The sequence below is a fragment of the Pseudophryne corroboree genome, chromosome 3 (assembly GCF_028390025.1).
Source record: "Pseudophryne corroboree isolate aPseCor3 chromosome 3, aPseCor3.hap2, whole genome shotgun sequence".
NCBI lineage: Eukaryota > Metazoa > Chordata > Amphibia > Anura > Myobatrachidae > Pseudophryne > Pseudophryne corroboree.
The window spans coordinates 44,888,240-45,032,418 of NC_086446.1; the positions used below are offsets into that span (position 1 = coordinate 44,888,240).

Consider the following 144,179-nt stretch of genomic DNA (forward strand, 5'->3'; position numbering starts at 1 on the left):
CTCCCCATGCTTCGGGTAGATTACCGTTCCAATCGTAGTCCACGTGGATCGTTAAGTATGAAAAAGTTCAAAAATAATACTTTTTCCCAAAAAAATCTCACGTCAACCTTTTGACCTATCGACCTAGCACATGTCGATCTAGAAATCCTGTCGACCTAGACAGTGTCGTTCTTCAGACCGGATCCCTTAGTCGGCACAGCTATCAGTGAGTAAGAAAGGTATCTCTAGTGGATTTAGTTTCTTCGGTACCATGAATTAGAATCCAGAATCATATTAGGATTCCTAAACTCAAGGATTGAATATATCATATTCTTAGCCATACTATTTTTTAAGTGACTATCACAGTAACGTTGACACCTTGAGACATACGTTTAAATGATTTTATTCATACTAAGCTGATCACATTAAAGGTCAATTTATGGCATAATAGAAAGGTTTCACAGAAGAAAAAATTACCGTATATACTCGATTATAAGCCGACTTTTTCAGCACGTTTTTTTGCGCTGAAAAAGCCACCTCGGCTTATAATCGACTCGAGTCAGCGTTAGGAGGGACAAGGAGAGCGCAGCTCTCCTGTGTCCCTCCTGCATCTCCGGCGGTGTGTGTGTTAAAGGAAGTGCACGAACCGGCACTTCCTTTAACACACGCCGCTGCCGCCGGAGATGCAGAAGGGACACAGGAGAGCCGCGCGCTGCGCTCTCCGTGTCCCTCCTTCAGAAGACAGCGCGGGAGTGACGGAGGGTAAGTATCTAGCACTGTGGGGCACATCTGGCACTGTCGGGCACATCTGGCAATGTGGGACACATCTGGCACTGTGGGGCATATCTGGCACATCTAGCACTGTGGGGCATATCTGGCACTGTGGGGCATATCTGGCACTGTGGGGCATATCAGGCACATCTGGCACTGTGGGGCATATCTGGCACTGTGGGGCATATCAGGCACATCTGGCACTGTGGGGCATATCTAGCACTGTGGGGCATATCAGGCACATCTGGCACTGTGGGGCATATCAGGTACATCTGGCACTGTGGGGCATATCAGGCACTGTGGGGCATATCTGGCAGTTTGAGGGCATATCTGGCACTGAGGGCTGTGTACGGCTAGAGCTGCATTTCCCACCCTAGGCTTATACTCGAGTCAATAAGTTTTCCCAGGTTTTTGGGGTAAAATTAGGTGCCTCGGCATATATTCAGGTCGACTTATACTCAAGTATATACGGTATGTTCGTGTCCCACATAACTAAAAAGTTCCCAGCATCCGGCCCTGCTGTAGTCAAAATACGACAGTATGATACTGTAGGTGGGGAAGCATCAGCATAACAGGAGAAACCTAGTATCATAACACAAAAAATAGGATTTTAATTACCTACCGGTAAATCCTTTTCTCGTAGCCCGTAGGGGGTCCACTAGGAACCTTAGACACTTTAAGAATTTGATAGTGTGCACTGGCTCCTCCCTCTATGCCCCTCTTACCAAACTCAGCCTAGGAAACTGTGCCCGAGGAGAGGGACATACTTTGAGAGAAGGATAGATAAGTAAGGTGGTGAGATTCCGAACCAACACACACATAACAAGAGTTAAGCCATGCTAACCAAACTTGAAACAGGAACAGCAACAGCTGAACCAAACATTACTTAACCAAGTAACAGCGCAGGAAGAACAAAGCACTGGGCGGGCACCCAGTATCCCCTACGGACTACGAGTAAAGGATTTACCGGTAGGTAATTAAAATCCTATTTTCTCTTACATCCTAGGGGATACTAGGAATCCATTTAGTACCATGGGAAAGTACCAAAGCTCCCAAACCGGGTGGAAGAGTGCTTAGGTTCCTGTAGAACTGATCGACCAAACTGAAGGTCTTCAGAGGCCAAAGTATCGAACTTGTAAAACTTTGCAAATGTGTTATAACCTGACCAAGTAGCTGCTCGGCGGAGCTGTAAAGCCGAGACACCCCGGGCAGCCGCCCAAGAAGAACCCACCGACCTAGTACAGTGGGCCTGTACAGATTTTGGAACCAGCAAGCCTGCAGTGGAATAAGCATGCTGGATAGTGAGCCTGATCCAGTGTGCAATTGACTGCTTTGAAGCAGGACAACCAATTTTATTGGGATCATAGAGAATGAACAGCGAGTCCGATTCCCTGTGACAAGCTGTTCTCTTAGCAGAAGTGTCTGTAACAACCGGAACCACAATAGGTTGGTTGATATGAAACGCAGACACCACCTTAGGAAGAAATTGTTGATGAGTCCTGAGTTCAGCTCTGTCCTCATGGGAAATCAGGTAGGGGCTCTTGTGAGACAACGCCCCTAGTTCTGACACACGTCTTGCTGAAGCCAAGGCCAGGAGGTTGGATGTGCAGAACACCTTTCAAGAACATCTGGACCTCAGGGAGAGAAGCCAATTGTTTCTAAAGAAAAATAAGATTTTAAACCTACCGATAAATCTTTTTCTCCTAGTCTGTAGAGGATGCTGGGGACTCCGTAAGGACCATGGGGTATAGACGGGCTCCACAGGAGACATGGGCTCTCTAAAGACTTTAGATGAGTGTGCACTGGCTCCTCCCTCTATGCCCCTCCTCCAGACCTCAGTTAGAGAACTGTGCCCAGAGGAGACGGACAGTACGAGGAAAGGATATTGGTAATCTAAGGGCAAGATACATACCAGCGCACACCATCCACACAGTACAACTGGGAACATACGAACCAGTCAACAGTATGAAACAAAACAGCATCAGTCAGAGACTGATCAAAACTGTAACATAACCCTTATGTAAGCAATAACTACATACAAGTCTTGCAGAATTTAATCCGCACTGGGACGGGCGCCCAGCATCCTCTACGGACTAAGAGAAAAAGATTTACCGGTAGGCTTAAAATCTTATTTTCTCTTACGTCCTAGAGGATGCTGGGGACTCCATAAGGACCATGGGGATTATACCAAAGCTCCAGACCGGGCGGGAGAGTGCGGATGACTCTGCAGCACCGATTGAGCAAACAGGAGGTCCTCCTTAGCCAAGGTATCAAACTTGTAGAATTTAACAAAAGTGTTTGAACCCGACCAAGTAGCTGCTCGGCAAAGTTGTAATGCCGAGACCCCTCGTGCAGCCGCCCAAGAAGAGCCCACCTTCCTAGTGGAATGGGCCTTTACCGAATTTGGTACTGGCAATCCAGCCGTAGAATGAGCCTGCTGAATCGTGTTACAGATCCAGGGTGCAATAGTTTGCTTAGAAGCAGGGGCGCCAACCTTGTTGGCTGCATACAGGACAAACAGTGCCTCTGTTTTCCTAACCCGAGCCGTCCTGGCTACATAAACTTTTAAAGCCCTGACTACATCAAGAGACTTGGAATTCTCCAAGTCCCCCGTAGCCACAGGCACCACAATAGGTTGGTTCACATGAAACGATGAAACCACCTTAGGCAGAAATTGAAGACGAGACCTCAACTCTGCTCTATCCACATGGAAAATCAGATAGGGGCTTTTGTGAGACAAAGCCGCCAATTCGGACACCCGCCTCGCAGATGCCAAGGCCAACAACATCACCACTTTCCAAGTGAGAAATTTTAACTCAACTGTTTGAAGAGGTTCAAACCAGTAAGGAACTGTAACACCACGTTAAGGTCCCATGGTGCCACTGGGGGCACAAAAGGAGGCTGGATATGCAGCACTCCCTTTACAAAAGTCTGGACTTCTGGGAGAGAAGCCAATTCTTTCTGAAAGAAGATTGATAGGGCCGAAATCTGAACCTTAATGGAGCCTAACTTTAGGCCCATATCCACTCCTGTCTGTAGAAAGTGGAGAAAACGGCCCAGATGGAAATCTTCCGTAGGAGCACTCTAGGCTTCACACCAAGATACATACTTCCTCCAGATACGGTAATAATGTTTCGCCGTCACCTCCTTCCTAGCCTTTATCAGAGTAGGGATGACTTCCTCCGGAATACCTTTCCCAGCTAGGATTTGGTGTTCAACCGCCATGCCATCAAACGTAACCGCGGTAAGTCTTGAAACACGCAGGGCTCCTGCTGCAACAGGTCTTCCCTGAGAGGAAGAGGCCACGGATCTTCTGTGAGCATTTCCTGAAGATCTGAATACCAGGCCCTTCGAGGCCAATCTGGAACAATGAGTATTGTCTGCACTCTTTTTCGTCTTATGATCATCCATATTTTTGAGATGAGCGGAAGAGGAGGGAACACATAGACCGACTGAAACACCCATGGTGTCACCAGGGCGTCCACCGCTACTATCTGAGGGTCCCTTGACCTGGCACAATACCTTTGAAGCTTTATGTTGAGGCGTGACGCCATCATGTCTATTTGAGGAAGTCCCCAATGACTTGTTATCTCTGCAAAAACTTCTTGATGAAGTCCCCACTCTCCTGGATGGAGATCGTGTCTGCTGAGGAAGTCTGCTTCCCAGTTGTCCACTCCCGGAATGAAGACTGCTGACAGAGGGCTTACATGATTTTCCGCCCAGCGAAGAATCCTGGTGGCTTCTGCCATTGCTACTCTGCTCCTTGTCCCGCCTTGGCGGTTTACATGAGCCACGGCTGTGACGTTGTCTGATTGAATCAGAACCGGTGGGTTGCGAAGAAGATTCTCCGCTTGTCGTAGGCCGTTGTATATGGCCCTCAATTCCAGTACGTTGATGTGTAGACAAGCCTCCTGGCTTGACCATAGACCCTGAAAATGTCTTCCTTGTGTGACTGTTCCCCATCCTCGGAGGCTCGCGTCCGTGGTCACCAGAACACAGTCTTGAATGCCGAACCTGCGACCTTCGAGAAGGTGAGCACTCTGCAGCCACCACAGGAGAGACACCCTGGCCCTGGGGGACAGGCTTATTTTCCAATGTATTTGTAGATGGGACCCCGACCACTTGTCCAGAAGGTCCCACTGAAACGTCCTCGCATGGAACCTGCCAAAGGGGATGGCTTCGTAGGTCGCCACCATTTTTCCCAGTACTCGAGTGCATTGATGGACTGACACTCTTTTTTGTTTTAGCAGGTCTCTGACCATGTTCTGGAGTTCCTTGGCTTTTTCCATTGGGAGAAAAACCCTCTTCTGTTCCGTGTCCAGAATCATGCCTAAGAAAGATAGCCGAATCGTCGGAATCAACTGTGACTTTGGTAGATTTAGAATCCAGCCATGCTGCTGCAGCACTCTCAGGGAGAGCAACACGCTTTTTAGCAATTGATCAATCGATCACGCTTTAATCATGAGATCGTCCAAGTACAGGATAATTGTGACTCCCTGCCTGCGCAGGAGCACCATCATTTCCACCATCACCTTCGTGAAAATCCTCGGGCCGTGGAAAGCCCAAACGGCAACGTCTGAAACTGGAAATGACAGTCCTGTACAGCGAATCTCAGGTATGCCTGATGAGGGGGATATATGGGGACATGAAGGTATGCATCCTTTATGTCTAGTGACACCATAAAATCCCCCCTTTCCAGGCTTGAGATCACTGCCCGAAGCGATTCCATCTTGAATTTGAACTTTGTCAAGTACAGGTTTAGAGATTTTAGATTCAGAATGGGTCTGACTGAGCCATCCGGTTTCGGGACCAAAAACAGGGTTGAATAGTTGGACTAGGGGAACCTTGATAATCACTTGCTGTTGACACAGTTTTTGAATTGCAGCTAAAACTATTTCCCTCTCTGGGGAAGAAGCTGGTAGAGCCGATTTGAAAAATCGTCGAGGAGGCACCTTTTCGAATTCCAGTTTGTAGCCTTGGGATACAATTTTCATCGCCCAAGGATCCACGTCTGACTGAACCCAGACCTGGTTGAAGAGTCGAAGACGTGCCCCCACCAGCGCGGACTCCCTCAGTGGAGCCCCAGCGTCATGCGGTGGATTTAGTAGAGGACTTCTGCTCCTGGGAACTAGCCGTAGCCGGCATTCTTTTCCCTCTACCTTTACCTCTGGTGAGGAAAGATGAGCCCCGACCTCTTCTGGACTTATGCGACCGAAAGGACTGCATCTGATATTGCGGTGTTTTCTTTTGCTGTGGGGGAACATAAGGTAAAAAAGTAGATTTACCCGCGGTAGCTGTGGAAACCAGGTCTGCGAGACCCTCCCCAAAAAAAACCTCACCCTTGTAAGGCAAAACTTCCATATGTCTCTTTGAGTTGGCATCTCATATATAAGGCTGCGTCTTTAATGTGACCCAAGGTCAATAAAATGCTATCCCTATCTAGGGTATCAATGTCAGATGACAAGTTATCTGCCCATGCTGCTACTGCACTACACACCCAAGCCGACGCTATTGCCGGTCTGAGCAAGGACCCCCGTATGTGCATAAATTGATTTTAAGCTAGTTTCCTGCCTGCGATCAGCAGGATCCTTGAGGGCTGCCGTGTCTGGAGACGGTAGCGCCACCTTTTTGGACAAGCGCGTCAAAGCCATGTACACCCTGGGCGAAGATTACCACCTTAACCTGTCCTGTGCAGGGAAAGGATACGCAATAAAAATTCTCTTGGGAATCTGCAGTTTCTTGTCTGGAGTTTCCCAAGCCTTTTCAAATAACGCGTTCCGCTCATGTGATGGGGAAAGGTTACCTCAGGTTTCTTTTCCTTAAACATGTATACCCTCGTGTCAGGGACAGAAGGGTCATCTGTGATATGCAAAACATCTTTTATTGCAATAATCATATAATTAATACTTTTGGCCACCCTTGGGTGTAACCTCGCATCATCGTAGTCGACACTGGAGTCAGAATCCGTGTCGGTATCAGTGTCTGCTACTTGGGACGGGACGTTTCTGAGACCCTGAAGGGCCCTGTGATACAGCCAAAGCCATGGATTGACTCCCTGTTTTTTCCCTGGACTCTGCTTTGTCCAAGCTCTTATGTAATAAAGACACATTTGCATTTAAAATATTCTACATGTCCAACCAATCAGGTGTCGGAGTCGCCGATACCACAGTCATTTGCTCCACCATTTGCTTAGATGAGCCTTCTGCTTCAGACATGCCGACACACATGTACCGACACCCCCACACACTCAGGGACATATATATATATATATATATAGAGACAGTCCCCCAATAAGGCCCTTTGGAGAGACAGAGAGAGAGAGTATGCCAGCACACACCCAGCGCCACCGGACACTGGAATAAAATTCCAGTCAGTACAGCTTTCATATAAATATACTCACTGCGTCAAATAAATGTGCCCCCCCCCCTCTTTTTTGCCCTCTGTACATGCGTTCAGCAGGGGAGAGTCTGGGGAGCTAGCTTCTCTGCAGCGTGCTGTGGAGAAAATGGCGCTGGTTAGTGCTGAGGAATCAAGCTCCGCCTCCTCAACGGCGGGCTTTGGCCCTGCTCAAATCTTTATACTGGCGGGGGTTTTTGTAATATACTGCCTCCGCAGTATATATCTATGCCAGTGTCCCTAGAGGTTTCATAATTGCTGCCCCGGGCGCCCCCCCTGCACCCTGCACCCACACAGTGCCGCTAATGTGTGTGTAATGTGGGAGCAATGGCGTGCAGCATTACCGCTTCGCGTTACCTCAGTGAAGATCTGAAGTCTTCTGCCGTCTTTGAAGTCTTCTTTCTTCTCATACTCACCCGGCTTCTATCTTCCGGCTCTGTGAGGACGACGGCGGCGCGGCTTCGGGGCGAAAGGTGAGACATGCGTTCCGACCCTCTGGAGCTAATGGTGTCCAGTAGCCTAAGAAGCAGAGCCTATCATTTAAGCTTCTCTCCCCTCAGTCCCACGATGCATGGAACCTGTTGCCAGCAGTGCTCCCTGAAAATAAAAAACCTAACAAAAAGTATTTTCAGAGAAACTCAGTAGAGCTCCCCTGCATCCAGTCTCCTCTGGGCACAGGATCTAACTGAGGTCTGGAGGAGGGGCATAGAGGGAGGAGCCAGTGCACACCCATCTAAAGTCTTTAGCGTGCCTATGTCTCCTGCAGAGCCCGTCTATACCCCATGGTCCTTACAGAGTTCCCAGCATCCTCTAGGATGTAAGAGAAATAGACAAGGCCGAAATCTGGACTTTTATGGAGCCTAGACGTAGGCCCGCATCCACTCCCGACTGCAGAGAAAGCAGGAAACGTCCCAGATGACATTACACTGCAGAATATTGTCTGCTCTCACACTAAGAGACATATTTTCTCCAGATACAATGGTAATGTTTAGACGATACCCTCTTTCGAGCCTGGATCATAGTCGGAATGACCTTGTCAGGAATGCCTCTCCTCGTTAGAATCAGACGTTCAACTTCCATACCGTTAAACGTAGCGGCGGTAAGTCTTGATAGATGAACGGGCCCTGTTGTAGAAGATCCTCGCGAAGAGGTAGAGACCACGGATCTTCGAAGAGCATCTCCAAAAGATCCACATACCAGGCCCTTTCTGGCCAGTCTGGAGCAAAGAGGACTGCTTGAACCTTTTCCCTTTTAATTCTTTTTAGAATTCTTGGGCTCAGAGGACGTGGAGGAAACACGTACACCAGCTGGTAGACCCACGGAGTTGTCAGAGCATCTACCGCCGCTGCTTGTGGGTCTCTTGACCTGGAGCAATACCGCTCGAGCTTCTTGTTGAGACGAGAGGTCATCATTTCGATTTGTGGATATCCCCGACATGTGAACCACTGGAACACCTCCGGGTGAAGGCCCCATGCACCCGGGTGCAGATCGTGTCTGCTGAGGAAGTCTGCTTCCCAGTTGTCTACTTGCGGGATGAAGACCGTCGACAACGCCACTGCGTATTTTTTCACCCAGAGAATTCTTGACACCTCTGACATTGCGGCTCTGCTTTTCGGTCCACCCTGTCGGTTTATGTATGTCACTGCTGTCACATTGTCCGACTGGACCTGAATAGCATGATTCTGAAGAAATGCAGCTTGCTGAAGGGCATTGTATATTAGGGTGAAGTGAGAAATCTAATTTTCACTTTTTTTAGAAATCAAAAAAATGTTTGGGCGTGAGAAAGTTGTTCCTCCATGTACCTAACATCGCCTCAAAATTGGATGTCATCTTGAGGTGCCACAGGGTGTTAAAAGTTTTGAAAAAAGGTATAACATTTCTATTTTTTCTCATTTCCGTGAATTCCATTATTTCAATAAGCTTGGGTATTAAAAATGTTAAGACTGATACTACAGTGCTCTTAAATAAAAATTACCTCCCAAACTGATTCACTTGAGGTGCCACAGGACCATAAAACATAGTTTTGAGCTTTAAAATTGGCTATTCGGTTTTAACACTGATGTTTTTGCAGCTTGTCAAGAATATCTTTTCAGGTAGTACTGCTACAAACTCATCTTTAGTTCCTTCAGAGCTTACATCTGTTACCAATGCTCAAATTTGCAAGAGCCTCCCAACTTTGGCGCGCAAATGTGACAGATGGGGGATATCTGATCGGGGTGCAGCAGCTGTGTCATCTGCACTGCTCCAGGATTGGGGTATAATCTCAATCTCTCTTGTAAACCGCAGTAAGATCAGACGGGAAAGGCAGAAAATCCGGTCTCACTTGAAATGTATCGATACTGATGATCAGACTCCCATGATACAGTCGATTTACTTTGATGGCAGGAAGGACAAGTCTAAGAAAATGATTACCAAAGATGGTGTGAGACATCCAGTAACAGTTATCAAAGTACATGTGGTTTTAGTTTGTGAACCAAATTCAAAATACCTGGGTCACGTAATGCCATCCTCAGGAAACTCTCTTAATATCGCCAAACCTATTACCAATTACTTGTCCGAAAAAGACTACAAAACAAAGAGTTTAGTCTCAATAGGATGTGACGCAAAAATTTGTGAACACTGGCTACGAAAATGGCATTATACTAATGCTGGAAACTCACTACAGGAAGCCTCTTCACTGGTTTGTGTGTCTTCATTTAAATGAGCTTCCTCTAAGACACTTGTTAATCCACTTAGATGGAGTGACACATGGGCCGAATTCTTTTGCTGGTCCCATTGGAAAAGCTTTAAAAGATTGCGCTTTACCTGTTGTTAAGTATGAACCAATTGAAGGAAATCCAATGCCCAATATCGATTTAAAACAGCTGAGTGGTGGCCAGAAATACCTCTATAAAATTGTCGAGGCTGTTACTTCTGGCAAGTGTACACAAGACTTGTCTAATCTTCAACTAGGCCCTATGTCCCATTCAAGGTGGCTGACAACTGCATGTTGGATACTTCGCTTGTTTATTAGCACTGATGACCCAACAGAGAATCTGGTAATTCTAACCAATTATATAGTAAAAGTATCCGCACCAGTTTGGTTTGAAATCAAAACGCTGCCAGAAGTTTGGAATGGACCCCGAAATCTGTGGAAATTGATTTTCTTCAGAAGATACCTTCCTGAAAGTTTGAAAAAACTTGTTGATCCTGTGATGCAGAGAAATGCGTATTTCGGGCAAACCGAAAATATGTTGCTAGCTATGCTAACTTATAACAGAGTGAATATTAGAAAACTGGCTTTTCACCAAATCTTACAGATTAGAAACGAGAACAAAGTTATGAAGCAAATCAGAAAATTCAAGGTACCTGAGCTGAACTTTCATGCTTCGGAATATTTCGAAATGATAGGTCACAAGTGCTACACCAATGATGATTATGAACCACCCTTAACATGATCGATCAGCCGTGAAAATATCGAGAGATGTATCACCAACAAAGAGTTAGTGACATTCCCCAGATTTTTGTGTCACACGCAAGCGGTAGAACGATGTGTTCGTTTAGTAACAGAGGCTGCTGCAGCAGTCTGTGAACCCGAAAGAGATGGATACATTAGAACCAGGTTGAAATCTAGAGACATCATACCTCAATTTAACAAAAAATCTGATTTTAACTTAGCGTGATTTTTAACTTTTAATGTTATCTAATTTAGAGTAGTATTTTGTTGTCTTGTTGTTGAGTTTTTTTGTTCTTGAATTTAGAAACAAGAGTACAATAAAATTTGAGATTGATTCCTATAAATAAAAATATTTGCTTTTTATTTTTTTCCGTCTTCCTTATACTTATTCAATTTTCAACATTTTTTGCTATTTTGTGGCACTAAAAAAGATTTTAGAAATAAGTGTCCATATTTTTTTTCTTACAATTTGTACTTTTACTAACACTTTTAGCACCCAAGCTATATGAAGTTTGAGATGGCTTAGGTATGACAACTCCATAATGAAGATACTCTTGCACCTGTGGTTAGTAGAATCCAATTCTGAATCCTGAACCTGCGGCCCAGACAAGGTGAGATGTTTGTAGCCACTACAAGAGGGAGATCCTGGCTTTTGGGGACAGACGAATCCTCTGGTGCATGTGAAGATGCGATCCGGACCATTTGTCCAACAGATCCAGCTGGAAGTGCCTTGCATGAAACTTTCCGTACTGAATTGCTTCGTAGGAAGCCAATATTTTCCCCCTGAAGGCGGGGACTGTGTCCAGTATCATTCTCAGGAACTGAAGCCTCTGTGTTGGTTCCAGGTGAGATTTTCAAAATTCTGAATCCACCCATTATCCAGAAGTAGTCTGGTCTAGAGGGCAATGCTCTCCAATAGTTGTTCCCTGGACAGTGCCTTTATCAGAAGATCGTCCAGGTACGGAATTATGTTCACTCCCTGTTTGCGGAGTAATAACATCATCTCTGCCATCACTTTGGTGAATACCCTCGGTGCCGTGGAGAGACCAAATGGCAGGGCCTGAAACGGATAGTGACAGTCCTGCAGTGCAAAACGTAGATAAGCCAGGTGAAGTGGCCAGATTGGAATATGAAGGTAGGCATCCTTGATATCCAGAGACACTAGGAATTCCCCCTACTCCAGACCTGAGATCACCGGTCTCAGAGAATCCATCTTGAATCTGAACACTCGTAAGAACGGTTTCCATGATTTTAGGTTCAGAATCGGTCTTACCGAACCGTCGGGCTTCGGTACTACAAACAAGCTGGAATAGTAACCCTTGTTTCGTAGATGATGTGGAACTGGAACAATAACTTGGATCTGTAACAGTTTTTGAATGGCATCCTGTAAGGTTATTCTTGCCTCTCTGAAACTGGTAAGCCTGATTTGAAGGGGTGAGGTGGGAGGTCCTGGAACTCGTCTGTAGCCCTGGGATATAAGGTCTATGACCCAGGGATCCTGGCACGATCTTGTCCATATGTGACTGAATCATTTTAGCCAGGCTCCCACCTGACAGTCTTCCAGGCATTGCGGTCCACCATCATGGGGAAGGTTTTGAGGAAGCAGAGCCTGAACTCTGTTCCGGTGAACCTGTAGTAGCAGGTTTCTGTGGTTTACCTCTAGCCCCTCTGGCTGAGGCAGAGGAACCGTTGGCCTTGCCCTAAATTTTGCTGTCCAAAAGGACTGTAGGTTGGGAACTGAAGAGGTCTTCCTAGCTGGGGGAGCTGCAGAAGGAAGGTATGTGGACTTACCTGCCGTAGCTTTGGAGATCCATTTGTAGAGTTCATCTCCAAATAAGGCCTCGTCTGTGAAAGATAGGCCTTCCACGCCTTTCCTGAAGTCCGCATCCGCAGTCCACTGGAATAGTCATAAACCCCTGCATGCTGACACTGCCATAGCTGTAGTACGTGTATTAAGAAAGCCTATCTCTTTTAAGGCTTCCACCATAAGGTTTGCAGAGTCCTGTATATGTTGCAGGAGCAAAATAATCTCCTCTTGATGCAAGGTATCTAACCCCTCAATAATGTTACTTGACCATTTTGCAATGGCTCGCGTAATCCACCCACATGCTATGGTGGGTCTCTGGGCCAGCCCTGCAGCTGTATACAAAGATGAGAGTAGTCTCAATTTTGCGATCATCCGCGTCTTTTAGGGAGGCTGCACCTGGTACAGGCAGTACAATTTTCCGTGATAGCCTGGATAACGATGCATCCACTATAACGATGCATCCTCTATTGGTAGATTTTTCAATTTTTTACTATCAGGAGGAAAAGGAAAAGATGATAACAACCGTTTAGGGATTTTAAATTTCTTATCTGGATTAACCCACGGTTCTTCAAACAGGGTATTAAGTTCCTTAGACACAGGAAAAGTGTCTGAGGACTTCTTCTTTATATTAAAATGAGATTCCTCAATCTTCCCTGTCACCTAATCAGGGATAGTCAGAACTTCTCTGATAGCTTCTATGAGAGCCTCTATTCCATGACAGAGTACCCTCCCTCACCTCTGAGTCCATCTCACCCACCTCCATGTCAGACCCCTCATCATCAGAGTCAGACTGCAGGACATGGGCCAAAGTACGTTTTTGCGGACAAATGGCAGGGGACTGAGACACTGACTAGAGTACGGAGTCTCTTTTCCGAAACTCAGTCATAGATTGTCTTAAGTATTGCACCTATTTCTCGTTCGGAGATAGCTTAGTAGAAATTGAAGAGATCACCCCCCTAATGGAGTCCAGCCACGCTGGTTCAGCCCCACTAGCCTGGGAAGGGACACTACACTAAGTACACACTAGTGACCCCCCCTGGGGAAGAACACTGTCTGACTCATTGTCTGACATACTGTATAGTGACAGCTTATACACAGAGGAAAAGGATAAATGCACAATTAACCCACAAACAGCCCTTTCAGGGATACACAGAGGTTTGGAACCAGCACACAGCGCCCCTATCGCTAATGCCAAGTTTAGCCAGTTCGCAGACTATGTACCTAGATTAGGGATTTAGTACACTAATAAATCGCTCCCCCCTGCTATGACCCCCTGGTACCGCTGAAGTAATCTGGAGTCTCTCCGGAGGAGCTGCGCGTCCCTGTCAATCAGTGTCTGTGTCACCTGCAGTAGGGAAAATGGCGCCTGTCAGCTGCTGGATCCACTCATATTGAAGCCTCTTCAATGACACGCGGTCTTCCCGCTCTTATTTATACTGGCTGAGGTAATTTTGTGCCTAAAATGGAGTCAGTCCCCCTTTTAAGTCTGTATTGCCAGTCTGGGTACTGTGTACACATCTAGTGTACTGACACTGAGTTCGCCCCCTCAGAAGCTGTGCGTCTGCACTGTGTACCGAGTCTGGAGACCCAGCTGCCCCATGCAGAAGTCGTGCGTCTCTGTACCCTAATACCACCATAATGGCCGGCGATCCGCTAACCAGGACGCCGGCTTTGTACTCACCACTCTTCATTCTTCTAGCTCTGTTAGGGGTGGCGGCGTGCTGCGGGAGTGTACACTCGCCGTGGTGGGGCTTGCGAATAGTTCCCTCAGGAGCTAGTGTCCTGTCAGCGGGGAACTGGATCATTAACCCTGAGAGAGGTTGGGCCTCCCCACCCCCACCCCCCACGAAGCAGGCAGGCTGGTGCCATCAAGTCCTGCCTGAAAATAACAGACTTAGAAAATAAATGCAGAAAACTTCAGGAGCTTCCAGAAGCGTGACCGGCTCCTCTGGGCACATTTTCTAAACCGAGTCTAGTAGGAGGGGCATAGATGGAGGAGCCAGCCCACACTATCATGTTCTTAAAAGTGCCCAATGCTCCCAGTGGACCTGTCTATACCACATGGTACTAAATGGATACCAAGTATCCCCTAGGACGTAAGAGAAACATAACATAATTTCACACAAAACATCTTATCCAGGCATTTTTAGGTTTTTGACGTTAACCCCACCAGCTTCACCTCAATCTATCACTTTCCTCTCTCTGTTGCACCTTGGCAACACATTCTACTGCACAATCAACATCTTCAGCTTCAGAAGTTTCTAAGGATGATCACAGGTAACATACAACAAAAGAGAAAAGAAAGATGCACTTGGAAACAGGCTAACACTAGAACTCTCAATTCTAAACCATAGGAGCTCTTATAATGTAAAAAGAAGAGGACGTGCTGACTACGGAGTCATTTGTTAGTGGAGTATTCTAAACTATGATTCCTAAGCTACAGCAATCCGAGGTTTATAAATGTTTCTAGTTTCACATTCACTAGGGGAGGGTTCATCCATTTTTACAAAAGTTAACATTACTTATCACCTATACATACCCCACCAACTAGACTGGTTATATACTACCAATAAATTCACCAAACATCTTTGATGACCCTTTGCCAAAAACTGCAAGATACATTGACCATCTTTTATGGCAACTTTTCCAATAAATATATGGATGACAAAGGAAATAAAGCCAGGAATACATTCTTATCAACTGAAACTCTAACGTTATTTTATTTTGTTTTAAATTTAATTACACAAGAACACCAGTAAAAATAGCATGATCTATAACAAGGGCATCCCAACTTTTTCTTTGGTGGGGTATCTTTAAAAAATGGCTTTAAACAGAGGTTCAGAACTGGCCTTGAAAAGGGGGAAAGACTTTTTCTGCAAAAAAACAAACAAACAAAAAAAAAACACTGACATGGCTAAAATCTGAACTTTCAGACCCCCACTTTTACCCTGTAACAAGAACCTCCTGTAAAGTTGTGCTAACTTAAAGGTTAAAATGGGAACTTACAGTACATTTGGGTGATGCAGGACACCTAGCATTCATTGTGGTCTTTTTCACATTATCTAAAATGATTTTGTATTTCAGTAACCAATTGGTAAATCTATTCTAGAGCAACAAGTATGCCATGCTCTTTACCTTTTCCAGGACCTTCTGGAGCATGATAAATGAGGGGATAAATCCAAAAGACCATCAGTATGTCAACAAACTTTGACTCCAGATCTCGTCTTGGCACAGTAATGTATTTCTTTGAAGTTCATTCTGGACTATCATATCAATATCTGTTTGAACTTATTTGTCCACTATCTGTTGGAAAACATCTGGATGAAGTGACCATTCCCCCAAATTTTTAGGTTGTCTGCAGAAATCGTCAGCATCCCAGTGCTCACACTGGGAAAATGCAAAGCTGTGAGAGTCGACACATTCTTCTCCACCCAAAGGAAGGTCCTTTATGTCTCCATGGTCTGGGTAATCTTGGTATCCCCTCTGATGGTTCAAAAATGCTACTGCAATAGCACGGTCTAAATCAGTGGTGGCCAACCAGTGGCTCTTGAGCCCCATGAGGCTTTCTTTATTCAAATGTGGCTCCCCAACACTCAAAATCACATGACCACAATATATCTGGAAACTGCTGCACTCCAGCCAGACACACAGCAGCACTACGGTCACTGAGAATTGAGGGAGCCGGATAATATAGGCAAACTGAGGACACATAAGAGGCTGCTTCAATGTCACGAGTTGTAGGGGCTGGTGTGATACAAGGGGGAGCTGGCTGGAGTTACACGAGGGAGCTGGCAGGGGTGACATAAAAGAGTGGTGGCAAGAGTGACACACGTAGTAACTGGCTGGAGTGACACAGTAGGGTGCTGGAAGTAGTGACACATGGGAGAGCTGGCTGGAGTAACACAGAAGGGTGGTACGAGGAGTGACACATGGGAGGGATGGCTGGAGTGATGCAGCAGGGTGATGGCAGGAGTGACTCACGGGGAACTGGCAGGAGTGACATATGCGGGAGCTTGCTGGAGTGATGCAGCAGGGTGCTGGCTGGAGTGACACATAGGGGAGCTGAAATATATTATGTGAATCTGGCTTTTTCAATAATTTTATGTGGAAGTGGCCTTTTCAATGTATTTTATACCGGGGCATGGTCTAGCAGGCACAAGGCCACACCCCTTTTTTGCACGTGTACCTTTGGCTTGATGACGGCTCTTTGATGTACCTAACTGGATTTTTTGTCTCTTTGGCTCTAACTGGTTGGCCACCCTTGGTCTAAATTGACTTAGACTACCTGACCCTTTATGTAGACTTCAGCTAAGAAAAGGTCTATGTAAAGAGATCTTTGGGCACTGAAGGCAGCTCAAAGTTTCAGAACACTGATGTGGAATGAAGGCTCCTCCAGCGTCCACTTGCCCTGAAACCTGTGCTGTCCCTCAACTTCATAGATTAAGGTCTATTGTTCTGACATCATAAAAGAATAACCTGTCTACAACAGTGAACTCAATGGTGAGATGAGATTACAGATGAGGATAGGGATCTGTAGCATTTCCATAAAATCTTTATCTGGAACTTCTAAGAGTGAAATTGGGTGAACGGATTTGCCTCATAGATGGAGACAATTTCGCACAATGCTTTAATGCCTTCTTTTTCAAGAGCCATTTTTGTAAGAATGGAATCTTGTTTCCCAGAAAGAAAACCCCTCCTGAATCTGGTATCAGTCACACTGCCCAGGAAAAGCTTATTTTGAGCTAAAACTATATTTGATTTTAAACAATATATTACCCAACCATGGGAAATGAATTCTTGTTCTGTTACTATGACATGATCTAACAGAATCTCTGGAGAAACTACTGTTCTCAAACCTTAGTAAAGACTCTCGAGTGCAGTTACCAAAATTACTCGTCTGGCTACTGCACGAGGAAAAGGTTTGACAAAAAAACCTCCCACCTCTCTGCCGGCAGGTATCGGGACTTTTGTATAACCTCTTGTAAAGCCAAACACTGGTAGATCTAGAATAAGATTTAAAAAAAGAAACCCATGCATAGGTCTTTTACCCAAGCATCTGAAGTTAAATCTAACCATTTAACCCTGAAGCATAACCTATGAGCTTCCACCAAGGGCTTTTCCTGATGGTCCTTCTTCTCAGTATGCCTAATGTCTGTGTGTTGATCCGGGCCTGGTTGGCTGTCCGACCAATCTGGCATGCCTCAACTACGGCACACTGGACGGGGGTGGTGTTGTATCAGATCCAACACACTCTCTTCCTATTTTCTGGGCATGAAAGGTATGTTTGAGACAAGATAAAGGCCCCCTGCCCCTGGAGGTAGTAGAGAAGGAGAAAGAACTCCCCCACCTACCTCTCTATCAGCCAAAGAGAAAACAAAAAAACATAAAATCTGCCAAACTCAAAACTAGATGGAGCGCATCCTGGAACACCAGCACTAAGAAAAACTGATGTTGGTAGGAAACGTTGTGTGTATGAGGAGGAGCTTGAGTTGGCTTCAGTTTTAAAATGTCCAGGCTCCTAACACCACGCACAATACCTATTGTGTCCAGCCTCCCACAGGGATGAAAGAGTTTGTTATCACATCATTCAGCCGGAGAAAACGACAGGCTCCTCAATTGGAGCTGGCTGTATACCTGTCGCAACTTTTGGATGGAAATAATATCACAGTTAACACAAATCAATTCCTTGGCTTTGGCCAAAATGTGGTGAAAATATATAGCAGACACCTACATCTAAGAGACTGCAATAAGATCCATACATGTGCGATGTGTTCCAGTCTTATGTCGATGACGACCATTCCACTTTGTGGATGGCAAAGACTCAAGTTTTGAATTGCCCTCCAAAACTGTTATGTAATGTTAATATACATTTGAGAATTCACTCTTTAACGGAACTGTACATATTACTATCAATGACTTTTACAATAGGTAGATGTTGCAAAACTCTTTCATGTCAGTCAGATCACCGATATGGTTTTCATCTTGTGTGACTTTTCTGATGTACAACAAGAGCTGATTTTCGCATATAACATTTCCCACACTCAGAGCATGGAAATGGTTTCTTATCTGTGTGATTTTTCAGATGTGTAACAAGACTTGACTTACGTGTAAAACATTTCCCACACTTGGAACATGAAAATGGCTTCTCATCTGTGACTTTTCTGATGTACAACAAGAGCGGATTTTCGCATATAACATTTCCCACACTCAGAGCATTAAATTGGCTTCTCACCTGTGTGACATTTCTGATGCTCAACAATTTTGCATTTCTTTGTAAAACATTTCCCGCATGTAGGGCATGAAAATGGCTTCTCACCTGTATGAATTCTCAGATGTGCAAGAAGAGTGGATTTATGTGCAAGACATTTCCCACACTCAGAACATGGAAACAGCTTCTCACCTGTGTGACTTTTCTGATGTACAACAAGGGCAGATTTCTGTGTGAAACATTTCCCACACTCAGAGCATAGAAATGGCTTCTCACCTGTGTGAAGTCTGTGATGCATAATAAGAGATGATTTCTTTGTAAAACATTTCCCACATTCTGAGCATGGAAATGGCTTCTCACCTGTGTGACTTCTCTGATGTTCAACAAAATTTGCTCTATATTTGAAATATTTCCCACACTCAGAGCATGGAAATGGCTTCTCACCTGTGTGAAGTCTGTGATGCATAATAAGAGATGATTTCTTTGTAAAACATTTCCCACATTCTGAGCATGGAAATGGCTTCTCACTTGCGTGACTTCTCTGATGTTCAACAAAATTTGCTCTATATTTGAAACATTTCCCACACTCAGAGCATGAAAATTGTTTCTTACTTGTGTGATTCTTCTGTCTAACAAAAACTGACTGATTATTACAGGATTTAACAAATTCAGAAGAGGGAATGACTGTAGCATCTGTAGGAGCTGCACTATGTGTAGAAACATCTGAATTAATGTTACCCTCCTCATGGTTAGAGGGATCAGATGATATATCTGCGCTATGAGGCACTGGATGTATAATTGGGGTAATAAGGTTTTCTCCTGCAGAATCTCGTGTGATGTTCTTCTCTTCTAATTTAAAATCTGGAAACAAAGTTAGATGTCCCTCCGAGGTATTCCTGCCCCTCTGTCCATCTGCTGGAGAGATATGGAAATATATACATTATGGTAAGAACTTACAGTTGATTACGGTATTTCTCCTAAGTCCACAGGATCCATAGGATAACATTGGGATAAGAAGAAGCGACAGCGGATTTGCAACATAACGATGAAAGTATTTCGGCCTCCCAGCATGCAACGGGCCCATCCATATAAGCCCGCCTCCTGGCTCAGGCAAATCAGTTGTTTTTCAAAGCTCAAGGCAGGAGGATCATAGAGAGCCCTAATCAGGCGAGAAGAACACACACACATGGACACCTTTCCGTACAAAAAGGAAGAGGTGAGTAAAAGGATCCTCAAATCAGGTGCTTCAGGGTGGGATCCCTGTGGAACCTGTGGACTTAGGAGAAATATCGTTATCAACAGTAAGTTCTTACCATAACGCATATTTCTCCGGCAGGGTCCTCAGAATAACATTGGGATGTGCCAAAGCAATTCAGTGGTAGGGACGCTCCTGATTGGACAGGAGAATCCTTCGCCCGAATTCAGCGTCCTAAGAGGCAACGGTATCAACGGCATAATGTCTAATGAATGTGTTAATGGAAGACCATGTGCCTGCCTTACATATCTGTTCTGCTGAAGCACCACGTTGGATGCCCATGATGGACCTACCTTAATGAGTACAGTGAGCAGAGACATTAGCCGACACATGGAGATCAGCTTGATCAGTATGCTTCTGAAATAGTCTTCCGAAGCCACCTCGCCAGTGTCTGCTTATCAGCAGGCTATCATCTCTTGTGAAATCCGTAGAGAACAAAGAAAGAATCTGTCTTTCTGATAGCACTGATACAATCTATGTAGATCCTTAAGGCACGGAGTACATCCAACGATGCAGAAAGGCCCGGCCCCTGGAAAGCCGGGACTACAATTTCTTTGTTAAGGTGGAATTTAGACACCACCTTAGTAAGATGCCCAGATTTAGTTCTGAGAACTGCTCTATATGGATAAAAAAAAATAAGCAGAAATGGAGGACCACATAACAATGCCCCTAAATCTAAAACTCTTCTAGCTGAAGCCAGGGCCAGTAGAAAGAGAACTTTAGCTGTCAACCATTTAAGATCCACTTTTTTAAGTGGTTCAAATCGGGCAACTTGAAGGGCCTTTAGGACTACACTTAAGTCCCAAGGCACTGTAGGAGGACAAAAGGAGGTTGAATGTGCAGCATTACCTGGGATAAAGTGTGCACATCCTGTAGGTTGGCAATTTTCTTTTGGAATACAGTCAATGCTGATACTTGCACTCTCAAGGAAGCCACCCTTAAACCTTTATCCATTTCTGCCTGAAGGAATGCTATGACCCTGGAAACTCTGAAAGACCTAGGGTCAAATCTCCGTTCACTGCACCACTGAATATAGGCTTACAATATTCTGTGATAAATGCGAGCTGAGGAAGGTTCCCTTGCTCTGAGCATTGTTTGAATTACCTGTTGTGAGAATCCGCTTGACTTCAGGATAGAGGTCTCAAGAGCCACATTGTCATAGACAGTCGCTCCAGGTGTCTGTGATAACAAGAACCCTGCATCAGTAGATCTGGACGTTGAGGAAGCAAAAGTGGGGCATCCATCGACATTCTCTGCAGATCTGTGTACCAATGCCTTCTGGGCCAAGCCGGAACTACTAGTATCACGGCACCCTTTCCTTGCTTTATCTTTCTCACCACCCTGGGTATTAGGGTGATTGGAGGAAACACATAAGCCAGATGAAAGTCCCATCTCACTGACAGGGTATCCACAAAGATCGCTCTGGGATCCTTTGTTCTTGACCCGTATGTGAGAACTTTGTTGTTCTGACGGGACGCCACGAGATCCATCTCCGGCAACCTCCACCTGTCGACCAGGGTCTGGAAGACCTCCGGGTGTAGCGCCCATTCGCTTGCCTGAATGGCGTGTCGACTGAGAAAATACGCTTCACAATTTAGGACTCCCGGGACAAACAATACGGACAAGACTGGATGATGAAGTTCTGCCTACTTTAATGTGCGACTTACCTCCTTCATTGTTTTTGGCTGCGAGTTCCTCGATGATGCCGTTGAATTGTCCGAGCGGATCTGAACTGGTTTCCCCTGAAGGATGTCCTTTGCCTGAATCAGCACCATGTATATGGCCCGAAGTTCCAATATATTTATTGGAAGGAAACTTTTTTCCTTGTCCACTGCCCCTGGAAACAAGACCTTCTTGACACTGCTCCCCAGCCCTGTAGGCTGTCATCCATTGTCAGAATTTCCCAATCTGAGATCCAAAAGGGTCTCCCTTTGTCCAGATGGGATGTCTGCAGTCACTAGGCTACCAGGCTAACAACCTCCTTACTTCCAGAGTAAGGACCATAGTCTGCGTTTTTATTGTCTGATGAAAACCATTCCATTTGGTAAGGATTAGATGTTGCACAGGCCTCGAATGGAACTGAGCATACTCTACCACAGAGGCGGCCAAAACGTTGAACGCAATCTACCGGTAGCTTGCGGAGCTCTCACCGGTAGATCGCGATCCAAGTGTGACTTGCCGCCTCTCTGAGTCTGGAGCGTTCCCATTGATGCATTGTGTGGGTGACATCATGACATCAGCCATGCACCCACACAATGCACAACTGGGAACGCGATGTGAGGATCCTGTGCGCCTGCTAGATCTGGTTTGATCCAGTCAGCTCAGCGCCAGCAGCAGCAGGACAGCAGTGGTGGGGATCCAGCCAGCCAGCGGGGATCCAGCCAGAGGGAACGCACTCAAGCCAGCCAGCGTTAGATAAAGTAATGTTAGTGTGGGCATATGGCACTGTGGGGCATATCTGGCACTGTGGGCACATGGCACTGTAGGGGCATGTGTGTATCTGGCACTGTGGGGGGCATGTGTATCTGGCACTGTGGGGGAATATCTGGCACTGTGGGCACATGGCACTGTAGGGGCATGTGTGTATCTGGCACTGTGGGGGCATATATGTATCTGGCACTGTGGGGGCATATCTGGCACTGTGGGGGAATATCTGGCACTGTGGGCACATGGCACTCTAGGGGCATGTGTATCTGGCACTGTGGGGGCATATCTGGCACTGTGGGGGCATATGTGTATCTGGCACTGTGGGGGCATATGTGTTTGAGGTTTTTACCTGTGGTGGCCAATGTGTTATTTAGTGTTATACCATGCCCCCTTTTGTTATGTCACGCCCTTTTTTGGGCACGCGCAAGTATCCCGCCTAGGTAGATAAAAGCTTTTCTGATTTCAAAGTAGATCACCGACTCCAAAAGTCTGGCCACCCCTGCTCTAACATGTCGAATGTTGAAACCTTCAATCCCATCACACGCATTGCTGCTTGAATGGATACCCTTCGACTATGAAGCACAGAGGTTCTCAAACTCGGTCCTCTGGGGCCCACACAGTGCATGTTTTGCAGGTAACCCAGCAGGTGCACAGGTGTATTAATTACTCACTGACACATTTTAAAAGGTCCACAGCTGGAGCCAATTATTTCACTTGCTATTCTGTGAGGAGACCTGCAAAACATGCACTGTGTGGGCCCCCGAGGACCGAGTTTGAGAACCTCTGATGTAGCAGCTCTTGAATAATTGACTGAACTTTGGATATTTTGTTCAGAGGCTCAAATCCAATACAGCTCCCAAGTGAGTCCACCACTTTGACGGAACCAGAGACGATTTCGCCCAATTTATGAGCCACCCGTGCTTCTGAAGACATGTTATTGTCTGTTGCAGATGACGCAGAAGCAAGTCCTGAGACTGTGCCAGGAGAAAAATATCGTTGAGGTATGGAAAAATTCTTATCCCCTGCTGGCAGAGATAAGCTGCCATTACCACCATAGTTTTGGAAAATACTATGGGGGCTGTGGCCAATCCGGAATGCAGGACCTGGAACTGAAAATGCTGTTGGAGGATAGTGAACCTGAGATAGCGCTGATGGGACTGGGCTATAGGAACATGTAGGTAAGTATAATGGATATCCAGGGATTCCAAAAAATACCCTGGCTCCATGGCCAAATTGATGGAACGTAAAGTCTCCATATGAAAACGAGGCACCCAAATGTACTTGTTCAGCACTTTGAGATTGAGTATGTGCCGGGACAACCCATTTATCTTCTGGACTAGAAACAGGTTGGAGTAAAAACCCTGTCCTTGTTGTGCAGAAGGAACTGGAATGATTACTCCTGACTGAAGCAATTTCTGAACTGCCTCTTGCAAAGCCCTGGCCTTCATCTCTACCAGAGACAGGCTGGTACAAAAAATACCTTTGAGGGAGCTTCCTGAAAGCAAATGCATAACCAAGAGATATCACTTCTTGCACCCAGGCGTCTCTTGTAGACTGATGCCAGATCTGTGCAAATTGAAGAAATTGACCTCCCACCCTGGGATCCAGCAGGTGGAGGCCCGCCCCATCAGGCTGATGGCTTATCTTCTGATTTAGAAACCAGTCCTCTGGGGGGGCATGGCCTGATGATTGAGGGAGGACATGCTTCCTACGAGCTCCCATAATTCCCCTCTAATATACCCCTTTTTTCTAACCTCAATTACCTTTTAACAGCCCCTGTCTTCCCCCTGGCCTCCTCCGGATCCAGGCAGAGTGGTGCAGAGGAGCTGGGGAGCGACTCCTTCACTCCTGCAGGTTGCAGCCCTCCTGTCCTCTCAAAGCCGGGACTTTGATATCCGGGAACGGCGACTGTAGCCATCCAGGGATGCCGCGGCTGACGGATTGCTCCCGCTCGCCATAGAATAGGGACCGAGTGAACCCACGGCACCCGCTGAGCATCCCTGCCAGTGAGGCCATCGACGGATTATCTGAAGAGAGCCCGGCGGGGACCTGCGGCTTGCTGGAGACACTGCGGCAGTGGTGTCCCCCCCAGCAGATGGCCATCCTGGGATCTTGCTTCCTCCTGCATGGCTGCCCCCGGAGCCTGAGGACTAGTGCCCTGCTCTCTCCATATAGCTTCCAGCTGGTGAGTGGCCCCCTGCCTCCACAGTTCTACAGCTGCTTTCATACATACGCTCCATAGCACTGTTACAAAGACCTGAGCAGCCTTTTGGACTGCAGCCTGGGCAGAGGGCCCAGTAGCTATTCCTGGCTCAGTTCCCTCAGATACCCTATGTCTCCTGCGCCCCGTGGAGGTTGGAGACAGCCCAGGCACCCTGGAGAGTTGGGCTATACCACCATACTTACCTCCTACTCTCTGCAACTCTTATAGCCAGCCAACGGCATTTATCTTTCCCTATATTATATTTCATCTTGCATATGTCGGCTGGGAATCGTGATAACTGTAACCACATGAAGCTGCCAATCCCCCTACTACTCTCACAGGCCAGTGAGTTATATCTTTAACTCCAATACCCCCACACAAAGGGTAAGTTTATCAGATATCTGCCTCATCCACTGCTGGGGTACCCCCGCACAAAGGGTCAGTTCTCATCGTCTGCGTTATCGCAATTTCATGTATCCCGCACTTCCTTAAAATATTTTCAAATCCATATTCCTACTAAGATAAAAAAAATTGTATGGCCTAAATCTCTCCCCCATTATTCGATCTATTTTGTCTCAACTACAGAAATGGATGCACTTACCTCTCTCACTACTAGGCAGAATTGCGCTTGTTAAGAGTGTAATATCTCATAATCTCTCATATTGCATACAGATGCTCCTGATTGCCATGTCCAAAGCTGATACTACCATATGTTCTAGAGCGTTCATAAAATTCATATGGCAATCCCAAAAAAACTAAAATTTCTCGTTTACGCTTGGTCTAACCGAAAACCCTCGGTGGAATGGCCCTACCAGATATTCAAGCTTTTTCCTGTGCTGGGTTCTTCCAATATGCCACAGACTGGCTACTAAACCACACTCACTTCACAAATTCCACTCTTGATGATACTTTATTCTCACCCTACGCCCCTACTGCCTTGTTACATCTCCATAGAAAATGTATTCCTCCTCATATACTAAATCATCCCTTTTTTAAAGATACATATTTGGCTTGGATAACGATTAATAGAAGAGTGGGTAGAGACTATACCAGCTCACCCTACATAACAGATGATTTTATGACTGGGCTTGTATAGGAATTAAAGCTATCTGCGACGGCTTCGACTCTGGAGGCCAAATACTCTCTTTCCAACAGTTACAAGAGAAGTTTCACCTTTCAACCTCACAACTTTACATGTACTTACAGTTAAGACATTATACTTCCTCTAAACCACCCTACTCGTTAGCTACAAACTCTATTGCTGCAAACAAAGTCTGTGCAAACATAGCCCAAGGGGGATCAACTTGCACCTGTGTCTGCCTTGTATATTTCAAGAGACCTTGGTCAAAGCTAAAACAGTTTGTACACAAACCATCTTGAACCATATCCTGAAAGGTTAACCCAACTTTGCAAGACAAACATGATACGAGTGTTGGTGCTGCTGTGAGTGTATTTTCCTCTCCCTTGCCGCTCTTAGACATGATAAATAATCAGACACTTGCACAGTGTACTACACAATTTGTGACTGAAATCACTTTAAATTTTGTTAAAGTGACATACAATCCGACCCTACCCTGCTTTGCACCAGCATTGAGGATCGGAATAGACAGAAAAAACTGACAGAATTATAGTAAAGTCAGCAATCACACTAGCAATCAGTCATAGATTATACATTAGTATAATAAGCAATTATGAGCACATAATCAATTACAAATACATTTTAAGTATGTAGGAGAAACATATTACTGCATTACTTTATATAAGATTTAACTGTATTCAGACGCATAGCAAAAGAAAACAACAGTAATAATGATCAGACTCATATGCAATAGCACTTATCCAACTATTCGTAATCAAAAGGTAGATAGAGATGTAGTGCTGTATTACCCATGCTCAGTACAGTGGGATACAGGGAGACTCACCCCGCTTCCAGCACCGATCAATACGTTGGCGAACGCTGAGTGGATCCAGATGCTAATAGTGTACATAGCCGCTCCATAAATCTATAGTGAACACAGACACCCAAGTGAACACTGACGCACCAATCACACAGCCGCATATGCTGCAACTGGGTTCCCTTAGTACACAGCGTCTCAGGCGGAAGCGGGAAAACAGTTCATGGCAGGAGACTTGGAGGAAACTGGTCATGACTCCTCACTGCTGACATCAGCCCTAGGGATTGCGGACTTAAATTACCCCTGGAGCCTATGATTCCTAAGGCCTAGCGCTGGAGCACCCCAAATGTTAGCGACTGTTTGGTAGTATACTCCAAAAACAGTGCGGCTGTGTCCGTGTTCCCCCTCTAAGCAGAACAGATGCCTTACCTTCTACCCGTACTCCGGCCTCAGTCTGGTAACGTCTGCTGGACTTGCTAGTATATCCAACAAAGGCCTGCCGAAACAAAACTGTACTCACGGGTAAGCATTGTCGCGACTAGGTGGGGAGTTGTAGGAGCGACTCTTTCTAAGGCACGTATAAGACGCTTTTTAAAAAGAGCACTCAAAAAAAAAAATAGTAAGACTATAGAAATAAAATAAGAAAGCTTATGGCTGCTAAAAACCAGCAGCCCATTGACCATGGTCCGGCTCCTGCCACACCAAACAAAAAACTGATTTCCCTGAGCCAGGGAGCAGGGATATATGGACGGGCCCGTTGCATGCTGAGAGGCAGAAAAGCTTTGACCATTTGGTGCAAATCCACTGTCGCTTCATCATATCCCAATGTTATCCTGTGGATAACCTGTGAACCCTGCAGGAGAAAATTCTTAAATTTTTTTATTATATATAAATACAACTGTTGAATAAGTAAAACATTAGCTTAAAATGTAACACAATCACGTCACCAAGCATATTGCATGGACCCAAAAGCAGACATTGGTGAGTAACAGTTTCTGAACATACACACGGCCCAGCTGGCATCATAGGACAGGAAGCTTCAATAATCAGATGCCAACCATAATGGCCATTCAGATTCTGTCCCTCACCCCCATACACATTGGTTACTTCAGAGCTGAATAGACATGAGAAAAATTAGCAAAACATCCTAGTCCAATGAAGATCTACAGGTGGACACAGAGGGCCTCAGTCAAAGTCGCTTGGAATGTGGCCGCAATTCCAACTGCCTACCACAAATGGAAATCTCATGTGGACATCAGACAGTATTCTGAGTCAGACATGTCTTATAAACGCTCTGCCCCCAGCTCTACGCTGACTAAAGCGGCCACCACCACTGGAAATGGCACTCACACCTACACCATGCTAGGTGGAACACATCTGACTGATAATGGCATGGAATGGGAGTACACAAGGCATCTCAGTAGAAGAGACATATCCTGCATGTAGCTGTGATCCCAGCACTGCGATCCAACATCGTGACCATCGTAACCCCACAGATGGCCAGCTTGTGCAATTGGCCAATGGAAGCGGGGCTGCAAGGCCAAGTAGTCTGCGTGGTGACATGAAGTCCCTTGGCTCTCCCCTCCTAGAAAACGAGGGCGACGTACCTTCTAATAACACAGTCTTCAGTCCGCCTTCTCCACACGCCCTCAACACCTCAGCCTGTCAATCAGGGAGCGGCAGAGGGGGACTCCGAACAACAGCGCAAGGCCCATTCTAAACATGGCGGACTTTGCACAACCACAGATTACTGATAATCAGAAATTGGTATGAAGCCACGCAACAGCGCAGAACTCTGAATCAGGACCATAGCCAGCAGCTGAGAGCCACAATCAGCATCAATATGTCCTTCTGGCCAGCCGGAGTCCAGCTACTAACTCAGGTGGATGCTTCGGTGTAGATCTTAGGGAGAAGGGAATCACCTGATACTTTGCTTTGGTATTGCAGTGTCATTTCAAATATATTAAAGTACTATATATTAAGATATCAATACACAAGGAAGATAAAGAATAATGTGGTAGAGCACAGACAGGATTATGGGTAATGTCACATGAGGACTCCCATCATTGTTCATGTGATAAAATTACTATGATAGCGTCCCATGGAGACTAGTAAGATCTCTGGGCTGGTAACACACATTGACATGATGTGAGGGGGAGAGCAGGAGTATAATAGAGGATGATGGCTCCTGATGTGTGAGATACACCAGAGAGTGTGGGGAAGAGACTGGTCAGATCTCTGGGCTGGTAACACACAGTGACATGATGTGAGGGGGAGAGCAGGAGTATAATAGGGGCTGATGGCTCCTGATGTATGAGATACACAAGAGAGTGTGGGGAGGAGACTGGTCAGGTCTCTGGACTAGTAACACACAGTGACATGATGTGAGGAGGAGAACAGGAGTATAATAGGGGCTGATGGCTCCTGATGTATGAGATACACCAGAGAGTGTGGGGAGGAGACTGGTCAGATCTCTGGGCTGGTAACACACAGTGACATGATGTGAGGGGGAGAGCAGGAATATAAATAGGATTTTAATTACCTACCGGTAAATCCTTTTCTTGTAGTCCATAGAGGATGCTGGGGTCAATATTAGTACCATGGGGTATAGACGGGTCAACCAGGAGCCATTGGCACTTTAACAGTTTAACAGTGTGGGCTGGCTCCTCCCTCTATGCCCCTCCTACCAGGCTCAGTATAGAAACTGTGCCCGAGGAGACAACATACTTTGAGAGAAGGAAATACACAGATAGTGGCGAGATTCATACCAGCTCACACAACAAGGCAAATCTGGCCAACATGCCGGAACAACTCAGCAACAACTGAAACCGTACTGAAACAGTAAAGAATGCAGAACTTACCTAGGAACCAGGCAGTACTGAACTAAATAATCACTGCAGGATAAGGCGCTCAGCATCCTCTACGGACTACGAGAAAAGGATTTACCGGTAGGTATTTAAAATCCTATTTTCTCTTACGCCCTAGAGGATGCTGGGGTCCATATTAATACCATGGGGATGTACCAAAGCACCCAGAACGGGCGGGAGAGCGCGCAGGCTCCTGCAGAACTGCTTGACCAAACCTGAGGTCATCAGAGGCCAAAGTATCGAACTTGCAAAGCTTAGCAAACGTGTTCGACTCAGACCAAGAAGCCGCTCGGCAAAGCTGAGACACCGGGGCAGCCGCCCGGGAAGAACCCAATTTACGAGTAGAGTGCGCCTTAACAGATTTTGGACACGGCAATCCTGCAGTAGAATATGCATGCTGGGTGGTGAACCTGATCCAGCACGAAATTGTCTGCTTAGAAGTAGGACACCCAATTTCCTTGGGATCATACAGGACAAACAGACAGTCCGATTTTCTGTGACGAGCAGTCCTCTTCACAAAAATTTTCAAAGCCCTCACAACATCCAAGGACTTTGAAGCAACTGAGGAGTCAGTAGCCACTGGCACCACAATAGGTTGGTTGAAATTACACAACCTTAGGAAGGAACTGTTGACGAGTCCTGAGTTCCGCCCTATCTTCATGGAAGACCAGATAAGGACTTTTACAGGACAAAGCCCCCAATTCCGACAAACGTCGCGCAGAAGCTAAGGCCAACAAAGTGACAGCCTTCCACGTGAGAAACTTGACTTCAGCCTCCTGAGGAGGCTCTAACAAATCTGATTGCAGGAAATGCAACACCACATCAAGATCCCAGGGTGCCGTTGGTGCCACAAAGGGAGGCTGGATGTGCAGAACCCCTTTCAGAAAGGTCTGAACCTCAGGGGGACAGCCAATTGTTTCTGGAAGAAAATGGATAAAGCCGAAATCTGGAGCTTGAGGGATCCCAATCTCAGGCCCATATCCACACCTGCTTCCCGGAATAGGAGAAACCGTCCAAGTTGAAACTCCACCACAGGAAACTTCTTGGTGTCACAACTGAGGGTTTAGGCTGACGGGAGGAAGCCTCAGTTGTAGGAGCTGAGATAAAATTAAACCTGGGAGGTTTAATCAGACCCCTGGACATGTAAGTGCAGAATAATTACCCGAAGGTGTGACCATGACAACCAAGTTAAAATTCAAAATAAAAGTGTATTAACAGACTCCGTGATACAACAAAGCAGCATTCAAGATTAGCAGTTGATAGTGGCAAATAACAGTTCCTGGAACACGTAGCCGTAGAAGGTATTGCAGAGCACTGGTAGGTTAGAACAGATGTTAAAAGTCCTTTGATAGAAATCCTTACCAGGTGTCAAAGTCAGAAAAATGTCTCTATGCACGTTGCCATATTTGCACCGCACACTGGTCCGCGCTGCGCATGCGTACGCTCTCCCGTGAAGGCGCATACCCGCGATAGCGTGCACTCGCAGGCGCGGTATGCGTATTTACGGTAGAGTTTACGTAGTCGTAGCGTGCGACCCATTCGTTACAACTGTTCACAATTAATGTAGTTTATAGATCATGGTCCCTTTGATAGATTCTGAAAGTTTGGTTAAAATAGAATGTCCCTGAGCTGAGGAATCCCTCTTTGCATCGTACGAAGGGTCTAACAGGAATCATACAGCAGTGTTTGGTACCCATCGGAAGAGTATTTAATTAGCAATATTCCGGTGTTGGTTTGGAGCGTATTAATCGCTCGTGCGAATAGTTATGGACATAAGAAGTTATGTCCATTTATTTATTATTATTTGTTCTTACTTAGTCATGCATCTGAACAGTAGGAGACAGGCATCAGTGGGTCTCAAATGTCTCTTTGACCTCAGAGATCCCCCAAACAATAGTTTGCATGTTAAGAGGGCCTCATATCTACACATGCATAAGGTAAACACAGGAATAGTAATTGAAGATCAATTGTACTCCAAATCAGTATCTTTCCCGCAGACGGAGTACAATAGCCTTTAATTACACTGAGTTTTTGAGACTCAATAAGGAGGGCCAACACCTGTGTTTACAAATGGGGCTGGATTTGTATACAGGAGAATGAGGGCTGAGATGTCATTGTCTCAACTGAAAGTGGACATCATGAATATAGAACAGAACCCAGACAGGATTCTGTTTTGTATTCGCCAAACAATCGCTCTCCAGAAGACAGGAATGTGTTAGTCATCACCCATTATTTTGCATAACCAGGGCCACTGATATGAATCAACTTATGACCTTTTGTTATGATGCAGGGCCGAATTCCTTCGGCCAATGAACAATGGGATTGTAGGGACTATGAGATTGCATTGTGTGTGGGGCATAAATAGGCAGGCCGACCACATCCAGCTCACTCTCTCTCATCAACGGTTATCTGCTGATAGCCGGGAGCTGGATATCGAGGCGCAGGCGATCAAACCCTTTGTGCGTAAGTTTCTCTCCGTAATCATTGTCTTTCTGTGAGCCAATTTCTCTCTCTCTCTCTATCTCTCTCTCTCCTCTTTTCTCTTATATCTCTCATAGTATTATAGTATTGTACTGTATTGCATTTAGGTCAGTGTAGTATTGTCTTTTTGTATTTATTGTTTAGTTCTGTGGTTAGGAAGTCCTTGTTATATTGTAGTGTATCATTTGTACTGTTATCCCCTTTTACAAGTATATTAGATATAATACAGTTAATAGGCTTTGGAACCTAAACCAGTATCTGTGTATTTTCTATAGTGTTAAGTGTTCACTTGAGCGTCGGTGACGCTCAAGCAGCTTTGTAGTTAGTCAGGTTACACAAGGTTGCACTTACACCCTGTACTCACATTAAGGTATTCAGTGTATTTCATTGGTATAAGGTTTTAACATAAAGGTATAGTGTTGTGAGCATCTGCATCGCTGGTGACCTCCTCGTGGTCTCGAGCGTAAGCTACGCCATAGCGAATCATTACCCTAGACATAACCAATAACGTGTCCTGTGATCGCTGGGCCGCGAGCGAACGTGACGCTTGAGCGTCTCGCCTACGGCCGAGCGATCGTTACGCCAACAGCGTACCATTACGGTACTTCTTAAGTAAACAGCGTACAGTGTTCTTAGCTTCATAAAGGGTTGTTTATACGACAAAGGAATTTAGCATTGTCAATTGGGAACTCGTCCTATACTTCTCACATCTGCACTAGGTAGATCAGCAGACATTATCCCCCAGCAAAGGGTGGGAGATTGTCTCATAGTGCTGGCGGGATAAGCGTCTGCTTCGCTTAGATAAAGAGTGCTGAAGGAACCCGGTAACCGGAAGTAAGAACAAAACGCTTGTGTCTTTTTAAAACTGTTTATTTTTCTTTTGTCTTGCGTACGCACGCATATATCTGCATTTCTGTTTCATTTTCGTATATCACTATTCCTGTTTGCCAATTTTATAGTTGATAGAAAGTGCTAAAAAGAGATTTGCTGTTATTTCATAGTAGAGGTAATAGTTAAAGTATAGAACAAACACACGGTTTGTCTGAGATACAAGGCAGTCAGTGTGGATTGCGGTAGATGATCAGGGATCATTTACATTGATAAAAATATATTGTGTTACGGTGGATCTTTGCATTGCGTACACGTGTCGCTAACAAAGACTAGCGTACGCAATCCAAAGGCAGACGCAACGTAGCGTCCGGTTACGCCCACGTAGCTCAAGTTGTGATAAAGTGAAGTAACGCAAAGGCGATAAGTAACGCACAGCGGTAGATAACGCGACGCGGAAAATAACGCAAGTCTATTTTTGGAGAATCTGAAAATAAGATTTTACTTACCGATAAATCTATTTCTCGGAGTCCGTAGTGGATGCTGGGGTTCCTGAAAGGACCATGGGGAATAGCGGCTCCGCAGGAGACAGGGCACAAAAAGTAAAGCTTTTCCGATCAGGTGGTGTGCACTGGCTCCTCCCCCTATGACCCTCCTCCAGACTCCAGTTAGGTACTGTGCCCGGACGAGCGTACACAATAAGGGAGGATTTTGAATCCCGGGTAAGACTCATACCAGCCACACCAATCACACCGTACAACTTGTGATCTAAACCCAGTTAACAGTATGATAACAGCGGAGCCTCTGAAAGATGGCTTCCTTTAACAATAACCCGAATTAGTTAACAATAACTATGTACAACTTATGCAGATAATCCGCACTTGGGATGGGCGCCCAGCATCCACTACGGACTCCGAGAAATAGATTTATCGGTAAGTAAAATCTTATTTTCTCTATCGTCCTAGTGGATGCTGGGGTTCCTGAAAGGACCATGGGGATTATACCAAAGCTCCCAAACGGGCGGGAGAGTGCGGATGACTCTGCAGCACCGAATGAGAGAACTCCAGGTCCTCCTTAGCCAGAGTATCAAATTTGTAAAATTTTACAAACGTGTTCTCCCCTGACCACGTAGCTGCTCGGCAAAGTTGTAATGCCGAGACCCCTCGGGCAGCCGCCCAAGATGAGCCCACCTTCCTTGTGGAGTGGGCCTTTACAGATTTAGGCTGTGGCAAGCCTGCCACAGAATGTGCAAGTTGGATTGTGCTACAGATCCAACGAGCAATCGTCTGCTTAGACGCAGGAGCACCCATCTTGTTGGGTGCATACAATATAAACAACGAGTCAGATTTTCTGACTCCAGCTGTCCTTGCAATATATATTTTTAATGCTCTGACAACGTCCAGTAACTTGGAGTCCTCCAAGTCACTTGTAGCCGCAGGCACTACAATAGGCTGGTTCAGATGAAATGCTGACACCACCTTAGGGAGAAAATGCGGACGAGTTCGCAGTTCTGCCCTGTCCGAATGGAAAATCAGATATGGGCTTTTGTAAGATAAAGCTGCCAATTCTGACACTCTCCTGGCAGAAGCCAGGGCTAGAAGCATGGTCACTTTCCATGTGAGATATTTCAAATCCACCTTTTTTAGTGGTTCAAACCAATGAGATTTTAGGAAGTCCAAAACCACATTTAGATCCCACGGTGCCACTGGAGGCACCACAGGAGGCTGTATATGCAGCACTCCCTTAACAAAGGTCTGGACTTCAGGGACTGAAGCCAATTCTTTTTGAAAGAAAATCGACAGGGCCGAAATTTGAACCTTAATAGATCCCAATTTGAGACCCATTGACAATCCTGATTGCAGGAAATGTAGGAATCGACCCAGTTGAAATTCCTCCGTCGGAGCACTCCGATCTTCGCACCACGCAACATATTTTCGCCAAATTCGGTGATAATGTTGCACGGTTACTTCCTTCCTTGCTTTAATCAAAGTAGGAATGACTTCTTCCGGCATGCCTCTTTCCTTTAGGATCCGGCGTTCAACCGCCATGCCGTCAAACGCAGCCGCGGTAAGTCTTGAAACAGACAGGGACCCTGCTGAAGCAAGTCCCTCCTTAGAGGTAGAGGCCACGGATCTTCCGTGATCATCTCTTGAAGTTCCGGGTACCAAGTCCTCCTTGGCCAATCCGGAACCACTAGTATCGTTCTTACGCCTCTTTGCCGTATAATTCTCAATACTTTTGGTATGAGAGGCAGAGGAGGAAACACATACACCGACTGGTACACCCAAGGCGTTACCAGCGCGTCCACAGCTATTGCCTGCGGATCTCTTGACCTGGCGCAATACCTGTCCAGTTTTTTGTTGAGGCGAGACGCCATCATGTCCACCATTGGTCTTTCCCAACGGGTTACCAGCATGTGGAAGACTTCTGGATGAAGTCCCCACTCTCCCGGGTGAAGATCGTGTCTGCTGAGGAAGTCTGCTTCCCAGTTGTCCACCCCCGGGATGAACACTGCTGACAGTGCTATCACATGATTCTCTGCCCAGCGAAGAATCCTTGCAGCTTCTGCCATTGCCCTCCTGCTTCTTGTGCCGCCCTGTCTGTTCACATGGGCGACTGCCGTGATGTTGTCCGACTGGATCAATACCGGTTTTCCCTGAAGCAGAGGTTCTGCCTGGTTTAGAGCATTGTATATTGCTCTTAGTTCCAGAATGTTTATGTGAAGAGACGTTTCCAGGCTCGTCCATACTCCCTGGAAGTTTCTTCCTTGTGTGACTGCTCCCCAGCCTCTCAGGCTGGCGTCCGTGGTCACCAGGATCCAATCCTGTATGCCGAATCTGCGGCCCTCCAATAGATGAGCACTCTGCAACCACCACAGAAGAGACACCCTTGTCCTTGGAGACAGGGTTATCCGTAGGTGCATCTGAAGATGCGACCCTGACCATTTGTCCAACAGATCCCTTTGGAAAATTCTTGCGTGGAATCTGCCGAATGGAATCGCTTCGTAAGAAGCCACCATTTTTCCCAGGACTCTTGTGCATTGATGTACAGACACCTTTCCTGGTTTTAGGAGGTTCCTGACAAGCTCGGATAACTCCTTGGCTTTTTCCTCCGGGAGAAAAACCTTTTTCTGAACCGTGTCCAGAATCATCCCTAGGAACAGCAGACGAGTTGTCGGCATTAACTGGGATTTTGGAATATTCAGAATCCACCCGTGCTGTTTTAGCACTTCTTGAGACAGTGCTAATCCCATCTCTAGCTGTTCTCTGGACCTCGCCCTTATTAGGAGATCGTCCAAGTATGGGATAATTAATACGCCTTTTCTTCGAAGAAGAATCATCATCTCGGCCATTACCTTTGTAAAGATCCGAGGTGCCGTGGACAATCCGAACGGCAGCGTCTGAAACTGATAGTGACAGTTTTGTACAACGAACCTGAGGTACCCCTGGTGTGAGGGGTAAATTGGAACGTGGAGATACGCATCCTTGATATCCAAGGATACCATAAAGTTCCCCTCTTCCAGGTTCGCTATCACTGCTCTGAGTGACTCCATTTTGAACTTGAACTTCTTTATGTACAGGTTCAAGGACTTCAGATTTAGAATAGGCCTTACCGAGCCATCCGGCTTCGGTACCACAAAAAGAGTGGAATAATACCCCTTCCCTTGTTGCAGAAGAGGTACCTTGACTATCACCTGCTGAGAGTACAGCTTGTGAATGGCTTCCAACACCGTCTCCCTTTCGGAGGGGGACGTTGGTAAAGCAGACCTCAGGAAACGGCGAGGTGGATCTGTCTCTAATTCCAACCTGTATCCCTGAGATATTATCTGCAGGATCCAGGGATCTACTTGCGAGTGAGCCCACTGCGCGCTGTAATTTTTGAGACGACCGCCCACCGTCCCCGAGTCCGCTTGAGAAGCCCCAGCGTCATGCTGAGGCTTTTGTAGAAGCCGGGGAGGGCTTCTGATCCTGGGAAGGAGCTGCGTGTTGCTGTCTCTTCCCTCGACCTTTGCCTCGTGGCAAATATGAATAGCCCTTTGCTCTCTTATTTTTAAAGGAACGAAAGGGCTGCGGTTGAAAAGTCGGTGCCTTTTTCTGTTGGGGAGTGACTTGAGGTAGAAAGGTGGATTTCCCGGCTGTAGCCGTGGCCACCAAATCTGATAGACCGACTCCAAATAACTCCTCCCCCTTATACGGCAAAACTTCCATATGCCGTTTTGAATCCGCATCGCCTGTCCACTGTCGCGTCCATAAAGCTCTTCTGGCCGAAATGGACATAGCACTTACCCGTGATGCCAGTGTGCATATATCCCTCTGTGCATCACGCATATAAAGAAATGCATCCTTTATGTGTTCTAACGACAGTAGAATATTGTCCCTGTCCAGGGTATCAATATTTTCAATCAGGGATTCTGACCAAACTACCCCCGCACTGCCCATCCAGGCAGTTGCTACAGCTGGTCGTAGTATAACACCTGCATGTGTGTATATACTTTTTTGGATATTTTCCATCCTCCTATCTGATGGATCTTTAAGTGCGGCCGTCTCAGGAGAGGGTAACGCCACTTGTTTAGATAAGCGTGTTAGCGCCTTGTCCACCCTAGGAGGTGTTTCCCAGCGCTCCCTAACCTCTGGCGGGAAAGGGTATAATGCCAATAATTTCTTTGAAATTATCAGCTTTTTATCAGGGGCAACCCACGCTTCATTACACACGTCATTTAGTTCTTCTGATTCAGGAAAAACTATAGGTAGTTTTTTCATACCCCACATAATACCCTGTTTAGTGGTACCTGTAGTATCAGCTAAATGTAACGCCTCCTTCATTGCCAAAATCATATAACGTGTGGCCCTACTGGAAAATACGGTTGATTCGTCACCGTCACCACTGGAGTCATCGCCTGTGTCTGGGTCTGTGTCGACCGACTGAGGCAAAGGGCGTTTCACAGCCCCTGACGGTGTTTGAGTCGCCTGGACAGGCACTAATTGATTGTCCGGCCGTCTCATGTCGTCAAACGACTGCTTTAGCGTGTTGACACTATCCCGTAGTTCCATAAATAAAGGCATCCATTCTGGTGTCGACCCCCTAGGAGGTGACATCCCCATATTTGGCAATTGCTCCGCCTCCACACCAATATCGTCCTCATACATGTCGACACACACGTACCGACACACAGCAGACACACAGGGAATGCTCCTAATGAAGACAGGACCCACTAGCCCTTTGGGGAGACAGAGGGAGAGTTTGCCAGCACACACCAAAAGCGCTATATATATATCAGGGATAGCCTTATAATAAGTGCTCCCCTATAGCTGCTTTGTTATATAAAAATATCGCCATAAATTTGCCCCCCCTCTCTGTTTTACCCTGTTTCTGTAGTGCAGTGCAGGGGAGAGACCTGGGAGCCGTCCTGACCAGCGGAGCTGTGAGAGGAAATGGCGCCGTGTGCTGAGGAGATAGGCCCCGCCCCTTTTCCGGCGGGCTCGTCTCCCGCTATTTTGAGAAATCAGGCAGGGGTTAAATATCTCCATATAGCCTCTAGGGCTATATGTGAGGTATTTTTAGCCTTTATAGGTACTCATTTTGCCTCCCAGGGCGCCCCCCTCCCAGCGCCCTGCACCCTCAGTGACTGCCGTGTGAAGTGTGCTGAGAGGAAAATGGCGCACAGCTGCAGTGCTGTGCGCTACCTTTAGAAGACTGCAGGAGTCTTCAGCCGCCGATTCTGGACCTCTTCTGTCTTCAGCATCTGCAAGGGGGCCGGCGGCGCGGCTCCGGTGACCATCCAGGCTGTACCTGTGATCGTCCCTCTGGAGCTTGATGTCCAGTAGCCAAGAAGCCAATCCATCCTGCACGCAGGTGAGTTGACTCCTTCTCCCCTCAGTCCCTCGCTGCAGTGATCCTGTTGCCAGCAGGAATCACTGTAACATAAAAAACCTAGCTAAACTTTCTCTAAGCAGCTCTTTAGGAGAGCCACCTAGATTGCACCCTTCTCGGCCGGGCACAAAAATCTAACTGGAGTCTGGAGGAGGGTCATAGGGGGAGGAGCCAGTGCACACCACCTGATCGGAAAAGCTTTACTTTTTGTGCCCTGTCTCCTGCGGAGCCGCTATTCCCCATGGTCCTTTCAGGAACCCCAGCATCCACTAGGACGATAGAGAAATTTAGTTTAACAGATCCTGCTCCTAATTGGTAACACTGTTGGGCTAAAGACAAATTTCTGCGCAGAAATAGATATAGAAACAAAAGTGTACATGTGTTGAGTGAGTGTGTTTTGTATACAAAAGTTTATATAACTGTAAGGTGGAACCAAAAGGAAAGCCGGGTACTCGTCAAGGGACATACGTGTAAGTGACATATACGGTGGCTAGGGAGGCATCCCTGGTTAAATAATATTTGAGCATTAGAGTATAGCGGACCATAAGGTAACAAGACCAGGAGGTCATAAGGTAACAAGACCAGGAGGTCATAAGGAACAAGACCAGGAGGTCACAAAATAGACAAAGAGGTCCGCTATAAAAGTCCAGTGGCACAACGCCTGGGGTGTTGGTGCAGAACCCATATAGGCCATAAGCTCTTGCTGAAGGAATCGCGGCCGGAAACATCGATTCCATTGATCTCTCAGTACATAACAAGTAGTGCTTGTGTACTGAACGATTGGACCACACGTAATTGTGTGCAGTAGTTAGTAATCTGACCTAATACCATTAGAGTAAAGTGGTCACAAACGCTATTTGTACACTCTGACGTGATTTGTGTAATTTTTTATTTTTGGAAGGGAAGTTCGCTGGTCACTCAGGAACTATCCAACAACCGATACTTGCTGGGGAACGCGCCCCAGTAAATAAAGGTTCACAGGGGCCCTGGGTTGGGTACCGCAGCTCTGGATACAGTGATTGCAGCACAGGCCAACGTGGGCGAGAAGTAAGTGGGGTACTTGATAAACCGCCACCGCCGGCCTGCCCAGGACTTCTTGGTTTGTTTGTAAGGGTTCGCTGAAAGCCTTGATATTCAAGGAGGAATAAGCAACGCCTGCAGATTATGGGGGCCAGTTGTTCAGGTAGGGGGCGATCAACCTCGGTTCGGGTTGATTCAGAGAACCGATCAATTGGGTCGGCAAGGTACATCATGTGTGAAAAATACGGAAGTCACACAGAAATTTTATGTGATGAATGGGAGAGAATGACTGTACAAGACAGGGACAAATTCCCAAGAATAGGTAGCTTCAGTCCAGTAGTGTTACAAAATTTAAGGAGGAGGATAAGTCTCATTGAACCAACGAAGAGACAAAATAAACATTATGAATATTTACAGTTATGGCAACAGGAAAGTGAATTACAAAAAGAGTCTATTGACTTTTCTGACTCTTATCTTGAGAGGAGAGACAGTGGCATCAGGAGAGGGGTTGATTGCGGAGAGAAAGACACAAGGGTGAACAATAAAAACGCTCTTAGCAACTGTAATATAGATTATAAGAATAAGTGTAATAAATGTAACAATGATTATTGTAATACTGTTGAATGTACAACTATTAACCTGTGCAAGCTGCACCCCATGTCAAACCTCCCTCAGGAATACAAACAAGAAAGTGAGCCCAGAACGATGTCAGCACCTCTTCCAGCAACCATCACAAAAGCCATCCAGGTGGACGCGACAAAATTGGTAAAGGCAATAATCGAACCCCCTAACGGAGGGTCAGGTGAGGTCGTGTCCACAGGTACGTACAATGTTTCATATCACGCACAAACAGATGTACCCCATATTGTAAGACCAACACAAGATGATGTAACTGAGCTCGATCTGGCCAGGGTGATCTCAGTCCCCAATGGGAAGACTGACGATCAGGGAATCATTCCCGTCAAGGACAGTGCAATGCGCTGTCTCTTGTCCCGGACCGAATTGAGATCAATTATGTCTGAATTTCCTGATCCGAGGAAAAATCTAGCCAAATGTCAAAGGTTTATTAAAGAACTAGGAAACGCCACAGAACCCACCAACAAAGAGTGGCGGACAGTGCTGAGGGCATGTTTGCCCTCCAGTGTTGACCCTGAAAAATTCATTGCTGATTGTAAATTAAACACGGAGGTACCCTGTATGGAGGAACACAATCAGGAATGTATTAGGCAAATTAACCGACAGTTAGGAATATATTTCCCAACCACTGTCAAGTGGAATGAAATTTTCTCCATAAGGCAAAACGAAAAGGAAAATGTTTCTAATTATTTCAATCGAGCACTGCAAATAATGGCTAGAAACACTGGGATCGCAGACATCAAGACAAATGCACAACATAAAGGAATAGCGGTTAAGGTATTAATGAATGGTTTAAAGGATGAATTAAAAACAAGGGTACAGACCACCAACCCAAACTGGAGAGAGATCTCGGTGGCCGCACTAAGAGAGGCCGTCATTAATCATGACCAGAATATCACCAGGTACAGAGAGTCACTAAGAGATAAGTTAATGGCAGCAAATATACAGGCCCAAACCACAAGACCACCCCAACAAAAGCCACACACCCCTGCGAGAAATCCAGATATGGAAATCTGTTACAATTGTCATAAAAAGGGACACATTGCAAGAGATTGTAGATCAAGAGAAAGACAACACCATAATCATAAAATCCAAGGAATCAGGGAAGTACAGGGGAAACGATTGATGATGATGAGCATCCGAGCGTTTGAGGAGGCATCAAATCAACCAAAACCTCAGGTCATGGACACGTGGAGGAAGCCCAGGATTTGTTATCAGTGTAGGAGAGAAGGGCATTGTGCTAGCAACTGTAATAACCCACATAAAGTTAGACCCCCTAGACCAAGAAATGAGCAAAATTACAATACACACCATTATAATCAAGGATCACATAGGCAGGAAAGGTGATTATTAGGAATGGAGGCAAGCCTGAAGTAACGGTTAATGAAGTGGGAGGTCATTCACTAAAGACACAGGAATGACCAGGTGAAAAGTTGTAAATGTATTTGTGAAAAATGTTTTTCTCTCCCTCTCTCTATCCCCATCTCTGACTAGTAGTGGTAAGAATTCACACATTGCATATCCACTTGGTCCTTGCAGAAGTCTACCAAACCCCAGCATGACCTCCGCCACAATGTATTTCTGGCCAGATACAGACAGTGGAGTAATGCAGGTGCTGGTGGGAAGGGACTGCTCAGGGAGACCATTAGACACATAGATATGACAGCCTAATAAGTCTGACAATGTTTTTCTAATGCTAACAATGTTTTCTTACAATGTTTAAAAATGCTTTGTTTCTCTTTTCTTATTGATGGTTATTGTCGAGTTATGTAATGTATATATGCACATGAATTGTTCTCTATCTCTTTTGTTTTTTTATTTTCTCTCTCTTTTCACTCATGTTTCCATGGTTTAAAGATGGTATGTCACCCCTCAGTTGGACCAATGGTAATGCCAGATTTTTGCTCCTTACAGAAAGATCGTCGGTTAGGAAGGAATATTGCATCACCAGAATGATCGTTTTTTGAAGACTGAGAGACAGCACCTTTGAGAGGACAGCAGAACAAGAAGAACAACAAGACGAGAGAACTTATTATCGTAACGAGTTCTCCCCCCCCCCCTCAAACTGTTTTCTTATACCCCCTTTACAAATTTCGTCTTTTCTCCTCCTGTAAGATGGACTTGCCCCAAGAGACTGCGATATGGATTTTCCCGTTAACCATGATGTTGACCAGAGCAGTCTGTTTCGGTGAGAGTACCAGTGAGGTCGAGAAAGGATCCAGAAAGGCTCTAATGACTGAGACGGAGGTGTAAATTTCCAATAGCAACCCAATCACCAAGCAAAGGCGAGTACCGGGCACGATCTAACAACCATGTTATCTGTAAACATTTTCTTTGAAGGATTGTTAGCTCAAAAAAGAAAACTGTATCAGTAGGCTCGGTAACAATAATGCCAATCCAGTTTTAATAACCATAGGGACCGGCATCCATTGAGTGACTATCACTCCTTAGTGGGTAGCGTGTTAAATGAGACAGATTTTTGGGTATGTTCTCAAGTACCTCAAGGGCATAGCAAATCAGGGCTAGTACCATTTCCTTTAACGTTAGGGGAGGTACTTGAGCTAAGTGGTGGGAGACCGGTGGACCGGAGGTTTAACATCTCCAGCCCTCCTAGTTTGAAGCTCCACCAATACCATGTGGATAGGTCCCTCATATGTTTTAATATCTCCAATCCCCGTAAGCCGGGAAATTGGGAAGTGTCATGGAGCAACCTTACCATGACCTTTTCACACAGAGCAGATAGAATGCCTACAGATACAGAGCTCGCACGCCACATAGCCAGTAGAGGAAAATCTTTCCGGTATCGATATACCTTAGGAAATAGGATTACTAGAGTTGGAGAGGTATCACCAGGATACTGTGCACACATCGTACAAACCGATACGTGCATTAAGCAGTTGGAAGAATTAGGGTCAGGAGATTTCACCTGGAAGGTTTGTAACATGGTCATGTCCTTCTCCGTCCCCTATGTTCTCCCCGATGACGCATATTTCATATGTGGGAGAAAGGCGTACAAGTGGCTTGCCCCAAACTCTGAAGGATTGTGTTATATTGGAAAAGTATTGCCTGAAGTGATGACTGTTACACATGACAAAATGAAGGACATACACCGTGGTGCCCAAGCTCCTTATACTCACACTCATTACGAGCACCGAGTTAAAAGACAACTGTCAGAAAGGTTAGAGCATCCGGCCTCTGATCTTATCCATGAATCCACCGGGATTCAGGTTCTGGTAGCGTTAGATTTCACTCGCACCGCTCGAGGTGTGATGAATTATAGATACATTTCCGCACTCGCCAATTTGTTAGATAATATCACTGAAATGTATGATGACACGTTTAGATACACTGGAAGAGAACTTCAAGCTTATAAAACAGAACTAGTTCAGCATAGGATGGTTCTTAATTATCTTACAGCAGTAACAGGCGGATATTGTGTTACATTGGCAACACAGTACGGCATAAAGTGTTGCACGTACATCACAAATAGCACCGAGGATCCGGTAGAGGTCATAGACCAAAAGATGGATGATATTCTCCAATTGAAGTGGGAATTTCGTCGAAAACACAATCTCACCCTTGCTGCTGTAGGTAATGAGCTGACTGGTTGGGTGTCATGGTTGAACCCGCGAAATTGGTTCTCCGGTTTAGGAGACTGGGCTCAAGGAGTCATAATGGATGTTGGAAAGTTTCTCCTATGTATCTTGGGTGTCGTTATATCGATTGGATTGATATTTAGATGCGGGCAGGCTTTAATGAGGTGCAAACAAAGTACAAAAGTGATGAGCTTGAGGAGTGAGGAAACTGTAATTAACCTGGATTTGATTTATGACCCAATGATAGAAACCAGAATGTGATGAAAATGCGATTATACGGTCCGTTTCTTTCACCTGTTTTTCTGCTTTTCTCCAAGATACAAAGACCCCTTGGACGAGGAAGTTGACGAGACGGTATACAGACAAGACAACAGACAAGCACCAAAGATGAAGTTTTGATAACCTATGATATGGACACTTGATGAACTTTGCCATGGATCCCCAGTTTCCCTAGTACTTTTAAACTCACGCTAGCCCAACATTTTTTGTAAATCTGATGGCTCAGACAAAGCTATTTGCTCATGCCTAAGGAGCAATACAGCGCAAAGAAGACGACTCTCAACAGATACCGAACACAACCTCAACGACAGATGTACATTTCCCTGACATAGAATATCATTGCATTCTCCATAAGTGTTCTTTATCTTCATCTCTACAACCCTCAGGTAACGACACACATAGACGATAGGGAATACAGGCACAGATATCAGCAACCACATACCTCCCCCATTCATGTATCATCAACTAAAATGTGCTTCCCCATTTTGTTACAACCACAGCCGAAATGAGCTCGGTAGAGTTTGACAGCCCATCCACAGACCTGTACCACAGGATAAGAAGGAATTCAAATGTATACTTCGCAATACCTCGAAGCTTGATTTACCACACGTACGGCACGATGATACATGACCCTCCAAACATGGACTCATACACACATGCTTCTGCTTTCTCACTAGGTCATACCCTTTTCACACCTACTCCTCTCTTCTTCCTTACCCCACCATGGAAATCAATTAACCCCTGACTTACATTTTTCTCCTTAAACGTTTTGTGGCAGTTATTATTGACTGCCAAAGGGTGGACTGTCAAAGTCAGAAAAATGTCTCTATGCACGTTGCCATATTTGCACCGCACACTGGTCCGCGCTGCGCATGCGTACGCTCTCCCGTGAAGGCGCATACCCGCGATAGCGTGCACTCGCAGGCGCGGTATGCGTATTTACGGTAGAGTTTACGTAGTCGTAGCGTGCGACCCATTCGTTACAACTGTTCACAATTAATGTAGTTTATAGATCATGGTCCCTTTGATAGATTCTGAAAGTTTGGTTAAAATAGAATGTCCCTGAGCTGAGGAATCCCTCTTTGCATCGTACGAAGGGTCTAACAGGAATCATACAGCAGTGTTTGGTACCCATCGGAAGAGTATTTAATTAGCAATATTCCGGTGTTGGTTTGGAGCGTATTAATCGCTCGTGCGAATAGTTATGGACATAAGAAGTTATGTCCATTTATTTATTATTATTTGTTCTTACTTAGTCATGCATCTGAACAGTAGGAGACAGGCATCAGTGGGTCTCAAATGTCTCTTTGACCTCAGAGATCCCCCAAACAATAGTTTGCATGTTAAGAGGGCCTCATATCTACACATGCATAAGGTAAACACAGGAATAGTAATTGAAGATCAATTGTACTCCAAATCAGTATCTTTCCCGCAGACGGAGTACAATAGCCTTTAATTACACTGAGTTTTTGAGACTCAATAAGGAGGGCCAACACCTGTGTTTACAAATGGGGCTGGATTTGTATACAGGAGAATGAGGGCTGAGATGTCATTGTCTCAACTGAAAGTGGACATCATGAATATAGAACAGAACCCAGACAGGATTCTGTTTTGTATTCGCCAAACAATCGCTCTCCAGAAGACAGGAATGTGTTAGTCATCACCCATTATTTTGCATAACCAGGGCCACTGATATGAATCAACTTATGACCTTTTGTTATGATGCAGGGCCGAATTCCTTCGGCCAATGAACAATGGGATTGTAGGGACTATGAGATTGCATTGTGTGTGGGGCATAAATAGGCAGGCCGACCACATCCAGCTCACTCTCTCTCATCAACGGTTATCTGCTGATAGCCGGGAGCTGGATATCGAGGCGCAGGCGATCAAACCCTTTGTGCGTAAGTTTCTCTCCGTAATCATTGTCTTTCTGTGAGCCAATTTCTCTCTCTCTCTCTATCTCTCTCTCTCCTCTTTTCTCTTATATCTCTCATAGTATTATAGTATTGTACTGTATTGCATTTAGGTCAGTGTAGTATTGTCTTTTTGTATTTATTGTTTAGTTCTGTGGTTAGGAAGTCCTTGTTATATTGTAGTGTATCATTTGTACTGTTATCCCCTTTTACAAGTATATTAGATATAATACAGTTAATAGGCTTTGGAACCTAAACCAGTATCTGTGTATTTTCTATAGTGTTAAGTGTTCACTTGAGCGTCGGTGACGCTCAAGCAGCTTTGTAGTTAGTCAGGTTACACAAGGTTGCACTTACACCCTGTACTCACATTAAGGTATTCAGTGTATTTCATTGGTATAAGGTTTTAACATAAAGGTATAGTGTTGTGAGCATCTGCATCGCTGGTGACCTCCTCGTGGTCTCGAGCGTAAGCTACGCCATAGCGAATCATTACCCTAGACATAACCAATAACGTGTCCTGTGATCGCTGGGCCGCGAGCGAACGTGACGCTTGAGCGTCTCGCCTACGGCCGAGCGATCGTTACGCCAACAGCGTACCATTACGGTACTTCTTAAGTAAACAGCGTACAGTGTTCTTAGCTTCATAAAGGGTTGTTTATACGACAAAGGAATTTAGCATTGTCACAGGCCTGGTTGTAGTAGTGGAGATAGCCGAGGAACATGCCAGTAGTTGTAACAGGTTAATCTGGTAATTTGAGTAAGCTGCTGTATCAGCTGGATGGAACCAGCCAGGTGGTAAAACACGGAGTGGATGCTGAATAGAATCAGCCAGGTACTAAAGTCACGGAGTGGGTGCTGGATGGAACCAGCCAGGTGATGAACTACAGAGTGGATGATGTGAGATGCTAGTGAGCGTAGAAACAGAATAGCTGATAGATGATTACCGGTGGTAGTGGATACTGCTGGTAGATATGATCCGCTGGATCAGCACCGGTGTTTTGTAGAAGCTGGAATCTGTTTGAAAGCTGGCTGCTGGAAGCAGATAGTAGATAGCTGGAAACTGGACAGCCACAGAGGACTGTAAAGTCAGGCTGCACCGCAGGATGGAAAGCAGGTGCGGGTCTCTTTGTGGATGCTGGAGGCAGGAAATGGAACCTGGAGAAACAAGCCACAGGAAAGAGAGACTGGAACAAGGTATGACATTCAAAGCACGGACATCTATCTGGCCTAGACACAGGATACTTATACCTGCTGCTATGCAGGCATTAGCTAGGCAATTATGCAGATTCAGAGATGGTGGATTGGAGGAATTGGAGCATGTGATCAAATCCAACATGGCTGCGCCCATGCTGGAACCTGGAGGGTAAACTGGTTAGAAATGTAATGTGTAAACATAGTGATAATGGCGGCGCCAGCCGCGGAGGACATGAGACGCCAGATGGCAATTATATGCCGAGACACGTGGAGACCGCGGCAGGCATAATAAACCACTCTGAGAACCTGCAGCAATATTACAGGAACGGCGGCGGAGGCCGCAGAGGACGGGAGACGCCATGTTGGATTCAAACATGGCGTCGCTGTAGTAGTGTCTCAGAACAACAGGAGGGATGCACAGAGTGTGGACACAGATGAGATCCGGACTTGGAACGCTGGGCCAGTCTCAGAAGATACCTGAACGGCAGGTAATGGCGTCCAGATACCCGGATCGTGACACTTGGATTCACACAAAGACACATACTTTTTCCAAATTCGATGGTAATATTTAGACGTCACTCCCTTCCTAGCCTGTATCATAGTAGGAATAACTGCGCTCGGAATACCGTTCCGAGCTAAGATCTGGCACTCAACTGCCATGCTGTCAAACGTAGCCGTGGTAAGTATTGATAAGCGAACAGCCCCTGTAGTAGGAGATCCTCCCGAAGAGGCAGAGTCTTTGGATCTTCCAGCAGTAAGTCCAGCAGATCCGCGTACCAAGCCCTCCTTGGCCAGTCCGAAGCAATGAGGATTGTGCCAGAACCTTTGTTCTTTTTACAATCTGCAGAACTCTTGGAATGAGAGGAAGTGGAGGGAACACATACACTGACGGGAACACCCACGGTGTTACCAGTGCGTCCACCGCCACTGCTTGTGGGTCCCTCGACCTGGAAAAGTACCTCTGCAGCTTCTTGTTGAGGCAGGAGGCCATCATGTCTATGTGAGGAACCCCCCACCAACCTGTTACCTCCTCGAACACCTCCGGGAGGAGGCCCCACTCTCCTGGATGGAGATTGTGTCTGCTGAGGAAGTCCGCTTCCCAGTTGTCCACTCCTGGAATTAAGATTGCTGACAGCGCCACTGTGTGCCTTTCTGCCCAGAGGAGGATTCTTGTCACCTCTGACATTGCAGCCCTGCTCTTCGTTCTGCCTTGTCAGTTTTTGTAGGCCACTGTGGTCACGTTGTCTGACTGCGCATGAACAGCCCGATCCTGCAGAAGGTGTGCTGCTTGAAGAAGGCTGTTGTACATGGCTCTCAGCTCCAGGAAGTTTATTGGAAGAAAGGATTCCTGACTTGACCACCTTCCTTGGAAGGTTTTCCCTTGAGTGACTGCTCCCCAACCTCTGAGACTTGCATCCATGGTTAGAAGGATCCAGTCCTGAACCCCGAACCTCCAGAAGGTGAGGCAGTTGCAGCCACCAGAGGAGTGAAATCCTTGCTTTTGGTGACAGACGTATCCTCTGGTGCATGTGTAGGTGGGATCCCGACAACTGGTCCAGGAGATCCAGTTGAAAGGACTGAGCATGAAACCTTCCGTACTGCAGAGTCTCGTAGGAGGCAACCATCTTCCCCAGCAGGTGGATGCACTGATGAACCGATACCCGGGCAGGCTTCAAGACATCACAGACCATTGTTTGTATCACCAACGCTTTCTCCACTGGTAGGAACACCCTCTGCACGTCCGTGTCGAGGATCATCCCCAGAAAAAGACAGCCTCCTTGTCGGCTCCAGATGAGACTTTGGAAGGTTCAGGATCCAACCGTGCTCCCTGAGCAGATGCGTTGTGAGAGCAATGGACCTTAACAACTTCTCCCTGGACGATGCCTTGATCAGCAGGTCGTCCAGATATGGAATTATGTTCACCCCCTGCTTGCGGAGGAGAACCATTATCTCCACCATCACCTTGGTGAAGACCCTCGGTGCCGTGGAGAGACCGAATGGCAGTGCTTTAAATTAATAGTGATCGGCTAACAGTGCAAACCTGAGGTAAGCCTGATGCGGCAACCACATCGGAATGTGGAGGTATGCATTCTTGATGTCCAGGGACACCAGGAACATCCCCTCCGCCAGTTTGGAAATCACCGCTCTCAGAGACTCCATTTTGAATTTGAACTCCTTGAGATAAGGGTTTAACGAGCTCAGTATTGGCCTGAACGAACCGGTTACCTCCTCCATTCGTCTTCTGTACCTTAAAAAGTTTTGCTTAGTAACCCTTGTTTAACTGATGAGGTGGAACTGGAACAATGACCTCCAACAGTTCCAATTTTCGGACAGCGTCCAGTAGAAAAGCTCTGTCTGCCGGCAAAGCTGGCAAGCCTGATTGAAGATTCGGTGAGGTGAAAGAGTTTGAAACTCCAGTCTGTACCCCTGGGACACAATATCCTGTACCCAGGGATCCAGGCCAGACGACACCCAGACGTGGCTGAAATGCCGGAGTCTCGCTCCCACCTGACCTACCTCCAGGCTGTGCGGTCCACCGTTATGCTGAGGGCTTTGAGGCACCAGAAGCAGACTTCTGGTCCTGGGAACCTGCAGTTGCAGGTTTTTTGGATTTGGCACGACCACCTCTAAAGAAGGTGTGAGAGGGCTTATTCTTTCTAGTCCTAGCGGGCCGAAAGGACCGTGACGTGTTGGGAGAAAAAAGTTTCTTCATAGCCGGTGCAGCTGAGAGAAGAAAAGGACACTTACCCGCGGTAGCTGTGGCAATCCACGCATCCAGCGCCTCCACAAAAAGAGCCTGACCTGGGTAGGTTCTCCACACTTTTCCAGGATTCCGCGTCCGCAGACCATTGGCGCGGCCAGAGACCCCTGCGAGCTGAGACGGACATGGAGGAGATCCCCACAGCCATGGAACCCGGATCCTTCATGGATTCTACCAGAAACCTTGCAGAATCCTGTATGGGGATCTGGAATTTTTTATCCGGGTTTTCCCAGGATTTTTCAAATATATAATTTAATTCTTTAGAAGCAGGGAAGGTTAGCGAGGCTTTCTTAATGTCTGTGAAGTAAGCCTCCTCAACCTACACAGGAATTGTGTCTGCAATATTCAACACATCCCGCATGGCCTCAATCATCAACTGCACCTCCTTAGCAAATGATGCCATTCCCCTCAACACATCCCCATCACCGTCTGCCGTGTCAGAATCGGTATCCGTGCCATCTTGCGTAATTTGGGCAAGAGCACGTTTTTGATAGTGTACCGCAGGGGGGCCCGAGTGAACAGAACCGGACCATACTACCATAGAAGACTGCAATACCTGAGTTGCATTCTCAGTCTATGCAACCCTCTCCGAAATCTAAGAAATAAACCCCTTAATAGAGGCAAACCACTCCGGTTCCATAAACGGGATCTGCGCTACAACAGTGCAATCCTGATTACATGGAATGGGATCATACTGAGAAGATATATCCTATGCAGCATATGAGACAGTCTCTAGACATGGTTGCTTGCAAACCCCACATACACACAGGTTAAAGGGCAGACAGAGTTTCCCCCCTCCCAATAATGGCAAAGAGACAGAGTTTGGAGCCAACCCACACACAGCGCTTTCCAGGTATAGGGAGACCCTTAAACAGCACTGACTGTGCCCCTTAATAGGTGACAGTCTATACACAGCCTCCCCCCCCCCCTTCTACCATATAGATAACTGGAGTTGCTCTGGACGGACTACTCTTCACAGGCAGCTGCAGGCAGGAAAATGGCGCTGAACGCTGCTGGGTCCGCTCTGAGAAGCTCCGCCCCCTTAATAGCGCCGTCTTCCCGCTTTTTTAAGATTATACTGGCCTAAGGATTTTGCTGCTGGCTGAGTGTCAAAGTCGAAAAATATCATGATTCACATGCCTTGTACTAACCCCAATGCACATGACCGCTGCTCGGGCACCCACTTTCCCGTGCGTACGCATCCCCCCAGGTTGCGTAGGGGACGCTCCAACGTCTCATGCGCATGGAGATGAGTATTTACGGCGGAGTTTGTAAGCGTCTAGCGTGCGACTCGTTCGTAATACATTTAACACAAATAGTGTGTTTTATAGATATTATTCCCATAAACAATGTCAGCAAGTATGTTTAGTGTAAATGGTTCTTGGACAGAGAGATTCCTCTTTGCATGATAGGAAGGGTCAGATAAAGGTTGGTGTCTAGTATCCAGCTGTAGAGTATTTTAATGGTAACATTTTGGTGTTGGTTAGGAAGAGATTGCTCGCTCCTGCGTATACTTATGTACAAAAGTAGTTAATAGACATTTACTGTATTTGCTGTTCATTATCCATGCGGCGGGAAACCTGAGGATACCTCCCACCTGAGCAGTTGGAGAAAGACACAGCCCACCTGCTCGAACCCACCTATGACCTTTTGTTATAATGCAGAGACACATTCCTGTGTCCAATGAACAATGAGATTATAGGGACCATTGTATTGTTACTGTATGCTGTGTATATAAGGACCACCATTGCCTGAGCCAGTCACTTACTCTCTCTGAAAGGCTTTCTCATTGAATGATGAGGGCTGGATCCAGGACGCGCTCTTGAATCATTCCCACGTATGTATTGTTCTCTGTAGCCATTTTGTTATCCTTTGTGTTTGCCATTTATTCTCATTCTGTTTGCTCGTGTTTGCGATTGTATGCTATTGTTCATATTATTCCTTGTTATTCTGTTTAGATTTTGATGTTAGTTTTGTAGTGTTTTCCCTTTTCACTCTAAAGAATCATCCACAAAGTTTTTAAATCCAAACCAGGTCTTGTGTTTTCACTAGTTACTGTAAAGGGTTTTCTTAGCGTCTCAATCGCTCAAACAGCTTACATATTATCAAGGTTAATAAGCGTTACATCATTGTAGTATTACATTGCCAAGGTTTAGAGTATAAGCTTACCCTTACTGTGTGTGGTTAATAAGGTTTTCTGTGTAACATTCTGTGAGCGTCTGCGCCGCTCGTGTCTCACTCACGGCGCAGCGTCCGCTACGCCAATAGCGTAGCATTACGGTGCTCGGGACGCCTATAGCGTGCTCGATACTAAGCGTGATTCTGTGAGCATACGTGTCGCTCGTGCATCGCGCCCACGGCCTAGCGTCTGCTACGCTAAGTGCGTACCCTTACGGTACTCAGTGCGCCAATAGCGTACTTAGTCCGTAAATAGTATATAGCTTATGTTTTAAGGTAATAATTGACATTATCAATTGGGGGCATCGTCCGGGCCTCCTCATATCCACAGCCTAGCGGAACCAGGCAGACTTTATCCATCAGCAAAGGGCAGGAAGGTAGTATCCCCCTGTTAACCATTTGGTGGTCGGGGATATGGTAGTGCTGATTAGATAAGCGTCTGCTCCGCTTGGTTTGTAGGGATGCTGGTGGGATCCGAATCCGAAAGCTAAGAACGTTAAGCTATTGTCTTTTAAACCTGTTTTAATTTCTGTATTGGTGCATATAGCACACGCAACACACCTGTATTTTCATTTGTGTACTTTCACATATCTACCTTTCTGTTTGCCATTGGCATTGATCACGTGCTGAGAAAATTTGTTGCTATTTAGTTAAAAGTAAGATTAATACTTAAGGGAGTAATTGTAAAACACGCACGCAGCCTGACCCAGTTATAAAGGTTATACAGGAGACACTGTGTGGTGCTTGGTAAACGATTATAGTTAAATATCGTTTGCGTTTATAGAAGCGTGTTATTTGTGTTACTGCGGGAGTATCCGGCCTGTGTACACGTGTCTCTGACCGAGTGCGAGACAGCGTACGCAACGCAAAGGCCTACACACGTGGCGTAAATTACGCAATGTGCGTACAGATACGCCCACTAGATACAAATCACACGATAGCATTGTTTTAGTAGGCGATACGGAAGCCACGCGATAATAGCACAGATTTGTTCAGTTTCCAAAATTTTAGTTTAAAAAAGATCCTTCTCTCGTTGCATCTCCTCTGGGATTAGCCTGTGTTACCTGAATGAAAGAAATTTTCTGTACAGAAAAATCAAAGTATATATGAAGAGAAAGAGCATGTGTATGCAAATAAAGGTTTTTGTGTGAACCCCGGAAATCGAGATCTCGTCAAAGGACACCCGTGAAGTGAACACGTGGTGGCGTGGGAGAAGGCCATCTCACGTTAACAGTGTATAAGGTAAAAGGAGCAATTAGTAGTACAGCAGATCAAAAGGTCCGCGAGAGTCAGAAATCCGTTTAAGGTAAGTAACGAAGCACTGAAGACCCTGACTTAAGAAAGGTCAGAGGTAGTGAGCACAGCCCCGGGGGATAGCGTAGTACCCATATAGGCCCGTTTTGAGAATACGCTCCGGCTGAAGGTTTCGCAGCCTAAAAAAACGATTCCGTTGGTCGTGCGGCGGATAAGTAATAGTTACTTATATGCAGTGCGACTGTACCGCATGTAATTGTGTACATTAGTTGGTTACCTTGATACCCTTAATGTAGACATTGTTGATGTATACTACTTGATCTTAATGTTTGTGAATTATAACCTTATGATTTATTTGCTTTTTGTGACTTTCATGATGACTCAATAAAAAGTTATTTGAAAAAAAAAATTCCTGAGATGACACTTGGAAGAAAAAACACCATCTCGGCCAAAATCGAGACCTTAGTAAATATACCCCACTGTCTGTTCTCTAATCTTTTGTGCAATAAATTTTCTTCAGCACTTAACTCCACATATCCAGTCAGGTGTCGGCGTTGTCGACGGAGACACCACACACACACACATTTGCTCCATCTCCTCCGTAGAAGAGCCTTTTACCTCAGACATGTCGACACACACGTACCGACACACCACACACTCAGGGAATTCTCTTATCTGAAGACAGTTCCCCCACAAGGCCCTTTGGAGAGACAGAGAGAGAGAGAGTATGCCAGCACACACCCAGCGCTAATACCCCAGGAAAAACACAGCAATTTAATGTTTACCCAGTAGTGCTGTTATTATTATCTGTGCCGAATTATGTGCCCCCCCCCCCTCCCTCTTCTTTAAAGCCCTCTCTTCTACCATGGTATAAGCAGGGGAGAGTCCGGGGTGCTTCCTCTCAGCGGTGCTGTGGAGAAAAACATGGCACTGGTGAGTGCTGAGGGAGTAGCCCCGCCCCCTCGGCGGCGGGCTTCAGTCCCGCTAAAAGAGTAAAATTGGCGGGGCTCATGCATATATACAGTGTCCAGCTGTATATATGCTCTCTTTTGCCAAATAAGAGGTTTATATTGCTGCCCAGGGCCCATGTCTCCTGCGGAGCCCATCTATCCCCATGGTCCTTACGGAGTCCCCAGCATCCTCTAGGACGTTAATGAAATAGGGGCTGATGGCTCCTGAATCTCCCACTGGGCAGATACATTTCCATCATTAGTCTGTACTGACAGAGGAGGGTGTAGAATAAGAAACTGCTGCAGTGACTGAGTAAGGAGAACATGTGACTGTTCTGTAATAAGTGTTTATTACTCACCTGTGCTGATGGCTGTAGGTATTTGCTCCTCCTTACACTGCTGATCCCCCCTCACATACGTCTCTTCTTCTTCTCCTTCTTCTTCTGTATGTTTTGCCATGTTATCAGTAAAATACGTCTTTTCTTCTCCCTCTATAAATTCTTCTTTCATATCAGTCACATACGACTCTTCTTCTTCTTCTTCTGTATGTTTTGCCATATTATCAGTAAAATACGTCTCTTCTTCTCCCACTATATATTCTGCATTATTATCAGTCAGAAATTCATCCTAAATAACCCACAAAAAAAACACCTTTCTAATAATGTCTGATGTCATTACTTGAGATTAAACAGTATAATATCAGTGTATGATACACAGTTTTAATACAGACGAAGCAGTTAAAAGTCACTTTGGTATATTGGCGAGACCCTAAATCCCACCTACCTGATCCTTCTGTGGGATCCTGTGATTCTCCTCTGTACAATCCTGGGAATACAGAGGACGGGGACATCTCTCTGGGGTATCTCTGTTACTGGGTCCATCTGTAGGAGACACACAGTGACTGAGTACAGTGTATATATGTGATTATCAGATGATGTGTGTATATAGGGGACCCCATACCTGCTCTCCCCTGTACAATGCATGACAGTCTCGTCTTACCCAGTGATGTGAGGGGCCGGTGATTCTCCATCATCACGTCCTTGTACAGACCCCTGTGTTCCTCTATATACTCCCCCTCCTGCATGGAGAGATAGACAGTGACATTCTGACACCTTATAGGAACCTGACACACACAGTGATACAGTCATCACCCAGACACATCCCCTGGTGTTACTGTATAATGTCCCATTCCCAGCAGTCACCTCTCCAGTCATCACCCAGACACGTCCCCTGGTGTTACTGTATAATGTCCCATTCCCAGAAGTCACCTCTCCAGTCATCACCCAGACACGTCCCCTGGTGTTAATGTACAATGCCCCATTCCCAGCAGTCACCTCTCCAGTCATCACCCAGACACATCCCCTGGTGTTACTGTATAATGCCCCATTGCCAGCAGTCACCTCTCCAGTCATCACCCAGACACGTCCCCTGGTGTTACTGTATAATGCCCCATTCCCAGCAGTCACCTCTCCAGTCATCACCCAGACACGTCCCCTGGTGTTACAGTATAATGTCCCATTCCCAGCAGTCACATCTCCTGTCATCACCCAGACACATCCCCTGGTGTTACTGTATAATGTCCCATTCCCAGCAGTCACCTCTCCAGTCATCACCCAGACACGTCCCCTGGTGTTACTGTATAATGTCCCATTCCCAGCAGTCACATCTCCTGTCATCATCCAGACACGTCCCCTGGTGTTACTGTATAATGTCCCATTCCCAGCAGTCACATCTCCTGTCATCACCCAGACACATCCCCTGGTGTTACTGTATAATGTCCCATTCCCAGCAGTCACCTCTCCAGTCATCACCCAGACACGTCCCCTGGTGTTACTGTATAATGCCCCATTCCCAGCAGTCACCTCTCCAGTCAAAACCCAGACACGTCCCCTGGAGTTACTGTATAATGTCCCATTCCCAGCAGTCACCTCTCCAGTCATCACCCGGACACGTCCCCTGGTGTTACTGTATAATGCCCCATTCCCAGCAGTCACCTCTCCAGTCATCACCCAGACACGTCCCCTGGAGTTACTGTATAATGCCCCATTCCCAGCAGTCACCTCTCCAGTCATCACTCAGACACGTCCCCTGGAGTTACTGTATAATGTCCCATTCCGAGCAGTCACCTCTCCAGTCATCACCCAGACACGTCCCCTGGTGTTACTGTATAATACCCCATTCCCAGCAGTCACCTCTCCAGTCATCACCCAGACACGTCCCCTGGAGTTACTGTATAATGCACCATTCCCAGCAGTCACCTCTCCAGTCATCACCCAGACACGTCCCCTGGTGTTACTGTATAATGTCCCATTCCCAGCAGTCACCTCTCCAGTCATCACCCAGACACGTCCCCTGGTGTTACTGTATAATGACCCATTCCCAGCAGTCACCTCTGCAGTCATCACCCAGACACGTCCCCTGGTGTTACTGTATAATGACCCATTCCCAGCAGTCACCTCTCCAGTCATCACCCAGACACGTCCCCTGGTGTTACTGTATAATGCCCCATTCCCAGCAGTCACCTCTCCAGTCATCACTCAGACACATCCCCTGGCGTTACTGTATAATGTCCCATTCCCAGCAGTCACCTCTCCAGTCATCACCCGGACACGTCCATCCGGTGTTACTGTATAATGCCCCATTCCCAGCAGTCACCTCTCCAGTCATCACCCAGACACATCTCCTGGTGTTACTGTATAATGCCCCATTCCCAGCAGTCACCTCTCCAGTCATCACCCAGACACATCTCCTGGTGTTACTGTATAATGCCCCATTCCCAGCAGTCACCTCTCCAGTCATCACCCAGACACGTCCCCTGGTGTTACTGTATAAGGACCCATTCCCAGCAGTCACCTCTCCAGTCATCACCCAGACACGTCCCCTGGTGTTACTGTATAATGACCCATTCCCAGCAGTCACCTCTCCAGTCATCACCCAGACACATCCCCTGCTGTTACTGTATAATGCACCATTCCCAGCAGTCACCTCTCCAGTCATCACCCAGAAACATCCCCTGGTGTTACTGTATAATGTCCCATTCCCAGCAGTCACCTCTCCAGTCATCACCCAGACACATCCCCTGGTGTTACTGTATAATGTCCCATTCCCAGCAGTCACCTCTCCAGTCATCACCCAGACACGTCCCCTGGTGTTACTGTATAATGCCCCATTCCCAGCAGTCACCTCTCCAGTCATCACCCAGACACGTCCCCTGGTGTTACTGTATAATGCCCCATTCCCAGCAGTCACCTCTCCAGTCATCACCCAGACACGTTCCCTGGTGTTACTGTATAATGTCCCATTCCCAGCAGTCACCTCTCCAGTCATCACCCAGACACATCCCCTGGTGTTACTGTATAATGCCCATTCCCAGCAGTCACCTCTCCAGTCATCACCCAGACACATCCCCTGGTGTTACTGTATAATGCCCCATTCCCAGTAGTCACCTCTCCAGATGGCTGCTGAATGATCTTGTTGGTGAGTTCCAGGATCTTCTGGTCATCGTCCCTCTCATGTATCTGTGACTGAGGTGGAGGCACCGTGATGGAGGCACAGCTAATGGTTGTCAGATGGTCAAGGAATGTCTTCTTCACTACTGTGTAACCCTGTGTATTGATAGAGACAACGTTGAAAGTAAATTAATTAGTTTGCCTATTTGAAGTTACACTTTTTAGGGAATACCTGCAAAAAACACAACAGTGTAATCTATGAGGACAACTCCAATCTTACATGGAACCATTTCCTGTATACAGGATAGTGGAGTGTATATAGCACGTCTCCCGCCATCCTCAGTGGGCCCAGCACTCAGTGTCCTCGGTATATGGTCGGCACCCACAGATGAATCACGTGCCTTGGACAGAGTAGTGCAGACAGTAAGATGATGATGTGGAGGGAGCTGGAGGAAAACAGAGGACTGAGAACAGCCGCCCACTGAGAGTGGTGGAGATGCAGGAGAGGTAACACTGTGATACTACTGTTTCTGTAAAGGATCCACAGAGGCTGGAGGTCACACCTCATATTACCAGCTACATCCAAATGTACAAACCTTTTATTAATTATCCTGAATATGTCTAAATAGGTGCATCCTGGAGTCCAGAATCATAAGAAGTGGAGCCTCCCAGATCCACTCACCTCCCCAGTCATCTCCCTGTATTATTACTAAACAGTATATATAAGTGATGTCACTGTGAATCTCCCAGATCCCCTCACCTCCCCAGTCATGTCCCTGTATTATTACTATAGATATAAGTGATGTCAGTGTGAATCTCCCAGATCCCATCACCTCCCCAGTCATGTCCCTGTATTATTACTATAGATCTATAATGGCACTATGAAACTCCCAGATCCCTTCACCTCCCCAGTCATGTCCCTGTATTATTACTATAGATGTAAATTACGTTACTGTGACACTTCCAGATCCCTTCACCTCCCCAGTCTAGTCCCTGTATTACTACTATAGATATGTGATGTTACTGTGACGCTCCCAGATCCCCTCACCTCCCCAGTCATGTCCCTGTATAATTACTATAGATATAAGTGATGTCACTGTGACACTCCCAGATCCCCTCACATCCCCAGTCATGTCCCTGTATTATTACTATAGATATATGTTATGTCACTGTGACGCTCCCATATCCACTCACCTCCCCAACCATGTCCTTGTATTATTACTATAGGTATTAGTGATGTCACTGTGACACTCCCAGATCCCATCACCTCCTCAGTCATGTCCCTGTATTATTACTATAGATGTAAATGGCGTCACTGTGACACTGCCAGATCCCCTCACCTCCCCAGTCATGTCCCGGTATTATTACTGTAGATATATGTGATGTCATTGTGACGTTCCCAGATCCCCTAACCTCTACAGTCATGTCCCTTTATTATTACTACAGATAGAAGTGATGTCACTGTGATACTCCCAGATCCTCTCACCTCCCCAGTCATGTCATTGTATTATTACTATAGATAGAAGTGATGTCACTGTGACACTCCCAGATCCCCTCACCTCCCCAGTCATGTCCCTGCATTATTACTCTAGGTATAAGTGATGTCACTGTGACACTGCCAGATCCCCTCACCTCCCCAGTCATGTCCCTGTATTATTATTATTATAGATGTAAATGACGTCAATGTGACACTCCCAGATCCACTCACCTCCTTAGTCATGTCCCGGTATTATTACTATAGATAGAAGTGATGTCATTGTGACACTCCCAGATCCCCTCACCTCCCCAGTCAGCAGGTGGACGATCTCCAGGGTGAGATGTAATATCCTCTCATTTGTGTGACTCCGGTCCATGTCCATCCTCAAAGTCTCTGGATCCGCACCACGTAATTATCTAGAAATAAATATAATAATTAAAATAATTAACATAACATCACATTAAACACATGTAACATATTCAAATATCTGACCATTTATATCAGTAGAAGGAGCATAAGCCTGAGTACTAATCAGATGACGTTCTGGTATATAACAATATATAGCAGCAGCCTCTCACAGTGTGATAGTGAAAGTACTACAGTGGACGTATACACATCACCAACATTGGGTCACACTAGTGTCTGGCGTGGATGACATCTCTATAGTAATATATAGACAGCTGCATTATGCTCTGATAGACAATCCCACTACCAGTAACTATCTATATGGGCCGTAACATTTCTGAAGCACCCTCTTCATGCCTCACTCATTGCTGTGTCCCCTCTCTACATCCTGGGCTCCCCGCGCTCTATTCTGATTGGCTGCACCAGGAAACAGTAAATAGTTAAAGAATGTGGGAGGAGACAGGCAGGGTCTCTATGATCTCACTTCAGAAAGGATCTGGGCAACAGGAATCCCCTGCTATGTGCGCACCTGCAAATGTATTACTACACTCTTTATCCTCTCATTTCACGATTAATATGTTGTGTGATATTATTTACCCCCAGGTAGTGAGCAGAAGGGACAAAAATAGGATTTTGATATCTACCGGTAAATCCTTTTCTCATAGTCCATAAGGGATATTGGGGACACATTAGTACGATAGGGTATAGACGGGGTCCAAAGGAGCCAGTGCACTTTACATTTCTTCAACTGGGTGTGCTGGCTCCTCCCCTCTATGCTTCCTCTCACAGGCAGTTATAGGTAAAACTATCTGTGTATGTTCCTTCTCTCAAGAAATGACATACTTGAGAGAAGGAACATAATAATAAGTGTGGTGAGATTTACACACCAGCACACCATAACATAACTTGGCCAGCAACAGCTGGCAACATAAACAGCAACAGCTGAAGAGGTAACACATAACAGAGAATCTGCAGAAAGTCACAGCACAGAGGCGGGCGCCCAATATCCCTTAGGGACTACAACAAAAGGATTTACCGGTAGGTAATTAAAAAAAGTATTTTAATTACCTACCTGTAAATCCTTTTTATTCGTAGTCCGTAGAGGATGCCGGGGTCCACATTAGTACCATGGGCTATAGACGGGTCCCCCAGGAGCCATTGGCACTTTAAGAATTTGAGAGTGTGGGCTGGCCCCTCCCTCTACGCCCCTCCTACCAGACTCAGTCTAGAAACTGTGCCCAAGGAGATGGACATCTTCGAGAGAAGGATTATACACAGATAGGGGCGAGATTCATACCAGCTCACACATACAGGGCACATCAAGCTAACGAGCTTGAAAACCTTCAGCAACAGCTGAAACATTACTTACCAAGTAATAATAGGATTTTGATACCTACTGGTAAATCCTTTTCTCTTAGTCCGTAGAGGATGCTGAGGACACTTCAAGAACCATGGGGGTATAGACGGGATCCACAGGAGACATGGGCACTTTAAGACTTTGAAGGGATGTGAACTGGCTCCTCCCTCTATGCCCCTCCTCCAGACTCCAGTTATAGGAACTGTGCCCAGGGAGATGGACATTTCGAGGAAAAAGATTTATTGTTAAGCTAAGGTGAGAGCTCACACCACAAACACGCCGTACAACATGGCATTTAACAGAAACTCCAGTCAACGGCATGAACCATGTCAGCAACAGGCTGACTATAACAGAAACACAACCTGTGTGTAAACATAATTAATAACTAATAACTGCAGATAGAGTCCGCACTGGGACAGGCGCCCAGCATCCTCTACGGACTAAGAGAAAAGGATTTACCGGTAGATATCAAAATCCTATTTTCTCTTACGTCCTAGAGGATGCTGGGGACACTTCAAGAACCATGTGGTTTATACCAAAGGTCTAGAACGGGCGGGAGAGTGCGGATGACTCTGCAGCACCGATTGACCAAACATGAGGTCCTCATCAGCCAGGGTATCAAACTTATAAAATTTTGCAAAAGTGTTTGAACCCGACCAAGTAGCTGCTCGGCAGAGTTGTAATGCCGAGACTCCACGGGCAGCCGCCCAGGATGAGCCCACTTTCCTGGTAGAGTGGGCCTTCACTGATTTCGGTAACGGCAATCCAGCCGTAGAATGAGCATGCTGAATCGTATTGCAGATCCAGCGCGCAATAGTCTGCTTTGAAGCAGTCGTTCCAATCTTGTTGGCAGCATACAGGATAAACAAGGTTTCCATTTTCCTAAGTTGTGCCGTTCTGGCAACATAAATCTTCAAGGCCCTGACAACATTGAGAGATTTTGACTCCGCGAAGGCGTCAGTAGCCACTGGCACCACAATAGGCTGGTTCATGTGGAACGATGAAACCACCTACAGCAGAAATTGTTGACGAATCCTCAACTCCGTTCTATCCTCATGGAAGATTAAATAAGGGCTCTTGTGAGACAAAGCCGCTAACTCAGACAACCGCCTTGCGGATGCTAAGGCCAATAGCATGACCACTTTCCAAGTGAGAAATTTCAACTCAACCTTCTGTAAAGGTTCAAACCAATGTGACTGAAGAAAATGCAACACCACGTTAAGATCCCATGGTGCCACTAGGGGCACAAATGGAGGTTGGATGTGCAAAACTCCTTTCACGAAAGTCTGAACTTCTGGAAGGAAGGCCAATTGTTTTTGAAAGAAAACCGATAAGGCCGAAATTTGTACTTTAAATCGAGCCTAACTTTGGGCCCGCATCAACACCTGCTTGCAGGAAATGGAGAAAACGCCCCAGCTGAAATTCTTCCGTAGGAGCCTTCTTGGATTCACACCAAGACACATATTTTCTCCAAATACGGTGATAATGGTTAGACATTACTACTTTTCTAGCTTGAAGAAGTGTGGGAATGACTTCACTGGAAATACCCTTTCGGCAAGGATCCGGCGTTCAACCGCCAAGCCATCAAACGTAGCCGCAGTAAGACGTGATATACGCACGGCCCCTGCTGTAACAGATCCTCTCGTAGCGGAAGAGGCCAGGGATCTCTTAAGAGTAATTCCTGAAGATCTGGATACCAAGCCCTCCTTGGCCAGTCCAGAACAATGATGATCGCCTGAACCTTTGTTCTTCTTATGATCTTTAGCACCTTTGGAATGAGTGGAAGCGGAGGGAACACGTACACCGACTGAAACACCCATGGTGTCACCAGCGCGTCCACTGCTATTGCTTGAGGATCCCTCGACCTGGAACAATATCTCTGAAGTTTCTTGTTGAGGCGAGACGCCATCATACTATTTGAGGAATTCCCCAAAGAATTGTCACCTCTGTGAAGACCTCTTGATGAAGACCCCACTCTCCTGGATGGAGATCGTGTCTGCTGAGGAAGTCTGCTTCCCAGTTGTCCACTCCTGGAATGAAGATTGCTGACAGAGCGCTTGTATGTCTTTCCGCCCAGCGGAGAACTTTTGTGGCCTCTACCATTGCCGCCCTGCTCTTCGTTCCACCCTGGCAGTTTATGTGCGCCACTGCTGTTATGTTGTCCGAACGTATTAGGACGGGCAGCTTGCGAAGAAGACGTTCCGCTTGAAAAAGGCCGTTATAAACGTTCAGGATTTAAGGGCCATTTACGTGTAAACAAACTTCCTGGCTTGACCATTTTCCCTGGAAGGTTTCCCCCTGTGTGACTGCTCCCCAGCCTCGGTGACTCGCATCCGTGGTTACTAGGATTCAGTCCTGGATTCTGAACCTGCGTCCCTCTAGGGGGTGAGGGGTGTGCAGCCACCACAGGAGTGAGATTCTGGTCTTGGAGGACAGGATTATTTTCCGGTGCATGTGCAGATGGGATCCGGACCACTTGTCCAATAGGTCCCACTGAAACACTCTGGCATGGAATCTACCAAATTGAATGGCCTCGTAGGCCGCCCAGCAATCGAGTGCATTGATGGACTGATACTCTCGCTGGTTTCAGAATTTGTTTGACCAAACCCTGAATTTCCAGAGCCTTCTCTTCTGGAAGAAAAACTCTGTAGTTTTGTGTCCAGAATCATTCCCAAAAACGACAGCCGTTTCGTCGGATTCAACTGTGACTTCGGCAAGTTTAGGGGCCAACCATGTTGCTGCAGAACTGTCAGGGAGAGCGCAATGTCCTGCTCCAGCTTGTCTTTGGATCTCGCCATTATCAGGAGATCATCCAAGTAAGGGACAATTGTGACTCCTTGTCTGCGAAGGAGAACCATCATTTCCGCCATTACCTTGGTGAAAATCCTCGGAGCCGTGGACAGACCAAATGGCAACGTCTGAAATTGGTAATGACAATCCTAAATAGCAAACCTCGGGTAAGCCTGATGCGGAGGATATATGGGGACGTGTAAGTAGGCATCCTTTATGTCGACCAACACGCCTTCCTCCAGACTGGAGATCACCGCTCAGGGAGATTCCATCTTGAATTTGAATTTTCTTAGGTAAAGATTGAGGGACTTTAGGTTCAGAATTGGTCTGACCGAGCCCTCCGGTTTCAGGACCACAAACAGGCTTGAATAAAAGCCTTCTCCCTATTGTGACAGGGGAACCCTGATAATGACCTGATTTAGTCACAACTTCTGTATTGCATCGCATACAGCCTTCCTGTCCGGAAGAGAAACTGGTAAGGCCGATTTGAAAAATCGGTGAGGGGAACGTCTTGAAACTTCAGTTTGTTCCCCTGGGACACTGGCCCTCATTCCGAGTTGTTCGCTCTGTATTTTTCATCGCATCGCAATGAAAATCCGCTTAGTACGCATGCGCAATGTTCGCACTGCGACTGCGCCAAGTAACTTTGCTATGAAGAAAGTAATTTTACTCACGGCTTTTTCTTCGCTCCGGCGATCGTAGTGTGATTGACAGGAAATGGGTGTTACTGGGCGGAAGCACGGCGTTTTATGGGCGTGTGGCTGAAAACGCTACCGTTTCCGGAAAAAACGCAGGAGTGGCCGGAGAAACGGTGGGAGTGTCTGGGCGAACGCTGGGTGTGTTTGTGACGTCAACCAGGAACGACAAGCACTGAACTGATCGCACAGGCAGAGTAAGTCTGAAGCTACTCTAAAACTGCTACGAGGTTTGTGATCGCAATATTGCGATTACCTCAGTCGCACTTTTAAGAAGCTAAGATACACTCCCAGTAGGCGTAGGCTTAGCGTGTGTAACTCTGCTACATTCTCCTTGTGACCGATCAACTCGGAATGAGGGCCACTATTTCTAAAACCCATGGGTCCAGGGCCGAACGAGCCCAGAATTGACTGAAGAGTGTCACAACTGAGGGCTGATGACGGTGACTGGAAGCCTCAATTGTAGGGGCTGACTGGTACCGGAATGTAGGAGGAGAGAGTGGACTCCTAGACATGCGCACAGTAGTAGTAATAGAAGCCTGAAGGCGTGACCACGACAACTGAAATAACTTTGAAGGTTTTTATTAAATAAAAAGTCAAATAAGGTGCATTGAAATAATACTGTCACAAGGGATAAAGAACATACTGCTGGTTGAGACCAGTAATCCGAAATGAATAAAAAGTTCTGTATAAAGCTTGAGGACTCAGGTGAGGATTAACGTGATGATGAGGATGATTTGTGAAGCTGTAAATAATGTGAGTGTTCGTGAGTAAACAGAAGATGAAGCTGAAGTTTGCAGGTAAATGGGAAATGAAACTGGGGTTCGCTGATAAATAAGAAATAAGGCTGGGGTTCGCTGGTAAATAAGAAATGAGGCTGGGGTTCGCTGGTAAATAAGAAATGAGGCTGGGGTTCGCTGGTAAATAAGAAATGAGGCTGGGGTTCACTGATAAATAAGAAATGAGGCTGGGGTTCGCTGGTAAATAAGAAGTGAGGCTGGGGTTCGCTGGTAATTGAGAAATGTAATACCGCTTTCACATCGCTAATGCCGGATCCCACCCGGTAAAAGAAACGTGTCCTTACCGGGTGGGATCCGGCATTTGCTCCCTTCTGCTGGCTTTCCGACCCGGCAATATACCGGGTCGGTTGCCATAGCAGCGGGGGAACGCAGCAGCAGCAGGGGCGGGGGTGGAGGCGGCGCTGGGAGATGAGCTCATCTCCTGCGCCGCCTCTCCCTATGCTGTGAATGGGAACCGTGTCGCATCGACACGGCTCCCATTCACACCGCACCTGACCCGGTAATCAACCCGGGTATAATCCTTCTTTTATACCGGGTTGAATTACCGGGTCAGGCGACCCGCTAATTCAGAGAAAGTGCTTTCACATCGCACACTGACCCGTGTCGACACGGCAATTTGCCGTGTCGATACCGGGTTATTTGTGCGATGTGAAAGGGGTATAAATGAAGAGTGGCTGCTGGGAAGCCGGAGTATACACACTACTTAGCACTGGATGCGGGAACACAGAGAAGCAGGCTGCTCACCAAGCTGGATACAGGAGAGCTGGAATGCACCGCAGGAGGAAACCACTGGAGAGTCAGGCTGAGCTGCAGAGAGAGTCCACAGAGAACTGCACACTGGAGTAGCTGAAGGAAACAGAAGCACTGACAATCTTCTGGGTGTGAATCCAGGATATTTATACCCACAGCTTAGCAGGGATTGGTGGGCAATTAGGCTCCAGCACTGTCAGCACTGCGGATAGGAGGAACAATGTCATGTGATGAAGTCCAACATGGCTGCGCCCATGAACACACACACACAGAAGGGGAACAAAGTACTTTAGCCATGTAAAAATGGCGGCGGAGGCCGCAACAGCAGAGCTTCATGCACCCAGATGCACACAGCGGCCACAGGAATGGCAAAGACACATGGAGGACGTGTATCCAGGATAGGTCCTCGGATGCGGCGGTGACGGCCGCGGCGGGGCAGAGAGCACCGCACTTCCGTGAGTACACATACCCGGGTGGATGCTAAGACCAGCGCTGCAGGCCACAACCAAGGTTAAAGCCTGGCCCTAGCCTGCTGAGCCAACCTCAGGAGGCACCTAACGGGCAGAAAATGGCGTCTCAGTACCCGGATCGTGACAAAGAGCTTGAGACGTGCCCCCACCGGTGCGGACTCCCGCAGAGGAGCCCCAGCGTCATGCGGTGGATTTGGCAGAAGCCGGGGAGGACTTCTGCTCCTGGGAACCTGCCACGGCCGGAGATCTTTTACCTTTTCCCCTTCCTCTATTGGCAAGGAAGGAATAACCTCTGCCTTTTTTGTATTTATTTGGCCGAAAGTACTGTATCTGAAAGTGGTGAGCTTTCTTTTGTTGTGGAGGAACATAAGGCAAAAATGACGACTTACCCACGGTAGCAGTAGATACCAAACCAGTGAGACCCTCACCAAACAAGACACTACCGTTATATGGGAGAGACTCCATAGCTTTCTTAGAGTCAGCATCAGCATTCCATTGATGAATCCACAATGCTCGTCTAGCTGAAATTGCCAAGGCATTGGCTCTTGATCCCAAAATGACAATATCTCTCGCCGCCTCCTTTAGGTAGGCCGCAGCGTCCCTGATATAACCAAAAGTTAACAGGATGCTATCCCTATCTAGGGTATCTATATCAGATGACAAGTTATCTGCCCACTTTTCAATAGCAGTTCTCACCCACGCCGATGCAATGGCCGGTCTGAGCAGCGTACCTGTGGCGACGTAAATGGATTTTAACGTATTCTCCTGTCTACGATCCGCAGGATCCTTAAGGGCTGCAGTGTCAGGAGACAGTAAAGCCACCCTTTTAGACAACTGTGATAGGGCCTTGTCCACAATGGGGGATGATTCCCACTTATCTCTATCCGCAGAGGGGAACGGATACGCCACCTGAATCCTTTTGGGAATCAGAAACTTTTTGTCAGGATTTTCCTACATTTTTTCAAAAAAGGTATTCAGTTCATGAGAGGGCGGAAATGTTACCTCAGGTTTCTTTCCCTTAAACATACAGACCCTAGTATCAGGAACAGTAGGGTCCTCAGTCATATGTAACACGTCTTTTATTGCCACAATCATGTACTGAATGTTCTTTTACAATTTTGGGTCTAATCTGGTATCACTATAGTCGACACCGGAGTCAGTGTCCGTGTCGGTATCTGTGTCTGCCAACTGAGCAAATGAACGTTTGTGTGACCCCGAGGGGTCCGGACCTGTGATAACACATCCTCCACAGATTTCTTCCATGCCTGGTTCTGAGATTCAGATTTATCCAATCTCTTATTAATAAGAGCCACATTAGCATTCAAGGTATTCAACAGATTTACCCAATCAGGAGTCGGTGGTGCTGACAGGGTCACTCCCACAGCCGTTTCTCTCCCTACCACAGTCTCCTCCTGGGAAGAGCACTCCGTCTCAGACATGCCGACACACTTGTACCGACACCCACAGACACACTGGGCAACTAGGGGACAGACCCGCAGTAAAGCCTGTCAGAGAAACACAGAGGGAGTTTGCCAGCTCACAACCCAGCGCTCAATCCCAGATCTGAACCTTTAATATAAAGCCCCAGACCAATAGAGCTTTTATATTTGCACCAAATTATGTACCCCCCCCCCCCCCCCCGTTTTGCACCCTGTTACTTGTATAGCAGTGTTTGGAGGAGAGGACCAGCATCTCTGCAGCTTCTGTGAAGAGAAAATGGCGCTGATGAGAGCTGTGAGAGCTAAGCCCCGCCCCCTTAATGGGGCACGCTTCAGCCCCGCTATTTTCTTAATATAATATACTGGCGGGGGTTCGGATTTTGTGCCCAGGCACTATATACCACTTTTGCCAGCCTGAAAATGAGGATTTTATGCTGCCCAGGGCGCCCGCGCCCTGCACCCTGTCGTGCCGCTGTGTGTGTGGGAGCATGGCGCGCAGCGGGATCGCTGTGCGGTACCTCAGAAAGCCGTCACTGAAGTCTTCTGTCTTCTTCTACTCACCTGTCTTCTGACTTCTGGCTCTGCAAGGCGGGTGACGGCGGGCTCTGGGAGTGAACCCCTAGGCGTTCCTAATGTTCCAAACCCTCAGGAGCTAATGGTGTCCTGTAACCAAGAAGCAGAGCCTTTAAACTCATTAGAAGTAGGTCTGACTTCTCTCCCCTAAGTCCCACGATGGAGGGAGACTGTTGCCAGCAGCGCTCCCTGAAAATAAAAAAACCTAACAAAGTCTTTTCAGAGAAACTCAGTAGAGCTCCCCTGTATGTGACCAGTCTCCCTGGGCACAATTCTAAAACTGGAGTCTGGAGGAGGGGCATAGAGAGAGGAACCAGTTCACACCCCTTCAAAGTCTAAAAGTGCCCATGTCTCCTGCGGATCCCGTCTATACCCTGTGGTTCTTGAAGTGTCCCCAGCATCCTCTAGGACGTATGAGAAAATGCCGTACATAACTAACAACAAAGTTGTACTGAACCAGATAACAACTGCAGGAAAACGAAGCGCTGGGCGGGCGCCCAGCATCCTCTACGGACTACGAGAAAAGGATTTACCGGTAGGTAATTAAAATCCTATTTTCTCTTACGTCCTAGAGGATGCTGGGGTCCATATTAGTACCATGGGGATGTATCAAAGTTCCCAGAATGAGAGGGAGAGCGCGGAGGCTCCTGCAGAACTGATTGACTGAACTTCAGATCATCAGAGGCCAAAGTATCGAACTTGTAGAACTTTGCAAACGTGTTCGTCCCAGACCAAGTTGCTGCTCGGCAAAGCTGTAATGCCGAGACACCCCGGGCAGCCGCCCAGGAAAACCCCACCTTATGAGTAGAGTGGGCCTTAACAGACTTAGGACACGGCAATCCTGCCGTAGAATATGCATGCTGGATAGTGACCCTGATCCAGCGAGAAATTGTCTGCTTAGAAGCAGGACACCCAATTATTGGGGGATTATATAGGACAAAAAGAGAGTAAAATTTTCTGTGATGAGCTCCTTTTCACATATATCTTCAGAGCCCTTAGCACATCTAAGGACTTAGATGAAATTGAGGAGTCAGCAGCAACTGGCACCACAATAGGTTGGTTGATATGAAATGCCGACACAACCTTCAGAAGAAACTGCCGACGCGTCCGGAGCTCAGCTCTATCTGCATGAAAGATCAAGTAGGGGCTCTTACAAGACAAAGCCCCCAACTCCGACACACGTCTAGCAGAAGCTAAGGCCAACAAAGTGACAGCCTTCCACGTAAGAAACTTGACCTCAAGCTCTTGCAGAGGCTCAAACCAGTTAGACTGGAGAAACTGCAACATCACGTTAAGATCCGTGGCGCCGCAGGCGGTACAAGGGGAGGCTGGATGTGCAGAACTCCCTTCAAAAAGGTCTGAACCTCAAGGAGGGCAGCCAATTGTTACTGGAAGAAAATGGATAGGGCTGAAATCTGGACCTTCACAGATCCCAACCTCAGGCCTGCAGGAAGAGGAGAAACCGTCCCAGTTGAAACTCCACCGTAGGAAACCTCTTGGACTCACACCAAGACACATTTTTTCCAAATACGATGGTAATGTATCAGAATAGGAATAACTTTGTTCGGAATGCCCTTCCAAGCTAGTATCAGGAGTTCAACCTCCATGCCGTCAGACGTAGCTGTTGTAAGTCCTGATAATCGAACAGCCCCTGCTGCAACGGGTCCTCTCGAAGAGGAAGGGGCCTCTGCTCTTCTTGTAGTAGATCCAGAAGGTCCGCATACCAAGCCCTTCTCGGCCAGTCTGGAGCAATGAGGATCGCTGGAACCCTTGTTCTCCTTATGAGCTTTAAGATTCTTGGGATGAGTGGGAGTAGTGGAAACACGTACACCGACTGGAACACCCACGGAGACACCACGCTGTCCACTGCCACTGCCTGTGGGTCCTTCGACCTGGAACAATAACGTCAAAGCGTCTTGTTGAGACGAGAGGCCATCATGTCTATTTGGGGTAATCCCCAAAGGTCTGTTATGTGTTGGAGAGTGTGAGGCAGCTCCAGGGCGGGATCACTAGCAGTAGATGGCACCCGGAGCTGGGGGAGGGGCTACAGGTCAAGCACCTTATCCCCTATGCTGGTCCTCACCACCGGGTACTATGGAGCCTTATTAAAATGGATATTTTACTTATCCAACCTGTGCTTCCATGCCCTGGCGGGTATAGAGGGGTCCCTGCACGGCCACAGTATCCATGCCAGCGCCGCGATCCGTCTCCTTAGGCCAAGACCGGAACACGATTTAATGGCGGGTCCCACCTGGGGGACCCTCTTACCTCCTCCCTTAGTAGCAGCCACGCGATCCAGGAGAGCGTCTGCGTTGGTATACCTAGGAACCGTAGCACCTTCGCAGCAAGTACCCAGGAACAGAGCCAACAGGAGTATGCAACGCCGCTGACGTGATGAAACCGTAGCACAGTATGTCACACTGACATATGAAGTCTTCTAAAAAGCTTTTTCAAGGCTGCCTAGCGCCCCCTGTTAGGTTATATAGAGGAGGCACCGCAACACATCCTGGGACAGTCTAAAGCTTTAGCCTGTTGGTGCCTCTGCATCAAGAGCCATCTCTACACCCCGATGAATTCCCTGTGGAACACAGTGTGCCCCGCTGCAGAAATAATAATATCACATATCAGTGTGTGCCGGGTGCTGTGTTATTCCCCCTCATATAGCGGTCCCCTCTCCCCTATATAATACTACTACCACATATCAGTGTGTGTCGGAAGCTGTGTAAATCCTCCTCATATTTCACTGTACAGTCCCCTCTCCCCTATATAATAATACCACATATCAGTGTGTGCCGGGTGCTGTGTTATTCCCCTCATATATCACTGTACGGTCCCCTCTCCCCTATATAATAATACCACATATCATTGTGTGCCGGGAGCTGTGTTATTCCCCCTCATATATCACTGTACGGTCCCCTCTCCCCTATATAATAATAATACCACATATCAGTGTGTGCCGGGAGCTGTGTTATTCCCCCTCAATATCACTGTACAGTCCCCTCTCCCCTATATAATAATAATACCACATATCAGTGTGTGCCGGGGGCTGTGTTATTCCCCATCATTTATCACTGTACGGTCCCCTCTCCCATATATAATAATAATATCACATATCAGTGTGTGCCGGGAGCTGTGTTATTCCCCCTCATATATCACTGTACGGTCCCCTCTCCCCTATATAATAATAATATCACATATCAGTGTGTGCCGGGAGCTGTGTTATTCCCCCTCATATATCACTGTACGGTCCCTTCTCCCCTATATAATAGTATTTTAATTACCTACCAGTAAATCCTTTTCTCGTAGTCCGTAGAGGATGCTGGGGTCCATATTAGTAACAATTAATAATTAGTATAGACGGGTCCACCAGGAGCCATTGACACTAAGAGCTTAAGAGTGTGGGCTGGCTCCTCCCTCTATGCCCCTCCTACCAGACTCAGTCTAGAAACTGTGCCCGAGGAGACGACATACTTCGAGAGAAGGAATTACACAGATAGTGGTGAGATTCACACCAGCTCACACAACATACAAATCTGGCCAACATGCCGGAAAACTCAACAACAGCTGAAACAGTAAATAACGCAGAACTTACCTAGGAACCAGACAGTACTGAACTATGAAACCAACGCAGGAAAACGAAGCGCTGGGCGGGCGCCCAGCATCCTCTATGGACTACGAGAAAAGTATTTACCGGTAGGTAATTAAAATACTATTTTCTCTTACGTCCTAGAGCAGGGGTGGGGAACCTTTTTTCTACCGAGGGCCATTTGGATATTTATAAAATCCTTTGGGGGCCATACAAAAATTTTAAACGTAAAAAAATTACCCTGCCCCCCAGTAGGTCTGCCCCTTAGAGCTACTGTGTGTGCGCGCGCCCCAAAAAATGGGTGTGGCCAGTTAAAATGGGAAGTGATACACATATGCCCCCAATAGTGCGGTGCCAGATCCACAATTGCCCCCACAGTGCCAGGTATACAAATGCCCCCACAGTGCCAGGTATACAAATGCCCCCCACAGTGCCAGGTATACAGATGTCCCCACAGTGCCAGGTATACAGATGCCCCTCACAGTGACAGATATACAAATGCCCCCACAGTGCCAGGTATACAGATGCCCCTCACAGTGCCAGGTATACAAATGCCCCTCACATTGACAGGTATACAGCCCCCATAGTGCCAGGTATACAGATTCCCCTCACAGTGACAGGTATACAAATGCCCCCACAGTGCCAGGTATACAGATGCCCCCACAGTGCCAGGTATACAGATGCCCCTCACAGTGACAGGTATACAAATGCCCCCACAGTGCCAGGTATACAGATGCCCCCACAGTGCCAGGTATACAAATGCCCCCCACAGTGCCAGGTATACAGATGTCCCCACAGTGCCAGGTATACAGATGCCCCTCACAGTGACAGATATACAAATGCCCCCACAGTGCCAGGTATACAGATGCCCCCACAGTGCCAGGTATACAAATGCCCCTCACATTGACAGGTATACAGCCCCCATAGTGCCAGGTATACAGATTCCCCCACAGTGCCAGGTAAACAAATGCCCTCCCCTCCGTGCTGCTCACCGTGGACGCGACGGAGGAGAGCGCGGCTGTCGGGTGAAAGCGGCGTCGTGTAGTACTTCAAATCAGCCGCCGGTTCGAGAGCCAATCAGAGCTCGCGGACTGGCAGCCGCGGCTCCTGATTGGCTGCCGGTCCGCGAGCTCTGATTGGCTCACGGACCGGCGGCTGGTTTGTACTACACGCCGCTGCTCCCATTCTACAGCCGCGCTCTCCTCCGTCTCCCTGTTCTGACAGCTGAGACACGCTGCCGCCCGACTGAGCGGCAGCTTGTCTCACTGACACAAGCTGGTGGGCCGGACCAAACGGCTTCGCGGGCCGGAAGTTCCCCACCCCTGTCCTAGAGGATGCTGGGGTCCATGTTAGTACCATGGGGATGTACCAAAGCTGTTAGTACAGGAGGGAGAGCGTGCAGGCTCCTGCAACACTGCTTGACCAAACTTGAGGTCATCAGAGGCCAAAGTATCGAACTGGTAAAACTTAGCAAACGTGTTCGAACCAGACCAAGTAGCAGCTCGGAAAAGCTGTAAGGCTGAGACACCCAGGGCAGCCGCTCAGGAAGAACCCACTTTACGAGTAGAGTGGGTCTTAACCGATTTCGGACACGGCAATTCTGCCGTAGAATACCCATGCTGGATAGTGAACCTTATCCAGCGCGAAATCGACTGCTTAGAAGCAGGAAACCCAATTTTCTTGGGATCGTAGAGGACAAAGAGAGAGTCAGTTTTTCTATGACGAGCTGTCCTCTTCATATAGATCTTCAAAGCCCTGACAACATCCAAGGCCTTTGAAGCAATTGAGTCAGTAGGCACTGGCACCACAATAGGTTGGTTGATATGGAAAGCCGATACAACCTTAGGCAGGAACTGTGGACGAGTCTTCATGGAAGATCAGATAAGGACTTTTACAAGATAAAGCCCCCAATTCCGACACGCGTCGGGCAGAAGCCAAGGCCAACAAAGGGACCGCCTTCCATGCAAGAAACTTGATGTCAGCCTCCAGTAGAGGCTCAAACCAAACAGACTCTAGGAACTGCAACAGCACATCTAGATCCCAGGGTGCCGTTGGTGCCACAAAGGGAGGCTGGATGTGCAGAACCCCTTTCAAAAAGGTCTGAACCTCAGGGAGGACAACCAACTGTTTCTGAAAAAAGATGGACAAAGCAGAGATTTGGACATTGATAGATCCCAATCTCAGGCCCACATCCACTCCCGCTTGCAGGAAAAGGAGAAAAGTTGAAACTCCACTGTAGGAAATTTTAATTCACACCACGAAACATATTTCTTCCAAATACGGTGGTAATGCTTTGACGTTACCCCCTTCCTAGCCTGAATCAGGGTAGGAATTACTTCACTCGGGATACCTTTCCGAGCTAAGATCTGGCATTCAACCGTCATGCCGTCAAACATATCCGTGGTAAGTCTTGATAGGCGAACGGCCCCTGCAGTAGCAGATCCTCCTGAACAGGTAAGGGCTTTGGATCTTCCAGAAGTAGATCCAGTAGATCCGCATACCAAGCCCTCCTTGGCCAATCCGGAGCAATGAGGATTGCCAGAACCTTTGTTCTTCTTACCAGCCGAAGAACCTTTGGAATCAGAGGAAGTGGAGGGAACACATACAGTGACGGGAACACCCACGGTGTAACCAGTGCGTCCACCGCCACTGCCTGAGAGTCTCTTGACCGGGAACAGTACCTGCCCAGCTTCTTGTTGGGGCGGGAGGCCATCATGTCTACGTGAGGAACCCCCCACCAACCGGTTACCTCCTCGAACACCTCCGGATGGAGGTCCCACTACCCTGGATGTAGATCGTGTCTGCTGAGGAAGTCTGCTTCCCAGTTGTCTACCCCCTGAATGAAGATTACTGACACAGCTACAGCGTGCCATTCCGCCCAGTGGAGGATGCTTGACACCTCTGACATTCCAGCCTTGCTCTTTGTTCCGCCTTGTCGGTTTATGTAGGCCACAGTGGTCACGTTGTCCAACTGCACCTGAAAAGCCTGACCCTGTACATGTGCTGCTAGCAGAAGGGTGTTTTACACAGCCCTTAGCTCCAGGATGTTTATTGGGAGAAGGGATTCTTGATTTGACCACCTTCCTTGAAAGGTTTCCCCCCAGAACGACTGCTCCCCAACCTCTTAGACTTGCATCTGTGGTTAAAAGGATTAAGTCCTGAATTCCGAACCTTCGGCCTTGCAGAAGGTGCGGAAGTTGTAGCCACCAGAGGAGTGAGATCCTGGCTTTCGGAGACAGGCGTATCCTCTTGTGCATGTGTAGGTGAGAGCCTGACCACTGGTCCAAGAGGTCCAGCTGAAAAGGTTGAGCATGAAACATGCCGTACTGCAGAGCCTCGTAGGCGGCAACCATCTTCCCCGGCGGCAACCATCTTCCCCAGCGGCAACCATCTTCCCCAGAAGGCGGATGCACTGATGAACGGATACCGGGTAGGCTTTAAGACATCCCGGACCATTGTTTGAATCACCAATGCTTTCTCCACCGGGGGAAATATCATCTGCACTTCCGTGGCGAGAATCATTCCCAGGAAAGACAGCCTCCTTGTCGGCTCCAGATGAGACTTTGGAAGGTTCAGGATCCAACCGTGCTTCCTGAGCAGCTGTGTCGTGAGCGCGATGGATCGCAACAACCTCTCCCTGGAAGACGCCTTGATCAGAAGATCGTCCAGATATGGAATTATGTTCACACCCTGTTTGTGGCGGAGAACCATCATCTCCGCCATCACCTTGGTGAAGATCCTAGGTGCTGTGGAGAGATCAAACAGCAGCGCCTGGAAATGATAGCGATCGTCCAACAGTGCAAAACTGAGATATGCCTGATGCGGCGAATAAATGGGAATGTGGAGATAAGCGTCCTTGATGTCCAGAGACACCAGGAAATCCCCCTCCGATAGCTCTTAGAGATTCCATCTTGAATTTGAACTCCCTGAGATAAGGGTTCAAAGACTTTAAGTTTAAAATAGACCGTACCGAACCATCCGGTTGTGGTACCACAAAAAGGTTCGAATAATAACCCTTGTTCCACTGCTGAGGTGGAACTGGAACAATGACCTCTGACACCACCAATTTTCTAATGGCCTCCAGAAGAATTGTTCTGTCTGCCAGCAGAGCTGGCAAGCCTGACTTGAAGAAACCGTGAGGTGGGGGATCTTGAAACTCCAGTCTGTACCCCCTGGACACTATTTCCAGAACCCAGGGGTCCAGGCCAGAGGACACCCAGACGTGGCTGAACTTTTGGAGTCTTGTACCCACCTGACCCTCCTCCAGGCCTAGCTGCCCACCATCATGCGGAGGACTTAGGGGTATCAGAAGCGGGCTTCTAGGTTTGGGAACCTGCGGGAGCAGGTTTCTTTCCTTTGGCACGACCACCTCTGAAGAAGGTGTTCGAAGGCTTGTTCTTTCTAGGCCTCGCCGGACAAAAGGACTGTGACGTGGCTGGTGTAAAAGGCTTCTTCGTAGCCGGTGCAGCTGAGGGGAGAAAAGGAGACTTACCCGCGGTAGCCGTGGCAATCCACGCATCCAGCGACTTCCCAAAGAGAACCTGACCTGTATAGGGTAGGCCCTCCACGCTCTTCCTGGATTCCGCGTCCGCAGACTATTGGCGCAGCCAGAGACCCCTGCGAGCCGAGACGGACATGGAGGAGATCCCCGCAGCCAAGGAACCCAGGTCCTTCATGGAATCTACCAGGAACCCTGCAGAATCCTGAATATGGCGTAAAAATAAATCAACGTCACCTCTATCCAGCGGAGTCGACACCAATCCAAGCACAAGCTATAGTAGGCCGTAATATAGCCCCGGAAGCCGTGTAAATGGTTTTAGCGTAGCATCCACCTTGCGATCTGCCTGGTCCTACAATGCGGTAGATCCCGGGACTGGCAACACCACCTGTTTGGACAGCCTGGAGACAGATGCATTGACTATCGGCGGGGACTCCCATTTCTTTTTATCTTCCTCTGGGAAGGGAAAAGCAACCAAGACCCTCTTAGGGATCTAAAATTTATTTCCCAGAGTTTCCCAGGCTTTATCAAAGATAGCGTTTAATTCTTTGGATGCCGGGAAGGTGAGGGGGGGGGGGGGGCTTCTTATTATCTCTAAAAAAGGCCTCCTCCACCTGCTCAGGACCTGTGTCAGAAATATGTAGAAAATCCCTTACAGCTTCAATCATCAACTGCACCACCTTAGCAAGTGATGCCGTCCCCCTCAACACATCCCCGTCACCGTCTGCAGTGTCAGAGTCGGTGTCCGTGTCATCCTGCATAAGCATTGCAAGTGCACGTTTTTGAGAATGTACCGCAGGGGACTCCGAGGAAGCAGTATCAGACCATACAACCATAGAGGATTGTAGGACCTGAGTGGCATGCTCAGTCCTAGCAACCATATCAGAAGTCTGAGAAATAGTCCTTCCCTGGAGAGACTAACCATTCTGGCTCTCTAGCTGGGATCTGCGCTACAACAGTGCAATCCTGATGACATGGTATAGAGTCTTCCTGGGAAGACAAATCCACTGCAGCATATGAAACAGTGTCCATAGACGTTGTCACACACACCAAACACCCCAAAAACACACAGGGTATTTACTAGACAGAGTTTCCCCCAAGAATGGCAGAGAGACACAGAGATCGGAGCCAACCCACACACAGTGTTATTACAGTATAGGGAGACCCTAAACCCGTGCTGACTGTGTCTCTTAATAGGTGACACAGCCTACATACAGCTCACCTCCCTTCTTCAACCCCCTGGTACCGTACAGATAGCTGGAGTTGCTCTGGAGGGACCTGGACATCCACTGGCAGTGATTGCAGGCAGGACAAATGGCGCTGAACGCTGCTGGGTCCGCTATGAGAAGCTCCGCCCCTTCAATGGTGCTGTCTTCCCGTTCTTGAAGATTATACTGGCCTGAGGAAATTTGTGCTGGCTGAGATTCGCGGACCCCGACAGGCTGGAAATGGTCAGTGTAGGGTTCTGTGATGGCTCAGGGCGCCCATCACAGCGCCGCACCGCAGTACCGCTGAGCCGCCCAGGAGCGCAGTTAATACCGTGTTCCCACCCTTAAGCCGCCCTCTTCACCCTGACCCCCTGCTTGTAAGGGAGGACAGTGACTAACTCGCCACACTTCAGCTCTGTGAGGGGGTGGCGGCTGGCTGCCGGGGTGAGCGTTCCCCTGTGGCGGGGCGCGATCTGTCCCCTCTGGAGCTCAATGTCCATTCAGCGGAGGCAGTGGCTCAAGACCCCGCAGGGCGGACACTGCTCTCCCCCTGTTGCCAGCAGCCTCCCTGTAACATAACAAACTCTAAAAAAAACTTTTACTAGAGAAGCTCTGTAGAGCTCACCTAGCTGTGACGGGCTTCTCCGGGCACATTCTCTAAACTGAGTCTGGTAGGAGGGGCATAGAGGGAGGAGCCAGCCCGCACTCTTAAAGTGCCAATGGCTCCTGGTGGACCTGTCTATACCCCATGGTACTAATATGGACCCCAGCATCCTCTAGGACGTAAGAGAAAATAATAATACCACATATCAGTGTGTGCAGGGAGCTGTGTTATTCCCCCTCATATATCACTGTACGGTCCCCTCTCCCCTATATAATAATACCACATATCAGTGTGTGCCGGGAGCTGTGTTATTCCCCCTCATATATCACTGTACGGTCCCCTCTCCCCTATATAATAATAATACCACATATCAGTGTGTGCCAGGAGCTGTGTTACTCCCCTCATATATCACTGTACAGTCCCCTCTCCCCTATATAATATAATATCATATAGAGTTAAGTTACCTGTTTTAATGAAGATCTCCAAAATGGCGGTTGAGGACTCCCTAACTCCGCCCCCTCTTCTACATCACTCCTTGAGGCTCTGACAACCTATCACGTATAAGAGACTACAGGAAAATGGCCGCAGCACATATGAGGACACTGATAGTAGCTACAGTTGATTACCCTAGTGATGACCTTTGTGATGCAGCTGCCACTATCTACAAGACGTCCGGAGTATTATCAGCCGCCTGATTGGCTTCTCGGTGCGTCAGTCACAGCACTAAAAGGGATGGGGCGGTAGCTGTAGCCATAGTGAGAGTGAGTGGGAGGAGCCGGGAAAAAAGCTGTGAGATGCGATTGGCTGATGTGCGGTGAGCGGGAGGGGACAGCTGCGGGGTGGGCATGTCAGTAGGATAATAGGCGGTAGAGCAGCAGGGACAGTAACCATGGCTACAGAAAGACGCTGAGGAGACGCTTGCACATGGCAAACTTTACTATATAACATTTATGTCAGTTCTTCCATGGAAGTGATGGCATAAAAGGGCTATTATAGTAATAATATTAGTGTTACACCTGCGTTAAACTGAAAGGAAACATCTACAAACCAAAGCCACCACATATGTACTGCATTGATGCCTCAAAAGTATGTCATACATTTCTTATGCTGTTAAAATGTAATTAACATCTGTGTTTTTGAACTCTGAAATGGACAATCTGCTCACTACATTTCTTTCTTTATGCAAACTCATCTATGTTTTTAAAGTTTGTGATGTAATGACTTGCTTGTAATTGGTATTACTTGTGTGGGGAAGCTGTTCAGTGAATCATAGTTTATTGTTGCAGGCTGTCTATGAGGCAATCAGCTCCAATATGTAAATTAACAGTTAGGAGCTGATTGGCTGGTGAGTTATCACCTTGTGCTTATCACTGGTTTATCACTTCCTTATGCCTTCTCCAGGCTTAATACATCTGCCCCTATATCCTGTAATCATTTGGACCATTGGTATTCAAGTGAAGCCTATCTTAAGGGACCTACACACTTTGTGATAACCATGATAGATATGAAGGATATCGTTAAAAAATGAACAATAAGTCATTCATATCGATCAGTGTGTATGCACCAACGATGAACGAAGCCAATCCCCGCATGTCGTTCATCGTTGGTCAATCATCGTTATATATGCAATTCAATTTGGACGATGTATTGTACTGTCGTATCGGCCATAGATATCGTCCAGTGTGTATGCAAAAATCGTTGGGGAAAGATCGACCAAAGATAATACCGTTGGTCGTTAAAATCGCTGAAATCGCCCAGTGTGTAGGGCCCGTTAAACAGACTTTCTCTGACGTCCTAAGTGGATGCTGGGGACTCCGTAAGGACCATGGGGGAATAGCGGCTCCGCAGGAGACAGGGCACAAAAGTAAAAGCTTTAGGATCAGGTGGTGTGCACTGGCTCCTCCCCCTATGACCCTCCTCCAAGCCTCAGTTAGGTTTTTGTGCCCGGCCGAGAAGGGTGCAATCTAGGTGGCTCTCCTAAGGAGCTGCTTAGAGTAAAAGTTTTGTTAGGTTTTTTATTTTCAGTGAGTCCTGCTGGCAACAGGCTCACTGCAACGCGGGACTAAGGGGAGAAGAAGTGAACTCACCTGCGTGCAGGATGGATTGGCTTCTTAGGCTACTGGACACTAGCTCCAGAGGGACGATCACAGGTACAGCCTGGATGGGTCACCGGAGCCGTGCCGCCGACCCCCTTGCAGATGCTGAAGAGAGAAGAGGTCCAGAAATCGGCGGCTGAAGACTTCCCAGTCTTCATGAGGTAGCGCACAGCACTGCAGCTGTGCGCCATTGCTCTCAGCACACTTCACACCAACGGTCACTGAGGGTGCAGGGCGCTGGGGGGGGGGGCGCCCTGGGCAGCAATGAAAGTACCTATACTGGCTAAATATACATCACATATAGCCTCTGGGGCTATATGGATGTATTTAACCCCTGCCAGGTTGTCAGAAAAAACGGGAGAAGAAGCCCGCCGAAAAGGGGGCGGGGCCTATTCTCCTCAGCACACAGCGCCATTTTCCTACACAGCTCAGCTGCTAGGAAGGCTCCCAGGCTCTCCCCTGCACTGCACTACAGAAACAGGGTTAAAACAGAGAGGGGGGGCATTTTTGTGGCGATATTATTACATATTAAGATGCTATAAGGGAAAACACTTATATAAGGTTGTCCCTGTATAATTATAGCGTTTTGGTGTGTGCTGGCAAACTCTCCCTCTGTCTCCCCAAAGGGCTAGTGGGGTCCTGTCCTCTATCAGAGCATTCCCTGTGTGTGTGCTGTGTGTCGGTACGTGTGTGTCGACATGTATGAGGACGATGTTGGTGAGGAGGCGGAGCAATTGCCTGTAATGGTGATGTCACTCTCTAGGGAGTCGACACCGGAATGGATGGCTTGTTTAGAAATTACGTGATAATGTCAACACGCTGCAAGGTCGGTTGACGACATGAGACGGCCGGCAAACCAATTAGTACCTGTCCAAGCGTCTCAAACACAGTCAGGGGCTTTAAAACGCCCATTACCTCTGTCGGTCGACACAGACACTGACACGGACACTGACTCCAGTGTCGACGGTGAAGAAACAAACGTATTTTCCATTAGGGCCACACGTTACATGTTAAGGGCAATGAAGGAGGTGTTACATATTTCTGATACTACAAGTACCACAAAAAAGGGTATTATGTGGGGTGTGAAAAAACTACCTGTAGTTTTTCCTGAATCAGATAAATTAAATGAAGTGTGTGATGATGCGAGGGTTTCCCCCGATAGCAAATTATTGGCGTATTTGACACGCTTATCAAAACAAGTGGCGTTACCGTCTCCAGATACGGCCGCCCTCAAGGAGCCAGCTGATAGGAAGCTGGAAAATGTCCTAAAGAGTATATACACACATACTGGTGTTATACTGCGTCCAGCGATCACCTCAGCCTGGATGTGCAGCGCTGGGGTGGCTTGGTCGGATTCCCTGACTGAAAATATTGATACCCTTGACAGGGACAGTATTTTATTGACTATAGAGCATTTAAAGGATGCATTTCTATATATGCGAGATGCACAGAGGGATATTTGCACTCTGGCATCAAGAGTAAGTGCGATGTCCATGTCCGCCAGAAGATGTTTATGGACACGACAGTGGTCAGGTGATGCAGATTCCAAACGGCACATCGAAGTATTGCCGTATAAAGGGGAGGAGTTATTTGGGGTCGGTCCATCGGACCTGGTGGCCACGGCAACAGCTGAAAAATCCACCTTTTTTTTTTTTTTTACCCCAAATCACATCTCAGCAGAAAAAGACACCGTCTTTTTAGCCTCAGTCCTTTCGTCCCCATAAGGGCAAGCGGGCAAAAGGCCAGTCATATCTGCCCAGGGGTAGAGGAAAGGGAAGAAGACTGCAGCAGGCAGCCCCTTCCCAGGAACAGAAGCCCTCCACCGCTTCTGTCAAGTCCTCAGCATGACGCTGGGGCCGTACAAGCGGACTCAGGTGCGGTGGGGGGTCGTCTCAAGAGTTTCAGCGCGCATTGGGCTCACTCGCAAGTGGACCCCTGGATCCTACAAGTAGGATCCATGGGGTACAGATTGGAAATTCGAGACGTCTCTCCCTCGCAGGTTCCTGAAGTCTGCTTTACCAACGTCTCCCTCCGACAGGGAGGCAGTATTGGAAACAATTCACAAGCTGTATTCCCAGCAGGTGATAATCAAAGTACCCCTCCTACAACAAGGGAAGGGGTATTATTCCACACTATTTGTGGTACTGAAGCCAGACGGCTCGGTGAGACCTATTCTAAATCTGAAATCTTTGAACACTTACATACAAAGGTTCAAATCAAGATGGAGTCACTCAGAACAGTGATAGCGAACCAGGAAGAAGGGGACTATATGGTGTCCCTGGACATCAAGGAAGCTTACCTCCATGTCCAAAATTGCCCTTCTCACCAAGGGTACCTCAGGTTCGTGGTACAGAACTGTCACTATCAGTTTCAGACGCTGCCGTTTGGATTGTTCACGGCACCCCGGGTCTTTACCAAGGTAATGGCCGAAATGATGATTCTTCTTCAAAGAAAAGGCGTCTTAATTATCCCTTACTTGGACGATCTCCTGCTAAGGGCAAGGTCCAGAGAACAGTTGGAGGTCGGAGTAGCACTATCTCAAGTAGTTCTACGACCGCACGGGTGGATTCTAAATATTCCAAAATCGCAGCTGATTCCGACGACACGTCTGCTGTTCCTAGGGATGATTCTGGACACAGTCCAGAAAAAGGTGTTTCTCCCGGAGGAGAAAGCCAGGAAGTTATCCGAGCTAGTTAGGAACCTCCTAGAACCAGGCCAAGTGTCAGTGCATCAATGCACAAGAGTCCTGGGAAAAATGGTGGCTTCTTACGAAGCGATTCCATTCGGCAGATTTCACGCAAGAAGTTTTCAGTGGGATCTGCTGGACGAATGGTCCGGATCGCATCTTCAGATGCATCAGCGGATAATCCTGTCTCCAAGGACAAGGGTGTCTCTTCTGTGGTGGCTGCAGAGTGCTCATTTTCTAGAGGGCAGCAGATTCGGCATGCAGGACTGGGTCCTGGTGACCACGGATGCCAGCCTCAGAGGCTGGGGAGCAGTCACACAGGGAAAACATTTCCAGGGGTCTGGAGATTTCTCTCCACATAAATATACGGGAGCTAAGGGCAATTTACAATGCTCTGAGCCTAGAAAGACCTCTGCTTCAAAAACAACCGGTGCTGATCCAGTCGGACAACATCACGGCAGTCGCCCACGTAAACAGACAGGGCGGCACAAGAAGCAGGAGGGCAATGGCAGCAAGGATTCTTCGCTGGGCGAAAAATCATGTGATAACACTGTCAGCGGTGTTCATTCCGGGAGTGGACAACTGGGAAGCAGACTTCCTCAGCAGGCACGACCTCCACCCGGGAGAGTGGGGACTTCATCTGGAAGTCTTCCACATGATTGTGAACCGTTGGGAAAGACCAAAGGTGGACATGATGGCTGTCAGGCCCGGGTGTTTTTGTGAATCCGTTAACCCGGAACCAACCACAGGTGTAGGTGCTGGGGTATGAAGAAAGCAGGGAGGACGAAGAAAGTTCCGCTTCATATATTTATTAAATAACAATTCAGTAAGGAGTTAAATGACTAGTTGTTAATCATCATTATACTGAAGTATTGCAAGAATGGCAGAAATAATATGCAAGAGAAAACTCAAAAATAAATAAAAGAAATGTTCATGGAAACATATGCAAAAACAAGCTGAAGAATAAATGTTGAATTGTCCAAATATAAACAAGCTTTGATGCTGAACTGCAGATTGTGTTTAACTGGTTAATGCAGACATGGTGAATTAACTGTAAGAATTTGCAATGGAGTTTTGAGGGTTAACTGAGAGACTGTGATGAATTATCCTTGTAATGACAACATAGCAAATAAAAAGTACTGAATTGGGTTACTTGCGGGTTCCGGAGATCACTGTGAAACTGTAGTAGAAGACAAGGTGATGAATGGGTTAAATGCAGAGTTGAACAAACGAACAGCTGAGAGAAACGAATCCTCCAGACTTTGAATGATAGGCAGACTGACAAGGTAACCTCATGCAGGACACTGGGAATCCAACTATTTCCAATAGGAGTGCAATTAACTGACAGGACAGCGGAGAGCCGGTGGATCTTTCAGCAGTGAAGGCTGCAGACGGACCTCTGGGAACGGAGGCGATATCTGGACCACGGGAATAACACAGGAATGCACGGAGAGAGCTCAGAGCTAGAGCACAGCGTTGATACAACAAAGCACTGGCCCAGAGTAACATAATCCCAGCCTACTTAAAGGCAGCACAAGCACGGGATTGGCTTACACCTGCCCACAGGTGTTTTCACAAGTGCTCTGTATTAGCTATTTGGTCTCCAACATGGCCACCTCCTATACAGCAGACACACTGCAGTGCCTTAGGCCATTTGGTCCCCGCACTCACAGTTCCCAGACTCTGCATTACCTGTGCCATTGATCACGCCGTGTCCCCACACGGGCGCACAGCACCGCGAGCAACCGCACTGGCAACGGATGAACCCCAGAACCCGCAAAGGTGAGAGACCGGTTCGTGACAGTACCCCCTCTTCTACGGGTGGTCTCCGAACACCTTTGAACCTTGTCAGGATTTTTGGAGAAGTATTTCTGTACCAGTCTTGGAGCATGAACATCTTCAGAGAAAACCCAGGATCTCTCCTCCGGACCGTAACCCTTCCAGTCAACCAGAAACTGTAAACGTCCATATCGGGAACGTGAGTCCACAATCTCTTTAACTTCAAATTCCTCATTCTGCAAAGAGTGAACTTTAGGAGATTTGGACTGGGTAGTACGGAACTTATTGAGAATCAAAGGCTTCAGTAAAGATGTATGAAAGGCGTTAGGAATTCTCAAAGACGGTGGCAACTTGACTTTGTATGACACAGGGTTGAGTACCTTTACAATGGGAAATGGACCAATAAACCTGGGAGCAAATTTCTTAGAAGGAACTTTGAACTTGAGATTGCGCGTAGAAATCCAAACTTGGTCTCCCACTTTGTAATTCGGTACAGCTTTACGTTTTCTATCTGCAAAAGATTTATAACGAGCGGAAGTTTTGACCAAGGACTTACGTACACAACTCCAGATGCTAGATAGACGTTGAAGCTCTTGATCTGCCGCTGGGACCTCTAGGGCTGGCAATGGATGAAACTCTGGCACACGAGGATGAAAGCCGAAGTTAATATAAAAGGGCGTAGATTCTGAAGATGAATGGAAGAGATTATTATGAGCAAATTCTGCCAATGGAAGGTAGTCAACCCAGTCATCCTGTGAGGACGATATATATAGCCGGAGAAATGTTTCAAGGTCTTGGTTGACTCTCTCAGTTTGTCCATCTGTCTGAGGATGATATGCAGAAGAAAAATTCAACTTGACATTTAAAGATGAACAAAGCGACCTCCAAAACTTGGCCACAAACTGTGTTCCCCGATCAGAGATAATTTCTCGAGGAAGGCCATGCAACTTGAAGATTTCAGAGATGAACAATCTGGCTAGTAAAGGGGCTGATGGTAACCCAGTTAATGGAATGAAATGTGCCATTTTCGAAAATCGATCCACTATCACCCAAATGGTATTTCGCCCTTTTGATGGAGGTAGATCGGTCACGAAATCCATTGAGATATGAGTCCATGGTTGTTTGGGTATGGATAGTGGATGTAATAAACCTGGTGGAGAACTTCTTGGACTTTTATGTTGGGCACATTTAGGACATGCTGCTATAAACTCTTGGACATCGGCTTTGAGATGTGGCCACCAATAAGACTGTTGAATAAATTTGAGAGTCTTTAGAACCCCAGGATGACCCATGAAGGAAGAGGAGTGAGCCCAGGTAAGCAGCCGTTTTCGAAGACTTGTGGCGACAAAGGTCTTGCCAGGCGGAGGAACTGGAGAGGCTCGAGTCATTAAAAAGGACGTAGGATTCACAATGGCTTGATTCGTGGTAGCATCATTTAATTCAGAAGAAGCAAAGGACCGGGAAAGGGCATCTGCCTTTTTGTTCTGAGATCCTGGACGATAGGTGAGTTTGAAATCAAATCGTGAGAAAAAAAGCGCCCATCGAGCTTGTCGTGGATTCAAACACTGAGCTGACTGCAGATACAGAAGATTCTTATGATCCGTATAAACTGTAATGCGATGTTGAGCTCCTTCTAGAAGGTATCTCCACTCCTCAAATGCCAACTTGATGGCAAGTAACTCTTGCTCACCGATTGCATAATTACGTTCTGCCGGGAGGAACTTACGGGAGAAATATCCGCAGGGATGGACCTTGTTATCTTCAAAGACTTGTGACAACACAGCTCCTACTGCTTCTGTAGATGCATCCACCTCTAGTAGAAAGGGACGATTCAAATCAGGCTGTCAAAGAATGGGGGCTGACACAAAGGCTTGCTTTAAATCAGAGAAGGCTTTGATTGCTTCTGAAGACCAGTTCGTAGGATTTGCTCCCTTACGAGTTAGGGCTGTGATGGGAGCAGCTAACGTAGAATAATTCTTAATGAATCTCCTATAGAAATTAGCAAAGCCGAGAAATCGCTGAATCCCCTTGAGAGTTGTAGGAGTGGACCAATCTCGGATAGCTTGTACCTTACCGGGATCCATACATAGCTCTGATCCAGAAATGATGTAACCAAGGAACGGTATGGAAGATACTTCAAAAGTGCACTTCTCTAACTTACAATAAAGTTGATTTTTCCTCAGACGTGTCAGTACCTCTTTAACTTGGTGACGGTGAGACTTTATATCCCTAGAGAATATTAGGATATCGTCCAGGTACACTACTAGACACTTGTAGAGAAGATCACGAAAAAGTTCATTCACATAGCTTTGAAAAACTGCAGGTGCATTACAAAGACCGAAAGGCATTAAAAGGTATTCGTAATGCCCATCCCGGGTATTAAAAGCAGTCTTCCACTCGTCCCCTTCTCAGATGCGGATTAAATTGTAGGCCCCTCGGAGATCCAGTTTTGTAAACACAGTAGCTCCTTTTACCCGGTCAAATAATTCTGGAATTAAGGGTAATGGATACTTGTTTTTCACGGTGATCTCATTGAGTCCACGGTAATCTATGCATGGTCGTAACCCACCGTCCTTCTTCTTAACGAAAAAGAATCCGGCTCCTGCAGGTGAAGAAGATGGTCTGATAAATCCTTTGGTTAGATTTTCCTGTATATAATCAGACATAGCTTGCGTCTCTGGGATGGATAGCGGATAAATTCGTCCCCTAGGAGGTGTTTTACCCGGAACCAGGACAATTGGGCAGTCCCATTCGCGATGAGGAGGTAGAGAGTCTGCTGCTTGTTTACTGAAAACATCCGCAAAGGATTGATACACCGGAGGTAGGTCGGGAAGGCTAATTGACCGGAGAGGTACAATTGAGGCTAAACAGTCCTTGGTACAAGATTTACCCCATGAAAGGACTTCCATGGTTTGCCATAGTTTGCATAAACTGCACTATTTGTGTCTGTATAGACTCCTGGTTTTCCAGACGGGAAAGGATATCTGACGTAGCACCGCCTCCTGCGAATTGGTCACTTGACGGATCCATGTGGCCAGTGCTTACTGTCAGGCCCGGGTGTTTTTGTGAATCCGTTAACCCGGAACCAACCACAGGTGTAGGTGCTGGGGTATGAAGAAAGCAGGGAGGACAAAGAAAGTTCCGCTTCATATATTTATTAAATAACAATTCAGTAAGGAGTTAAATGACTAGTTGTTAATCATCATTATACTGAAGTATTGCAAGAATGGCAGAAATAATATGCAAGAGAAAACTCAAAAATAAATAAAAGAAATGTTCATGGAAACATGCAAAAACAAGCTGAAGAATAAATGTTGAATTGTCCAAATATAAACAAGCTTTGATGCTGAACTGCAGATTGTGTTTAACTGGTTAATGCAGACATGGTGAATTAACTGTAAGAATTTGCAATGGAGTTTTGAGGGTTAACTGAGAGACTGTGATGAATTATCCTTGTAATGACAACATAGCAAATAAAAAGTACTGAATTGGGTTACTTGCGGGTTCCGGAGATCACTGTGAAACTGTAGTAGAAGACAAGGTGATGAATGGGTTAAATGCAGAGTTGAACAAACGAACAGCTGAGAGAAACGAATCCTCCAGACTTTGAATGATAGGCAGACTGACAAGGTAACCTCATGCAGGACACTGGGAATCCAACTATTTCCAATAGGAGTGCAATTAACTGACAGCACAGCGGAGAGCCGGTGGATCTTTCAGCAGTGAAGGCTGCAGACGGACCTCTGGGAACGGAGGCGATATCTGGACCACGGGAATAACACAGGAATGCACGGAGAGAGCTCAGAGCTAGAGCACAGCGTTGATACAACAAAGCACTGGCCCAGAGTAACATAATCCCAGTTTACTTAAAGGCAGCACAAGCACGGGATTGGCTTACACCTGCCCACAGGTGTTTTCACAAGTGCTCTGTATTAGCTATTTGGTCTCCAACATGGCCACCTCCTATACAGCAGACACACTGCAGTGCCTTAGGCCATTTGGTCCCCGCACTCACAGTTCCCAGACTCTGCATTACCTGTGCCATTGATCACGCCGTGTCCCCACACAGGCGCACAGCACCGCGAGCAACCGCACTGGCAACGGATGAACCCCAGAACCCGCAAAGGTGAGAGACCGGTTCGTGACAATGGCGTCCCGTCTGAACAAAAAACTGGACAGGTATTGCGCCAGGTCAAGAGACCTTCAGGCAATAGCTGGGACGCTCTGGTAACACCATGGGTGTACCAGTCGGTGTATGTGTTCCCTCCTCTGCCTCTCATACCCAAGGTACTGAGAATTATAAGACGGAGAGGAGTAAGAACTATACTCGTGGCTCCGGATTGGCCAAGAAGGACTTGGTACCCGGAATTTCAAGAGATACTAAGAAGGGACTTGCTTCAGCAAGGATCATGTCTGTTCCAAGACTTACTGCGGCTGCGTTTGACGGCATGACGGTTGAACGCCGGATCCTAAGGGAAAAAGGCATTCCGGAAGAGGTCATCCCTACCCTGGTCAGAGCCAGGAAGGAGGTGACCGCACAACATTATCACCGCATTTGGCGAAAATATGTTGCATGGTGTGAGGCCAGGAAGGCCCCACGGAGGAATTTCAACTCGGTCGATTCCTGCATTTCCTGCAAACAGGAGTGTCTATGGGTCTCAAATTTGGGTCCATTAAGGTTCAAAGTTCGGCCCTGTCGATTTTCTTCCAGAAAAAATTGGCTTCAGTTCCTGAAGTCCAGAAGTTTGTCAAGGGAGTACTGCATATACAACCCTTTTTGTGCCTCCAGTGGCACTGTGGGATCTCAACGTAGTTTTGGGATTCCTCAAATCACATTAGTTTAAACCGCTTAAATCTGTGGATTTGAAATATCTCACATGGAAAGTAACCATGCTGTTGGCCCTGGTCTCGGCCAGGCGAGTGTCAGAATTGGCGGCTTTGTCTCACAAAAGCCCATATCTGATTGTCCATTCGGACAGGGCAGAGCTGCGGACTCGTCCCCAGTTTCTCCCTAAGGTGGTGTCAGCGTTTCACCTGAACCAGCTTATTGTGGTACCTGCGGATACTAGGGACTTGGAGGACTCCAAGTTGCTAGATGTTGTCAGGGCCCTGAAAATATATGTTTCCAGGACGGCTGGAGTCAGGAAAACTGACTTGCTGTTATCCTGTATGCACTCAACAAACTGGGTGCTCTTGCTTCTAAGCAGACGATTGCTAGTTGGATGTGTAGTACATTTCAGCTTGCACATTCTGTGGCAGTAACAAAAGAGGGCGACCCGGCACCGGTCTATATTAATTTTTTGATCACAAAAAAACAAAAATTGGACAATTTTTAAGTAAATCTTTAGTACAGTGTCCAGTTTGGGGGTGCGCCCAGAGCCAGAAACACATGCATGAACAAAAGGAGAAAAGAGAAGGCTCTTGTGTGGGCGCACTCATTAATTTAAATAACTTGAATGATTAACCCTTGGTTAATCTATTAGCAGATAAAACACAATTTATTTAGAGATAATATTTAAAATAGGTATAATTGCCCCTTATCAAAGAGATGTGAATGATCCTAGATAAATAAAATGTTCTGGTCCTGCCTCAGGAAATGAGATAGAGAAGGGTGAAGACACTGCAAGTCATAAACCCATCTCACCCGACCAGTACAGATAATCTGTATTAATGAGATCAATTAAGTCAATTGATTTTTAATTCTGTCATAATCCAAATAAAGAAATAACAGCTTGTTTAAGCAGTATGCAATTGTTCATAAGCTGTGCTTGGTTGATTAGTAACCTGTAGCGATATGTTTATAGTATATTCTAAATTAGGAAAGATAAAAGGGTATATCTTAGTAGGGAGTGGAGAGGATAGAAGCAAGTGGTGATACTGCTGTTGGAGTCACATACCACACATCATATGAGATGATTATTGCACTACAACACTGGGTATTCCCTGTGAGTCTCCACTTCAGGTACTAACTCAGCCCACACTGTTTCGCTTCCAAGATCGGACGAGATCGGGCATTAGCAGTGTGGTTTGATAGTAGAGAGATTAGGTCAGACTCCAATGAGAGTGCACCTATATAGAGAGGAGTGACTTGTTGGGTCACAAAGATGCAGTGTGGATCTGCTGTTTATGTTAGGCAGGAGACATCAAATCCCACCGAGGTGGTATTGTGCCCCTGGATCATAAATGAGAGTCCACGAAAGAAGAGAAAGGTATATGAATTACGGCGTAATATGATATATGCCCTTATAAAAAAAGTTAATGAAGCTTATGTTATTAGGCTAAAGGTACTGAAAAATACCCGTATGTCAGCGTACACAACGGTAGAAAAACAAGGATCAAGAAAAACCTTTTTTTGTTTTTGTATATGTGTACACAGATAGGGAGGCCAATCCCGGGATCGGGATCGGCGGGATCCCGGGATTTAGGCCCAAAAATGTCCGGGATTCAATCCCGGGATTGGAAGCTCCAATCCCGGGGATTGAGGGATCAGCGTTGAGCGTCGTCAGGATGCTCAGACGCTGCCCGGCTCCCTCCTCTTGGCTCCCCCTGCGCAGTGTGACCTGTGCCTGTGAGGTCACACTGCGCTGTCAGCAGCTGAAGAGACGGAAAGTACGGCGGGCTTCACCCGCCGCCTCGTCCCGGCTCCCCCTGCATTCACTCGCCGCCTACTCCCGGCTCCCCAGCACTCACCCACCGGCTCCCCAGCACTCACCCGCTGGATCCTCCTCACCCTCAGCCTCGCTGTGCAAGTTTGTAGGGTTTTTTTTATGTCTGCAGGGCGGGTGGGGAGGGGTGGCGCGATGGCCGGACACAGTCTAAAGCCAATCCCGGGTATCCCGGGAATCCCGGGATTGACCATTTTTCAATCCCGATACCCGGGATTGAAAAAATGGCCCGGGATTGGCTTCCCTATACACAGATGCTAAGATTGAAGATAATTCAAAAATAATTATGGATACAGATTAATAATACTGGTATATAAGGTGAGGATTCTTTTATGAAGAAAATGTCACTGAAAACACTAGGTATGAATTAGAGCTGTTATAATTACTGAAACATAAGGAAACAGAAATGAAATCTTGCATGACCTATGCAGCAATGAAACATTAGGATCACAGGAAGAAAGTCAAAAAATAATGCAGTATTTTCTTCCTATAAGAATGCAGTTTAAGCGTCAGAAGGTGGTTAAGCAAGTTTTACCTCACTCTGCCCACCTAGTGGATATACATCAGGAACCCTGGGAAAACCCGGGTACGAAGTTTGTGCCTCAAAAGAAGATGCTGGCTCGCTATCCCCTTGCGCCAGAGCTGTCTAAAAATTGGGAAACGCCTCCTCCAGTGGACTCACATGTGGCTAGGATGGTGGTTTCCTCAGCTCTACCTGTCACTACCGTCACGTCTCTAAAAGAGCCTACGGATAAACGTGTGGAGGGTTGTCTTAAAGCGATCTACATCCTCACGGGTGCTGCACAAAGGCCCACTATTGCAGCTACATGGGCTGCCGAGGCAATTGAAGCATGGGCCTTGGAGTTAGAAGCTGAAATCTCTTCTGACCATGCTATACAATGCTTGTCATATATTGTCACAGCTTCTCGATATATTAAAGAGGCGGCTTCTGATGCCGGTATCCTAGCAGCCAAGGCCTCTACTACGTCAGTCCTGGCTCGCCGAATATTGTGGCTGAGATCCTGGTCTGTGGATCTGGACTCTAGAAAAACCCTGGAGGTACTCCCTTTCAAGGGGAAGTTTGGGGAGGACTTAAACAAGATTGTGGCTGACTTGGCTACTGCCAAAACTGCCTGTCTGCCTAATACCGCTCCTTCTGTGTCGAAGGCTAAAGGTACGTCCTTTCGCCCCTTTCGTCCTTCAGGTAAAGCAAATGGTCAGGCGTACCATAAGCAGGCCCCCACTTCCAAGCCTGGTAAGCCGAAGCCCAAAAGAGCCTGGGCTGCCCGTCAGCCAGTTGCCAAGACTGATAAGCCTGCCGCATGACGGGGCGGGCCTCCCCCTGGGGGATCCCAGGGTGGGGGGCCGGCTTCTAGGGTATACCCAGGAATGGTTGAAGACCACTTCAGATGCCTGGGTACGGGAAGTCGTCACTCGAGGTTACGCCATAGCCTTCAAAAACCGACCCCCTCATCGATTTTGCCAGACAGGCGTCCCTTTGGACCAGACCAAGGCAAAAACTCTACACTCGGTGGTACAGACCCTCCTGGATACAGGAGTCGTCGTACAGGTGCCTCTTGCTCAGAGGGGTCGGGGGTACTATTCTCTGCTGTTTCTAGTCCCGAAACCGAATGGGTCCTCCCGGCCCATTCTCAACCTCAAGGCATTGAACAGGTTTGTGAAGGTCTCAAAGTTCCGTATGGAAACCTTTCGCTCTATAGTTCTGGCCTTTGGAACCTGGGGACTACATGGTCTCCCTGGACATACAGGATGCTTACCTGCATATTCCTATAGCGGTGTCACATCAACAATACCTGAGGTTTGCTATTGGCAACCTACATTACCAGTTTCGGGCGTTACCTTTTGGTTTAACAACGGCTCCGCGAGTCTTCACCAAAGTTATGGCGGTGATGACGGTGGTACTCCGCCGTCAAGGGGTCAGGATACTGCCGTATCTGGACGACTTGTTAATCCTGGCAAATTCCCTAGATCTTCTCCTGCGTCATCTGGATATGACGGTCTGGTTTCTACAAGCCCACGGGTGGCTCATCAACTGGAAGAAATCCTCCCTGGTCCCTGCTCAGTGCATGGTGCACCTGGGAGCGTTGTTGGGACACTCACAACCAGAGGTTGACTTGTCTCAGGAGAAAAACCTGAAGATTCAGGACAAGATTCGTTGCTTCCTTTCTCGTCCGCAAGTGTCGATACATTCGGCAATGCAGGTGCTGGGCCTAATGGTATCAGCATTCGACATGGTGGAGTATACTCAATTCCATTCTCGCCCCCTCCAGAGGCTGATTCTAGCCAAGTGGGACAGCCTGCCTCACCGGATCAGATCTCAAATGATCTTTTTGACTCCGGAGGTCCGTCTGTCGCTACACTGGTGGCTCCGGGACCAACAATTATGCAGGGGTCGTCCCTTCTGGATATCCAACTGGGTCCTGTTGACGACAGATGCCAGTCTAAGAGGTTGGGGTGCGGTGCTGGAGCAACACTCCCTTCAGGGTCGGTGGACCAAGGAGGAATCTCTCCTCTCGATCAACATTCTGGAATTGCGGGCGGTCTTCAATGCGTTGAACCTGGCCCAGCATTTAATTCAGAACCGTCCTGTTCAAGTACAGTCGGACAACGCCACCACAGTGGCTTACATAAATCATCAAGGCGGCACTCGAAGCCGTTTGGCAATGAAGGAAGCCTCACGGATTCTTCGTTGGGTGGAACCCCATCTACCGGCTATATCGGCAATATTCATTCCGGGAGTCCTGAATTGGGAAGCGGACTTTCTCAGTCATCAGGACGTGCATGCCGGCGAGTGGGGCCTCAATCCAGAAGCGTTTCAACTCCTCGTGGAAAAGTGGGGTCTTCCAGATGTGGATCTGATGGCGTCTCGACACAATCACAAGGTTCCGGTCTTCGGAGCAAGGACAAGGGATCCTCAAGCAGCATTCGTGGATGCGCTGGCGTCACCGTGGAGGTTTCGGCTGCCGTATGTGTTCCCTCCGGTGTCACTCCTGCCCAGGATAATTTGGAAGTTCAAGCATGAAAAAGGAAATCTGCTTCTCATAGCTCCAGCGTGGCCCAGACAGCACTGGTTCTCAGACCTGCAGGGCCTATCGTCAGAGCGTCCAATTCTACTTCCACAACGCCCAGATCTCCTCGTTCAGGGCCCCTGTGTCTACCAGGACCTAGCCCGGCTGTCTTTGACGGCGTGGCTCTTGAAGCTTCCGTCTTAAGGGCTAAGGGTTTTTCTGAAGAGGTCATTAAAACTATGTTACGGGCCCGGAAACCGGCTTCTGCTCGGATTTACCATAGGGTCTGGCATTCCTACTTTGCTTGGTGCGCATCTAACAATGATGCTTCCAAGTTTAGTACAGCCAAGCATTTGGCTTTTCTGCAGCAAGGTCTAGAGTTGGGCCTGCGTCTGGCCTCCCTAAAGGTTCATATTTCTACCTTGTCGGTGTGGTTTCATAGAAAAATTGTGACTTTGCCTGATGTTCATACTTTCACTCAGGGTGTGTTGCGTATCCAACCTCCCTATGTCCCGCATGTGGCTCCTTGGGACTTGTCGGTGGTTTTGGAGGCGTTGCAGGAGCCTCCGTTTGAACCCCTTGGTTCAGCTGACCTTAAGTGGCTTTCCCTTAAGGTGGTGTTCTTGCTGGCTATTGCCTCTGCTAGAAGAGTGTCGGATCTTGGTGTCTTGTCTTGTAGTTCCCCATATCTGATTTTTCACCGTGATCGGGCGGTTCTTAGGACTCGTCCCGGATATTTACCTAAGGTGGTTTCTTCGTTTCACCTTAATCAGGGAATTGTGGTTCCGGCCTTTGTCTCTCCTGATTTGTCTCCCAAAGAGCGGTCTTTGGATGTGGTACAGGCTCTCCGTATCTATGTGAAGAGAACTGCTTCTATCTGAAAATCTGATTCTCTCTTTGTTTTGTTTGGATTTCACAAACGTGACTAGCCTGCTCACAAGCAGACCCTGGCCAGATGGATTAGAATGGTGATTGCACATGCTTATGTGAAGGCTGGTCTCTCTGCTCCTGATCAGATTAAGGCCCATTCTACTCGGTCTGTTGGACCTTCTTGGGCGGCCCAACGTGGTGCGACCCTTGAACAATTGTGCAAGGCGGCTACGTGGTCTTCCGGGAACACGTTCATAAGGTTCTATGCCTTCGATACTGCCGCTTCCCAGGATGCTTCCTTTGGACGCCGGGTTCTTGTGACCACAAGGTCGCGATATTTTTCTGAAACCAAACCGACGAGGCCGAAATATGAACCTTGATGGAGGCCAGATGAAGGCCTAAGTCCAGGCCCTGTTGTAGGAAGGCCAAAAAGTTTGGCCATACTAAACTTGTAAACGTCATGATCGTTAGATGCGCACCAAGTAAAGTAAACATTCCAGACCCTATGGTAAATCCGAGCAGAAGCATGGTTTGAATGATCGCCTCAGAAAATCCTTTGGCCCTCAAGAGGAAAGCTTCAAGAGCCACGCCGTCAAAGCCAACCGGGCTAAATCCTGATATACACAAGGGCCCTGAACGAGGAAATCTGTGGAAGTAGAAGTAAGATATATCTATTGTATTCTATCGAGAGACCCTGAAGGTCTGAGAACCAATGCCGTCTGGGCCACGTGGGAGTGATCAGAATTTGGATTCCTCCTTCTTGCTTGAACTTCCTTACTACTCTGGGCAGGAGTGACACCGGAGGGAACACGTACGGCAGCCAAAAGTTCCACGGAATTACCAGAGCATCCACGAACGCTGCTTGAGGATCCCTTTTCAGGAATTGGTACTACTGTATTTTGTGATTACGCACCTTTCCCATGAAGCCATGCTCCTATATTGTTGGTGCACGCCTTAGGTGTACATTGTCCCTATTTTAAATATATGGGGATAGGGGCACCAATTCTGGCTCTATTTAGTTAATCTAGTCATGTGGTATATTCCCCACTCACACATATGTTTTTAATAAATCCTTTCTAATATTAGGTTATATGGTATATTTTACTTTACACCCTCTACTTATTTATGATATGACTGCCTTCTGCATAATTAAATTAGCAACTGTTTTAGACTGCGGTTGGATTAACACACATTTGCTCACCCGTGCTGCCTAACATAATCAAGGAGGTATAAATAGGACAGCCTGGAGCGACACCTCCTGACATAGGTGTAGGTTATTCTACATGGAAACGCGTTGAGCCTATATTGGACACTATGCAATACTGGACTTGATACCACTGACCACCTTAAATCCGGACCAACTTATACCTGAGAGGAGACAATAATTGGAGTCCTAGGAGATTACAATTCCACCTGCATTAAGAATATATGGACGTATAGTTCAATATACCGGAGATTTTTTTATCCATATGTGGAATTATATTGGCATCACCTTTATAGAGGGACAAAATTTATCTAATCCTCCCACACATTATGAGGAATTTTTATTGCTTGGTACACAATATACCGGACAATAAGACATCAGAGTTTAGTGTTACTCTCCAGTAGTGTCCCTATATCAGTAGATATTTATATATGTTTTTATATATTTAATGTATTAACACTTAGTTATATTCCAACCGTTGTCCATTCTTTTGTAAATTCATCCAGAAACTCCAAACGCCGTTTTCTCCCCAATACCAAATATATTCTGATAGGAGCCTCACACACTCCCAAAACAGCTGCTAATAGCTGCACCAAATTCAGTCTATTCTTTCGATTGGTACGGCTCTGATTATCATGCGTGTACTGGCAGTATTCACATATTTATCAAGGGGCACAGATCATACATTCTTTAATGGGTAGCCAAGCCTCTGTGTTGGCTAGCCTCACCCCCTCTGGAGACATGGTCACACCCTTAAGCATGTGTCCCTACCACTACATTCCCCCCGTGCCCCACTCCAGCACTGCTTAAACGCATTGGTACTCTACTGATTTTCTCTCTCATTTTCATGCACAGCGATCAGTGAGTAAGATATATCTATTGTATTTCGTTTCTTTGGTACCATGAATCAGAAATCATATTAAAAATTCTCAAGTTGAAGGTTTAAATATATCATATTCTGAGCCATACTAATTTTTGTGTGTGAATATTACAGTAAAGTTGACACCTTGAAAAATACGTTGTATAAATTATTTTATTCATAGTAAGCTGATCACATTAAAGGTCATTGTACGGCATAATAGAAAGGTTTCACCGAATAAAATACAAAAACATTTATGTTCGTGTCCCACATAACTAAAAAGTTCACAAGATCTGGCACCGTTGTAGTCGTAACATTATAGTATAATAGGTGGGGAAGCATCAACATAACAGGAGAAACCTAGTAGCACAACACAATGATAACATAATTCTGCACAAAACATCTTATTAACACTTTTTTAGATTTTTGCCGTTAACCCCACCAGCTTCACCTCACACTCTCACTTTCCTCTCTCTGCTGCTCCTTGGTAACACTATTGCACAGATCAACATCTTCACCTTCAGAGTTTTCCAAGGATGACCACGGGTAACGTACAACAAAAGGGAAAAGAAAGATGCACTTGGGAACGGACCAACAGCTAGAACTCACCGTTCTAAACCATAGGAGCTCTTATAATGTAAAAAGAAGAGGACGTGCTGACTACGGAGTCATTTGTTAGTGGAGTATTCTAAACTATGATTCCTAAACTACAGCAATGCGATGTGTATAAATGTCTCTAGTTTCACATTCACTTTACAAAAGCTACCATTACTTATCACATATATATACCCCACAACGGAAACTTTCTCATTGACTGAAAATCTAAATAGTTCTTATCATTTGTTTGAATTACACAAGTCCACCAGTGAAAAAAGCATGGTCTATAACAGGAGCATCCAAACTTTTTCCTTGGACGGCCATATTTAAAAAATGCCTTTGAACAGAGGTTGAGTACTGGCCTTGAAAATGGGGAAAGCTTTGCAAAAGTCTAGAACTCTGGAATTGTTACTAGTTTTTTACTGATTAAAAAAACAAAACACTGACATGACTGAACTTTCAGATAACCCCACCTTTACGCTGCATCAAGACCCTCCTGTAAAACATGAACAGTTGTGCCAACGTGAAGGTCAAAGTGGGGACCTTCATCCATTCACACCAGGCCACATAAGATTTCCACACTCTGTGATACCTTTTGGCTGATGCAGGCCACCTAACATTCATTGTGGTCTTTTTCAACTTATCTGAATACATTTTGGATCTGAATAACCAAGCTAGATGCGGTAATGCTGATTGTAGGAATCTCCCCTGGATTAAGGGACCAGGCAATGCAAGAGCCTGCCACCTGCACAGCAGATCCAAATTCCCAGACCCTTTATGGCCAGTCTAAAGCAACAAGAATGACGTACCTTTTCCATGACCTTCTGCAGCATGGTAAATGAGGGGATAATCCTAAAAGACCATCACTACCACAACTAATACCAACCCTGGATCTCTTATCCTGGTACAGTAATGTCTTACTTTGAAGTTCAATGTGGACACTATCATATTAATATCTGGTTGAACCCATTTGTCCACTATCTGTTGGAAAACATCTGGATGGAGTGATCATTCCCCCAAATGTTGGTTCTGTCTGCTGAGATAGTCCATTGCCCAATGCTCACCTCGGGAAAATACAAAGCGGCGAGAGACCGCACATTCCTCTCCACTCATAGGAAGATCCTTGATGTCTCTGTGGTCTGGGCAATCTTGGTATCCCCTGATGGTTCAAATATGCTATTATAATAGCAATGTCTAAATTAACTGAGACTGTCTGACCCTTTATGTAGACTTGAGGAACTGGTCTATGTAAAGGGAATTTCGGGCACTGAAGACCAGCCTAAAGTTTCAGAACATGGATATGGAGTAAGGACTCTTCGAGAAACCACCTGCCCTGAAACATGTAATGTCATTCTGACATTACAAAAGAATGACCTGTTAGGTTGCTACAACAGTGAACAGAATGAAATACATATTACAGATGAAGATGGGACCTGTATCATCTGCATCAAATCTTTATCTGTAACCTCTGAGAGTGAAATTGGGCAAAATGATTTGCCTGATAAGTGAAGACCATCTTGCCCAATGCCTTTATGCAATAAAGTACCAACACGTCTCTATTTCAGGAGCTATGTTACCATTTTTTGTAGGAAGGGAATCTTGCTTCCAGAAGGAAAAACCCTCATAAGTCTGATTTTGAACAGTTTGCCCAGGAAAATCCAGAACTAGACTTGATTATTTAATTTTAAACAATATATTACCCAACCATGGGAAACCAACTCTTCGTTCTGTTAATCTGACACGATCTAACAGAATCTCTGGAGTAACTACTTTTATTAAACCTTAGCAAGGCCTCCATCACCTTGGTAAAGACTCTGAATGCAGTGGCCCAAAAGACCCGTCTGGCTTCTGACCAAGGAAAAGGTTTCAATAAAATATCACATCTCTCTGCCGGCAGGTACTGGGACAATTCCTGCTGAAACTTCTAAATTGCCTCTTGTAAAGCCAGACACTTTCTTGGATCAAGTGAACTGGTAGAAGATCTATAATATAAACCTATGTAAATATCTCTTACCAAGTCTCTGAAGTGGATTCTAACCACTTGTCCATGAAACATAACAGATGAGCTTTTACCAAGGGCTTCTCCTGATGGGCTACCTTCTCACGATGTCTAATATCGGTGTGTTGGTCTGGGGCCTGTTTGGCTGTCTGACTAAACTGGCATGCCGCAACTACGGTATACTAAAGTTCTGGGCTTGAAAAGAACATAATTGATCAGCTAAAGGCTCCATAGAAAAATGGAGGGAAAGAACTCACCCACTCACCCCCTATTAGCCAAAGAGGAAAGAATAAAACGTAAAAATCTCCCAAATTCTTAACAAGCTGGAGTACAACTCAGAACACTAGCTTTACTTGTCACAAAAAAAAAACTTAGGCACCAAAAACTGGTGTCGGTAGGACAGGTTGCATATGAAGAGGAGGAGCTTGAGTCCCTCGATTGGAGCTGGTTGTACCCCTGTCCCAACTTATTAAATCTTCTTTACTTGCTGCAAATAAGACCACAGTCAAAACAAATTAATTCCTTGGCTTTGGCCAAAATGTTGTGAAGAGATATAACAGATACCGACATCTAACAGAATAAGTAGATTGCAATAACATCCATACATGTACATTCTGTTCCAGTCTTACGTCGATGGCGAAAATTTCACCTATGTCTGTGTATGGCAACGACTTGAATTTTTAATTGTCCTCTATAATGAATAGGTGAGGAAAATATACCTTTGAGAATACACTCCGTACTTGAATTGCAAATTTTAATATCAATGCTTTTCATAATATATAGATTGCTGCAATCCTCTTTCATATCGGTGAGCTCATTGATATTGTTTTCATTTTGTGTGAATTTTCTGATGTCTAACCAGATCAGATCTATGTGTAAAACATTTCCCACACTCAGAGCATGGAAATGGTCTCTCTCCTGAGTGATTTCTCTGATGTCTAACAAGAGCTGATTTACGTGTAAAAAATTTCCCACACTCAGCACATGGAAATGGTCTCTCACCTGTGTGAGTTCTCCGATGATTAACAAGATATGATTTCTGTTTAAAACATCTCCCACACTCAGAGCATAAAAATGGCTTCTCACCTGTGTGCCTTCTCTGATGTATCACAAGATCGGATTTCTGTGTAAAACATTTCCCACACTCAGAGCATGGAAATGGCCTTTCACCTGTGTGACGTCTCTGATGTGCAGCAAGATCTGATTTCTGTGTAAAACATTTCCCACACTCAGAACATGGAAATGGCCTCTCAACTGTGTGAGTTATCTGATGTCTAACAAGATCTGATTTCTTTTTAAAACATTTCCTACACTCAGAACATGGAAATGGCTTCTCACCAGTGTGACTTCTTTCATGTATGACAAGAAATGATTTATATGTAAAACATTTTCCACACACAGAACATGAAAATGGCTTCTCACCTGTGTGACTTCTCTTATGTATGACAAGACGTGATTTATATGTAAAACATTTCCCACACTCAGAGCATGAAAATGGTCTCTTATCTCTGTGATTTTTTAGATGTGTAACAAGATTCGACTTCTGTGTAAAACATTTCCCACATTCAGAGCATGGAAATGGCTTCTCGCCTGTGTGACTTCTCTGATGTTCAATAAAATTTGCTTTATATTTAAAACATTTCCCACACTCAGAGCATGAAAATTGTGTCTTACTTGTGCGATTCTCCTGTGTAACAAAGACTGACTGATTATTACAGGATTTAACAAATTCAGAAGAGGGAAAGACTGTAGAATCTGTAGGAGCTGTACTATGTGTAGCAACATCTGAATTAATGTTACACTCCTCATGGTTAGCGGGAACAGATGATATATCGGCACTGTGAGGTACTGGATGTATAATTGGGGTAATGGAGTATTCTCCTCCAGAATACCATGAGATGCTCTCTTCTAATTTCAAATCTGGAAACATAGTTAGATGTCTCTCCGAGGTATTCCTGCCTCTCTGTCCATCTGCTGGAAGATAAATATATGGAAATAATTGTTTCTTTTTTATTATTATATATAATACAACTGCTGAACAGGTAAAACTTTAGCTTAATATGTAACACAACACATCACACAGCACAGTGCACAGACCTAAATACAGACACTGGCATGTAATACTCCTCTGGGCTGGTAACACACAGCGACATGTGAGGGGGAGAGCAGGAGTATAATAGGGGCTGAAGGCTCCTGATGTATGAGATACACCAGAGAGTGGTGGGAGGAGACTGGTCAGATCTCTGGGCTGGTAACACACAGTGACATGATGTGAGGAGGAGAGCAGGAATATAATAGGGGCTGATGGCTCCTGATGTATGAGATACACCAGAGAGTGGTGGGAGGAGACTGGTCAGATCTCTGGGCTGGTAACACACAGTGACATGATGTGAGGTGGGGAGCAGGAGTATAATAGGGGCTGACGTTCCCACACTGGGCAGATACATTTACCACATTAGTTTGATATGACAGTGGAGGGTGGAGGGGAAGAGACTTCTGTAGTGACTCAGCAAGGAGAATATGTGACTCTTTTCTGTAATATGGATTATTACTCACCTGTGCTGATATCTGTAGGAATTTCCTCCTCCTTACACAACTGATCACCTCTCACATACATCTCTTCTTCTCTCTCTACATCTTCTGCCTTTATATCAGTCACATACGTCTCTTCTTCCTCTGTATCTTCTGCAATATTAACTGTCACATACGTCTCTTCTTCTCTCTTTATATCTTCTGCCTTATTATCAGTCAGATCTTCACCCTAAGAAACCCACAAAAAGAGGATTTTGGTACTTACCGATAAATCCATTTCTCTAAATCCTCTAGGGGACACTGGAGTCCTATACAGTAGGGGTGTGAAGCCTTGAACCGGAGGTGTGGCACAATCTAAAATTAGCATTGTCTGCACAGCCCGCTCCTCCCCCTTCACATCCCTCCTCCCTCAGTTTGAAAAATTTGACTGAGAATAGGACATGACACTATAGCACATGGCGAGCAACCGAACCGTACAGCGCCCAAGAACTCTTGACCGAATAAGGAACACCATTTATACGAACTGTTTAAAACAAGAACTTAGAACACAGCAGGTTGACAGCACCGAGGCGGGCGTCCAGTGTCCCCTAGAGGATTGAGAGATGGATTTATCGGTAAGTACCAAAATCCTCTTTTCTCTTTCATCCACTAGGGGACACTGGAGTCTTATACAGTAGGGGACGTCCCAAAGTTATCCCACAGGGAGGGAGTGCTGTCGGTGGCCTGCAAAACTAAACGTCCAAACTTAGAGTCTCCGGACGCAAAGGTATCAAACTTGTAAAATTTCGCAAACGTGTGGGCTGAGGACCACGTCGCCGCTCTGCAAAGTTGAATAGTGGGAGCACCTCTGGCAGCCGCCCATGAGGCACCCACGGATCGGGTGGTTTGAGCACCCGTCTGTACCGGAACCTGTTTACCACAGGAAATATAAGCTTGCCGAATGGCAAGTCTAATCCATCTAGACAAAGACTGCTTAGATGCTGGCCAACCCTTCTTTGGCCCATCATAAAGAACAAACAAATGGTCCGACTTTCTGAAGGACGACGTAACTTGTACGTATACCCGTAAAGCTCGGACAACATCCAAGGACACGTCCCCATCTGGGAGACCCTGGAAAGAGGAGATCACAATTGGCTGGTTTACGTGAAACCCCGAAACAACCTTAGGAAGGAAATCAGCTCTTGTATGGTGTTCTGCCCTATCCTCATGAAAAATGTAAAAAGGACTCTTACAGGATAAGGCTCCCAACTCAGAAATCCTCCTGGCCGAAGCCAAGGCAAGCAATAACGTGACTTTCCAAGAGAGATATGTCAGGTCTGTTCTTGCTAACGGTTCAAAAGTTGGTGATCTCAAAAATTCCAACACCAAATGTTAGTCCCATGGCGCAGTTGGAGGACGAAAAGGGGGTTGTATCCTTAGGACCCCCTGTAAAAAGGTTTGAATCTCTTGTAAGGATGCTAACCGCTGTTGAAACAGGATGGAGAGAGATGAAATTTGAAGCTTCAGAGAGCCCAGCCTCAGTCCTTCATCTAGACCGGCCTGAAGGAAAAGTAGAAGTCTGGATAAGTGGAAGTTCGTCGGATTCCACCCACGTTCCTGACAAACCCTGTAGTAGCAAATGGCTGTGACCGGCTTCCTAGTGGCAATCATCGTAGGAATGGCCGTTCTTGGTATCCCTCTGTTTCTTAAGATCCAATAGCCACGCCGTTAAAAGCAGCCTGTTCAGGTCTGGGTGTAGGAACGGTCCCTGAGAAAGCAGGTCCTCTCTCTGAGGTAACTGCCAAGGATCTTCTGCTAGTAACCCCCGCAGGTCGGAGTACCAACTCCTGCGGGGCCAATCTGATGCGATTAGAATTGCCCACACTCGTTCTCATTTCAACCTTTTCAGAACCCTGGGTATGAGTGGGAAAGGTGGAAAAATGTAAACCCTCCTATAAAACCAAGGAAGTGTTAATGCGTCCCATCCTTCTGCTGCTGGATCTCTTGTCCTGGATACATATCTGGGCAGCTGATGGTTTTGCCGAGACGCCATTAGGTCCACTTGAGGTAGACCCCATCTCCTCACCACCATGTTGAAAATCCATGGATGTAGGCACCACTCTCCCGGATGCATGTCCTGGCGACTGAGATAATCTGCTTCCCAGTTCTCCACACCTGGAATGAACACTGCCGAGAGGATGATGTTTCGCCTTTCTGCCCACAACAAGATCTTTGTGGCTTCCTTCAACGCCATCCTGCTCTTTGTTCCTCCTTGATAGTTTATGTAAGCCGTTGTCGTGACATTGTCCGACTGTATCCTTACGTGTTGACCCATGACTAGGTCTTCGGCTAAGAGAAGCGCATTGTAAACTGCTCTTAGTTCGAGAATGTTTATGGGTAGTCTGCACTCCAGGAACGTCCATCTGCCCTGAAACTGATGTTCCTCTAAGACGGCACCCCAACCTCTGAGACTGGCGTCCATTGTCAGGATCCTCCAATCCCAAATGCCGAATCTCTTGCCTGCTACAAGATTCCTGTGCAACGACCACCAAATTAAGGAGGTTCGTATGCGCGGTGGAAGTCGGATTCTTCTATGTAAAAGCCAGTGCGAACCTGCTCCCTCAGCAATGATGTTCATCTTGAATGGTCGGGAATGAAGTCTGCCATTTTGGAGAGTCTCGAACGACGCCACCATCTTCCTGAGAAGCTGCACACAGAGGTGTAGAGAGACCATTTGTGTCTTCAGAACCTGACCCACTAATCTCTGTAGGTCTTGGACCTTGTTCTCTGGTAGGAAAACTCTCAATTGTACCGTGTCCAAGATGAGACCGAGGAACTGAATCCGTTGAGTTGGCATGAGGTTGGATTTCTGGAAATTCACAATCCGCCCATGTTGAATAAGAAATTGATGAGATGTCTGAACATCCTTGATCAGCTGTTCCTAAGATGATGCCTTGATCAGTAGATCATCTAGATAAGGTATTATTGTGACCCCCAACAGTCTCAATCCTGCAACCATTATTGCCATGATCTTCATAAAGATTCTTGGGGCTGATGATAGACCGAACGGCAAGGCCCTGAGTTGTTATTGATCCGTCACCAGTGTGAACCTTAAGTAAGCCTGGTGAGGAGTCCAGATTGGGATATGCATCTTGTATGTCCATGGATACCATGAACTTGCCCTGTTCTAAGCCTGCAATGACCGACTGGATTGATTCCATCTTGAATTTGTAGACCCTTAGAAACTGGTTTAAAACTTTTAAATTGAGTATTGGTCTGACCGTTCTCTCTGAGAGGCGGGAACCGGAATAATGACCTCTGACTGTAGCAATTTTTGAATTGCTGTCAGTAGTGCTTTTGCTTTCTGAGGGCACTGAGGCAATCCTATTGTAAAAAACTGTGAGGCCTCTGTTGAAAATCCAGTTTGTATCCCTGAGAGATTATGTTTATCCAAAATTCTGGTGAGGTTCTGGCCCAGACATCCTGAAAACCCTCCAGATGTGCGCCCACCAAGGGGGACCCCAGGTGAGCTGGGAGGCCGTCATGCCACGGCCTTGTCAGCAGGTTTACCTGCTTCTGATTGCTGCCTGTGAGCGGCCTCTACCTTTGCCCCCACGTACTTGTGTACCGAAACCTGTTGTGATCTAAATGAAGTAAACACTGGTCCCGAATAACCTCTCCTAACCTGTGGAATGGTTCTCGTATAAGGAGTAGGTAGGAAGCTGGACTTCCCAGCTGTAGCCTGCGAGATCCACTTGTCCAACTCTGGACCGAAAAGCATCTCGCCCCCAAAGGGAATGGATTCTACCGCCTTCTTGGTGTCAGAGTCTCCTTGCCATTCTCTGAGCCATAAAATCCGTCTAGCCGATATGGGCAATGCCGAGATGCGTGATGCAATACTGCTAATATCCTTTGAGGCTTGACATAAGTATGAAGCTGATTCTCAAATGTGTTTCGCCAGTTGGGTAATCTCTTCTAAACTATTTTCCTCCTCAATAGCCTGTACAATATGTCCAGACCATGCTCCTATGGCCTTGTTGACCCAAGCACAGATGATCGTAGGTTTCTGTGCTGCACCTGCTGCTACAAAAATTTACTTTAAAGTTGTGTCAACCTTTCAGTCTGAAGCATCCTTTAAAGTCGTTACATTAGGTATTGGTAAGATTGTCTTCTTTGACAACCTTCCTAGGGAAGCATCCACTACTGGTGGGGTCTCCCACTTATCCATTACACCCTTGGGTAGGGGATAAGTTACTTGAAACCTATTTGGAAACTGAAAGCGCTTGTCAGGTTGTTTCCAAGCCTTCTCCATTTGAGATTGGAGGGATTTAGGAATGTGAAACACTGCTGAAGGCGGATTTTGGGATTCGAACAATTAGAAATCTTCCGGCTCCTTTGTTTCTTCTACCTTAAAGTTTAGGATCTCCTTTACTGCGTCAATTAAAGAATCAAGACCCGAGATTGCCGTGTCGTCTTCTGGAAAATCGGCGTCTAGGTTAGATTCAATTAACTCACCTTCCTATGTATCAAGGAGAAAACCTTCTTCCTCCTCTGATTCCGTATAATAGGAAGAGGTCTTAACAGCCTTGCGCACATTCGTTTCTGCTTGTGCGGGCGGTGTTAACTTGATGAGAAATTCCTCCATTGTCTTTGAGAATCCCGCAGCCCATTCCGAGTGCTGCTTGCGCGATTCTGCCATCTCCTTGGAGATTCTATTTGCAAGGTTGTCTTCCCATGACCAAGACGGAGCACTGCTCCCAGGTGGAGCGTCCTTGTCTAAGCAGGAGTCGCACACCCCGGAGCTGCCAACCCGCGTGCTTTTCCTGTTACATTTCGTACAAACATAACAGGTCTTGGAGGTCCTAGTTGGTGCTTTAGACACGTTGTTAAAACCCTCTACCAGGGTATTACGCAGCGCTTCCACCCTTTAAACTAGGAAGAGAAAGACTGAGAGATGATGGAAGCAAAGGTATCGGATCCGGCAGAAATTACCCTTCCCTTCAGTATATAGAAAAGGAGCAGGACAAAATAAATAAAAAAATAATTTATTACACCAGCCGACTCGCATGCCTCACAACCCAACTGTAAATCAGATACGAACCATCCCTCTTGTATCTATACGAGGGGGAGAGCTTATCCCTGCCCCTTGGAATGACGCCCGTTTGGTATAGGTAAAATGACCCCCACTGAAACATTTTAGGCACTTCACAAACAGTGTTTATTAAAACTCACTAGCCTTATCCTATTAGCCAGCGCTTCTACATATACGGGGAGGCGAACTGTCAACGCTTATTAAACTTTTTTCCCTCACGCGGCTGAGAGAATCTCCCCAGCCGCGCGGCAATCAATGGCAGCGTCTACAACCCCCCCTCCCCCCCGGCCAGCGCGCTCCGGGACCTGCTCCTAAGTCCCATAGCGGCGCCCGTCAGCGCGTGGCTAAAGGGACTGTCTGCCCCCTGGTGTGCGCGCTCCGGACCCTGTCACTAAGTCTCATAGCGGCGCCCATCAGCGAGGCTAAAGGGACTGTCTGACCCCTGGTGTGCGCGCTCCGGGACCCTGTCACTAAATCCCATAGCGGCGCCCGACAGCGCGGCTAAAGGGACTGTCTGACCCCTGGTGTGCGCGCTCCGGACCCTGTCACTAAGTCTCATAGCGGCGCCCATCAGCGAGGCTAAAGGGACTGTCTGACCCCTGGTGTGCGCGCTCCGGGACCCTGTCACTAAATCCCATAGCGGCGCCCGACAGCGCGGCTAAAGGGACTGTCTGCCCCCTGGTGCGCGCGCTCTGGGACCCTGTCACTAAGTCTCGTAGCGGCGCCCATCAGCGCGGATAAAGGGACTGTCTGACCCCTGGTGTGCGCGCTCCGGACCCTGTCACTAAGTCTCATAGCGGCGCCCATCAGCGCGGATAAAGGGACTGTCTGCCCCCTGGTGTGCGCGCTCCGGGACCCTGTCACTAAGTCTCATAGCGGCGCCCATCAGCGCGGATAAAGGGACTGTCTGCCCCCTGGTGTGTGCGCTCCGGGACCCTGTCACTAAATCCCATAGCGGCGCCCGTCAGCGCGGCTAAAGGGACTGTCTGCCCCCTGGTGTGCGCGCTCCGGGACCCTGTCACTAAGTCCCGTAGCGCTAGTCAGCGGCTGTACAGTGTGGGCGGCTTACTCACATCCACCCGGCGCACTCCTCCAGCCCTGCGCTACTCACTGCGATCGCTGGTGACCTCATGTTATACGAGAGTAACCTCTCGGGCTTTGCTGACAAGGGGATTAAATAATAAAAATAAAAAAGCTAACTGGGTCCTTATTTATTTTTTTTATTTTTTTTATAGTACTCACTCTGAGTTTCTCTGAGGATCTCCTTGTCGAGAGATACAGGTCCCTTCAAAATGGATCTTTGTCTCTCCAATATAAAGATGCCTTGTCTCTCTTTTATTAGGTGGATGCCGCACACTGTTTTAGAAATGTTAGTCAGGAGCTCAGTGTTTCCACGTGCTGTACCTCTAGCACAATTTTTCAAACTGGGGGAGGAGGGATGTGAAGGGGGAGGAGCCGGCTGTGCAGACAATGCTAATTTTTAGATTGTGCCACACCTCCGGTTGCAAGCTTCACACCCCTACTGTATAGGACTCCAGTGTCCCCTAGTGGATGAAAGAGAAATAAAGTTTTCCAGCATTTGTGGGCTACGTGCAAAAGTAGCCAGTAATAACCCTGCATGCAAACACAATGTATTTGCCTATCCCTTGCATTATAAAATGGTTTTCCAGGTAGCCACTTACTCTTACTGTATTCCTAAATAAGAATCAGGCCCACAGTTTCACTAGATATCATATAGTGACAGTCACTTTGGAATATTATGGAAACTCTAATTCCCACCTACCTGATCCTCCTGTGGGGTCCAGTGATTCTCCTCTGTACAGTCCTGGGAATACAGAGGACGGGGACATCTCTCTGGGGTATCTCTGTTACTGGGTCCATCTGTAGGAGACACACAGTGACTGAGTACAGTGTATATATGTGAATATCAGATGGTGTGTGTGTGGCCGGAGCCCCCCTGGCCAATAGCAGCAGCGGCACTAAAAGGGTTAACCCTCCATGCCTAGCACCATTTAAATGGACAATGGGCGCTTGGCGACATTTTTAAAAGGAACACTTGGCTCTAGGCACCATGCACTGTACATGACTAAATGTATGTTCAATAATGTGTCTTAATATGTTATATTGCTGCGCTGTGCGCAGTTGGAGAATTATGGACGGCACGGTTATAGAACTGCAGGGACATGACACATATGAGAAAAGTATGAGGTATTTGGTTTCTAAAAGGCCTTGAGAATTGTTTTTAGACATTTTAGCACAGAAAGTCATGTTAATTGTCCTAGCTCCAGCAAGGGAGAGGTGTCAAGTGGCAGGCTTTTGGTGGGCAAATATGGTCTTTGTTATATCTACCCCCCCTGCAGTGCACATGGTTTTGCCCAACTGCTAAAAAAATTCCTGCTGCGATCAACTACCCCCTGTGTTTTACGAATGCAAAGTAGGGCATCTTTCCAGTAGGTTTTCGTGTGATAACAATTTGGTTTAATATTTACTAGGCTGCATTATCTAGGATGCAGAGTTATGTTTAAACGACAAGAACGTTGTCTATGGGTGAGAGGGTGAGTGCAATTTAAATTCTAGTTATATTCACATTTGTGAAAGAGACAGGGATATGATAAGCAGATTGTGTTTGGTTAAGCACACTGGTTTGGTTTATGTATGAAAGGGAGCAGAATTTTGCTTTATCCAATTGTTAAACTCTTTTGAAATGTAACATGTACAGGTTGAGTCTCCCTTATCCAAAATGCTTGGGACCAGAGGTATTTTGGATATCGGATTTTTCCATATTTTGGAATAATTGCATACCATAATGAGATATCATGGTGATGGGACCTAAATCTAAGCACAGAATGCATTTATGTTACATATACACCTTATACACACAGCCTGAAGGTAACTTTAGCCAATATTTTTTATAACTTTGTGCATTAAACAAAGTGTGTGTACAAACACACAATTAATTTATGTTTCATATACACCTTATACACACAGCCTGAAGGTCATTTAATACAATATTATTAATAACATTATGTATTAAACAAAGTTTGTGTACATTGAGCCATCAAAAAACAAAGGTTTCACTATCTCACTCTCACTCAAAAAAGTCCGTATTTCGGAATATTCCGTATTTCGGAATATATGGATATGGGATACTCAACCTGTATTTATATATATTTTTTGTGAGATAGAATGAAGGTGGGACTACCCCCTATGGTAATGTATGTTGGTTTTAGATAAAAAGGAGGCCTGCGAGCCTCAGAGTGTATTATACCATCTTCTTTCTGCTGTGAACATCTTGCTGTGTTGCTGTTCCACTGGAAACAGGGAGGGTCCTTTTAAGGACTTTATTTGAGCGAATAAACATCTTTTGACTCAAGACGACCGCTTCATCTTGTGACCAGCAGGGATACATGAAATGTAGCCCCGTTCTCTGGCTGTCCAGGGTAACCCTAGTGTCTTCAAGCTCCGCCTTCCGCCAGCTACCATGCAGAGGCCTGGTCAAGCGACCAGTGGGGATCAATCAACGCCACACAGCTGTGGTAAGATGCCACGGGAGCAAGGAGTCTGGTGGTGGCAGCTTTGTACCTGCCGACTGCGCAGTGGGTGGAGTCAGTAACAGTAAGCGTGAATCTTTTAATTGGCCAGGTCCCGTGTGACCTAAAGCCGTTCCGTGACCGTGGGACACAAGTCAGTGAGGGCTTGGGAAGCATCTGGTCACAGTGTGTATATAGGTAGCCCCCATACCTGCTCCCTTTATACAATAAATGATAATCTCCTCTTACCCAGTGATGGGAGGGGCCGGTGATTCTCCATCATCACGTCCTTGTACAGACCCCTGTGTTCTTCTATATACTCCCCCTCCTGCATGGAAACATAGACAGTGACATCCTGACACCTTATAGGAACCTGACACACACAGTGATACAGTCATCACCCAGATACATCCCCTGGTGTTACTGTATAATGCCCCATTCCCAGCAGTCACCTCTCCAGTCATCACCCAGACACGTCTCCTGGTGTAACTGTATAATGTCCCATTCCCAGCAGTCACCTCTCCAGTCATCACCCAGACACATCCCCTAGTGTTACTGTATAATGTCCCATTCCCAGCAGTCACCTCTCCAGTCATCACCCAGACACATCCCCTAGTGCAGTGGTGGCCAAACAGTCGATCGCGATCGACTGGTCGATCGCGGACATGCGACCAGTCGATCGCGATCATCTGCCCGTCCACACTCAGTCACACACAAACGCTATAGCAGGGGGAGCCGGGGAGCCAAGGCAGCAGCGCTGACGAAGTGCAGCAGAGAGCCGGTGAGCAGCGACGGGTGCGGAAGAGCCAGGGACCGAGTCAGCGGCGATGTCCAGGAGGGCAGAGGCAGCGGCGGTGAGCAGGTAAGACGGGGAGCGGAGACAGCCGCAACAGGTGCGGGAGAGCCGGGGACCGAGTCAGCGGCGATGTCCAGGAGGGCAGAGGCAGCGCCGGTGAGCAGGTAAGACGGGGAGCAGAGACAGCAGCAACAGGTGCGGGAGACCCGGGGACCGAGTCAGCGGCGATGTCCAGGAGGGCAGAGGCAGCGGCGGTGAGCAGAGAGCCGGGGAGCAGATGTAGTGTGCGGGGGAGCCGGGTAACTGTCACCCCTATATTCATGTATGGCACGGTTGCAACGAAAGGGTGGTTAACCCTTGTGCTGCCGCCGGTGTGCGCAGTGTGGTGCTGCTGCTGACAGCGATGAGTAGTGTGTCATTAATAATTATTATTATTATTATTATATACGTCGATGTATGTATATAATAATAATAATAATAATAATAATAACACACTCCCATCTGTAGCCGTGATGTGTGGCAGACACTCCCCCTCTGCCTCCGACACTCCCCCTCCACCTTTTGGAAACAGCTAAATTAGCAGGCGTGGGCCGTGATTGGAAGTCAGGGCGGGTGGTTTCTATTGGCCACTGTCCCGGTCATGTGGTACAGCGCCAGCCTATTGGATTTTGATCTCACATGTCTCCATAGTGTCAATGCGTCAGCTTTCCTTACTGCCCGCCATTTGCTGTTAACACTGACAGTGAGCAGACCTGTGAGGAGAGCTCACTGTGTTGTTTGATATAAAAAAAATTGGAGGGTTTTTTGTTACATAATTAAGAGAAATCCTGTGCTGTAATTTAATCACAGGGATCTGTGTACTCCTGGCTGTAATTTAAACACAGGTATCTGTGTACTCCTGGCTGTAATTTATCTTAAAAACACAGGGATCTGTATACTGCTGGCTGTAATTTAAACACAGGGATCTGTGTACTCCTGGCTGTAATTTAAGCACAGGGATCTGTGTACTCCTGGCTGTAATTTAAGCACAGGGATCTGTGTACTCCTGGCTGTAATTTAAGCACAGGGATCTGTGTACTCCTGGCTGTAATTTAAACACAGGTATCTGTGTACTCCTGGCTGTAATTTAATCACAGGGATCTGTGTACTGCTGGCTGTAATTTAATCACAGGGATCTGTGTACTCCTGGCTGTAATTTAAAAACAGGGATCTGTGTACTGCTGGCTGTAATTTAATCACAGGGATCTGTGTACTGCTGGCTGTAATTTAATCACAGGGATCTGTGTACTCCTGGCTGTAATTTAAGCACAGGGATCTGTGTACTCCTGGCTGTAATTTAAGCACAGGGATCTGTGTACTCCTGGCTGTAATTTAATCACAGGGATCTGTGTACTCCTGGCTGTAATTTAAAAACAGGGATCTGTGTACTGCTGGCTGTAATTTAATCACAGGGATCTGTGTACTCCTGGCTGTAATTTAAACACAGGTATCTGTGTACTCCTGGCTGTAATTTATCTTAAAAACACAGGGATCTGTATACTGCTGGCTGTAATTTAAACACAGGGATCTGTGTACTCCTGGCTGTAATTTAAGCACAGGGATCTGTGTACTCCTGGCTGTAATTTAAGCACAGGGATCTGTGTACTCCTGGCTGTAATTTAAGCACAGGGATCTGTGTACTCCTGGCTGTAATTTAATCACAGGGATCTGTGTACTCCTGGCTGTAATTTAAAAACAGGGATCTGTGTACTGCTGGCTGTAATTTAATCACAGGGATCTGTGTACTCCTGGCTGTAATTTAAACACAGGTATCTGTGTACTCCTGGCTGTAATTTAATCACAGGGATCTGTGTACTGCTGGCTGTAATTTAATCACAGGGATCTGTGTACTCCTGGCTGTAATTTAAAAACAGGGATCTGTGTACTGCTGGCTGTAATTTAATCACAGGGATCTGTGTACTGCTGGCTGTAATTTAAGCACAGGGATCTGTGTACTCCTGGCTGTAATTTAAGCACAGGGATCTGTGTACTCCTGGCTGTAATTTAATCACAGGGATCTGTGTACTCCTGGCTGTAATTTAAAAACAGGGATCTGTGTACTGCTGGCTGTAATTTAATCACAGGGATCTGTGTACTCCTGGCTGTAATTTAAACACAGGTATCTGTGTACTCCTGGCTGTAATTTATCTTAAAAACACAGGGATCTGTATACTGCTGGCTGTAATTTAAACACAGGGATCTGTGTACTCCTGGCTGTAATTTAAGCACAGGGATCTGTGTACTCCTGGCTGTAATTTAAGCACAGGGATCTGTGTACTCCTGGCTGTAATTTAAGCACAGGGATCTGTGTACTCCTGGCTGTAATTTAATCACAGGGATCTGTGTACTCCTGGCTGTAATTTAAAAACAGGGATCTGTGTACTGCTGGCTGTAATTTGATCACAGGGATCTGTGTACTCCTGGCTGTAATTTAAACACAGGTATCTGTGTACTCCTGGCTGTAATTTAAACACAGGTATCTGTGTACTCCTGGCTGTAATTTATCTTAAAAACACAGGGATCTGTGTACTCCTGGCTGTAATTTATCTTAAAAACACAGGGATCTGTATACTGCTGGCTGTAATTTAAACACAGGGATCTGTGTACTCCTGGCTGTAATTTATCATAAAAACACAGGGATCTGTATACTGCTGGCTGTAATTTAAACACAGGGATCTGTGTACTGCTGGCTGTAATTTATCTTAAAAACACAGGGATCTATGTACTCCTGGCTGTAATTTATCTTAAAAACACAGGGATCTATACTGCTGGCTGTAATTTAAACACAGGGATCTGTGTACTCCTGGCTGTAATTTATCATAAAAACACAGGGATCTGTATACTGCTGGCTGTAATTTATCATAAAAACACAGGGATCTGTGTACTCCTGGCTGTAATTTATCTTAAAAACACAGGGATCTATACTGCTGGCTGTAATTTAAGCACAGGGATCTGTGTACTCCTGGCTGTAATTTATCATAAAAACACAGGGATCTGTATACTGCTGGCTGTAATTTAAACACAGGGATCTGTGTACTGCTGGCTGTAATTTATCTTAAAAACACAGGGATCTGTATACTGCTGGCTGTAATTCTAACACAGGGATCTGTGTACTCCTGGCTGTAATTTATCATAAAAACACAGGGATCTGTATACTGCTGGCTGTAATTTAAACACAGGGATCTGTGTACTGCTGGCTGTAATTTATCTTAAAAACACAGAGATCTATACTGCTGGCTGTAATTTAAACACAGGGATCTGTGTACTGCTGGCTGTAATTTATCTTAAAAACACAGGGATCTATACTGCTGGCTGTAATTCTAACACAGGGATCAGTGTACTCCTGGCTGTAATTTATCATAAAAACACAGGGATCTGTATACTGCTGGCTGTAATTTAAACACAGGGATCTGTGTACTGCTGGCTGTAATTTAATCACAGGGATCTGTGTACTCCTGGCTGTAATTTAAACACAGGTATCTGTGTACTCCTGGCTGTAATTTATCTTAAAAACACAGGGATCTGTATACTGCTGGCTGTAATTTAAACACAGGGATCTGTGTACTCCTGGCTGTAATTTAAGCACAGGGATCTGTGTACTCCTGGCTGTAATTTAAGCACAGGGATCTGTGTACTCCTGGCTGTAATTTAAGCACAGGGATCTGTGTACTCCTGGCTGTAATTTAATCACAGGGATCTGTGTACTCCTGGCTGTAATTTAAAAACAGGGATCTGTGTACTGCTGGCTGTAATTTAATCACAGGGATCTGTGTACTCCTGGCTGTAATTTAAACACAGGGATCTGTGTACTCCTGGCTGTAATTTATCTTAAAAACACAGGGATCTGTATACTGCTGGCTGTAATTTAAACACAGGGATCTGTGTACTCCTGGCTGTAATTTATCATAAAAACACAGGGATCTGTATACTGCTGGCTGTAATTTAAACACAGGGATCTGTGTACTGCTGGCTGTAATTTATCTTAAAAACACAGGGATCTATACTGCTGGCTGTAATTTAAACACAGGGATCTGTGTACTCCTGGCTGTAATTTATCATAAAAACACAGGGATCTGTATACTGCTGGCTGTAATTTAAACACAGGGATCTGTGTACTGCTGGCTGTAATTTATCTTAAAAACACAGGGATCTGTATACTGCTGGCTGTAATTCTAACACAGGGATCTGTGTACTCCTGGCTGTAATTTATCATAAAAACACAGGGATCTGTATACTGCTGGCTGTAATTTAAACACAGGGATCTGTGTACTGCTGGCTGTAATTTATCTTAAAAACACAGAGATCTATACTGCTGGCTGTAATTTAAACACAGGGATCTGTGTACTCCTGGCTGTAATTTATCATAAAAACACAGGGATCTGTATACTGCTGGCTGTAATTTAAACACAGGGATCTGTGTACTGCTGGCTGTAATTTATCTTAAAAACACAGGGATCTATACTGCTGGCTGTAATTTAAACACAGGGATCTGTGTACTCCTGGCTGTAATTTATCATAAAAACACAGGGATCTGTATACTGCTGGCTGTAATTTAAACACAGGGATCTGTGTACTGCTGGCTGTAATTTATCTTAAAAACACAGGGATCTGTGTACTCCTGGCTGTAATTTATCTTAAAAACACAGGGATCTGTATACTGCTGGCTGTAATTTAAACACAGGGATCTGTGTACTCCTGGCTGTAATTTATCATAAAAACACAGGGATCTGTATACTGCTGGCTGTAATTTAAACACAGGGATCTGTGTACTGCTGGCTGTAATTTATCTTAAAAACACAGGGATCTGTATACTGCTGGCTGTAATTCTAACACAGGGATCTGTGTACTCCTGGCTGCAATTTATCATAAAAACACAGGGATCTGTATACTGCTGGCTGTAATTTAAACACAGGGATCTGTGTACTGCTGGCTGTAATTTATCTTAAAAACACAGAGATCTATACTGCTGGCTGTAATTTAAACACAGGGATCTGTGTACTCCTGGCTGTAATTTATCATAAAAACACAGGGATCTGTATACTGCTGGCTGTAATTTAAACACAGGGATCTGTGTACTGCTGGCTGTAATTTATCTTAAAAACACAGGGATCTATACTGCTGGCTGTAATTTAAACACAGGGATCTGTGTACTCCTGGCTGTAATTTATCATAAAAACACAGGGATCTGTATACTGCTGGCTGTAATTTAAACACAGGGATCTGTGTACTGCTGGCTGTAATTTATCTTAAAAACACAGGGATCTGTGTACTCCTGGCTGTAATTTATCTTAAAAACACAGGGATCTGTATACTGCTGGCTGTAATTTAAACACAGGGATCTGTGTACTCCTGGCTGTAATTTATCATAAAAACACAGGGATCTGTATACTGCTGGCTGTAATTTAAACACAGGGATCTGTGTACTGCTGGCTGTAATTTATCTTAAAAACACAGGGATCTATACTGCTGGCTGTAATTTAAACACAGGGATCTGTGTACTCCTGGCTGTAATTTATCATAAAAACACAGGGATCTGTATACTGCTGGCTGTAATTTAAACACAGGGATCTGTGTACTGCTGGCTGTAATTTATCTTAAAAACACAGGGATCTGTATACTGCTGGCTGTTTATATTTTTTCTTAAACACAGGGATCTGTGTACTGCTGGCTGTAATTTGGCCCTCATTCCGAGTTGTTCGCTCGTTCTTTTTCATCGCATCGCAGTGAAAATCCGCTTAGTACGCATGCGCAAAGTTCGCACTGCGACTGCGCCAAGTAACTTTACTATGAAGAAAGTATTTTTACTCACGGCTTTTTCTTCGCTCCGGCGATCGTAATGTGATTGACAGGAAATGGGTGTTACTGGGCGGAAACACGGCGTTTCAGGGGCGTATGGCTGAAAACGCTACCGTTTCCGGAAAAAACGCAGGAGTGGCCGGGGAAACGGTGGGAGTGCCTGGGCGAACGCTGGGTGTGTTTGTGACGTCAACCAGGAACGACAAGCACTGAAATGATCGCACAGGCAGAGTAAGTCTGGAGCTACTCAGAAACTGCTAAGTAGTTAGTAATCGCAATATTGCGAATACATCGGTCGCAATTTTAAGAAGCTAAGATTCACTCCCAGTAGGCGGCGGCTTAGCGTGTGTAACTCTGCTAAATTCGCCTTGCGACCGATCAACTCGGAATGAGGGCCTTTATCTTAAAAACACAGGGATCTGTGTACTCCTGGCTGTAATTTATCTTAAAAACACAGGGATCTGTATACTGCTGGCTGTAATTTAAACACAGGGATCTGTGTACTCCTGGCTGTAATTTATCATAAAAACACAGGGATCTGTATACTGCTGGCTGTAATTTAAACACAGGGATCTGTGTACTCCTGGCTGTAATTTATCATAAAAACACAGGGATCTGTATACTGCTGGCTGTAATTTAAACACAGGGATCTGTGTACTGCTGGCTGTAATTTATCTTAAAAACACAGGGATCTGTATACTGCTGGCTGTTTATATTTTTTCTTAAACACAGGGATCTGTGTACTGCTGGCTGTAATTTATCTTAAAAACACAGGGATCTGTGTACTCCTGGCTGTAATTTATCTTAAAAACACAGGGATCTGTATACTGCTGGCTGTAATTTAAACACAGGGATCTGTGTACTGCTGGCTGTAATTTATCTTAAAAACACAGGGATCTGTATACTGCTGGCTGTAATTTATCTTAAAAACACAGGGATCTGTATACTGCTGGCTGTAATTTAAACACAGGGATCTGTGTACTCCTGGCTGTAATTTATCATAAAAACACAGGGATCTGTGTACTGCTGGCTGTAATTTATCTTAAAAACACAGGGCTCTGTGTACTCCTGGCTGTAATTTATCTTAAAAACACAGGGATCTGTGTACTCCTGGCTGTAATTTATCTTAAAAACACAGGGATCTGTATACTCCTGACTGTAATTTATCTTAAAAACACAGGGATCTGTATACTGCTGGCTGTTTATATTTTTTCTTAAACACAGGGATCTGTATACTGCTGGCTGTAATTTATCTTAAAAACACAGGGATCTGTGTACTCCTGGCTGTAATTTATCTTAAAAACACAGGGATCTGTGTACTCCTGGCTGTAATTTATCTTAAAAACACAGGGATCTGTGTACTCCTGACTGTAATTTATCTTAAAAACACAGGGATCTGTATACTGCTGGCTGTAATTTTTCTTAAACACAGGGATCTGTACCCTGGCTGTAATTTTTCTTTAACACGGGGATCTGTGAACTGCTGTAATTTATCTTAAAAACAGGGATCTGTGTACTTCCTGCTGGATGTAATTTATCTGAAAACACAGGGATCTGTGTACCTTCTTACCCTGTTGTAGTGTTCATTACAGAAGAGATTTTTATATATAAATTGTTTTTTAACACACTTACTGAACATGAGTGTTTCTAAAAGGCCAAAAAACGACCATTTTCATGAAGAATGGGAACATGATTTTTTTTTTACAATGTTTAAAGACAAATGCATATGTTTAATATGCCGTGCTAAAGTTGGTCTGGCGAAGAAGGGGAATTTACAGACATTACTCAAGTCTGCATCAGAAATATGATCAAGACTTTCCACCTAATAGTGAATTAAGGAAGACTAAACTGAAATCCATGAAAACTAATTTAGGAGCGCAACAGCTCACATTCACAAAACCTATTTTGCAGTCCCAGGCAGCGGCTGAAGCATCTTTCCGTATTACAAATATTTTAGTGAAACATAAGAAACCTTTCCAGGATAGTGAAATGTTGAAGGAAGCTTTCCTTAATGCCGGAAATGTTTTATTTGAAACATTTAAAAATAAAGATGACACCTTGAAAGCAATTCAAGATATTCCACTATCTCGTCAAACTACAGTGAGACGAGTAGAGGCAATTGGCAATGACTTACAGAACCAGCTGAGAAAACACATCAGTAACTGTTGTTACTTCTCCTTGCAGTTTGATGAATCCACTGATATAGTGGATACTTCTCAATTAATTGTTTTTATAAGAATGGTATTTCCTGATATGAGTTATAAGGAGGAGTTTTTAACTCTCATCCCTATGAAGGGTAAAACTAGAGGTGAAGACATTTACAAAGGCTTTGCTAGTTTTGCCAAGGAAACTAGTCTTCCTCTTAGCAAACTAGTGTGCATTGCTACTGATGGTGCCCCGGCCATGGTTGGCAAGAATAATGGGTTTCTTGCACTGTGTCAAAAAAATGATGATTTTCCCGATTTTACAAGAATCCATTGTGTTATACATCAGAATGCACTGTGTGCTAAAGTTTTAAACATGGCTGATGTTATGGACATTGCCGTGAAAATCGTAAACTCAGTTCATGCAAGGAGTTTACGAAGACGACTTTTCCGTACCTTACTGGAGGAAAGTGAGTCTGAATATGAAGATTTGCTGCTGTATAATGATATTAGGTGGCTTAGTCGGGGGCAATTCTTAGAACGATTCCAGTCCTTGCTGCCTGACATTACTGAATTCTTGGAATCACTTGGAGAAAGTCCACCTCAGCTGCATGATTCATCATGGTTGCTACAGTTGGCTTTTATAACAGATTTAACCAGTCACTGCAATGCATTCAACCTTGAACTTCAGGGCAAGGATAAAAATATTATCCAATTAATTAGTTCAATAAATGCTTTTAAATCAAAATTGCAGTTTTTAAAGTCACAGCTTGCAAAGGGAATTTTGAGGAACTTCCCTAGTTTTGAGAAAGTGATAGAAGAGAATCCTGAAGGCAGCAGCACATATAATACATTCTGTGCTGTGATCCAAAATCTTTGGGGAGAACTAGAGAGGCGATTTCAAGACATTAAGCAGCTTGAGCCTATCCTAGTCTTCATGTCATTTCCATTTGCTGATGTTGACATTGATGAAATTTCTGGTAATATCTCCTCTATGTTCAATATGAATACATCAAGTGTAGAGGAAGAAATATTAAAACTGCAATCTGATATCCCTTTGAAAGCAAGAGCTTCTGATATTAATTTCTGGAAACTAATAAGTGAAGAACTGTACCCAAGCTTGAGATCATTAGCTCTTCACTTGACAGCATTTTTTGGGTCAACTTATCTTTGTGAATCTGCTTTTTCACAAATGAAGATAATTAAATCAAGATACAGAAGCCGTATGAATGATGAACATTTAAAATACTGCCTTCATATGTGCCTAACTAACTTGGAACCGTGTTTTAGCAAGTTAACAGCAGACATGCAGCCTCATGCGTCGTCAACTTCACACTGTCAATAACTTTAGTTTATGTGAAAAACACCCGTTAATTAGGCTAACATTGATGTTTAGTTCGTTCCATGTGTTCATTGCCTCACTGTTCCCTAAAAACGAATGCATTATGATGATTTTGTACTATGGTAGATCACAAAAGATTTTTGAAATTTGGAGTAGATCTCCAAGTCCGAAAGTCTGGCCACCCCTGCCCTAGTGTTACTGTATAATGTCCCATTCCCAGCAGCCACCTCTCCAGTCATCACCCAGACACATCCCCTGGTGTTACTGTATAATGCCGCTTTCCCAGCAGTCACCTCTCCAGTCACCACCCAGACACATCCCCTAGTGTTACTGTATAATACCCCATTCCCAGCAGTCACCTCTCCAGTCATCACCCAGACACATCCCCTGGTGTTACTGTATAATGTCCCATTCCCAGCAGTCACCTCTCCAGTCATCACCCAGACACGTCTCCTGGTGTAACTGTATAATGTCCCATTCCCAGCAGTCACCTCTCCAGTCATCACCCAGACACATCCCCTAGTGTTACTGTATAATGTCCCATTCCCAGCAGCCACCTCTCCAGTCATCACCCAGACACATCCCCTGGTGTTACTGTATAATGCCCCTTTCCCAGCAGTCACCTCTCCAGTCATCACCCGGACACGTCCCCTAGTGTTACTGTATAATGCCCCATTCCCAGCAGTCACCTCTCCAGTCATCACCCAGACGCGTCCCCTGGTGTTACTGTATAATGCCCCATTCCCAGCAGTCACCTCTCCAGTCATCACCCAGACACGTCCCCTGGTGTTACTGTATAATGCCCCATTCCCTGCAGTCACCTCTCCAGTCATCACCCAGACACATCCCCTGGTGTAACTGTATAATGACCCATTCCCAGCAGTCACCTCTCCAGTCATCACCCAGACACGTCCCCTGGTGTTACTGTATAATGTCCCATTCCCAGCAGTTGCCTCTCCAGTCATCACCCGGACACGTCCCCTAGTGTTACTGTATAATACCCCATTCCCAGCAGTCACCTCTCCAGTCATCACCCAGACGCGTCCCCTGGTGTTACTGTATAATGCACCATTCCCAGCAGTCACCTCTCCAGTCATCACCCAGACGCGTCCCCTGGTGTTACTGTATAATGCCCCATTCCCAGCAGTCACCTCTCCAGTCATCACCCAGACACGTCCCCTGGTGTTACTGTATAATGCCCCATTCCCTGCAGTCACCTCTCCAGTCATCACCCAGACACGTCCCCTGGTGTAACTGTATAATGACCCATTCCCAGCAGTCACCTCTCCAGTCATCACCCAGACACGTCCCCTGGTGTTACTGTATAATGTCCCATTCCCAGCAGTTGCCTCTCCAGTCATCACCCAGACACATCCCCTGGTGTTACTGTATAATGCCCCTTTCCCAGCAGTCACCTCTTCAGTCATCACGCAGACACGTCCCCTGGTGTTACTGTATAATGCCCCATTCCCAGCAGTCACCTCTCCAGTCATCACGCAGACGCGTCCCCTGATGTTACTGTATAATGTCCCATTCCCAGCAGTCACCTCTCCAGTCATCACCCAGACACGTCTCCTGGTGTAACTGTATAATGTCCCATTCCCAGCAGTCACCTCTCCAGTCATCACCCAGACACATCCCCTAGTGTTACTGTATAATGCCCCATTCCCAGCAGTCACCTCTCCAGTCATCACGCAGACGCGTCCCCTGATGTTACTGTATAATGTCCCATTCCCAGCAGTCACCTCTCCAGTCATCACCCAGACACGTCCCCTGGTGTTACTGTATAATGCCCCATTCCCAGCAGCCACCTCTCCAGTCATCACCCAGACACGTCCCCTGGTGTTACTGTATAATGACCCATTCCTAGCAGTCACCTCTCCAGTCATCACCCAGACACATCCCCTGGTGTTACTGTATAATGTCCCATTCCCAGCAGTCACCTCTCCAGTCATCACCCGGACACGTCCCCTAGTGTTACTGTATAATACCCCATTCCCAGCAGTCACCTCTCCAGTCATCACCCAGACACATCCCCTGGTGTAACTGTATAATGACCCATTCCCAGCAGTCACCTCTCCAGTCATCACCCAGACACGTCCCCTGGTGTTACTGTATAATGTCCCATTCCCAGCAGTTGCCTCTCCAGTCATCACCCGGACACGTCCCCTAGTGTTACTGTATAATACCCCATTCCCAGCAGTCACCTCTCCAGTCATCACCCAGACGCGTCCCCTGGTGTTACTGTATAATGCACCATTCCCAGCAGTCACCTCTCCAGTCATCACCCAGACGCGTCCCCTGGTGTTACTGTATAATGCCCCATTCCCAGCAGTCACCTCTCCAGTCATCACCCAGACACGTCCCCTGGTGTTACTGTATAATGCCCCATTCCCTGCAGTCACCTCTCCAGTCATCACCCAGACACGTCCCCTGGTGTAACTGTATAATGACCCATTCCCAGCAGTCACCTCTCCAGTCATCACCCAGACACGTCCCCTGGTGTTACTGTATAATGTCCCATTCCCAGCAGTTGCCTCTCCAGTCATCACCCAGACACATCCCCTGGTGTTACTGTATAATGCCCCTTTCCCAGCAGTCACCTCTCCAGTCATCACGCAGACACGTCCCCTGGTGTTACTGTATAATGCCCCATTCCCAGCAGTCACCTCTCCAGTCATCACGCAGACGCGTCCCCTGATGTTACTGTATAATGTCCCATTCCCAGCAGTCACCTCTCCAGTCATCACCCAGACGCGTCTCCTGGTGTAACTGTATAATGTCCCATTCCCAGCAGTCACCTCTCCAGTCATCACCCAGACACATCCCCTAGTGTTACTGTATAATGCCCCATTCCCAGCAGTCACCTCTCCAGTCATCACGCAGACGCGTCCCCTGATGTTACTGTATAATGTCCCATTCCCAGCAGTCACCTCTCCAGTCATCACCCAGACACATCCCCTAGTGTTACTGTATAATACCCCATTCCCTGCAGTCACCTCTCCAGTCATCACCCAGACACGTCCCCTGGTGTAACTGTATAATGACCCATTCCCAGCAGTCACCTCTCCAGTCATCACCCAGACACGTCCCCTGGTGTTACTGTATAATGTCCCATTCCCAGCAGTTGCCTCTCCAGTCATCACCCAGACACATCCCCTGGTGTTACTGTATAATGCCCCTTTCCCAGCAGTCGCCTCTCCAGTCATCACGCAGACACGTCCCCTGGTGTTACTGTATAATGCCCCATTCCCAGCAGTCACCTCTCCAGTCATCACGCAGACGCGTCCCCTGATGTTACTGTATAATGTCCCATTCCCAGCAGTCACCTCTCCAGTCATCACCCAGACACGTCTCCTGGTGTAACTGTATAATGTCCCATTCCCAGCAGTCACCTCTCCAGTCATCACCCAGACACATCCCCTAGTGTTACTGTATAATGCCCCATTCCCAGCAGTCACCTCTCCAGTCATCACGCAGACGCGTCCCCTGATGTTACTGTATAATGTCCCATTCCCAGCAGTCACCTCTCCAGTCATCACCCAGACACATCCCCTAGTGTTACTGTATAATACCCCATTCCCAGCAGTCACCTCTCCAGTCATCACCCAGACACGTCCCCTGGTGTTACTGTATAATGTCCCATTCCCAGCAGTCACCTCTCCAGTCATCACCCAGATACGTCCCCTGGAGTTACTGTATAATGTCCCATTCCCAGCAGTCACCTCTCCAGTCATCACCCGGACATGTCCCCTAGTGTTACTGTATAATGCCCCATTCCCAGCAGTCACCTCTCCAGTCATCACCCAGACACATGCCCTGGTGTTACTGTATAATGTCCCATTCCCAGCAGTCACCTCTCCAGTCATCACCCGGACACGTCCCCTGGTGTTACTGTATAATACCCCATTCCCAGCAGTCACCTCTCCAGTCATCACCCAGACGCGTCCCCTGGTGTTACTGTATAATGCCCCATTCCCAGCAGTCACCTCTCCAGTCATCACCCAGACGCGTCCCCTGGTGTTACTGTATAATGCCCCATTCCCAGCAGTCACCTCTCCAGTCATCACCCAGACACGTCCCCTGGTGTTACTGTATAATGCCCCATTCCCTGCAGTCACCTCTCCAGTCATCACCCAGACACGTCCCCTGGTGTAACTGTATAATGACCCATTCCCAGCAGTCACCTCTCCAGTCATCACCCAGACATGTCCCCTGGTGTTACTGTATAATGTCCCATTCCCAGCAGTTGCCTCTCCAGTCATCACCCAGACACATCCCCTGGTGTTACTGTATAATGCCCCTTTCCTAGCAGTCACCTCTCCAGTCATCACGCAGACACGTCCCCTGGTGTTACTGTATAATGCCACATTCCCAGCAGTCACCTCTCCAGTCATCACGCAGACGCGTCCCCTGATGTTACTGTATAATGTCCCATTCCCAGCAGTCACCTCTCCAGTCATCACCCAGACACATCCCCTGGTGTTACTGTATAATGTCCGCTTCCCAGCAGTCACCTCTCCAGTCATCACCCAGACACGTCCCCTGGTGTTACTGTATAATGCCCCATTCCCTGCAGTCACCTCTCCAGTCATCACCCAGACACGTCCCCTGGTGTAACTGTATAATGACCCATTCCCAGCAGTCACCTCTCCAGTCATCACCCAGACACGTCCCCTGGTGTTACTGTATAATGTCCCATTCCCAGCAGTTGCCTCTCCAGTCATCACCCAGACACATCCCCTGGTGTTACTGTATAATGCCCCTTTCCCAGCAGTCACCTCTCCAGTCATCACCCAGACACGTCCCCTGGTGTTACTGTATAATGCCCCATTCCCAGCAGTCACCTCTCCAGTCATCACGCAGACGCGTCCCCTGGTGTTACTGTATAATGTCCCATTCCCAGCAGTCACCTCTCCAGTCATCACCCAAACACGTCCCCTGGTGTTACTGTATAATGTCCGCTTCCCAGCAGTCACCTCTCCAGTCATCACCCAGACACGTCCCATGGTGTTACTGTATAATGTCCCATTCCCAGCAGTCACCTCTCCAGTCATCACCCAGACACGTCCCCGGGTGTAACTGTATAATGTCCCATTCCCAGCAGTCACCTCTCCAGTCATCACCCAGACACGTCCCCTGGTGTTACTGTATAATGTCCCATTCCCAGCAGTCACCTCTCCAGTCATCACCCAGACACATCTCCTGGTGTTACTGTATAATGCCCCATTCCTAGCAGTCACCTCTCCAGTCATCACGCAGACGCGTCCCCTGGTGTTACTGTATAATGTCCCATTCTCAGCAGTCACCTCTCCAGTCATCACCCAGACACGTCCCCTGGTGTAACTGTATAATGACCCATTCCCAGCAGTCACCTCTCCAGTCATCACCCAGACACGTCCCCTGGTGTTACTGTAAAATGTCCCATTCCCAGCAGTTGCCTCTCCAGTCATCACCCAGACACATCCCCTGGTGTTACTGTATAATGCCCCTTTCCCAGCAGTCACCTCTCCAGTCATCACCCAAACACATCCCCTGGTGTTACTGTATAATGTCCGCTTCCCAGCAGTCACCTCTCCAGTCATCACCCAGACACGTCCCATGGTGTTACTGTATAATGTCCCATTCCCAGCAGTCACCTCTCCAGTCATCACCCAGACACGTCCCCGGGTGTAACTGTATAATGTCCCATTCCCAGCAGTCACCTCTCCAGTCATCACCCAGACACGTCCCCTGGTGTTACTGTATAATGTCCCATTCCCAGCAGTCACCTCTCCAGTCATCACCCAGACACATCTCCTGGTGTTACTGTATAATGCCCCATTCCTAGCAGTCACCTCTCCAGTCATCACGCAGACGCGTCCCCTGGTGTTACTGTATAATGTCCCATTCTCAGCAGTCACCTCTCCAGTCATCACCCAGACACGTCCCCTGGTGTAACTGTATAATGACCCATTCCCAGCAGTCACCTCTCCAGTCATCACCCAGACACGTCCCCTGGTGTTACTGTAAAATGTCCCATTCCCAGCAGTTGCCTCTCCAGTCATCACCCAGACACATCCCCTGGTGTTACTGTATAAATGTCCCATTCCCAGCAGTCACCTCTCCAGTCCTCACCCAGATGCGTCCCCTGGTGTTACTGTATAATGTCCCATTCCCAGCAGTCACCTCTCCAGTCATCACCCAGACACATCCCCTGGTGTTACTGTATAATGTCCCATTCCCAGCAGTCACTGCTCCAGTCATCACCCAGACACGTCCCCTGGTGTTACTGTATAATACCCCATTCCTAGCAGTCACCTCTCCAGTCATCACGCAGACACATCCCCTGGTGTTACTGTATAATGTCCCATTCCCAGCAGTCACCTCTCCAGTCATCACCCAGACACATCTCCTGGTGTTACTGTATAATGCCCCATTCCTAGCAGTCACCTCTCCAGTCATCACGCAGACGCGTTCCCTGGTGTTACTGTATAATGCCCCATTCCTAGCAGTCACCTCTCCAGTCATCACCCAGACACATCCCCTGGTGTTACTGTATAATGCCCCATTCCTAGCAGTCACCTCTCCAGTCATCACCCATACACGTCCCCTGGTGTTACTGTATAATGTCCCATTGTCCCATTCCCAGCAGTCACCTCTCCAGTCATCACCCAGACACATCTCCTGGTGTTACTGTATAATGTCTCTTTCCCAGCAGACACCTCTCCAGTCCTCACCCAGACGCGTCCCCTGGTGTTACTGTATAATGTCCCGTTCCCACCAGTCACCTCTCCAGTTATCACCCAGACACATCTCCTGGTGTTACTGTATAATGCCCCATTCCCAGCAGTCACCTCACCAGTCATCACCCAGACACATCCCCTGGTGTTACTGTATAATGTCCCATTCCCAGCAGTCACCTCTCCAGTCATCACCCAGACACATCCCCCGGTATTACTGTATAATGTCCCATTCCCAGCAGTCACCTCTCTAGTCATCACCCAGACACACTCCCTGGTGTTACTGTATAATGCCCCATTCCCAGCAGTCACCTCACCAGTCATCATCCAGACACATCCCCTGGTGTTACTGTATAATGTCCCATTCCCAGCAGTCACCTCTCCAGTCATCACCCAGACACATCTCCTGGTGTTACTGTATAATGTCCCATTCCCAGCAATCACCTCTCCAGTCATCACCCAGACACGTCCCCTGGTGTTACTGTATAATGCCCCATTACCAGCAGTCACCTCTCCAGTCATCACCCAGACACGTCCCCTGGTGTTACTGTATAATGACCCATTCCCAGCAGTCACCTCTCCAGTCATCACCCAGACACGTCCCCTGGTGTTACTGTATAATGACCCATTCCCAGCAGTCACCTCTCCAGTCATCACCCAGACACGTCCCCTGGTGTTTGTGTATTGTCGAAGTCGAAAATATTACTGCCATACACATCACGAACTAACTCCACACAGATGGCCTCTGAGCGCGTACTTGTTCTGACGTGCGTGCACATATTCGCAAGTTGCGTATGACCGCTCACGCGGTCCTGCGTATTAGTGCGTGGTATGAATAATTACGGTAGCATTTGTATTCGCACGGAAAAGCCACAAAGACATCTCATATTTAATCCACATAGTGCAAAATGTACACATAGCCCACATGCACCACACTAGCAAGTTATACTTGTTTAAAAAGGTACAACAACAAAGGGATTCACCTTTACAGGATATGAGGGGACAGCATTAAGTTAGGAGGTGGTGTTTGGTATCCATCTGTAGGGTATTTTAAGAGCAACATTCTGGTAGGAGTTTGCAGAAGATAGCATGCTCCACTGTATTTACTGTACTCTGATATTCGGAGGGAACCCAGTGGAGACCAACTGCAAGTGCACCTGGACCAGGCATCGCCCACCTATTCAAACCAACCTATGACCCCTCCTGTACTGTAAATGACCAGCCCTTTGACCTATAGATGAAGAGATTACAGTTTCTATTGTATTATGTTTTAGCCAAATGTATAAAAAGCCCAGCTGCCTGGCAGGACTCTCTCTCTCTCTCTCTTTGAAGGTCATCTTGACTGAGCACCGGGTCCGTGTGGCGCTGGCGAAACAAACGTATGTACTATTGATTGTAGCCTCTTTTCTCTTATTGTAATTGTATTGTTATTGTAACCCCCTTTTTGAAATTATATGTTGGTGGGTCGGATCCCAGCATTTTAAATACAATTGGTGTTGTGTCTCTTTAGGTTTAAAGTGTATTTCAGCCACACGTGTAGCTGCATTGTGCTTACAGCGTGTCGGTGTGTGTGTGTACGCTCAGTGAGTAAAAATAGGATTTTAATACCTACCAGTAAATTCTTTTCTCCTAGTCCGTAGAGGATGCTGGGGACTCCAAAAGGACCATAGGGTAGACGGGATCCGCAGGATCTTGGGCACACTATAAAGACTTAAACTGGGTGTGAATTGGCTCCTCCCTCTATGCCCCTCCTCCAGACCTCAGTAACAGGAACAGTGCCCAGGAGAGACGGACATTTAGAGGAAAGGATTTTTGTTTAAACTAAGGCGAGAATCATACCAGCCCACATCACAACATACCGTACAACTGGAATAGAACGAAACCAGATAACCGTATGAACTAACAGCAACAAGCTGAAGAAAACCAATACAAAATCCGTGTGTAAACCAGTACAACCAGTAATAATACAACTGCAAGAAACAGTCCGCATTGAGATGGGCGCCCAGCATCCTCTACGGACTAGGAGAAAAGGATTTACCAGTAGGTATTAAAATCCTATTTTCTCTTACGTCCTAGAGGATGCTGGGGACTCCAAAAGGATCATGGGGTCTATACCAAAGCTCCAGAACGGGCGGGAGAGTACGTATGACTCTGCAGCACCGATTGGGCAAACATTAGGTCCTCCTCAGCCAGGGTATCAAACCTGTAAAACTTAGCAAAAGTGTTTTAACCCGACCACGTAGCTGCTCGGCAAAGCTGAAGTGCCGAGACTCCTCGGGCGGCCGCCCAAGATGAGCCCACATTCCTGGTAGAATGGGCCTTTACTGACTTCGACAATGGTAGCCCTGCCGAAGAATGAGCTTGCTGAATCGTATTACAAGTCCAGCGAGCAATAATTTGCTTAGAAGCAGGATTTCCAATCTTGTTGGAAGCATTCAGGACAAACAAAGCCTCTGTTTTCCTGGTAAGAGCCGTTCTGGCGACGTAAATTTTCAAGGCATTTACAACATCAAGAGACCTTGGAACCGCCACAGCATCAGTAGCTACAGGCACCACAATAGGTTGGTTGATGTGAAAAGAAGAAACCACCTTCGGCAGAAATTGTTGACAAGTCCTCAATTCCGCTCTATCCGAATGGAATATCAAATAAGGGCTCTTGTGAGACAAGGCCGCCAATTCAGACACTCGCCTGGCCGACGCCAGAGCCAAAAGCATGACCACTTTCCAAGTGAGAAACCTTAACTCAACCTTACGCAAAGGTTCAAACCAAGGAGACATAAGGAACTGCAAGACCACTTCAAGATCCCACGGCACCACCGGCGGCACAAATGGAGGTTGTATATGCAACACACCCTTCACAAAGGTCTGAACCTCAGGAAGGACGGCCAATTCTTTCTAAAAGAAAATAGATAAAGCCGAAATCTGCACTTTTATGGAACCCAATTTCAGGCCTGCATCTACGCCTGCCTGCAAAAAATGGAGAAACCGACCAAAGTGAAACTCCTCTGCCGGAGCTGCTTTGGTCTCACACCATGAAACATATTTCCTCCAAATACTGTGATAATGTTTTGCCGTAACCTCCTTTCTAGCTTTAAGGAGAGTGGGGATGACCTCCCCGGGAATACCCTTCCGAGCTAAGATTTGGCGCTTTACTTACACGCCGTCAAACGCAGCCGCAGTAAGCCCGGAAACATGCAGGGCCCCTGCAATAACAGGTACTCTCTTGGAGGAAGCGGCCAGGGATCTTCCACTAGTAATTCTTGAAGATCTGGATACCAGGCCCTCCGTGGCCAATCTGGAACGACGAGTATCGCCTGAACCCTTGCTTGTCGAACGATCCTCAGCACCTTTGGAATGAGAGGAAGCGGAGGCAACACATACACCGACTGAAACACCCACGGAATCACCAGTGGGTCCACTGCGCTGGCTTGGGGGTCCCTTGACATGGAACAATACCTCGGAATCTTCTTGTTGAGGCGAGACGCCATCATGTCTATCAGAGGAATTCCCCAACGCTTTGTCACTTCTGCAAATACCTCTTGATGAAGAGCCCACTCTCCCGAGGGAGATCATGTGTGCTGAGGAAGTCTGCTTCCCAGTTGTCCACTCCCGGGAGGAAGACTGCTGACAGAGCACTCATGTGCTGTTCCGCCCAGCGTAGTATTCTTGTGGCCTCGTCCATAGCCACCCTGCTCCTTTTTCCGCCTTGGCGGTTTACGTACGCCACCGCTGTTATGTTGTCCGACTGGATCAGGACAGGGAGACCCTGAAGAACGTTCTTTGCTTGTAGCAGGCCGTTGTAAATGGCTCTCAACTCGAGAACATTTATGTGGAGACAAGATTCCTGGCTTGACCATTTTCCCTGGAAATTGATTCCTCGCGTGACTGCGCCCCAGCCTCGGAGACTTGCATCTGTTGTCAGCAGGACCCAGTCCTGAATTCAGAAATGGCATCCCTCTAGAACAGGGCTGGCCAAACCAGTCCTCGAGATCTACCAACAGTGCATGTTTTCCAGACCTCCTGGAGACCTGTAGAATTTTCAGTTAGGAATGAATGCAGCACATCTTAAATTACTACTGAGTACACCTGTGCACCAGCTAGGTGGTCTGGAAAATGTGAACTGTTGGTAGATCTCGAGGACCGGTTTGGCCAGCGCTGCTCTAGAAGGTGAGAGCTTTGCAGCCACCACAGGAGCGAAATCCTGGCCCTGGAAGATAGACTTATTTTCCGGTGCATGTGCAGGTGAGACCAGGACCATTTTTTCAGCAGATCCCACTGAAACACCCGGGCATGAAACCTGCCAAACGGAATGGCTTTGTAAAGCCGCAACCATCTTCCCTAGTACCTGAGTGCATTGATGAATCAACACACTTGTCGGCCTCAGATGCTCCCTTGACCATGGTCTGGATTTCCATAGCTTTGACCTCCGGAAGAAACACTCTCTGTATTTCCGTGTCTAGGACCATGCCCAGGAAGGGCAGCCAAGTGGTCGGGATCAACTGAGACTTTGGCAAATTTAGTATCCAACCGTGATGTCGCAGAACCGACAGGGAGAGCTCCACATTTCTTAAGAACTGTTCCTTGGACCTCGCCTTTATCAGGAGATCGTCCAAGTACGGGATAACTGTGACCCCTTGCTTGCGAAGGAGGACCATCATCTCCGCCATTACCTTGGTGAAAACCCTCGGGCCGTGGAAAGCCCAAACGACAACGCCTGAAATTGGTAATGACAATCCTGCACCGCAAACCTCAGGAAAGCCTGATGAGGACAGAATATCGGGATGTGTAAGTAAGCATCCTTTATGTCTACAAACGCCATAAAATCCCCCCATTCGAGGGTGGAGATCACCGCTTGAAGAGACTCCAACGTTTTCAAATATGGGTTGAGGGATTTTAGGTTCAGAATCGGTCTGACCGAACCGTCCAGCTTCGACACCACAAAGAGGCTCGAATAGAACCCATTCCCCCGATCTGACGGGGGAACCGGCACCACGACTCTCTGTTGACACAACTTTTGTATCGCATCCCTCACCACCTCTCTTTCGGGAAGAGAAGTTGACAAAGCCGACACGAAAAACCGGTTGGGGGGCATCTCCTGAAACTCCAGTCTGTACCCTTGGGACACTATGTCTAAGACCCAAGGATCCAGGGCCGAACGAACCCAGACCTGTTTAAAGAATTGGAGACGGCCCCCCACCGGTAGGGACTCCCCCCAAGGGAGCCCTAACGTCATGCGGTGGACTTGGTAGAGGCAGGGGAGGACTTTTGGTCCTGGGTGCCTGACACTGCAGGCGACTTCCTTCCCCTACCTCTACCCTTTGAAGCGAGGAAGGACGAGCCCTTACCTCTTTTGTACTTATTAGGCCGAAAGGACTGCATCTGCTGATAAGGTGCCTTTTCTGTTGTGGTGGAACATATGGAAGAAAAGATGACTTTTACCCGCAGAAGTGGTCGACACCAGGTCAGCCAGTCGGTCACCGAACAAGGACACTACCTTTAAAAGGGAGAGCTTCCATATTCTTCTTGAAGTCGGCATCAGCATTCCAATGGTGAATCCACAGCGCCCTCCTGGCCGAAATCGCCATGGCATTGGCTCTTGATCCTAAGAGGCCAACATCCCTCGCCGCATCCTTTAGGTAATCTGCAGCGTCCTTAATATAACCAAGAGTCAAAAGAATATTATCTTTATCAAGAGCATCCATATCAGAAGCCAAATTTTCAGCCCACTTTGATATAGCACTACTCACCCATACCAACGCCACAGCAGGTCTGAGCAATGCACCAGTATTGACGAAAATGGACTTCAATGTCGTCTCCAGCATGCGATCCGCAGGATCCTTGAGGGCAGCCGTGTCAGGAGACGGAAGCGCCACTTTCTTGGACAATCGCGCAAGAGCTTTATCCACATTTGGAGACGACTCCCATTTGTCCCTATCGTCAGAGGGGAAAGGATATGCCATCAAAATTCGCTTGGGAATCTGCCACCTTTTTTCAGGGGACTCCCAAGCCTTTTCACAAAGTTCATTCATTTCATGAGAGGGAGGAAATATTACCTCAGGTCTTTTCCCCTTAAATAAACAAACCCTTGTGTCAGGAACGGTAGGTTCCTCAGATATACGTAAAACATCTTTAATGGCTATAATCATGTACTGAATACTCTTGACAACCCGTGGGTGCAAAGAAGCCTCATTCAAATCGACATCGGAGTCAGAGTTCGTGTCGGTACCTGTATCTGCCATCTGGTTAGAAGCACGCTTCTGTGACTCTGAGACTGTTTGTACCTGAGACAATGCGTCCTCTACCGACTGTCTCCATGTTTGTGTCTGAGAATCAGATTTATCCAGTCTCTTAGATAATAAAGCCACATTTGTATTCAGTGTACTCAGCGTAGTCATCCAATCAGCAGTCGGCTGTGCCGACAGACACATACTTAAATCTTTCTCTGCACCCCCATAACTTCCTCCGGGGAGGAACACCCAGGCTCAGACATGTCGACACCTCGTGCCGACACACTCACACTTACACAGTCCACAAGCACGGGAACAGCCCCACAGAGAAGCCCTTAGGGAGAACACAGAGAGGGTATGCCAGCTCACACCCCAGCGCCCATATACTAACAGAAGTTAGTAATATGCTCAGTGCCAACAATATAACTTGAAAAGCACCAAATTAAAGTGCCCCCCCCCCCCCCCCCGTTTTCCCTCCCCAAGTACTTGTGGGAGCTCGGAGGTCTGGGCAGTGTCTCTGCAGCACTGTAAGAATAGGAGAAAATGGCGCTGGTGAGCAATGTGCGGCTAAGCCCTGCCCCCTTCCCGGCGCGCTGTAGCCCGCTAAAATTTGAAATTGCAAAGTGGCGGGGGTACTCTATACAGTGATCGGACACCGTATAGCCTTCTTTTACCACCAAAAAACCTCAGTAACTGCTGCCCAGGGCGCTCCCCCTGGCTCCGGTATGAATGGTCGGCCATGTTATGGTCGACAGTCATTAGGTCGACCACTATTGGTCGACATTGACATGGTCGACATTGACACATGGTCGACACATGAAAATGGTCGACACATGAAAGGTCGACGTGAGGTTTTTTTTTACTTTTTTTACTTCTTTTCCATACTTTAACTTTTTTACTTTTTTTGGTGTCGTTTTTTGTGTAAAGTGACGGGGACCCCAATTAGTGCACCGCGTCCCCTGACATGGCTCGCTTCGCTCGCCACAGATTACCGTTCCAATCGTAGTCCACGTGGATCGTAAAGTATGGAAAAGTTCCCCAAAAGTAAAAAAAATAAGGATTTTACTTACCGATAAATCTATTTCTCGTAGTCCGTAGTGGATGCTGGGACTCCGTCAGGACCATGGGGATTAGCGGCTCCGCAGGAGACAGGGCACAAAAATAAAGCTTTAGGATCAGGTGGTGTGCACTGGCTCCTCCCCCTATGACCCTCCTCCAAGCCTCAGTTAGGATACTGTGCCCGGACGAGCGTACACAATAAGGAAGGATTATGAATCCCGGGTAAGACTCATACCAGCCACACCAATCACACCGTACAACTTGTGATCTGAACCCAGTTAACAGTATGACCAACGTAGGAGCCTCTGAACAGACGGCTCACAACAACAACCCGATTTTTTTGTAACAATAACTATGTACAAGTATTGCAGACAATCCGCACTTGGGATGGGCGCCCAGCATCCACTACGGACTACGAGAAATAGATTTATCGGTAAGTAAAATCTTATTTTCTCTGACGTCCTAGTGGATGCTGGGACTCCGTCAGGACCATGGGGATTATACCAAAGCTCCCAAACGGGCGGGAGAGTGCGGATGACTCTGCAGCACCGAATGAGTGAACTCCAGGTCCTCTTTAGCCAGGGTATCAAATTTGTAGAATTTTACAAACGTGTTCTCCCCCGACCACGTAGCTGCTCGGCAGAGTTGTAATGCCGAGACCCCTCGGGCAGCCGCCCAGGATGAGCCCACCTTCCTTGTGGAATGGGCCTTGACAGATTTAGGCTGTGGCAGGCCTGCCACAGAATGTGCAAGTTGAATTGTGCTACAAATCCAACGAGCAATCGTCTGCTTAGAAGCAGGAGCACCCAGCTTGTTGGGTGCATACAGTATAAACAGCGAGTCAGATTTTCTGACTCCAGCCGTCCTTGAAATATATATTTTCAATGCTCTGACAACGTCCAGCAACTTGGAATCCTCCAAATCGCTAGTAGCCGCAGGCACCACAATAGGCTGGTTCAGGTGAAACGCTGACACCACCTTAGGCAGAAACTGAGGACGCGTCCGCAGTTCTGCTCTGTCCGAATGGAAAATCAGATATGGGCTTTTATACGATAAAGCCGCCAATTCTGATACTCTCCTGGCTGAAGCCAGGGCCAGTAGCATGGTTACTTTCCACGTAAGATATTTCAAATCCACGGATTTGAGTGGCTCAAACCAATGGGATTTGAGAAAATCCAAAACTACATTAAAGTCCCACGGAGCCACTGGGGGCACAACCGGGGGCTGTATATGTAGTACCCCTTTTACAAAAGTCTGGACTTCAGGAACTGAAGCCAATTCTTTCTGGAAGAAAATCGACAGGGCCGAAATTTGAACCTTAATGGACCCCAATTTTAGGCCCATAGACAATCCTGTTTGCAGGAAATGTAGGAATCGACCCAGTTGAAATTCCTCCGTGGGGGCCTTCCTGGCCTCACACCACGCAACATATTTTCTCCAAATGCGGTGATAATGTTGTGCAGTCACCTCCTTCCTGGCTTTTACCAGTGTAGGAATGACCTCTTCTGGAATGCCTTTTTCCCTTAGAATTCGGCGTTCAACCGCCATGCCGTCAAACGCAGCCGCGGTAAGTCTTGGAATAGACACGGTCCCTGCTGAAGCAGGTCCCGTCTTAGAGGTAGAGGCCAAGGATCTTCCGTGAGCATCTCCTGAAGTTCCGGGTACCAAGTTCTTCTTGGCCAATCCGGAGCCACGAGTATCGTTCTTACTCCCCTTTGCCGTATAATTCTCAGTACTTTTGGTATGAGAGGCAGAGGAGGGAACACATACACTGATTGGAACACCCACGGTGTTACCAGAGCGTCCACAGCTATTGCCTGAGGGTCTCTTGACCTGGCGCAATACCTGTCCAGTTTTTTGTTGAGGCGAGACGCCATCATATCCACCTTTGGTTTTTCCCAACGGTTCACAATCATGTGGAAGACTTCTGGATGAAGTCCCCACTCTCCCGGGTGTAGATCGTGTCTGCTGAGGAAGTCTGCTTCCCAGTTGTCCACTCCCGGAATGAACACTGCTGACAGTGCTATCACATGATCTTCCGCCCAGCGAAGAATCCTTGCAGCTTCTGCCATTGCTCTCCTGCTTCTTGTGCCGCCCTGTCTGTTTACGTGGGCGACTGCCGTGATGTTGTCCGACTGGATCAACACCGGCTGACCCTGAAGCAGGGGTTTTGCCAGACTTAGAGCATTGTAAATCGCTCTTAGCTCCAGTATATTTATGTGAAGGGACATCTCCAGGCTTGACCATACTCCCTGGAAGTTTCTTCCCTGTGTGACCGCTCCCCAGCCTCTCAGACTGGCATCTGTGGTCACCAGGACCCAGTCCAGTATGCCGAATCTGCGGCCCTCTAACAGATGAGCACTCTGCAACCACCACAGAAGAGACACCCTTGCCCGTGGCGATAAGGTTATCCGCTGATGCATCTGCAGATGCGATCCGGACCATTTGTCCAGCAGATCCCACTGAAAAGTTCGTGCGTGGAATCTGCCGAATGGAATCGCTTCGTAAGAAGCCACCATCTTTCCCAGTACTCTTGTGCATTGATGCACAGACACTTTTCCTGGTTTTAGGAGGTTCCTGACAAGTTCGGATAACTCCCTGACTTTCTCCTCCGGAAGAAACACCTTTTTCTGAACCGTGTCCAGAATCATTCCCAGAAACAGCAGACGAGTCGTCGGGTTCAATTGAGATTTTGGAAAATTCAGAATCCACCCGTGCTGTTGCAGCACTACTTGAGTTAGTGCTACTACGTCCTCCAGCTGTTCTCTGGACCTCGCCCTTATCAGGAGATCGTCCAAGTAAGGGATAATTAATACGCCTTTTCTTCGCAGAAGAAACATCATTTCGGCCATTACCTTGGTAAAGACCCGAGGTGCCGTGGACAATCCAAACGGCAGCGTCTGAAACTGATAATGACAGTTTTGCACCACGAACCTGAGGTACCCTTGGTGTGAAGGGCAAATTGGGACATGCAGGTAAGCATCCTTGATGTCCAGGGACACCATAAAGTCCCCTTCTTCCAGATTCGCTATCACTGCTCTGAGTGACTCCATCTTGAACTTGAATTTTTTTATGTACAGGTTCAAAGATTTCAGATTTAGAATAGGTCTTACCGAGCCGTCCGGCTTCGGTACCACAAATAGAGTGGAATAATACCCCTTTCCCTGTTGTAGGAGGGGTACCTTGACTATCACCTGCTGAGAATACAGCTTGTGAATGGCTTCCAATACCGTCGCCCTGTCTGAGGGAGACGTTGGCAGAGCAGACTCTAGGAACCGGCGAGGGGGAGACTTCTCGAATTCCAACCTGTAACCCTGAGATACTATCTGCAGGATCCAGGGGTCCACCTGTGAGTGAGCCCACTGTGCGCTGAAATTCTTGAGTCGACCCCCCACCGCCCCTGAGTCCGCTTGTAAAGCCCCAACGTCATGCTGAGGGCTTTGCAGAAGCCGGGGAGGGCTTCTGCTCCTGGGAAGAAGTTGCTTGGTGCACTCTCTTACCCTTTCCTTTGCCTCGGGGCAGATAAGACTGTCCTTTCGCCCACTTGTTCCTAAAGGAACGAAAGGACTGCGGCTGAAAAGACGGTGTCTTTTTCTGTTGGGAGGGGACCTGAGGTAAAAAGGTGGATTTCCCGGCTGTTGCCGTGGCCACCAAATCCGATAGACCGACCCCAAATAATTCCTCCCCCTTATACGGCAATACTTCCATATGCCGTTTGGAATCCGCATCACCTGACCATTGACGCATCCATAAACTTCTTCTGGCAGATATGGACATCGCACTTACTCTCGATGCCAGAGTGCAAATATCCCTCTGAGCATCTCGCATATAAAGAAAAGCATCCTTTAATTGCTCTAAAGTCAATAAAATACTGTCCCTATCCAGGGTATCAATATTTTCAGTCAGGGAATCCAACCAAACCACCCCAGCACTGCACATCCATGCAGAGGCGATGGCTGGTCGCAGTATAACACCAGTATGAGTGTATATACTTTTCAGGGTAGTTTCCAGCCTCCTATCCGCTGGATCCTTGAGGGCGGCCGTATCTGGAGACGGTAACGCCACTTGTTTTGATAAGCGTGTGAGCGCCTTATCCACCCTAGGGGGTGTTTCCCAGCGCGCCCTAACCTCTGGCGGGAAAGGATATAATGCTAATAACTTCTTTGAAATTAGCAGTTTTCTATCAGGGTTAACCCACGCTTCATCACACACTTCATTCAATTCGTCTGATTCAGGAAAAACTACAGGTAGTTTTTTCAGACCCCACATAATACCCCTTTTTGTGGCACATGCAGTATCAGAGATATGCAAAGCCTCCTTCATTGCCGTGATCATATAACGTGTGGCCCTACTGGAAAATACGTTTGTTTCTTCACCGTCGACACTAGATTCAGTGTCCGTGTCTGGGTCTGTGTCGACCGACTGAGGTAAAGGGCGTTTTACAGCCCCTGACGGTGTCTGAGACGCCTGTACAGGTACTAACTGGTTTGCCGGCCGTCTCATGTCGTCAACTGATTTTTGTAATGTGCTGACATTATCACGTAATTCCATAAACAGCGCCATCCATTCCGGTGTCGACTCCCTAGGGGGTGACCTCACCATTACAGGCAATTTCTCCGCCTCCACACCGACATCGTCCTCATACATGTCGACACACACGTACCGACACACAGCAGACACACAGGGAATGCTCTTATCGAAGACAGGACCCCACTAGCCCTTTGGGGAGACAGAGGGAGAGTTTGCCAGCACACACCCAAGCGCTATAAATATATAGGAACAACCCTATAGAAGTGTTGTCTCCTTTATAGCAGCTTATATATATATAAATCGCCAAAAAAGTGCCCCCCCCTCTCTGTTTTACCCTGTTTCTGTAGTGCAGTGCAGGGGAGAGTCCTGGGAGCCTTCCTCGCAGCGGAGCTGAGCAGGAAAATGGCGCCGTGTGCTGAGGAGATAGGCTCCGTCCCCTATTTCGGCGGGCTCTTCTCCGGTGTTTGTGAGACCTGGCAGGGGTTAAATACATCCATATAGCCCCAGGGGCTATATGTGATGTATTTTTTAGCCAGAACGAGGTATTATCACTGCTGCCCAGGGCGCCCCCCCCAGCGCCCTGCACCCTCCGTGACCGCCGGTGTGAAGTGTGTGACAACAATGGCGCACAGCTGCAGTGCTGTGCGCTACCTCATGAAGACTGAAAAGTCTTCTGCCGCCGGTTTCTGGACCTCTTCACTTTTCGGCATCTGCAAGGGGGTCGGCGGCGCGGCTCCGGGACCGGACTCCATGGCTGGGCCTGTGTTCGATCCCTCTGGAGTTAATGGTGTCCAGTAGCCTAAGAAGCCAATCCATCCTGCACGCAGGTGAGTTCACTTCTCTCCCCTAAGTCCCTCGATGCAGTGAGCCTGTTGCCAGCAGGACTCACTGAAAATAAAAAACCTAATAACTTTTTCTAAGCAGCTCTTTAGGAGAGCCACCTAGATTGCACCCTGCTCGGACGGGCACAAAAACCTAACTGAGGCTTGGAGGAGGGTCATAGGGGGAGGAGCCAGTGCACACCACCTGATCCTAAAGCTTTATTTTTGTGCCCTGTCTCCTGCGGAGCCGCTAATCCCCATGGTCCTGACGGAGTCCCAGCATCCACTAGGACGTCAGAGAAAAGTAAAAAAACTCATGTCGACCTTTTCATTTGTCGACCATTTTCATGTGTGGACCATGTGTCCATGTCGACCATGTCAATGTAGACCAATAGTGGTCGACCTAATGACTGTCGACCATAAAATGGTCGACCATGTGAACGCTGCACCCTGTGAGTGCCGTTGGTGAAGTGTGTGGGAACATGAAGCGCAGCGCTACCGCTGCGCTGTACCTCCGTTACTGAAGTCTTCTGCCGTCACTGAAGTCTTCGGATCTTCTCATAATCACCCGGCTTCTTTCTCCTGGCTTCTGTGAGGGGGGTGACGGTGCGGTTCCGGGAACAAGCAGCTAGGCGAACCAAGTGATCTAACCCTCTGGAGCTAATGGTGTCCAGTAGCCTAAGAAGCAGAGACTTTAAGTAACAGAAGTAGGTCTGCTTCTCTCGCCTCACTCCCACGATGCAGGAAGCCTGTAGCCAGCAGGTCTCCCTGAAAATAATAAACCTAACAAAAGTCTTTCCAAAGAAACTCTGTAGAGCTCCCCTAGTGTGTGTCCAGTCAGTCCTGGGCACAAAGTCTAACTGAGGTCTGGAGGAGGGGCATAGAGGGAGGAGCCAGTTCACACCCAGTTTAAGTCTTTACAGTGTGCCCAAGCTCCTGCGGATCCCGTCTATACCCCATGGTCCTTTTTGGAGTCCCCAGCATCCTCTAGGACGTAAGAGAAAAGTACGTGGGTTAAAGATTACATCCAGCAGCCACAGCTGCTCGAATTTCAGCGTAAAAGGTATTGCTTTTTCTGTCCTGTATGTAAATCAGCTTTTACATTATAATGTCCCATTACCAGCAGTCACCTCTCCAGTCATCACCCAGACACGTCCCCTGGTGTTACTGTATAATGTCCCATTACCAGCAGTCACCTCTCCAGTCATCACCCAGACACGTCCCCTGGTGATACTGTATATTGCCCCATTCCCAGCAGTCACCTCTCCAGTCCTCACCCAGACACGTCCCCTGGTGATACTGTATATTGCCCCATTCCCAGCAGTCACCTCTCCAGTCATCACCCAGACACGTCCCCTGGTGTTACTGTATAATGCCCCATTCCCAGCAGTCACCTCTCCAGTCATCACCCAAACACGTCCCCTGGTGTTACTGTATAATTTCCCATTCCCAGCAGTCACCTCTCCAGTCATCACCCGGACACGTCCCCTGGTGTTACTGTATAACGCCCCATGGTGTTACTGTATAATGTCCCATTCCCAGCAGTCACCTCTCCAGTCATCACCCAGACACGTCTCCTGGTGTTGCTGTATAATGTCCCATTCCGAGCAGTCACCTCTCCAGTCATCACCCAGACACGTCCCCTGGTGTTACTGTATAATGTCCCATTACCAGCAGTCACCTCTCCAGTCATCACCCAGACACATCCCCTGGTGTTACTGTATATATAATGTCCCATTCCCAGCAGTCACTGCTCCAGTCATCACCCAGACACGTCCCCTGGTGTTACTGTATAATGTCCCATTCCCAGCAGTAACCTCCCCAGTCATCACCCAGACACATCCCCTGGTGTTACTGTATAATGTCCCATTCCCAGCAGTCACCTCTCCAGTCATCACCCAGACACATCTCCTGGTGTTACTGTATAATACCCCATTCCTAGCAGTCACCTCTCCAGTCATCACGCAGACGCGTCCCCTGGTGTTACTGTATAATGTCCCATTCCCAGCAGTCACCTCTCCAGTCATCACCCAGACACATCTCCTGGTGTTACTGTATAATGCCCCATTCCTAGCAGTCACCTCTCCAGTCATCACGCAGACGCGTTCCCTGGTGTTACTGTATAATGCCCCATTCCTAGCAGTCACCTCTCCAGTCATCACCCAGACACATCCCCTGGTGTTACTGTATAATGCCCCATTCCTAGCAGTCACCTCTCCAGTCATCACCCATACACGTCCCCTGGTGTTACTGTATAATGTCCCATTCCCAGCAGTCACCTCTCCAGTCATCACCCAGACACATCTCCTGGTGTTACTGTATAATGTCTCTTTCCCAGCAGACACCTCTCCAGTCATCACCCAGACGCGTCCCCTGGTGTTACTGTATAATGTCCCGTTCCCACCAGTCACCTCTCCAGTTATCACCCAGACACATCTCCTGGTGTTACTGTATAATGCCCCATTCCCAGCAGTCACCAAACCAGTCATCACCCAGACACATCCCCTGGTGTTACTGTATAATGTCCCATTCCCAGCAGTCACCTCTCCAGTCATCACCCAGACACATCCCCCGGTATTACTGTATAATGTCCCATTCCCAGCAGTCACCTCTCTAGTCATCACCCAGACACACTCCCTGGTGTTACTGTATAATGCCCCATTCCCAGCAGTCACCTCACCAGTCATCATCCAGACACATCCCCTGGTGTTACTGTATAATGTCCCATTCCCAGCAGTCACCTCTCCAGTCATCACCCAGACACATCTCCTGGTGTTACTGTATAATGTCCCATTCCCAGCAATCACCTCTCCAGTCATCACCCAAAAACGTCCCCTGGTGTTACTGTATAATGCCCCATTACCAGCAGTCACCTCTCCAGTCATCACCCAGACACGTCCCCTGGTGTTATTGTATAATGACCCATTCCCAGCAGTCACCTCTCCAGTCATCACCCAGACACGTCCCCTGGTGTTACTGTATAATGACCCATTCCCAGCAGTCACCTCTCCAGTCATCACCCAGACACGTCCCCTGGTGTTTGTGTATTGTCGAAGTCGAAAATATTACTGCCATACACATCACGAACTAACTCCACACAGATGGCCTCTGAGCGCGTACTTGTTCTGACGTGCGTGCACATATTCGCAAGTTGCGTATGACCGCTCACGCGGTCCTGCGTATTAGTGCGTGGTATGAATAATTACGGTAGCATTTGTATTCGCACGGAAAAGCCACAAAGACATCTCATATTTAATCCACATAGTGCAAAATGTACACATAGCCCACATGCACCACACTAGCAAGTTATACTTGTTTAAAAAGGTACAACAACAAAGGGATTCACCTTTACAGGATATGAGGGGACAGCATTAAGTTAGGAGGTGGTGTTTGGTATCCATCTGTAGGGTATTTTAAGAGCAACATTCTGGTAGGAGTTTGCAGAAGATAGCATGCTCCACTGTATTTACTGTACTC

The 144,179-nt window shown here is 47.0% G+C and overlaps 1 protein-coding gene across 1 annotated transcript; it reads right to left on the reverse strand.

The window, feature by feature from the left end:
• Positions 1-15,079: 15,079 nt before the first annotated feature.
• On the reverse strand, positions 15,080-111,506 carry LOC135057137 (zinc finger protein 16-like). Its single transcript, XM_063963033.1, has 10 exons — positions 111,476-111,506; positions 109,480-109,577; positions 102,650-102,854; positions 100,929-102,067; positions 59,439-59,546; positions 57,655-57,813; positions 55,208-55,286; positions 54,992-55,089; positions 54,568-54,835; positions 15,080-19,512 (listed from the first exon to the last, which is right to left on the reverse strand). Exons 1-10 carry the CDS (start codon positions 111,504-111,506, stop codon positions 18,605-18,607), a joined length of 3,093 nt encoding a protein of 1,030 aa, XP_063819103.1. The 3' UTR covers positions 15,080-18,604.
• Between the last annotated feature and the right edge of the window lie 32,673 nt (positions 111,507-144,179).

What these genes read in the sequence shown, in the direction of transcription:
- LOC135057137 (XM_063963033.1), bottom strand. Translation starts at nt 111,506, where the DNA reads ATGGAGAATCACCGGCCCCTCCCATCACTGG. An exon ending in TCCTACAGATATCAGCACAG is followed by an intron (nt 102,068 to 102,649) that starts GTGAGTAATAAT and finishes TTTATCTTCCAG; the next exon opens with CAGATGGACAGAGAGGCAGG. An exon ending in GACATCAGAAAATTCACACA is followed by an intron (nt 59,547 to 100,928) that starts AAATGAAAACAA and finishes ATTTCTAGATAA; the next exon opens with TTACGTGGTGCGGATCCAGA.